This window comes from Schistocerca serialis, chromosome 7 (assembly GCF_023864345.2).
Source record: "Schistocerca serialis cubense isolate TAMUIC-IGC-003099 chromosome 7, iqSchSeri2.2, whole genome shotgun sequence".
Classification (NCBI taxonomy): domain Eukaryota; kingdom Metazoa; phylum Arthropoda; class Insecta; order Orthoptera; family Acrididae; genus Schistocerca; species Schistocerca serialis.
This window is the reverse complement of record NC_064644.1, coordinates 255,734,312-255,878,490: the sequence shown is the minus strand read 5'-3', so window position 1 is coordinate 255,878,490 and position 144,179 is coordinate 255,734,312.

The window sequence follows — 144,179 nt, the reverse complement described above, 5'->3', positions numbered from 1 at the left end:
GGGTTTTTCCCGTCCCTCACAGTTTTACTCGGCACGTACCTGTCTAAAACGCATTTTACGATTGCCTTGAACTTTTTCCATAAACACTCAACATTGTCAGTGTCGGAACAGAAATTTTCGTTTTGATCTGTTAGGTAGTCTGAAATCTGCCTTCTATTACTCTTGCTAAACAGATAAACCTTCCTCCCTTTTTTTATATTCCTATTAACTTCCATATTCAGGGATGCTGCAACGGCCTTATGATCACTGATTCCCTGCTCTGTACATACAGATTCGAAAAGTTCGGGTCTGTTTGTTATCAGTAGGTCCAATATGTTATCTCCACGAGTCGGTTCTCTGTTTAATTGCTCGAGGTAATTTTCGGATAGTGCACTCAGTATAATGTCACTCGATGCTCTGTCCCTACCACCCGTCCTAAACATCTGAGTGTCCCCAGTCTATATCTGGTAAATTGAAATCTCCACCTAAGACTATAACATGCTGAGAAAATTTATGTGAAATGTATTCCAAATTTTCTCTCAGTTGTTCTGCCACTAATGCTGCTGAGTCGGGAGGTCGGTAAAAGGAGCCAATTATTAACCTAGTTCGGTTGTTTAGTGTAACCTCCACCCATAATAATTCACAGGAACTATCCACTTCTACTTCACTACAGGATAAACTACTACTAACAGCGATGAACACTCCACCACCGGTTGCATGCAATCTATCCTTTCTAAACACCGTCTGTACCTTTGTAAAAATTTCGGCAGCATTTATCTCTGGCTTAAGCCAGCTTTCTGTACCTATAACGATTTCAGCTTCGGTGCTTTCTATCAGCGCTTGAAGTTCCGGTACTTTACCAACGCAGCTTCGACAGTTGACAATTAGAATACCGATTGCTGCTTGTTCCCCGCATGTCCTGACTTTGCCTCGCACCCGTTGAGGCTGTTGCCCTTTCTGTACTTGCCCAAGGCCATCTAACCTAAAAAACCGCCCAGCCCACGCCACACAACCCCTGCTACCCGTGTAGCCGCTTGTTGCGTGTAGTGGACTCCTGACCTATCCAGCGGAACCCGAAACCCCACCACCCTATGGCGCAAGTCGAGGAATCTGCAGCCCACACGGTCGCAGAACCGTCTCAGCCTCTGATTCAGACCCTGCACTCGGCTCTGTACCAAAGGTCCGCAGTCAGTCCTGTCGACGATGCTGCAGATGGTGAGCTCTGCTTTCATCCCGCTAGCGAGACTGGCAGTCTTCACCAAGTCAGATAGCCGCCGGAAGCCAGAGAGGATTTCCTCCGATCCATAGCGACACACATCATTGGTGCCGACATGAGCGACCACCTGCAGATGGGTGCACCCTGTACCCTTCATGGCATCCGGAAGGACCCTTTCCACATCTGGAATGACTCTCCCCGGTATGCACACGGAGTGCACATTGGTTTTCTTCCCCTCTCTTGCTGCCATTTCCCTAAGGGGCCCCATTACGCGCCTGACGTTGGAGCTCCCAACTACCAGTAAGCCCACCCTCTGCGACTGCCCGGATCTTGCAGACTGAGGGGCAACCTCTGGAACAGGACAAGCAGCCATGTCAGGCCGAAGATCGGTATCAGCCTGAGACAGAGCCTGAAACCGGTTCGTCAGACAAACTGGAGAGGCTTTCCGTTCAGCCCTCCGGAATGTCTTTCGCCCCCTGCCACACCTTGAAACGACCACATAAGGCACGCGATCTCCACACGATGTGCTTACTTCATCGATTTCTTAGCCACTGGTGCCCCCAATACTTATCTTCTCACATTAAACACCTATCATCATTCCACAACCGCAATACCAGATCGGATACGTCTAGCATCTTGGCTGTACCTTTACATAACACAAAATCTTTCTCCGTGTCATTCTCCATCTCAGCCATACGACTATGGAACGCGCTCCCCCGTGATCTGCGTCTTATCCAAAACCACTCAACATTCAAGAGGGAACTTAAGACTTACATATTAGGGACGGTATAGCCACCATTGTTGTGCCCCCCCCCCTCCCCCTCATCTTTTTCTTTCTCCTCTCCATCATAGCTTCGAATTTTACCATTCTATTTCTCTTCCTCTAACCTATCTACCTCTTATATATCTCTTTCACCCCATTCCATCGTCTTATGTCTCTGCTTGATGAGAATAACTCACAAGCTGCAAGAATATAACGAGAAAATTCCCAACTAGCAATAGGACTGACACTCATATAAGAAAAATATGTTTACTTTCATATACATAGTCATTATTATTATTATTATTATTATCATTATTATTATTATTTTTATTATTCTTGATTGTTATAATTATTTTTTGATTGTTATAATTATCATTGTACTACTTTTATAATCTCTATTTTTTTCTTTAACATTAATACTGTATAACATGTTATATGTCCTAATTTTCTGTAGACACTGAAATTTGTTGAATCTGAGTATGCCTGGTTAGGTGTAAGAGAGGGCCTGAAGGCCCTAATCTTGCCAGGTAAAATAAATGCATAAATAAATAAATATACTGTAAATAGCAATGGTCCTACGACACTCCCCTGTGGCACACCTGAGATCACTCTTACTTCGGAAGACTTCTCTCCATTGAGAATGACATGCTGCGTTCTGTTATCTAGGAATTCTTCAATCCAACCACACAATTCGTCTGATAGTCCATATGCTCTTACTTTGTGCATTAAACGACTGTGGGAAACTGTATCGAACGCCTTGCGGAAGTCAAGAAACGCGGCATCTACCTGGAAACCCGTCTTTATGGCCCTCTGAGTCTCGTGGACGAATAGCGCGAGCTGGGTATCACACGATCGTCTTTTTTGAAACCCATGATGGTTCCTACAGAGTAGATTTCTAGTTTCCAGAAAAGTCATTATACTCGAACATAATACATGTGCCAAAATTCTATAACTGATCGACGTTAGAGATATAGGTCTATAGTTCTGCACATCTGTTCAACATCCCTTCTTGAAAACGGGGATGACCTGTGCCCTTTTCCAATCCTTTGGAACGCCACACTCCTCTAGAGACCTACGGTACACCGCTGCAAGAAGGGGGGCAAGTTCCTTCGCGCACTCTGTGTAAAATCGAACTGGTATCCCATCAGGTCCAGCGGTCTTTCCTCTTTTGAGCGATTTTAATTGTTTTTCTATCCCTCTGTCGTCTATTTCGATATCTACTATTTTGTCATCTGTGCGACAATCTAGATAAGGAACTACAGTGCAGTCTTCCTCTGTGAAACAGCTTTGGAAAAAGACATTTAGTATTTCGGCCTTTAGTCTGTCATCCTCTGTTTTAGTACCATTTTGGTCACAGAGTATCTACACATTTTGTTTTGATCCACCTACCTCTTTGACATAAGACCAAAATTTCTTAGGATTTTCTGCCAAGTCAGTACATAGAATTATACTTTGGAATTCATTGAACGCCTCTCGCATAGCCCTCCTCACACTACATTTCGCTTCGCGTATATTTTGTTTCTCTGCAAGGCTTTGGCTATGTTTATGTTTGCTGTGAAGTTCCCTTTGCTTCCGCAGCAGTTTTCTAACTCGGTTGTTGTACCACGGTGTCGCTTTTCCATCTCTTACGATCTTGCTTGGCACAGACTCATCTAATGCATATGTTTTGAACTTTGTCCACTGATCCTCAACACTATCTGTACTTGAGACAGAACTTTTGTGTTGAGCCGTCAAGTACTCTGAAATCTGCTTTTTGTCACTTTTGCTAAATAGAAAAATCTTCCTACCATTTTTTCTATTTACTGCTGAAATCATCGATGGAGTAACCGATTTATGAAGGCTGATTCCCTGTTCCGCGTTAACTGTTTCGAAGAGTCGGGGTCTGTTTGTCACCAGAAGGACTAATATGTTATCGCCACGAGTCGGTTCTCTGTTTATTCTACACTTCATGTAGTTTGGTAAGGAACATATTTAAATAGAGTTAAGGGGCTAGTTGCAAAGGTACAAAACTGCCTGTTACAGACACCCGGTTGCAGGCACATGACATTGAAACTTATTTTCACAACCACTACTAAACAGCATATCAGTTAACTCAATTTGGGTCATCGTTGGAGCACTCTACCTCATTAGAAAAGTAATAAAGAGAATGTTTATTTGTCGCAGAAGGCATGTTTTGGCGTCAGAACCTCTGCGTAAAGATCACTGAGCCGTATTACTCCGAGCTGAAGCGGTCGGGATGACGGATGGCCGATTTTGTGAAAAGTGACAAAAGGCTGTGTTCCGCGAGGGGCTGATGGCTATTGGTTTTCCACTGGTGGGTCGTCAGTCGAAGTAGCCTCTTGGTAACAAGCTGTCGGCTGGTGATTTACTTGAATCCTTTTCCCTTGCCTGTGATTTCATCGGGAACGACTGTTGGTTGGTTAGTCGGTCGGTCGTCTCAGTGATCGATGTGTATTGGGTCTTCTGGCCGCTTCTGGGTTGCGTGTGCGACTGATTACCTGCAGTTCGTCCCTGTTGCTGCACAGTGACTGGTTTTAGTGTCGTCTGAGTTGCTTGTGGTATTGTTTTTTCGTGAATCTGTGCAGGGGACCAACTAAGAAGAGTCCTACTGGGATAGACAGAGAAATTATTGTGCCAAGTTGTTGAAGTAATTTTTTTAAAATTGTGGTTTAGAATTACATTGGTCGTCCAAGAGAGTGTCGGTTAGACCCAGCCATACAGGGAGATGTGAAGATGGCTCTAGTGTAGCGGACACTGTGGACTGTTGATGAACGCCCTATAGCTATAAGGAGCAGTATTTGCAGCAGGTGAAATTTTTGAATGAGCAGTCAATCTTAACGCAGTCCGAGTTCTCGATTTGTGGAGGCAAATTGTTGTAGTTACCTTGAATTAATCTTGTGCTTAAATATTACCCTCTTGTTTGAATGTTTGTTATATATATATATCAGTTATCTTTGACTACTTTTTTTCTGCATCTGGTTTGTAAATGGGTGGATGTACCTAATTTTGGGGTGCTGAGTTCACTGGCAAAATGAGTTTCTCTCTATGACGTCACGTTTCCTAGATCCACAACAGAATAAAAAATGGAAATAATGAAAATTTACACAATTAAGTCAAACAAAAATACACATTCAGAACATTTGAAATCAATACTACTTTGTTTTTATATATGAGCATGATTTCAATAAAAGGTCCAAATTAGTTCGGAAGATTTTTCACGTTTAATCGTCTTTGGTTTTTGAAAAATGCGACGATGGAGCTGCTCTTTTGTTTTCCGTTTGATCACTCCCCGTAACAATCGCCAGCAGTAGTCGCCAATCACCGAAGGGTTTCAATGGCCTTGGTAACGGTGCTCCATTGTAAGAATGTCTTGTTGAAAGCGCTCACCATGCTCATCGCGTACGGGTCCCAAATTTTCCGGGAAGAAATCAGGGTGAGAAAGTAAGAAGTGAATTTTAAGCGACATTCTACATCCCATATTCTTATAGTTGTCCAACAGATTATTCACAATGGTAACATAGTTTTTGTCTTTTCTGTCACCCAAAAAGCCACAATTGCTTTAAAAGAAGACCAAGCAGGTAATTGGATATCTGTGAGTTTGGTATCAGAGGTTGGATCTTTCAGCAATTTTCTTATTTGTGGTCCTACAAATATACCCTCTTTCAGCTTTGGCTCACTTAATTTGGGAAACTTTTCTGTTGAGTGATTGAAGGCTTCAACTTCTTTATCCAGATCTCTTACAAATTTCTTGATAAGGCCAAATTTGATATGAAGGGGAGACTAAATGACTTAATCGGGCTCAACCAATGGGGTATTGCTCACATTTACGATTCCTGGAACACATGACTTCCTTATAGGTCATTCCTTGACTGTATAGTGGTTCTTGGTGTCACGGATGTCCCAAAGGCACAAATAGCAGCAGTATTTCCTGAATCAATCCTGTAAACCTTTAAGGAGTGCAACAACTTTTAAATCACAGCATAGCTGCCATTCGTCATCCTTATATTTGATTGCCTCTAGAAGCAAAGCCATGATTTCATAATTTTCATTCATGTCTATAGCGTAAGCCAAAGGTACCGATGGAAATGGATTGCCATTATGCAGTAATACTGCTTTCAAGCTTGTTCTACTGGAGTCAATAAATGTTCTACATCTAGTTGCATCATCAAACCATAGACATATCTACATACACACATTGAATTCTGCATATCGAAATACTGAGCGAAGGAAGCACCTCTTTATCTGACACATGAAATTTTTTTCCCTGGAGCTAGAAGGTTCCGTTGTTACAGGTTCGACTTCAAAAGTTCAGCTTGCTGTTCCGAAAGTTGTAGATTGCGAACCAAATCGTTCAATTCCTTTGATTAAAGCGCTGAGATGAAGTATCATGAGACTGAGGGCAGTACTCTTCTATATGTTCAATACTTTCTGATTCATTTGACATAGTGCTTGGTTCCGTGGCATTCAAGGTATAGACAGGAACAGGCAGGCCCCGTTATCATGGGGCACAGGAAAATGCACTGAAGATACATTTGGATACTCTATTTTACGTCTAGTTTTGCTTGAATGTCTAGAATTATTTTAAGACATAAGTAACAGTCTGAATAATGGTCATTAGGCTCACACCACACCATCGGAACAGCGAATGGCATGGTTCGGCGTATTTCTTTTAACCACTCGGTTAAGGTTGTAGCACAGGTTATGCAGGCAATATGAGGTGCAACATTTTTATGTTGATAACCAACGGCACAATCAAAATAGTGATTGGTTTTCTTTGCGCTTTTGGAGTGAATTTCCCACACACATAACAAAAGTTGTAGAGGTGGTTTGGACAGCAACGAGATTTGCTAGTTGCCTCTTCTCTTAGTGTAAATTTTAAACATAAAAAGTTTGCACTATCTTTCACAGGAAACACTCACTGAGGATCTCTTTCACACCACTGTATTCCCACACCAACCATTTAATGACGATTTATACATCTTCTAGCTCTCCTCTGTAAATCAAAAACAAACAACTAAACATCAAAACAGAAGAACAGCAAAAAGCCATATACTGAATACGAAAAATAAAAAACTTTAAAAAACTCAAAAACTGTATGTGCTGGAACATTTTGAAAGGTGTATTCGGATTCTAAACACCAAAATACATACTAGTTGATGTATCACATGCCAGATGCAAAATGGCAGTTGACTAGTGTTATTTCTTGGGCTTAAGTGGTAAAATCATATTTAAGTGTTTTTAATCTTTTTTAAGCGAAAGGGTCAAATTGGCAGAGGTTCAAATGGTGAATTATTCTTGTCTTTTACGTGATTCCTGTCTAAATTGATCGAACACTAATATCGGGTTCTCAATTTTGCAGGCTGAGGTAGTTACACATACTGTACGCTGACCGAGCTCCTGGTTGTCCGACAGGCCAACAAACTGTTGCCATGTGCCTCACCAGCCGACCGACTTGATGACTTTGGAGAGGAAGCGGGCGTGGTTCTGACTGGAAGCCAGCACTAGGATCTCATTGGAACAGCTGTTCCGTGACGCGGTTCAGTTGCGGGTTGTAGGTCATCTAAATTCTTATGTTTATCGCGACGCTCTGTCCCGGGGAACTTCTTAACTTTCCGTTCCTCGCTAAATTTGCTCTTGCCTGCCTTCTCCTCCGGGAATCAAGCTCCAACAATGTGCAAATAGGAAGGTTTCAAGCCATCAGACAGTTACTAAATTTCACCGAGTTAAACTCTATTTCAAGGCATTGGATAGACACACACATACTCTCATACCCTGAAGAGCCGAAGAAACTGTTACACCTGCTTAATACCGTGTAGGGCCTCCGCGAGCACGCAGAAGTGCCGCAGCAGAACGTGGAATGGACTCTACTAATGTCTGAAGTAGTGCTGGAGAGATCTGACAACTTGAATCCTGCACAGCTGTCCATAACTACTTTTCTGAACAGCACATTGCAAGGCATCCCAGATATACTCAATAATATTTATGTCTGGGGACTCTGGTAGCCAGCGGAAATGTTTAAACTCAGAAGAGTGTTCCTGGAGCCACTTTGTAGCAATTCTGGACGTGTGGGGTTGTAACAGCCCAAGTACGTCGGAATTCACAATGGACATGAATGGATGCAGACGATCAGACAGTATGGTTATGTACGAGCCGCCTGTCAGAGTCGTATCTAGACATATGAGGGGTCCAATATCACTCCAACTGCACAAGCTCCACACCATTACAGAGCCTCCACCAGCTTGAAAAGTCCCCTGCTGACAGGCAGGGTCCATGGATTCACGAGTTTGTCTCCATACCCGTACACGTCCATCCGCTCAATGCAATTGGAACCGAGGCTGTCCGATCAGGCAACATGTTTCCAGTCATCAACAGTCCAAAGTCGTTGCAACGGGCCCAGGCCAGGTATAAAGGTTTCTGTCGTGCAGTCATCAAAGGTACACGAGTGGGTCATCGGCTCCGAAAGCCCACGAACAATACGAGACTGGAATAGAAGGGAGAACCGATAGAGGTACTCAAGGTACCCTCCGCCACACACCTTGAGGTAGCTTGCGGAGTATGGATGTAGATATAGATGATGTTTCGTTGAATCATTGGCACGCTGACACCTGTGACGGTCCAACATTGAAATCTGCAGCATTTTGGGGAAGGTTTGCACTTCTGTCACGTTGAACGATTCTCTTGAGTCGTCGTTGGTGCCGTTCTTGCGGGATGTTTTTCCGGTCGCAGCGATGTCGGAGATTTGATGTTTTACGGATTCCTGATATTCATGGTACTCTTGTGGAATGGTGGCACGGAAAAATCTCCATTTCATCGCTACCTCGGAGAAGCTGTCCCCCAGCTCATGCGCCGACTATAACACCACGTTGAAAGTCACTTAAATCTTGATAATCTGCCACTGTGACAGCAGTAACGGATCTAACAACTGCATCAGACACTTGTTGTTATATTAGCGTTGCTGACCGCTGCGCGTATTCTACCTGTTTACACATCTCTGTATTTGAATACCCACGTCTATACCAGTTTCTTTGACGCTTCGGTGTATATGGAATTGTTGCCAATTTACTAAACGCTTAAGACCTTACAGGCCTGCTTGGTGTGACTGTTTTTACAAATGTTGAATTGTTGGTAGCCACCACCGCGGCCTAGTTGTTTTGAAGCGGGGCACTTACTCTCTTAAATTGCTTTAGAAGAATTGTGAAATATATTATCTATTTCTGCTAAAGTGTCTTTTTTTCATTTTTTTTAAAGGAATACTTCTAAGCCTTTAAATACGTAAACTCAAACAAAAGAATATTAAAATTTACACATTCTTCATTAAAACACAAAAGACCGATAAACCCCTAAAATTATAATAAATTAAAAAATTATTTTGTTTTTCATTTGTCCTGGTTAAAATATGAAATCCTATTGTTTGTTTGTTTTTTCTTTTTTTCTTTTGTCCAGCTCAACATTTGTCTCTATCTGACAACACTAGTTGTAGATCAATCACACGTTTTTGTTGCTGCCGTGCCTAGTATATTGTAAAAGATATGCATCTGCGGTATCAACTTCGGAAAGCAAGCTTTGTGGATTACTGACGAATTGTTTTATCAACAACCTCCACAAAACACTGCTTGGCATTGTAAAACTCTACCGTTTCTGGTATTTTCTTACATTCTCTCTATCTGCAACCTCAGTTATCCGTTGGAAAAATCATTATCTGAAGCAGATAAATCAAATTCTGATTCAGTACCCGAGTTCTACAGAGTATGCAAAAGTCCTTCGTTACTAAGGCAACGCTGATACGACGTAATTGAAAACGTTTGTTAAAGCATAAAAAATAAATAAATAACTCAGCGATTCTCAACCCTATCTGACGTGTTTCCCACTTACTCAAAGTTGGGTGGGGGGGTGGGGGGGGGGGGGGGGGGGAAGGAGGAGGCGCCATGCTTATTCATAAAAAAATGTTGTTGTTGTGATCTTTAGTCCGAAGACTGGTTTGATGCTACTCTATCCTGTGCCAGACTCTTCAACTCGGAGTAACTGCAGCAAAATACATCCTTTTGAGTCTGCTTACAGTACGAGTATTCATCTCGTCTTTGTTCCACTTCCATACATGGCTACTTTCCACACAAACACTTTCAGAAAAGACTTCCTGACACTTAAACCGGTACTTGATGTTAACAAATTTCTCTTATTCAGATTCGTTTTTCTTGGAATTGCCAGTATACATTTTATATCCTCCCTACTTCAGCCATCTTCAGTTATTTTTCTCCCCAAATAGCAAAACTCGTCGGCTACTGTAAGTGTCTCGTATCCTAATCTAATTCCCTCAGCGGTACATGATTTGGCTTCAAATGGGACTGAGCATCTGGGGTCATCAGTCCCCCAGAACTTAGAACTACTTAAACCTAACTAACCTAAGCACATCACACACATCCAAACCCAAGGCAGGATTCGAACCTGCGACCATAACTGTCACATGGTTCTAGACTGTAGCGCCTAGAACCGCTCGGCTATTTCAGCCGGCAGTACATGATTTAGTTCGACTACATTCCATTATCCTCGTTTCGCTTTTGTTGACGTTCATCTTATATCCTCCTTTCAAGACACTGTCCATTCCGTTCTACTGCTGTTACAAGTTCTTTGCTGTCTCTGACAGAATTACAGTGTCATCCGAAAACCTCAGTTTTTACTTCTTCTCCATGGACTTTAATTCCTGCTCCAAATTTTTCTTTGGTTTCCTTTACTGCTTGACCAACGTACAGACTAAACAACATCAGTGATAGGCAACAACCCAGTCTCACTTCCTTTTCGACCACTGCTTCCTTTCCGTGCCCCTAGACTCTTATAACTGACGTCTGGTTTCGGTACAAACTGTAAGTAGCGTTTCCCTCCCTGTATTTTACCGCTGCTATCCTCGGAATTTCAAAGAGAGTATTCCAGTCATCACTATCAAAAGCTCTCTGTAAGTCACCAGATACTATAAAGGTAGGTTTGCCTTTCCTTAACCTATTTTTTGTGAGAAGTCATGTCAGTATTTCCTCGCATGTTCCCGCGTTTCTCTGGAACCTAAACTAATATTCCCCGAGGTCGGCTTCTGCAATTTTTTTCATTCTAGTGTAAAGGATTGTTGTTAGTATTTTGCAGCCATGTCTTATTAAGCTAATATTTCGATGATATTCACACCTCTCAGGATCTCGTTTCTTTGGAATTGCAACTATTATACTTTTTTTAAATCTTAGGGTATTTCACCTGTTCCACACATCTTGTTCTCCAAATGGAACAGTTTGGCTCTCCCAAGGCTATCAGCAGTTCTTAAGGAATGTCGTCTACGCCAGGAGCGCTGTATCGTCCTAGGTCTTCCAGTGGTTTGTCAAATTCTTCTCGAAGTATCATATCTTCCATGTCATCTTCATCTACGTCCCCTTCCATGTCTATAACACTGCCCTCAAGTACATCTCTCTTGTATACACCTTCTGTGTACTCCTTGCACTTTTCAGCTTATGTCTGGCTTTACATTTGAGCTCTTGGTGCTCATAGACGTTGTTCTCTTTTCTCATAAGGCCTTTATAGGAATAGGAAAGAAAGGAATTACGAAAATGATTACTTACTGAAAGGAGAGCAAAACAAATATATTCTGACGTAATTAAAAACTGCATTCGCATATGCGGTGATATAATGCAAATAAAAATAGTACACACATAAAAAAAGGTTTGCACCACCCAGGTTCCCAGAACTCCTGATGATAGACGTTCACTGTGGATATTGTATCACACACACACAGTCCCTGTGACTGTTCAGAGAGCTGACCAATGTGGCCGCGCGGTTCTAGGCGCTTCAGTCCGGAACCACGCTGCTTCAACGGTCGCAGGTTCGAATCCTGCCTCGGGCATGGATGTGCCTGATGTCCTTAGGTTAGTTAGGTTTCAGTAGTTCTAAGTCTAGGGGACTGATAACCTCAGATGTTAAGTCTGATAGGGCTTAGAGCCATTTGAACCATTTGAACTGTTCAGAGATGTCACTAAACCGTCCCAAAGATGTAAACAACCATGCATGAGCAGCGCCTGTTCAACAGAGTTGGTCCGACACCCGATCAGTTCCAGTCTTTCCACCAGGAAGGAGGTACACGGCTCGTGTTGTCTGTAGTTCAACAATGTCTAGGCGGTGAGTACCGCGGTTCCGTACTGCCAAGAAGGGCTCTCAGCAAGGGAAGTGTCCAGACGTCTCGGAGTGAACCAAAGCGATGTTGTTCGGACACGGAGGAGATACAGAGAGAGAGGAACTGTCGATTACATGCCTCGCTCAGACCGCCCAAGGGCTACTACTGCAGTGGATGACCGCTACCTACGGATTATGGCTCGGAAGAACCCTGACAGCAACGCCAACATGTTGAATAATGCTTTTCGTGCAGCCACAGGACGTCGTATTACTACTCAAACTGTGCCCAATTGGCTGCATGATGCGCAACTCCCGACGTCCAGGGCGGGATCCATCTTTGCAACCACGACACCATGCAGCGTGGTACAGACGGCCGAATGGACCACTCAAAATTGGCATCACGCTCTCTTGGCCGATGAGTGTCGCATATGCCTTCAACCGTTCGTCGGAGACGTAAATGGAGGCAACCTTGTCAGATTGAACGCCTTAGACACACTGTCCAGCGAGAGCAGCAAGATGGAGGTTCCCTGCTGTTTTGGGGTTGGCATTATGCCGACGTACGCCGATACTGGTCATGGAATGCGCCGTAACAGCTGTACAATACGAAAATGCCATCCTCCGACCGATAGCGCTACCATAACGCAGCATATTCGCGAGGCATTCGTCTTCATGGACGACAATTCGCGCCCCCATCGTGCACATCTTGTGAATGACTTCCTTCAGGATAGCGACATCGCTCGACAAGAGAGGCCAGCATGTTCTCCAGACATGGACCCTATCAAACATGCCTGGAGTAGATTGAAAATGGCTATTTATGGACGACGTAACCCACCAGCCACTCTGAGTGATCTACGCCGAATGAGGAGTGGGTCAATCTGGACCAACAGTTCATTGATGAACTTGTGGATCGTATGCCGCGACGAATACAGGCTTGCATCAGTACACGAGGACGTGCTACTGGGTATTAGAGGTACCGGTGTGTAAGTAGTCTAGACCACCACCTCTGAAGGTCTCTCTTTATGGTGCTACAACATGCATCGTGTGGTTTTCATGAGCAATAAAAATTGTGGAAATCTTGTTTATGTTGATCTCTACTCCGATTTTCTGTACATGTTCCGGAACTCTCGGAACCGAGGTGATACAAAACTTTTAGTGATGTGTCTATTATATCTGTACTTCTTCATGTATTTTTTATTTCTTTTCAATACTAAATTTCTTCTCAGTGCTAAATTAAAATCTCGTTTACTACTTATTTTATTGACTTTATCTGCCTGGCATGCGGAGCAAAGATTTTGAAAGGAAGGTTTCATGTTAGACATTTGCCTTGCCGGCTGCTGTGGCCGAGTGTTTCTAGGCGTTTCAGTCCGGAACCGCGCTGCCGCTACGGTAGCAGGTTAGAATTCTGCCTCGGGCATGGATGTGTCTGATGTACTTAGGTTAGTTTGGTTTACATAGCTCTATGTCCAGGGGACTGACGACCTCAGGTGTTAAGTCCCATAGTGCTTGGAGCCATTTCAACCATTTGAACATCTGCCTTAATAAAGGTAAAAGATGAACTGATGCTTGCCATGGATGCGCAAAAAGCAGCTATCATGTGCTCATGAGCTTCTTAGACTTCAGCGTAGCCTTTGACATAGCCGAGTACGATATTTTTTTGTGTCCAAGTGCGTAAACTTGAATCTCAGTACCGACCTGTGTACGCTGTCAAAGAGTGCGCAGGATAAAGGGATAAAGCTCAACCCATCCAAAACCCGAACGGTACTGGCAGATCATTCTAGGCTTAATAGCCCGAAGTATCGGGAATCCCTACCATGTTTGACCTTAAATGGGACAAATATATTCTTCCCCTCCGAAAATTGTCTAGGAGTAATAACAGCTGAAAACTTTAATTTGTAAGAAGGCATCAGTTCCTCTCCAAGCTCTACAAAAACATAGACGATTTTTCCCTCTTCACCGAAAAAGAAACTTGTACAAACATTCATAATTCCAGTTATTGATTCTGAATTCAAGTGAGATCCATAGTTTGTCCTCACAGTAGCCAAAGCAGATATCCCCTTTCGGAAAGGTAGGTTCTTGAAAATACCGTTACGTACAGGAAATTTTAGTTGGTAAAGAGAATAGCAGTCAGTCGAAAATAATGATTATTGTGAATCCACATTTCGGTTCCTGTGTGGCCATCTTTGTGGGTAGTTGTGAACACCATATTTCCAAATCCATGGATTTTATTCAGCGTTTAAAGTTGCTTCATCTTGGTCCCTCTGATTTACTTGTTAGTTTTGATGTAGTGTCACTTTTTACTCGCGTACCACTTGAATAGTCACTGATTTTAATTAACGAAGAACTTGATGTGGAAATGACGAAGCTCTGCCATCATATTCTGACGTCCCCCTATTTTTTATTTGATGACAAATATTTTGAACAAACCGACGGTGCGGCTAAGGGGAATCCAAAAAATGTTCAAATGTGTGTGAAATCTTATTGGACTTAACTGCTAAGGTCATCAGTACTTAAGCTTACACACCACTTAACATAAATTATCCTAAGGACAAGCACACACACCCATGCCCGAGGGAGGACTCGAACTTCCTCCGGGACCAGCCGCACAGTCCAGGACTATGGGGAGTCCTTTATCCCCTATAGTTGCTAATCTTTTTGTGGAGGACTTTGAGGATACGGCCCTGAAAACATCGTTTTTGAAGCCTTCGTGTTTTTTGAGGCACGTTGACGATATGTTTCGTGTTTTCCCACATGGAATAGACTCTTTGCTCCGGTTATTGGACCATTTTAACTGTCTTCACCCGAACATCAAATTATCGATGGAAATGGAAAAGGAGGGAATGTTGCCTGTTTTGGATGTACTAGTTTATAGAAATGAAGACGGAACTCCTGGACACAGTGTTTACAGGAAACCGACTCATACCGACAGGTATTGGCATGCTACCAGTTGCCATCCAACTTTTCAACGTACAGGAGTCCTTCGGACCTTGGTTAAACGAGCATGTGCTGTCTCGGATGCTGAAAATTTACCACAGGAGCTGCAACGTCTTAAGGACGTGTTCAATAATAACGACTTTAGAAACTGACAAAGTCGACGTGCTTTTGAGTTTGGACCTCTACCTGAACCTACGGTAGACATCTTAAGGTCTGAGGCTTTTCTTCCGTATGCTGGGAATGTGTCTGCCAAGACAGGTAGGCTTTTGAAGAAATATGAGATCAGATGAGTGTTTCGTCCGCCAGCTAAAATTCGAGCACTTCTTGGCTCTGTCGAAGATGATCTAGGTTGGAGGAAGTCTGGCGTTTACAAAATACCGTGTGAGTCCGGGAAAATTTACATTGGCCAAACTATTCGTACCGTCAACGACAGGTATATTGAACATCATCGCCATACGCTATTATTACAACCAGATAAATCTTCTGTGGCTGAGCATTGCATTTCAGAGGGGCACAGGATGCTATACAGTGAGACGCAAGTAGTTGTAAATGCTTCTCGGTATTGAGATTGTGTTTTAAAAAAAGCTGTTGAAGTCAGACTAGCAGATAATATCATTAATCGTGATAATGGTTACCCGCTAAGTAAAACGTGGAATCCTGTTCTATCAGACAAGAAGAAACAACGGCATCTGAATCGGCCGGCTATGAATAATCATTTGTAACGATATATCGTTTCAACACCATTCACCACCGGAGGCGCTGGAACTCTTTTTGCGCCAAGGGGCAGCAGGAATGATGGAGCGCCTACGCACTGTATCTAGTGCATGCGCTATTGTACTTCCGGTGCATATAAAGGTGCAGTCATTTGCGAGTGGAATCAGTTATCGGCGAGAGCAGCGTAGCTCTTCTCACCTGATGATGGGGGCCAGGTGGACCGCTGAAATATTGTGCTCAGATGACAGTTAGATCCGGCTGGAAACCCGACAAGAATTTGATAGCCTAATTACGTATCTACAACAGTTTTGTGTTGGCATTGGAGTCGATATTCTGAGGCTGGTAGAGCTCTGACGTTGCAGTATTTCAGGATTTCGAAAGGCAGCGGAGTGGTAAATATGATTACAAATAATAGTAAACTAAAATTTAAGCATAACAATGTACTTGGCTTTAGCTGCGTCGTCCAAAAGTCGTTTTGATAAACAAAAATATTGCACAAACGGCGATGATTGCATTTCATCAATAAATTTGTGCAATATTCGATTATTAGTAGCCCAAATGGCAACATATCGCCCTATTTGGTCAGACGAGCAGTACTCAATTACGAAAATCAGTTCCGTTACGGAACCATGGGAACGTGTTCGTGGAGAGCTGAAGGTACATGCGACATAGCACGTTCTATAGTTCGTTCGTTTCTAAAGCAATTATTCAGCAGACTGCTTGAATTCACCCGAGCCGACTGCGCCCTGCATCCGTCGCCCCCTCCTCTCCACTCAGTCCCATTTTCGTCCAACATCTATTTACGCTCTTGTAATACTGTAATAACTGAAGCCAGCAATTCATGTAGAATTCAGTCGTCAATACGCATCCGTTCATGCACTATGAAATGACCAGACATGCAAAGAAAGGAAAAACATGCAGTATCAGAATTCTTGTTTTGTTGTGGTGTATTTTAATCTTTTAAAACAGCTTACAACAACCAGTTAGCAATCCCTGGATTCGGAAGGCGATGTGGCACGAATCCATATTCCAACAACCTTTAAAATGGTTTTCTGTGGTTTTCCATTTTCAGTTTAGTCAGATACCGTGTTTGGTCCCTTGCTACAGGCCACAGACAATTCCTTCCGTATTCCTTTCTTTCATTACAGAATCCAATTTCCTTAAAAAGTCAACCTATCTGCTAAAAGGAGATGGGCTTCATCGGAGGCGAGCCGTACATCTCATCGGAGAATCCCAGCACTAAAAGTCATAACACAAATAAATAATAATCTACATCCTCCTCTTTTAGGTTCCTACATTTGTCTGCAGGGTCAATCCTTAACGCAGAAAGTAATCTCTGTCCATTGTAGAACGTAACATATGCACATTATTTTCTTCACCAAGAATTGGTATAGCTTCTGTGTCGAACAGAGATCTCTTTAGCCGGCCGAAGTGGCCGTGCGGTTAAAGGCGCTGCAGTCTGGAACCGCAAGGCCGCTACGGTCGCAGGTTCGAATCCTGCCTCGGGCATGGATGTTTGTGATGTCCTTAGGTTAGTTAGGTTTAACTAGTTCTAAGTTCTAGGGGACTAATGACCTCAGCAGTTGAGTCCCATAGTGCTCAGAGCCATTTGAACCAAAGAGATCTCTTTATTCCAGCAGCCCTGTAAGTAATAAACACGGTGTCCCAGAAAATAGGCGTTCGTCCATTCCTGATTACATCATCAGCTCAAATCCAGATTGAAAGAAGAAGAGTGTAAAACGACCTAGGAAGCTGAAGGGAGATTGGTGAATGATTGCCTCTTAATAGTTTGGCAAAATACTGGACTCCTGAGTAATGAAATCTTATGTCTGCTTGATTAAAATTCAGAGCTCTTTGACCAATGAAATGGTTTGTCGTTCTGTACTGAAATTTTCTGAATAAATGAAAAAGATGACTCTTTTTAAGATCCTCTTTGACCCCCCCCCCCCATCTGAAAAAATCATGTCTACATTCTTGACTTACGGAATCAAACCTGAATATACGAATGCTCTCATTCTCAGTGCAGAAAACTCGTCATTCACCCGTGCCCAAAACTCAAAGAGCCGTTTATTACTAAATCCGCGTTTAATTTCGCCGTTTGCTGTGGAGTTTATGAAGATTTATTCTCCGACTGTTGAGAGATCATCGGGAGTATTTTGGAAAGCATCCCTAACTTATTCATTATTCATATTTCAAAATTCTTCTCCAGCGTGATTAAATTATTTTCAATGGTCTTGAAAACAGTTTTTCATGTTTTTTCTCTACCTAGTAAGTTCCAACACATTCGCCCAGATTTGTGAACATTCCTAGGTTTTTTGCTTTAGACTCCTGAACCACAAATCTAATATTTTACAGAAACCATTAATTTTATCACACGTTCCAGACAGATGTATCTTTACTACTTGAAGCTGAAGAGCGATGGTATCTAACTTTGCGAATTTGTCGGCCAAATATCTCAATTTAATCACTAATTAACCACCTCTAAGCTGCTTGGTTTCTGGTCGGTTTTCCTCCTATACAATAGATCCGATTTCATTTCTTCAAGGGTCACAATAAAGGTTAACACTGCATGTGCTGGCACCATAACCTTAGAAAATACAGAAGAAAGTCTTTATTTTAGGGGTTTTAGTTTTATATATTTTACTGCAGTCACATTCATCGTTAGCGTAGTAGTCAGACAAGGACCGACTTCCTTGGGAGTCAGAGCTTCTCTGTGGATTATCCAGTCTGTCCAGACACACTGCGGAGATTTTTGTTTGACAACTGCTTGTATACCATGGAATCTCCTACACAATGAACTAGCCCCATCGATGCATATTTCGACGCAGTTTTTTCATTCTAGGTTCGCTTTGGTCATAAAATTATTTAAGACAATAAATAATCCGAGTAGTGTTGCTTTCAGTGCAATTGGTTTCCGTGGTAGTAGTTCTACTGCTGACACCTGTAAACATGTACGTATGTGCATTTTTTGGTGCTTCACTATCGTTTAATATACCCTTACGTCTTCCAAAAAAAAAAGAAAAAAAATCATGATCCTGTATAAACCTACTGCTGTGAAAATTTAATGCTGCTAACTTCTATTTACACGAATTCACTGAAATATCCATATTTCGTTGGGATTAGTACCCGTGACTGTGGATTGATATATTGTGAAAGCAGGCAGCTTTATATTTGCATGGTAATACCCATCTTCTCTACAAATACAAAAACCTTGATACTCGACGCGTAGCGGGGTTGTGTTCTACGTCATAATCAGTTTCGTGGGAATTGGTGCGGCATCGAGGGAACAAGCTCCGCCATTCGCAAACAACGCACGCAGTCAACGTACACTGATAAGCCAGCAAATTATGACCACCGACGTACTATCGATATAAACCCGTCCAGGCGATAGCAGCGTCCGCTGGGGAGGAATGACTGCTAGTCAGACACACGCATGATGCGTGCAGTATCAGTGAGCGTGGCGGTCTGCGTGCAAAATGGGGAAGGCGCTCGATCGAGAGCAGATTGTGACGGCCCAGAGACACGGTATGAGCATTTCTGAAACTGCACGATTTCTCGGATATTCGAGGGGTGCGGTGGTGAGTGTCTCCAACACGTGGCGAAACCATGGTGAACTCAGGTCCAGACGTTGTGGGCCTGAACGGCCACCCCTCCTTACAGACTTCAGACATCATGGGCTGGGCAGACGGGTAAAACAGTACAGGCGGTCAACTGCAGCGAAATTGACACCATTTAATGTTGGGTGTAGTACACGCACACAGTGCACCGAACATTCCTAACGATAAGCCTCCGCAACCGACGACCCATTCATGTGCCGATGTTGTCACCATGACACGAGCAACTACAGCTGAAATTGGCACGTGACCATCGGCTCTGGACGCTGGAGCAGTGGAAGAACGTTGAATGGTCTGATGAATCCAGATACTTTCTTCATCATCCCGATAGGGGATGGGGCTTGGGTGAATCCGTCGTCTTCCAGGGGAACAGCTCCTTGACACCTGTATCGTGGGAGACAAATTGGCGGCCGTTCGGTTATGCTCAGCGGAAAACTCGCGTGGGCATCCACGATTCCAGTGGATCCCATGTAAGACACCAAGTAGACCAAAGAGTATCGTACACTGGTTGCAGACCACGTACACCCCCGACGGTAGTGGCATTTTTCAACAAGATAATGCGCCGTGTCACATAGTTTGAACATCATCTCTGAACATCACTGGCACTGAAACCTCCGTGGTCCACTGTCGTGGAGACGCTGCATCTGTGACATTTTTATCACATAAAAATTGGTTTCTTTTTATCTCCTATAAATGAAATGGAGCGGTTCGAGGAAGGGAGGTGGAGGGGTGATGAAAACTATGATATAATATTGTGTCGCGAATGCAGAAAGGTTGAGGGACGCTGCTGAAACTGATGAGATGAGTAAAAAAATCAAAAAAGGAAATAGGACTGATAAATTATGTTACAGTTTCAGGCCAAAATACCTTTCGGATGACGGGTACAAGTGAATCATCATTCCAAGTAGCGACTTTCTATCACAGGAAAATGCAACCTAAATACTCTTCTAATTATGAGATTAGCAACATTTTAAAGACTTACGGATCTAAATTTGTATGAAAATTGAGCTAATTAAGTGTAGAATAAATGAAGAAAAATCTGAAAGTTTGGTGGAAAGTTATTAAAAACCGAATTCGTCGACTCATTTTACTATTGTAGACTCATGATGTATCGTAAGAAAATAACAAGAAGGAAGTAGAAGAAAGATGCAAAACTTTTGTGTATAAAGAATAACTTAAAAAGCAGAAGCATTTTAAAGTCTCCTCTCTCTCTTATGGGAGAGCGAGATCCCGTCAGAATTCTTCTTTACCTACTGCAGGAGATTTTGGCAATTATCTGAAAATCTCGATTGCTACTGTGACCAGAAGTAATTTTATCCAGAAAAATCACCTACGTCCCTTGCCCCTCAACTAAAAGATTGGAATGTTTCTGTCGTTCCCGAAATATTACAAAATGTTAGTGGAACTGGATTTTCGGAGTCAATGTAAACTTCTTTTGTGCGTTCATGCCTACACACGTTCCTGTTATGCGGTCTCACTTCCATCATACCTATTCGCGAAATGTACCAGGTATTCTGTAGTAGCTAGTACATATCCGCACATCACTTCTCCTTTCGCTGTGGTAACGCCCGTGAAAATCTCTCCGTTTAGATAAAGATAATTCATCTATAACTGTAGCTCCGTCAACGCTTCTTTTTCAGCACTATTATTTCAGGAAGTTGCCGCAGTTGCCGTTTTGAATATTCATTAAGGAAGCTTTGTTTCACTTTGATATATAACTTCCTAAATGATTACAATCCTTCCTCCTCCTCCCCCCCCCCCCCCCCATGAACCGTGAACATCGCTTAGGGGTATCTGTAAAGGCCAGACAAATGCCCGGTTCTTGGAGGGGATTGGTGGGGGGGGGGGGGGGGTGGCACCAGCCTTTTTAGTAGTTGCGGGGCAACAGTCAGAAAGATGGAGATCTCTTAGATCAGTGAAAGCTAAAGGTACAGAGAGGTAGTTCTGACGTTATGGTTGGTAACGGAAGATAGGCTCAAGAAAAATGAAAAAACATTAATAATATTTTCAACGTGGAAAAAGTTTAGACTATGTCAAATGGTGGAAGATATTTGAAATTCTGAGAAAAATAGAGGAGAGCTGTAGAGGAAGACGGATAATATACAATACGTACACAAAGCAAGAGGGAACAATAAGAGTGGAAGACCAAGAACAAAGTGTTGGGATTAAAAAGGCTGTAACACAGTGTGCTGTCTTTCGCCCATTCTGTTCATTCTATACATCGAAGAAGCAATAATGGAAATGAAATAAAGGTTCAAGAGTAGAGTTAAATTTAAAGTGAAAGGGGATCAATGATAAGATTTGCAGATGACATTGCTATCTTCATACATCTTGCTCACTAAGTGGAAGAGTTTGGATCTCCGAAGGATATCAGTAGTTCTAACGGAATGTCGTCTACTCCCGGAGCCTAGTTTCGACTTAGGTCTTTTAGTGCTCTGTCAGATTCTTCTCTGAGTATCATATCTCTCAACTCATCTTCATCTAATCCCCTCCCATTTGTATGACTCTGCCCTTGAATGGACACTCTTTGTACTCCACCCACATTTCGACATTCCCTTCTCATTCCATTTGAGCTCTCGATATTCGTAGAGTTGGTTTTCTTTTCTCCAAAGGTCTCTTTAATTTTTCTGTATGCAACATCTATCTTGTCACTAATCATGTACCCTTCTAAATCGTTACATTTCTCCTCTAGCTATTCCTGCTTAACCATTTCTGAGACGTTTGTATTCCCTTTCCTCTGCCTCATTTATTGCATTTTTAAATAATTTCGTCCATTAAATCTAATATCTCTCGTGTTCCCCAGGATTTCCACTAGCCCTTGTCTTGTTACCTACGTGCTCCTCTGCTGCCTTATTATTTGTCTTTCAAAGACACCTATTCAGCTTCTACTGTATTCCGTTCCCCTGTTCTTGTTAGTCTTTCCCTAATGCTCCCTCCGAGCATTTCGTTCTTTCAGTTTATCCATGTCCCATCTTCTTAAATTCAAACCTTTTTTCAGTTTTTTCAGTTTCAGTCTGCAGCTCATATTCAATAAATTGTGGCCAGAGTCCACATTTGCGCCTGGAAATGTCTTACAATTTAAGACCTGGTTACGAAATCTCAGTCTTACTATCATATAATCAATGTGAAACCTTCCGGTGTCTCCAGATGTCTTCCACGTACACAACATTCTTACATGGTTCTTAAAACAACTGTTGTTTATGATTAAATTACGTTGTTGTTGTGGTCTCCAGTCCATTTGCGAGCCTCATCATCTCCGAATAAATACTGTAAACGACATCCCTCTGATTTCATCTCTTGGTCTCCCCTACGATTTTTACCCTCCAGGATTCCCTACAGTACTAAATCGGTGATCCACTGATGCCTTAGAGTTTGCCTTACCAACCGCTCTTTCTGCTTCAAGTTGCGCCACAAATTCCTCTTCTCCCCAATACTGTTCCGTATCTCCTCATTAGTTAAGTGATCTACCCACGTGATCTTCAGCGTTTTTGGGAAGCACATTTCGAAATCTTCTATTAAATTACACTTTGTACAAAATTCTACGAGATGGCTTCCTCTTTCTTTCCTTTCCCAGTCCATATGCAGCTCTCTTCCTTTTCCTACTATCGAATTCCTGTCTCCCACGACTATTAAATTTTCGTCTCCCTTACCTGTCTCAATAATTTCTTGTATCTCATAGTACACTTCCTCAATTTCCTCCTCATCTGCGGTGCTTGTATGCATACATACGTTTACCTGTGGTGGGTCTGGGCTTCGTGTCTATCTTGGCTACAATAATGCATTCGCTATGCTGTTCATAGTAGCTTACCCCTGTTCCTATTTTGTTATTCATTCTTGAACGTACTTCTCCTAGATTACCAAGATTTGATTTTGTATTTATAACACTGCATTCACCTGACCGGAAGTCCTGTTCCTCCTGCCACCGAAATTCACTAATTCCCGCTATATTTAGCATTAAGGTACCCATTTCCCTTTTTAAATTTTCTAACCTACCAGCCCGATTAAGTGATCTGACATTCCACTCCCCTATCGTTAAAACGGCGGTTTTGTCTGTCCTGGAAATGATATGCTGAGTAAGCCCCACCCGGAGATTCGAACGGGGAAGTATTTTACCCAAGAGGATGCCATCGTTATTTAACCATACAGTAGAGCTGCACCCCCTCGGGAAAAACTACTTCTGCAGTTTCCCCCTGCTTTCAGCCGTTCACAGTGCCAGCACAGGAAGGCCACTTTGGTTGATGTTACAAGACCAGATCAGTCAGTCATGCAGACAGTTGCCCCTGCAACTACTGAAAGGGCTGGTGCCATTCTTCAGGAAGAACACGTTCGTCTGGTCTCTCCACAGATACCCCTCCGTTGTGGTTGCAGCTACGGTACGGCTATTTGTATCTCTGAGGCACGCAAGCCTCCCCACCAACGGTAAGGTCCACGGTGCATGGTGGGGAGGGGGGCACACTATCCTGTATGTATCAAAATTTTTAAAAACGCTACTCAGTAACTACTCTTCTGTGCCTTAACTTAAATATTCTGCAAAATTAATTAGTAATAAATACTTGAAGAATGTAGGAGGACGTACTGAAAAGTAATGCCTCTGCAGTTTTTACGTGAAAAGTTATGTAGTTTTCCAGACGTTATTAACATTTCACGTCTTTGTTCTTCATGTCTGCACTTTCATTTTTCAACATAATCACCCTGACGTTGAACACATTTCTCCCAAAGAGCGAAAAGCTGGTTGAATCCCTCACTGTCTATTGTTTACCATTGTTGACGAAGTCACAACCTCCTCTATGGTTGCACCGTTCCATTACTGCCCAAGTGAGCTCCTCGGAGGTGTTATTTAAATTTTGTAAAGAGATGAAAATCGGATGGGACAGAGCTGAGACTGTAGGGAGGATGATCTGTGTAGTCTGAGATTGCCATGTTGAATGAGAGGGTGCTCCATGTGTCGACGAACTCCTCGAATTCGAAACTGGATTCCAGCAGTCTGGTCTTCAAGCACCGCATACTTGTAATTACATTACACATCGCCTTGTTACACGATAGAATTCGGAGCTCTCTACTGGCAGAGGGCTGCAACTATTGTAGAAATGAGGAATAGTGATATAAAAAATTAATAACTTTTTATTTAAAAATCGTTAACAGGTTTCGCATAGAAAATTCGGAGGCTTTTCTTTTCGCACTCTCTCAAAAAAGAAATTAGCATAATATACTCTGTTCAGAGAGGTACGTCGATTAAATGAAAGCCGTTCAGGGATACTGCTGAAGATTCGTGCTTGCACACATAGAACCACGTTGTGTTTATTATCGCATGCATCCAGGCACTGACACATTTGACAGCTTTTCCAAGTAACTACTTGTAATTATAAGCACTTGAAAGATTGTGGTAGGTGTTTGGTGTTAATTCAGAAGAAGAAATGCCTGCAACTGTGTAAACAGTGCAAATTATTTTTGTTGTAACTGTGAAGAGTTATTTCTAAAATCGAATAACCGGAAAATTAAGGGAGTACTGTGAGAATTATGGATAAAAATTGCCCTCACCCCACCCACCATCCCTCCTTTAAAATGCTGATCGCTACGCACTACACTCCTGACAGGATGGTTAAAAGGATCGCGTCTCATGTCCCTTGCTATCCCTATGATTTGGAGGGACCGGAAACGCCTTCACTATTTTCGGGCGTTACAGAGAAACCGCCAATTCAGCCACTGCAGTGGAAGGCATTCGGAGTGCGCATACTTGCCACAGTGGCGACTGCAAGACGGGTCCGTTTAGGCAGCACGAGACAGACAAGGCCAGGCGTCGCAGTATTGCAAACATATAGGTAACAAGGAAGTCTTGCATGATGATACAAGCCGTTGCCACACGCACAGGACACGGATTTGTTGTACACCGAGCGCCGCTGGAAGAGCGCGTCGGCACAACAAGTGGGTGAAACGTGAGTACAAATAATCATTAGTTTGGGCACAGGGCTCAGCAGTCCAGCAGCCCCAACAGAGGCGGGAGGACCACACTGGAAGACAAGGGCCAATTTGTGGCATACAGCCACTACAGGTTGCGGCTTCCACCACCGCACCATCTCTTCTTCCAGCTGACCACTTCCAGCAGCTGTCAGATTCCTGCCACGAAGGACAGCTGCCCGAGACCTGGGTGGTTCAGCCGCCCAACCTTCCGTGCACCACACACCGTCGTCACACACTGTGGCGACCTCCACCGAAGGAGATGGGCATCCCCCGCCGAAAGCTCGGCAGTCTCTAGTGCCTTTGGTTCCGTACGTATGCAGCCATTGCGGAAGTCGCTGGAGGCTGTGTAGGTTATTTCCTATGTTAAAAATATACTTCAAATTGTTGTTATTCTCAATGATTATAACAATCAAATAGCATTTTCGGTCAATAGGCACACATTATATCTATTATTTTTGTTAATAAAGATTAAAATCACTATATTTCAAGAATTGGTCACGTGATGGAATACTCTCTGTTACAGAATGAAGTTGTGTTGACGTAACGGCTTAGGAGGAAGAAGAAACTTGTTACCTGTATATCTTTCCGTAATTTTTTTGTAAACAGTTACATGTTCGGTGTGAAAGCAATATTGGAATACTTAAAACGAACATCTACCCTGGAACAGTGTACGGCACAGACCAACCTTTCAGATACACCACTGTCAAACTAAAGGAAACGGAAGATGTATACACAAACGACTGATTTTGAGCCACGGGCAGTGCTGCTGAAATTGCAATGATTTGTTACACTCCAGACATTTTCTGTTACCGCCCATATTAATAAACGAAATTAATAAGTAATCTAGGAAAGTGTAGTCTGGAATAAGAGATGACATTTAAGATAACTATAGATTTGATGCAAAAGAACAAGAATGACATCGGGCATGAACACAAGCAAACCACACCGATTATATTCAAGCGCTTGTATAATATAATAAAGAACTTACTGATGTACGGACGACAAAGTAGGGGAGTGTGTGTAAAAATAACTATGCCTTCTACTTTAAATGTGTATAAGGTGATCTGACTAAATTTACTTCGGTTGACAGTGATTGCGAACTGCAAAGCTGCAAGCTACAAGAGTGTGCATACATTGAACAGTGACTGCTGGTGTTTGAACGAGCACGCTTGGATGGTGAAAATTCACACTAAAGGTTCCTAATGCACTGGAGCTGCAGAGTGCTCACTGTAGACGTGCAGGAGGCTGCAGTGCTGCCACTAGTGTGCCTCTGTCGACCCGAAAGATCGACATCTATCTTTTTCTCTTGTCCCAGGATCAGTGACCATATTTCCTGATGAAAACTCGTAATCGTGGCCTATCGCAACTCGTGGCCAAGGCCCGAATCTTCATGTCACTTACCTTGAGGCCAAAACCCAATTGATTTGATTTTTCCTCTGTCCCTTCACTACCTTTTCCAAAATCACTGCACATGGAATACTCTCAAAAAACATACGATAGCCTATACAAAGGAGGTGGGGTGGGGGGGAGGAGGCATAGGCCAGGGTTTATGGAGTGTCTTTAACATTTTGGAATAAGAATGGTGATTTTCGAGTAGTCACAAAAAGTTTACGGGTCCTATCTTTTGAGAAACCCACCTAGAATTGAAAGTTTAATTTTTTTTAAAGAAATACACCTGAAAAAAATGGTTCACATGGCTCTGAGCACTTTGGGACTTAACTTCTGAGGTCATCAGTCCCCTAGAACTTAGAACTACTTAAACCTAACTAGCCTAAGGACATCACACACATCCATGCCCGAGGCAGGATTCGAACCTGCGACCGTAGCGGTCGCGCGGTTCCCGACTGTAGCGCCTAGAACCGCTTGCCCACCTCGGTCAGCTAAATACACTAGGCTAGCTTTCTCTTTCTACTAATACTGACGCTTTCCATGACAGAGAGTAGACGCCCTCCAATAAGTCTTCTGGCATCACCTTCGGATTTCCAATCAAGGCACCATTTCTCTGCTCTCGTAGGAAACCATGTGGCATATGTGCCTTCACGACTCTTAAAAAAACGCAACTATTGTCCAGGCGACAGGATGTCGGACATGCTGCCACACCAGTCCACTGCAGCCACTGAGATGACATACTTTCAGGAACATTGTACAGGGTTATTACAAATGATTGAAGCGATCTCACAGCTCTACAATAACTTTATTCTTTGAGATATTTTCACAATGCTTTGCACACACATACAATAACTCAAAAAGTTTTTTTAGGCATTCACAAATGTTCGATATGTGCCCCTTTAGTGATTCGGCAGACATCAAGCCGATAATCAAGTTCCTCCCACACTCAGCGCAGCATGTCCCCATCAATGAGTTCGAAAGCATCGTTGATGCGAGCTCGCAGTTCTGGCACGTTTCTTGGTAGAGGAAGTTTAAACACTGAATCTTTGACATAACCCCACAGAAAGAAATCGCATGGGGTTAAGTCGGGAGAGCGTGGAGGCCATGACATGAATTGCTGATCATGATCTCCACCACGACCGATCCATCGGTTTTCCGATCTCCTGTTTAAGAAATGCCGAACATCATGATGGAAGTGCGGTGGAGCACCATCCTGTTGAAAGATGAAGTCGGCGCTGTCGGTCTCCAGTTGTGGCATGAGCCAATTTTCCAGCATGTCCAGATACACGTGTCCTGTAACGTTTTTTTCGCAGAAGAAAAAGGGGCCGTAAACTTTAAACCGTGAGATTGCACAAAACACGTTAACTTTTGGTGAATTGCGAATTTCCTACACGAATGCGCGAGGATTCTCTACCGCCCAGATCCGCACATTGAGTCTGTTCACTTCACCATTAAGAAAAAATGTTGCTTCATCACTGAAAACAAGTTTCGCACTGAAGGCATCCTCTTCCATGAGCTGTTGCAACCGCGCCGAAAATTCAAAGCGTTTGACTTTGTCATTGGGTGTTAGGGCTTGTAGCAATTGTAAACGGTAAGGTTTCTGCTTTAGCCTTTTCCGTAAGATTTTCCAAACCGTCGGCTGTGGTACGTTTAGCTCCCTGCTTGCTTTATTCGTCGACCTCCGCGGGCTACGCGTAAAACTTGCCCGCAAGCGTTCAACCGTTTCTTCGCTCACTGCAGGCTGACCCGTTGATTTCCTCTTACAGAGGCATCCAGAAGCTTTAAACTGCGCATACCATCGCCGAATGGAGTTAGCAGTTGGTGGATCTTTGTTGAACTTCGTCCTGAAGTGTCGTTGCACTGTTATGACTGACTGATGTGAGTGCATTTTCAAGCACGACATACGCTTTCTCGGCTCCTGTCGCCATTTTGTCTCACTGCGTTCTCGAGCGCTCTGGCGGCAGAAACCTGAAGTGCGGCTTCAGCCGAACCAAACTTTATGAGTTGTTCTACGTATCTGTAGTGTGTCGTGACCATATGTCAATGAATGAAGCTACAGTGAATTTATGAAATCGCTTCAAACATTTGTAATAGCCCTGTATATACGGATATTTCCGGCCGATCCACGGAAATAGCTGGCTGGATACCCGCCGAACATAAAGTATGCATTCTCGTGGATAGGAATCTGCTATCAGGGTGGGGGCAGCCTATCACAACTCTGCTCAAGTGGGGACGTCCCCGCTGTCCAGGTCATGTATGTCTACCAGTGTGCTTCCCCCCTGCGTGAAACCAGCGACGTAGTCTCTCAGGCCAGGTCGATAAACGTGCACCAGCACCCCTTCCTTTTCCTCTGAACTTAGCACCAATAAAGCGGCCATTTCGCCCTCTATGGCTAAAAAAGCTTTCCTTCGCCACGGTGCAGCCACAGCTGCCCAAAAGAGACCTCTACCAAATATAAATAGAGTTCTCTCAACTATTCCCTACAATTAGTTACTAATGAACTCAGTACCCAACGACTGTCAACCTCTTTCTAAAGGATCATATTGTGGTAACAGTGCCTTCGTAATTAGATACAAGTGCCCTAATTGTACATGTTCGCATCATCTGAAAAATTAAAGTGAAAAAAAAAAATGCAAGCCCAAATGACTTGCCACCATTCGCTGTTTAGTTATATGGTGATGGAAAACGCTTTTACAACTTCACAACGGTAAGGAATTTTGTGAAGCCTGATAACGGAAATCTTCCGTGTAAGATCTCTTCGTTCTTCGAAGACTACGAAGGTTTTTATGTTCTGGAAATAAGAAACGTGAAAACCGCATCTTACGGCGACTAGGGCCAAAGTACTGTGACACAGCAGTACGGTGCAGAATTACCTTAAAACTACGGATATCTGGAACTGGGTTATTTCCTCGAATCATGCTGAAAAGCTTTTCCAGGGCAGCTTGTGAAAGCCTGCACAATAAAACAGAGTGGGAAGTTTTTCATTCAGAAGATAATTCTCTTTATTTATTGCTGTCTTTATTACCAGATGTACTACTGTTTCCCAGGTGCATCTTTTCTCAATTTTCATATTCTGAGAGAGAATAATAACGCTCATGGAGAACTTCAGAGCATCATCGTGTTCACCGTCAACAGCTTTACACACCGCATTTTGTCTGTTCCGTCGGGTCATTAGTTTAAACCACTGGAAGATGATGTGTATAAAATATATTGTTCAAGCAGCAGAACCTTAAAGTATCTTGCAGTGAACACATAGTGTGTAGTGGGGCGATCACTCTGTTGTAGAAATAATTCAAAAGCCAAGATCGCACAAATACTGTTTGCTGGATAACCGGGTTCAACACACTAAAGGTGCCATCATCGGATCTGTGAAGACATAACAAGACAGGTTTCAGTAAGGGCTTCCATGAGTTGCACTAAATACATTACTATTACTGCAGTATCACATTCCTGATTGTAGATTAACGTTTATAGACCATTTGAATATAACGATACATGAGGCAGACCAGATTTCTTTTTCATTTATTATTATTTTGACACCTTATACAAAGGTAGGCCGGCAGCGCCAATACTACGCCGCTCTTCGGTCACAGATAATACAATGATTACAAGTGGATACATCGAATAACGAAACAACACGGTGGATAGACAACAGTAGATAGACAAATTTAAAAATACATGAAGCCGTTCACAAGTGTAGCGTCCAAAGAAAAACGTTCAACACTCGGGCACTAACAGAGACTACAGAAACGGCACACGTGAACGAGGGAGCACAAATGACGAAGCACTGAAACACTAAAACGACGGCACACACAAAAACAGGGGCGACGATCTCCGGCGCGCGAAAGTTCACTTGACACGTACGAGTCCGGAGACCTGCCTAAAGGGGAAAAAGGAGGGGGAGGAGGGAGAGAGGAGGGTGTAGATGCCAGTGGCAGAGGAGATGGGAGGGGGAGTAAAGAAGGTAGGGTGGTAGGGGAAGCCCAGAGGGAGGAAGGGAGGAGGGAGAGAAGGGAGAGAGGGTGCCCTCAGGAAAAAAACACAGGGTGTGGTAGAGGAGGATCAAAGTTGGTAGGAGGGGTAGATAGAGGGGATGAGGGCATCATCAGGGAGGGGAGTTGGTGGAAGCCACCTTGGGCGAGGGTATGGAGAGATGGAGAGCAGGTGGGATGTGGGAATGCTGGCATGGTAGTGGACAGGGGTGGGAGAGGATGGGAGAGACAGGCGAGTGAGGGGGATCAATTTTGCAGGAGGTGTAGAGGATCTGTATCCGTACGAGGAAAAGGAGGAGGTGCGGGAATGGAATAAGGTCATATGGGATCTGCATGGGGGAGGGGAGACGGATGTAATAGGTGAGGCACAGATTTGTAAAAGGTAGGAGGGGCTGCGATCCAGGTGGGATGAGCGTAGCAAAGGAATGGGGCGGGTAAGGAATTTATAGGTGTGGAGGATGGTGGAGGGGTCCAGACCCCATGTGCGGCCAGAAAGGAGCTTGAGGAGATGGAGTCAGGAGTGTGCCTGGGCTTGGATAGTCTGGAGATGGGGGGTCCAGGGTGACCCCAAGGTACTTAAGGCTGGAGGTGAAGGCGATAGGACGACCATAAATGGAAGGAAGGGGTGGTTTTGCGTACAATGATCGCCTTGGTCTTTGAAGGATTGACCTTGAGCAACCACTGGTTACACCAAGTGGTGAACTGGTCAAGATGGGATTGGAGAAGGTGTTGGGAGCGTTGCAGGGCGGGGGCGAGGGCAAGGAAGGCAGTGTCGTCGGGTACTGGAGAAGGTGGATGGGGAGTGAAGGCGGCGGCATGGCCGCTGCATACAGAAGGTATAGAAGAGGGGAGAGGAAGGAACCTTGGGGCACACCGGTGGAGGGGTAGAAGGTGTACGAATCCGTGTTATGGATGGTGACATAGAAAGAACGTTGGGAAAGAAATGACCCGATCAGACAGACGTAGTTGACAGGAAGGGCGAGGGTATGGAGCTTGAAGAGGAGATCGGAATGCCACACACTCTCGTAGGCGCTTTCAAGGTCGAGCGAGAGGAAGATGGCAGAGCGACGGGAGTTGAGCTGTTCGGAGAGGAGATGAGTGAGGTGAAGTTCATCGGTAGAGAAGGATGGTTGATAGCCATGGTGGGTAACGGGAAGGAGGCGTTGCTGGCGGAGATGGTGGTGGATGTGTCAGGTAAGGATGGTTTCCAGGACCTTGCTGAAAACCGAGGTAAGGCTGATGGGATGGTAGGAGAACGGAGCTGATGGCGGTTTGTCGGGTTTGAGGAACATCAGGATATGGGAGGTTTTCCACAGGCCGGGTTACTGGCCGGTGGACAAGACCACAATATATAGCCTGGCCAGAGGCAGACCAGTTGATATAAAATTATTGTCACAGAAATTAAGAAACAACTGCTCTCTTGATTATTCTTTACCATGAAATATGCAAAACTGAATTCACAAGATAAAACTATTTGGTACATTAAGAAACAACGACTCTCCTGGTCGTTCTTCTCGTATGTATAGTTGGTGTAGTATGCATAGTATGTATAGTATGTACAGTAAGTTTATGCAAAAGTGTTCTCTGCGTGGCTATTTGATTAGCAGTAATAGTTGCGGTGTATCGTAATAGCAATGAGTGGTATTACTGTGTGACTGTGTGTACACTGCTTGGACAACCACTATATAGTGGCCGGTTCTGAACCGCTAGAATCGCATCAGGGACAACTGAGCGGAATAGGGCAGTGTGATGCTGACCATTGTCAGCCGAGCAGCGGTCATGTACCAGATACTTTTATCTAGTGACTTCGCTTTTATATATCTCATGGAAAAGGATGACGAGGAGAGCAGTTGTATCTTAATGTACCAAATAGTTTTACCTTGTGACTTCGGTTTTACATATCTCATGGAAAAGAACGACCAGGAGGGCAGTTATTTCTTAATTTTTCTGACAATTATTTTATATCAGCTGGTCTGCCTCATGTATCGTTGTATCCAAATGGTTTGTAGATGTTAATGTACCATCAGGAATGTGATACTGCACTAATAGTAATGTATGTAGTGTATCTCATGTAAGCCCTCCCTGAAACCTGTCTTGTCATATCTTCACAGATCCGATGTTGGCATCTTTAGTGTGGTGTAACCGGTTACTCAGTAAACAGTATTAAAGTGATCTCAGCTTTTGAATTATTTCTACTTAAAGTATCTGTTGTTCTACTGTATACTCACTTGCTGCTGGGAGAAAATGGTAACACCTTGGTATAACATTTCATTTTGGCTTTCAAGCAATGTTAAATTTTTTCTTTGTCAAAACCATACTGCTTTACAACAGACTCAATGGAGACATTTGAAGTGGCAAGTCATTGTCTTCAGCGGCTTGTTTTCGAAGGTATTATGTGAACCAAAATATTTATATTGTTTCTCAGATTCTTCAGAATAAGAACTACATTAAGCACGGAGTCCACTTTCTTAACACCGTCATAGTATTTCATCTCAAATTGTTTAGGCTTAATTTGAAGTTAATAAGTGAAAGCAGATATTAAAATGTAATGTGATACAGAATTTAAAAGCCATACACAACCGTATTATGAATAAAGTAAACTTGAGGAGATTGTATTATTATAAAAAAGAAGGAAATTTGTTTCCTATGAGAGTCGATCTTGCGAATTTCGCATTAGCTATCCACCACCTCCAAGCGACAACGTGTTCAGAGGAAGTGTTTACTTGTATCCTCACAGAAATAGACACACATACTGATCACTATCTCGTATGGATCTCTACGAGTGAGTTCAATCCTCATTTTACGCATCTTCTCATTCTTCGGCACTCTGTCTTCAGGATAGAAGTGGCCCATCGGGACCATCAGACCGCCGTGTCATCCTTAGCTGAGGATGCGGATGGGAGGGATGTGTGGTGAGCACACTACTCTCCCGGTCGTTATGATTGTTTTCTTTGACCGGAGCCGCTACTGTTCGGTCGAATAGCTCCTCGATTGGCATCATGAGGTTAAGAGCACCCCGAATAATGGCAATAACGCATGGCGGCTGGATGGTCACCCATCCAAGTGCGGGCCACTCCCGACAGCGCGTAACTTCGGTGATCTCACGGGAACCGGTGTGTCTTTGGAACAGTCAAAATTTTTCAGGAGTTTTTGGAGCTGTATTTGTACGATGTGACATTACACACCAAAATACGACATCACTGTGAATGAGCTTTACGACAGAACGAAGAGCATTGTAGACTGCTATCACGGGTATCACATGACTCAAATGGGACGTTTTAGCTGGCTTACCAATAATTGAAACTTCATCACCATTTTTTTCTTTAATATTTATATTCAAGAGGAAGAAAAGTCTATTATGATCATAAATTGACATAATTTACCGTTTAGCCTAATACCCTATTGCGTAATGGACAAGAGAGAGTAAGAGTGCATTAGTAAGACCCATAGCGGTGACCTCTCGATCTGGTAGCTTAACAACTAACTCCAACGAACATTTTCAGTTGGCCAGCCTGCTAAGATGTAGATGTGCTTGCGCAATCTGCTATTTCTAATCGGACTCCCTCTCTGTATCATTCCATCAATATGGAACGTTAGCCAGTGCAGGAGTGTATTGTGTATTGGGACAGTAGAAAAGTTCTGTTGTGTGCAGACAGGTGCGGCTGTGCAACACGCAACGTCTCGTGAAAGAGACCGTCATTTCTGTGTTACTGGCGGAAGGACAAGCTACTGCATGTGCTGTTGGAGTCAGCATTGTCGAACGCTTACGTCACAGCGCGGCAGCCATCAGCTCCCCGCCGCCACTTCCGCCTGTCTAATTGTTCGAGGGGGCCAGGTTGCCGCGTCCACCGGGAGGCTACCAGTTGTGGATAAAATGAGTATTAATACAGTGTTTTAATCCTTAATTTTGTCTGCCGGAGCTATCAACGGCATGTATCCGCGACCTCCTCGCACCATCACAACCCAAATTACCACAGAAATGGCCCTTAACCCGGGACTGCTTCAGTGCTGTCAGAAGGGTTAGCATCGGCTTCAGAGAACTTCACTGGACGTCAGAACATTTGGATTCCACACACCACGCTGTCGCAGCGGCGACTTGCCGTCGTCACACAGTAAGGCGAGTGAGCAAACTGTTGGTTCTGCTTGTGTGCACGGGGGTGATGAGGTCAAGGCAAGAGCTTCATAGGAAATTAAAGTTTACTCTGTTCAAACCAGTAGAGCCTCCAAACGTTTCAGAGTTCCGTGGGAACCTTAGAGAACATTATACGCAGCCAGTAGGGCACGCTGAGACTAACTCGGTAGCACATAACGGGTCAAATGTCGGTAGACTGTGTTACATGCAGCCCTTACGGAACTGCAGCTCGACTGTGTATGAGTCTAGATGGTTAATGGTAAGATGGAGAGTGTAAGTTGTTGTGCAGTAAATGTAAGTGACTGAGTACTGTAAACTGATGCTAAGTTGTACATTACTGTTTATGGAAATAAATTTTCTACAGTGACAGAATGCGGAACGCAGGGTTTGGTCGAGGAGGATGCAATGCAGTGTTTAAGTGATGAGGTAGCGCATTTGAGAGAGGACAATTCTGAGTTACCGAGATGAATTTCTATTAAGGATGAACAGTTAGTATTTACTAGTCAGATAAATCCACCTCCTGCCAGCCTGAGTACTTCCTTTACTTCGTAAGCCAGCTGAGGATTGGATGTCTTTTTTGGATGATTTTCAAGCATCAGCAAAGATAAGATGTCAGTCGGTTGGTCACCTGCTGCAAGAAGCGAAATTACGGTAAATTGGAGAGGTAAAATCGTTTGTCTGGTGTACAGAGAGGCTAGGAGATGCACAGGCATTTAATCAGTTAGAGGAAGGATTCGTCCAGCGGAATAAGAAACAGAATAGGGCTCGCGTGAGAGCAGTTGAGTAGTGTAACAAAGAGACACAGTAAGTCAGTCGAATGTTTTGCAGACAGAATACGTTAAGATACTAACTAACCTGGAAAGAAAGATGAGGCAAATAATAGTATTCTTCTGGATGTCGAACACAGACTATTTCAAACTCTCTTGAAGGATATGTCACGTTATATGTCAAGACGAGCTCTAGCTATCCGGTGTTTGAGTTCATCCAATGTTGTTGGAAATAATAAAAACGAAGTCTTATTTTGTGAGATCTCCCGATGTCTATCGTTGAGCAAGCTCTTCACTAAGAAATTTTCTTAATTGCTGGTATGGATAAGGTGGTGCTCCGGCCTGATAGAAAATGAAGTTTTTGGTATTTTCTCGGAACTGTGTAATGGACGAACGAACAAGGAACGAGTAAGCTACTGTGGCGGGTGACACCTATGGCAACCACATGAACCAGCAAATTACATCTGGTGCCAGGGTAAACATTGAGTTTCCGCGCATGCTTATGTTGAACTCCACCCCGAATTTATATCATAATTAAAATCGAATCGTTCATTTTGAAATAAGATCTTCGTTGCAAACGTATACTGCATGTCAACAGTTTAAAGAAGCCCGTTGTGGAAGTAAAATACGGCAGTGAAAGCAGACTATCAGTATTCAGTGGCAGTTTCCCACTGTACAGACAGTAGAACTGCATATCATTTGGACATATCGTGTGTCACGAGGGTGAACTGATTCGTCCTGAGTCAACTGTCTGACGTTCTGCAATGCCAGCATGCACCGCTGTGTCTGAGAGGTGGTACGCTAGTCTCTCAGATTAATATTCGTATTTTAGGTCATGATCTCTGTGTTCCCCAGTACTAAATTTGGTTTGTATGGTTTATGACTTCTTTTACCTCAGCAAATTGTGGACAGGATGTGCTCGTAACTGCATGTTTAACCTGTAGAGAAGTTGCACTTGAGTTACAGTGAGAGAGATGGGTTCGGGCCATAAATTCTGAATTCAGCAGCCAGATTGTGTGAGTGATTCTGGGAAGCAGCACTCGATGGACCGTACCTGCATAGGGACTTCTAGCCGCAGCTCTCTCCTTCTTCTGCTTGGGATAGGACAGGAGGGCGTCGGTTTGCGAAACGTTTTATCTGAGCCAGACGACAGTCGGTTGCGAAGGCGGCCAGTTGGCGGAAAGTGGTTGGAGGAAGCCATTTAAGAGAGACTGGTGTAAACTGGCCTTTGTGCACCTGATGGGAATGTCCCAAACTCTGTGCGTTCTCATGTTAGAAGTTGGTACAATGCGGACAGAGCGACTGGTGCACGTGTTTAGTGGAGGCAAGTCTGTAACTCCCCTGACGCCAGGAAGTCTCCAGGTCTTTTCAGCGAGCGGCATGATTTTCTTGGAAGTTTAACAACCTTCTTTCAGAAACTGGAAATGGTCCACGTTGATTCCATTTGAATGGGGATTGGCCTCACAGCGGGTTCACGTAAACAAAGTCAGATTGCCTTGTAAAAGGGGAGAATTTGAGTAGTTTCCACCCCAACATATGCTTAGCCAATCAAATACCATCTCCTTTCTGATTTGTTTTGTAATTTTTTGTGTTAAATTTATCACCTTGTTGTAGCTATAAAAGGATTGATAATACTTATCATTATTCTGTAAAATTAAATTATAACTATTCCCATTCATATTCCATCAGTTGTTCACTATTTTTATTTTATTGTGGTGGTACATGGGTACACCAGCAATTTGAGATTCTACCTTATTAAATTAGTTAATTTGATTACTAATTTCTGTTCTGAAAGAGACTGCATGTGTAGGCAATAAAAGTGCCATCACTAATTTCAAATAGAAAAACTAAGGGTGTAGCTCACTATTTGATGGTTATTGAGAAGATAATACTTTTCCTTATGTAAAGATGATAATACTTAACATCACTCAGACATATATTTACGATTAAAGCAAGTGACAGCTTGCTATAGTCACTACTCATTACAGGGCTGGGTCTTCACTAATAAGTATAGTTAAGTTTAAAATTTAGTTACTGACTGTGGATAATGTGTGAACGTCCTGACACTGACGTGAGTGTGTGTATGCTGTTTCGCTTATCTTGACTATGCTTCATACACGGTGCTCGTCTTTGTAATCCACTTCGCAACTGCCGAATGTAAGGGGTAACTACAGCCGTTATTTTTCCCGAGGACATGTTGCTCTAGTGTATGATTAAATGATAATGATATCCTCTATGGGATAATACTCCGAAGATGAAATAGTCATTCATTCGGATCTCCTCAGTTAACGAGACGGTAGTTGAAAGAATTTGAAAGGGGAAATATATGTTAGATATAATATTAATTAGTGAAGTACGATGGCAGGAAGAGTAGGACTTGTGTTCACGCAATACAGGTTCATGAATTCAAAATAAATCAGCGGAAGTATTGGAGTAAGTCAAAAAATGAATAATAAGATTAGTAAGCTACTATGAAAAGCATATTGAACGGTGTATTGTAGCCTAGACAGATAAGAAAGCCAACACCCACCACAGCAGTACATGTTTGTATGCCAATTAGCTCCAAATATGAAGAGATTGGAAGGATGCGTAATAAGATAAAATACTATTTTCACGTGGTTAAGAGAGACAAAAATTAATTTTGGTGACCTGGCATTACATAACAGTAAAAGGTCGAGACGCAAGAATAGCAGAACATAGGAGACTGGGGGAAAGAAGAAAAATCATGTAGCCGTCTAGCAGCATTTCGCACAGATCAAGATGTTAATCACCGTTAGAAGGTGATAAAGGATCATCCGTATTTCTAGATTTCCGGAAAGCTTTTGACACCGTTCCTCACAAGCGACTTCTAATCAAGCTGCGGGCCTATGGGGTATCGTTTCAGTTGTAGGACTGGATTCGTGATTTCCTATCAGGAAGGTCGCAGTTCGTAGTAATAGACGGCAAACCATCGAGTAAAACTGAAGTGATATCAGGTGTTCCCCAGGGAAGCGTCCTGGGACCGCTGCTGTTCCTGATCTATATAAATGACCTGTGTGACAATCGCAGATGATGCTGTAATTTACCGTCTAGTAAGGTCATCCGAAGACCAGTATCAGTTGCAAAGCGATTTAGAAAAGGTTGATGTATGGTGTGGCAGGTGGCAGTTGACGCTAAATAACGAAAAGTGTGAGGTGATCCACATGAGTTCCAAAAGAAATCCGTTGGAATTCGATTACTCCATAAATAGTACAATTCTCAAGGCTGTCAATTCAACTAAGTACCTGGGTGTTAAAATTACAAACAACATCAGTTGTAAAGACCACATAGATAATATTGTGGGGAAAGTGATCCGAAGGTTGCATTACATTAGCAGGACACTTAGAAGATGCAACAAATCTACTAAAGAGACAGCTTCCATTACACTCGTTCGTCGTCTGTTAGAATATTGCTGCGCGGTGTGGGGTCCTTACCAGATGGGATTGACGGAGGACATCGAAAGGGTGCAAAAAAGGGCAGCTCGTTTTTTATTATCACAAAATAGGGGAGAGAGTGTGGCAGGTATGATATCCGAGTTGGGATGGAAGTCATTAAAGCAAAGACGTTTTTCATCGCGGCGAGACCTATTTACGAAATTTCAGTCACCAACTTTCTCTTCCGAATACGAAAATATTTTGCTGAGCCCAACCTACATAGGTAGGAATGATCATCAAAATAAAATAAGAGAAGTCAGAGCTCGAACAGAAAGGTTTAGGTGTTCGTTTTTTCCGCGCGCTGTTCGCGAGTGGAATGGTAGAGAGATAGTATGATTGTGGTTCGATGAACCCTCTGCCAAGCACTTAAATGTATTGTAGAGTAATCATGTAGATGTAGATATAGATGTAGAAAGATGGACCTCTACATAAAAGAAACATGGAGACACAGGAAGGTTTCAGACTGGTCATGTAACGGTAAGACAGAAGTTTCGAAACATGATTTTAAACTGCGAGACACTTACGATATGTCCCAAAGAGACGGGATGCTTTCGATTCTTTTTTTTCAGATAATTAAGACTGTTTGGTGAGAAAACGACAAACTTCGAACAGTGTTGCCAGTGATGTTAGTTCTGGTCGCCTGATTTGCAATAATATTTGAACTGTTAGATTAAATCACGTCTAATGACTTATGTGGACAGAACATTTGTAAAATCGTGAAGTCGTACTGGCAGCAGAAGATCATTATACACAAATTGACATATTACCTCGATTTAGAAAGAAATTCACAGTCAATTACTGTACGATAACTTAGATTTTTCTGCGGCCTAATATTTAATTTTGCGTATAGAAACAGACAAGTTGCTCTTGTAGCCGACATATTTGTTTCTAGCGATGGATTGATGATGCCACAACTGGTCAGAATTTGAAAAATATATGTAATATAGACAAATTATTAAGTTTTTGTAGAAGATTATCGTAAGGGCCTTATAAAAATTCAGGGATCGACTCTAATCATTGGGAATTCATGGACTGAGAGCACTAACGCGAAAGAAGACTGCATCTTAAAACACGTTTTGTAAACCACCGCGGTGTTTGTAATATATAGCTTGTGTATGTATGGTTGCCAATAGCTGTCTCCACAAAGAAATTCTCACGCCTACAAACGATGAAAACGAACCGGCCATTGACAACCTACACACCTACACCTACGGATTCTCATGAAACAAAGTATCGTGTTGTGGTTTTACTTCACTTAAATTTAGCACATCAAACCAATCACTCCTACTGGGATACTACTAGAATGAGTCAGAACTTATATACTGTAGATGATTAGTCTCAAAAAGCATGTGGAGTACTAAAAAGAATTATATATATATTTTTTTTTTTTGGGGGGGGGGGGGGGAGAGAGAGAGAGAGAGAGAGAGAGAGAGAGAGAAGAACTTTGAGGCAAGATTGCAGCACTGTGTACGTAAACTGGAGAAATATTGACAGGTAGTTAACTTTGTCCACTTGCTCAAAGCTGACGGAAGATCACCCCACATCCCTGAGTCATGCATTAACATATTAATTGATTAAGCTAGGCTATTCAGTATTTATAGAATTTCTCTGTTAACTGTTAACATTGTAGACTTTTCCAATCATTGGTCACTTTGTTCAGTATAGTATTGTTCAGGCCTGTGTTACAGGTGAAGATCATGTTAAGTTTTATTCTGTATTTTTGAATACATATTTCATTCTAAAATCATTGTTTTGATGTATCATTTCACAGAGATTGTTATTCCCCCCAATCCATAGTTTACAATTTTATCATTACGCATTACCACATTGCACCGTATGGTATGCAACAGTTTCAATAATTATTAAGTATTAGAAAGCTAGCTTAGCATCGACCTGCTTGCTGTTCGTTGTTGTGCTTTCGAGAAATCTGCAAAACTTTGACTGAAGAGAACCTAATATGAACTGAACTGTAACTGATCTGAATACATCTTGTATTTACATTAAATTCGCAACAGAAGTAAAATAATTATCTGGCCCCAATCAAATTTTCCCCTTACCTCGTGTCTTGGCCACATTATTACAGAAGGCCTACAGTGTGATTGGCACTTTGAGAAAATAGTTCAGTGGACAAGCAAGTGGAATGAGTGTTTCCCTATCCACCGAAACTGAGTGCGTATATCATCTATCGAAATGACGACAGCAGTACTACTGCACCTATGCTCTGCTCGTAGATGCGCTGGCCACTGTGCAGATGACGTAGGTGACGCGTCTGCAATTCTCTGCCTACATAGTGAATGCAATGCACCATTCACAAACTCCTAGGTCTGAAATTACCTCGATCCAAGACAGATCAATAGTGAAGATTTCTGTTTATTTAATAGCCAGGAACAGAAATGGACTCAAGAATTCTACCTTAAAGCAGTGCTCCAATGTGTGTCAGGCTTCACAGAGAGGTAAAGAATCGTCACTCGAATAAACAGAATAACAATTCTATTCACAGAGATGGGACTACTAGAATTTCTTGTGTTGATAGGAACACTTCCCTAAATGTAACTGCCAGATTCCCCAGTGTAGCTCTCGAAAGTGAAGTCTGTGTCACTCCGCAGACGGAAGTGTCTTTGATCTATCCCTAAAGGCAACTGCCTACAGCCGAAAAATGCACGTATGTTCCTCTTCACACCATACATTCACTTCCTCCTGGAGACACAATATGTAGAATTGTGCTCGTGAAACTAATTCTAGTGGCCTCTACAAAAATGTTATCGCCCTCTTCATGGATCATGAATCTGCCAGCCCATCACCGGAAGCTCATACTGCTTCCAAAAGATCTTCTGGAAGTTTCCGTTTCGCCTCTTACATCTGTAGAACCTTGCCAATCAAATACGCGTCTCTCCTGTCTGGTGGGGAGTGTGCGCCGGAAGATCCCTCAGAAATGAGTTCAAGACCTCCGTTTCTTATTTTACATCTAAAAAGATGTCCTTCTGCATTGTTCCACCCCCATTGCTCTTTCCCCAGGTATGCTATCCTGAAATTTAGTTTTAGTCCGACCAGAGTGCAACCTTCCACTAACACTGTCTGTGCAGTGGGGTTACTGCAGCCTCCAACGTTGTAAATAAACCACCAGCGTATCGCTCTGCTGTCTCCCAGGGCAGGAAATGTCCGCCCCTGCAGAACATGTCAGCTCTCTTTCCAGCCACTCCTTAGCCGGAAGCAGCTTCAGAAGGATGTGTAACCCACATTGCCCTTTCTGTCAGTGTACAGCTCTAATTAACTTCCAGACATGCAGTACAGCAGAAATTGTTAGAACGTGGTGCTAGCCAGTATCAGCCAATGAAATAATTAATAATCCGATTGTGCCTTGCAGATAGTGTTCTAAGGTATGTATAATTCGACAGTAATTTACAGAGTACTAAATCAGTGCTGGAAAACTGCTGTCACCTACCAGTTTTAGACTTATAGAACATCGGCTTTCTCTCCCTGATTGACATATCTTTACCTACTCATACACCCAGAAAAGAATGACTCACAGAAAAACAGTTCATAAGCTCTCTATTTTTCACTAGCGACCTGAAGTCACTGAAGCAGTAGCAATAGGATTTTTTAAATTAACACTTCGTTTTCTAATAATTACCATTGGTGAATTTAGAGGAGATAATGTACAAGCTTAACAGATTGATATTTTCTGCAACTGAAAATCTGTGAAGTTGATGACCCTACGAGGATGCATCTCGGCCCAGTAACATAACAACATCAAATAGAAGTGACGGAATCTTCAGAATGGGCTGATTCTCCATTAGATAAAATAAATTACAAATGACTGATCTTGGGTGGTATGAGAGGGATGGCTTCACAATGGACAACAGAATTAAGACATAGAATTAAGACATAGCTTGAATTGGCACAACAGCGACCATCAAATAAAAGTTAAATACGATCAAGGAATAGGTTTTTAAGTGGCAGAACAGAAATATACCAGTGTAGGAGTGACATTACACTCTGATTAATGTTATTGACCGGTGCTTGCAATGTGGTCATAGTATGTGGTCGGCCACGACATGCTCAGCCACAATACTATAATTAATTCATGTCTATAGCGTTGTGGCAGCGGAATAACCAAAAATCATATACTCGAGCCACTGGTAAAATTGTTCGTCTCTTTAGGTCACGATAACGTTAATTCACCGGATAAAAAATTATTCTCATCTAGAGAAATCATTACAAGCTTCACTTAATATCGTGTAACTTCGCCCCTGTACTTGATAACCGCCTGGATCCGATTAGAAAGTGATTCCGCAAGGTCGTGCAGGTACATCGCAGCTAAGATAAGCCACTAGCTGAGGATTTGATAGCGAAATTCTACCAAATTGCGGAGATACTAATGTCGGCGTTTTAACCGCTGTTCCAACATGTCCTACATATTTTCTTTGGGGTTCAAGTTAGCTTATTTTGCAGACCAATCAGGATATAGTACGTTACTGAGGGAGAATGTTCAGAAAACCACTCACATATTTTTCCTGCCCGATAAACTCTGCCGTTGTCGCCTTGAAAACTAGGGGAAAAAATTAGCATTTTATCTTGCAGATTTGATTGAAAGGCAACACATGATCATTTTGAACCTATAAATAAAAATGCTGGTTCGTGTTAGTGGTCACTTTGATGAGAGGGCCCAGTTCATGATAAGATAAACATTCCCAAAATATCACAGACTCACCTCCAGTCTTTGGTGCGCTTGATGATGTGTGTGTCATTTGAACAGAGACAAAAATATCATTCAGCAGACCGCATTATATTTTGCCAGTCAGCTATTGTTCACATTTGATGATTTATAGTCCGTTGAAGTCACGTAGCTTTATGGGCCTCTGTGGGCAATGACCTCTTGCGAGACGCTGATTCCAAATGTTCATTGCATGCATTTCCCGTCGCAAAGTTCTCTCGCTAACAGGTTGGGACGTGTGGTATCTCATATCGATGCCACCCAACGGGTGTCATAGCAACGGAATAGCAAGTTTCCGTTAGACACCAATAGTGATCACGTGGTGTCTCGTGGACCCAATGATGTGCGCGAGCTGACCCACGTCTCCTGCAGCACTGGAGTACGAACGCCCTCTGCTGACATGATGTAGGTCAGTCGGCGGCCGACAAACGGCTCACTCGCACTTGTAGACTCTGCTGCGGGATGCTACGCTAACGCCGCTGGTAGACTCATCCTAGTTGCTGTTGTTTGTGCTGGACTGTGATTCTTCCTGCACTATGTGTAAAGAGTCTTTGTTGGCTTGGAGAGAAACCAACTAAGCAATTGTTCTTTTTGTTGTGTTAATTTGTTCGCTAATCTGCCGTCCACCTCTCCTACGACGGTAGTTGCCACGCCGTAGTCCACCTCTCCTTACCGTTTTGCACGAAGTCGTGCACTACGGGATGGACCTTCATTCACTGGCTGCAGCAATTCCTGTCGGATTTGGAAACGATTTTGATTCACAAACCCTCTCAGTCATAATTCTCTTCCGACTACAGTTCTGAAGTCGTGATTCGTGGCTACGTAGTGTTCACCACTGCTTGTAGACATCCTGAACCGTCCGCCGCGAAACACCAAACAATTCAGAAACTGCACACACCGTATGGCAATGGGTACGACCAAACACGATTTCCCCTTTTCGCCACTCTGTCATTACTTTACATTTACCCATGTTTATGTACAATGTCTGCTTGAAACATAAAGGGCTGCCCGCATCTCGTGGTCGTGCGGTAGCGTTCTCGCTTCCCACGCCCGGGTTCCCGGGTTCGATTCCCGGCGGGGTCAGGGATTTTCTCTGCCTCGTGATGGCTGGGTGTTGTGTGCTGTCCTTAGGTTAGTTAGGTTTAAGTAGTTCTAAGTTGTAGGGGACTTATGACCACAGCAGTTGAGTCCCATAGTGCTCAGAGCCAAACATAAAGGGCTCACTGATTGCATCTTCCCTATGAACCCGTGAAGGTCGTGTGCGTGCAGTAGAGAAAATGACTCTATCGCTAAGCCATATATAAGGTCTTAACCATTCATCTATGAGTTCGCCCTGGAGTTACTAAGTTTTTGGCCGGCGAGCTTATCTAAATGTTGGCTGCAGCGATGACAGTTTACAGTCATCCGGAAGTTAAGCGTAGTTTTTATAGAGTTCCAAGGGATATTGCTGTCCATAATTCGTTACATATGACACATACACTTTTGCAATATATGAGTGCATTTTCTCCTAATATACACAGTTCACAACAGCTGGGTCACGGTTATTTCACATTCATGAGAGCGCGCGTGATCGTCAAAACTTGAACGAATATAATCGTCACTGCTAGGTAACGAAGTGTATGTTCAGAAACATGTGGAGTATTAATATTTGCCATCACGCTCTCTTGTACTGGTAACACAAAGGAATCAGATCCGTACGCGATCATGTGCACAGAACACCGCCTCGACGAGGGTAGTTGTAACCTGTCTTCTGCTTATATTGGTACCGTGCTACCTCTGAAAGCGCCAACGTAGATTTGCGTTACGGTTAAAAAATAGTGAGTTTTGGTACGTTCCAGTTACTATACATGGCAACGGCTTGTACTTCACGGACAGTACAGCAAAGCAGCTCCCAAAAGGGACGCAGCCATGGTGAAGAGTATGACACCGAGATGTCGGGACATACCACCCAGTGTACGCTTCAAGCTCTGTGCTGCGCAAGAACTATAACTGAATTAGAAGCTAATAGTTTGATCGATTGCAGGCTAAATATAAATAATTCGTATGACAATAATAAATCATCCTGACATTTGGAAATTTTAATTTCTTCTAGCGCGAATCCCTATCAATGTATTTATGTTTAATTGTCACTGTGACACTCAACTAGAAATTTTATTTGGTTAAACACCTAGGACATAGCGCTGAGAGTGTGTCACTCTTACCTTGGATGGTTTTGTGAATTACGTTACATGGATAGACTTCCGAATAGTTGGCTAAACACGTTTATACATCTCAGATAATTGAAAATAAATAATTTATCAACGTATTTGCGTTAATTTCAAAACCGTTCCTAGTTTTCTTCCATCACGCACCATTTGTTTCGTAATGGAGTAAGCCATATTAAATTTTCAATTGTAGCAACTTCCTTTTTTAGGATAGCAAGATGGGTATACGAAAATACACCGCTTTTTTTGTGAGTGGCATGGCTGGACAAATAAAAAGCATAGAAGTGTACAAATTGGCCAAAACCGGAGACTTTCGGGATTGGGACTAAAATCATCGTAGGTAGGGCACAAAAAAGTATCGTTTCTACCACTAAATATCACACTGTGCTGGATGAAGCACACTGACTTAACAAATGCAAATAACATGTTTTGATGACTTTGTATCACTGTTGAAAGCTGGAATTTTTGTTGGCCTTTAGAATTACATATTCAAGAAGAAAAATAGGACTGCCTGCATGTCTGTAATTGAAAACTGTTTGCGGAGTAGAGAACATTCAGACAGTAAGAACGTTGACAATACGCCGTGAGAAGGTTTCAAGTAGTTGCTATGTAGCTTTGGTGTAAAAATTCGCCTCCAACAATTGTACAACGATTACTTCCCTGAAAGTTTTGGATGTTTCAGTGACGAGCAACAAGGGCGCTTCGACTAGGACATTAAAGAGCTGGAGAAGAGGTACCAGTGAACCTGGAGTAGAACTGAGCCGTGGCGCGGCTCTCGGGCGCAAGACACTATCGTTTACTCCTCTGGTTGATGTTGGCACTATGTGCGATCGCGAGCGCCTTCTGTCGGAGCGGGTCCTAACGAGGGAGTGAGTGCGAGTACGGGAGTCTGGGGCGGACAGCAGGGGAGAACGTACATTGCGGCCGCACTCTGAGGCGACAAGAGAAGAGCTGTTGTGCACGGCCGAGAAGGGAGCGTTGAGCAAGGCGGTAGTCAGCATCGCTTTCCAGGGGACAGAGAGTTGCGGCAGTCCAGCGAGCAGACATCAGCTCCGGGAGCAGTGCTCCGGTTTGTGGACGTGACGTGGGTCGTCTTTTGGCGAAGTATAGTTTGCTCGGTACGCATCTGCTGCTCCCTTTATGCCCACGTGTGTTCTTCTGTCCGTATGTGCATTGAAAAGGTTACGTTCCGGCTGGAACAGTGGCTTGTGCTTTACGTTCATGCACCCTGACTCACTTGTTTTGCTGCAGGCAGCTGTAATATCAGAGATTTTTTTTTGTCTCGATTGTCTTAGCCCTGTGGTGCCCAGTATCCGAGAACAAGACAGCTAACGTGTGACCTGTTGTTTTTGGTTTTGGAGTCCTGTTTGGGCAACCTAGCTATCACGCGCACAAATGTATTGCTGCCGAGTGAGGTTAGTCCTAATCTTGTGGAATAACCTTTGTGGTGTGTTGTTTTTTTGCTTTCAATGGTGAATTTCTTGTCATTCATTTGTGTATGTTTCACCGTTAATGATAACTGTGAGTAAGATAGCAAGGTCTAGAAGGGCTTGCGTATCGTGACTGTATTTTTGGCAACTGTTTAATTTGATTTCTTGTTTATCGGTCTGGTGAAAACTCATGCCAAGTTTACTAATTTCCGCCTGTGGTCCGGAAGTTGGTTTGAAGGCAAATCCGTTGGTAAATCTTTACTGGACCTAACTGTTAACTGATCTTGCGTTGAACTAATGCCATTATTAAATCGTTTCTTGTGTGCTATAAATTGTATTACCATAGACAAGGAGACAGGGCACATTCTGTGGTCGAGGGGTAGGCACGGTTGCTGCTTTGCGCGTGGCGTCTTGTCGCTCGCTATCATTTCCCGCGTCAGTACGGGGGGCGTGAGATTTGTTTGCTCGCGGTTGTATGGCCGCTAGTCAGCTGTGCCTGCTCCCGCTTCAGGGTGTGCCGTGTTTCATAAGGCGTACGCCGACTTTCAGTCACTGTTACTCCTGCGTTATTGTCGGTCGCTTACCAAAACGTTAGTCTGTTTTAGCACGGTGTCCACTGGGCCGTGACGATGTCGGTTGATGACCAGCGTTGGGGCGGTCGTCCGCTCTGAGTGGCTTCGGTCGCTTGGACTTGGCAGTTACCATCTGGTTAAGCAGTAAATTCCTAAGTAGCTTGTGAGAAACGTTGTAACTCAGCTTTTCATGATTTTACACAATCCAAGCATTTTGGTAAGGCATTTTCCTATCTATGTTTTATTTAAATGAGAATTCTTTATTGGGGTTATTCACCTGTTGAAGCTTAACATAAAATTTGTGACTTAGCTTTCATGATTTTAGTTAATTTAAGCATTCTTGTAAAGCAGTCCTTTATCAACGTTTTATTGATTGGTAATTCTTTATTGGGTTTATTCACTGGTTGAAGGTTAACATATGTTTGTAACCAAGTTTATGTCCTTGGTTAATTGAGATTTGTTAAGAGCCTTTATTGCTAGAAGATTATTAAAGTTTGGGTGCTTGTAATTTTGAATACTGTTGTCTGTCTATGTTGTGGGCTACCCTTCCACTTCCACAGCCAAGCTGTCCTAACTACCAGTACAAGAACTATGGCATCAAACCGTTTCTTAATGTTGAAAAAATGTCTCTGAGCACTATGGGACTCAACATCTTAGGTCATAAGTCCCCTAGAACTTAGAACTACTTAAACCTAACTAACCTAAGGACATCACACACACCCATGCCCGAGGCAGGATTCGAACCTGCGACCGTAGCAGTCGCGCGGTTCCGGACTGCGCGCCTAGAACCGCGAGACCACCGCGGACGGCTTCTTAATGTTGAAACGGACCGTAAAGACAAAGACTCTGCGAGGCAATAAAAGAAATTTAAACTTAAATGTAACCAAGTATTCCAAATGTTGCTACCGGAACTAACTGTAGTATTATTAGTACAAGCCTAAAGAAAGGAAAATCAATAATCATAAAATTATGTAGGGTGAGTCAAATTTTATTTTAGTATTTGTGCTTCACTTACATAAATCTTCAAAATATGAGGTATTACTCTGTAAAAATTCCTGACGTGTTAGAATAAAATGAAGATAATTTTTTGAATCAGCATCGCAAATTGATTCTAGAACACATTTCATCGAGAAATGATGATGCAAAAATTTGAAAAATTCGGTCTTACGTTATCCTTTCTTTGTGTATTGTTTGTTTCAAGTAGTGTACTGTGCGTGTCTGTCTTACATGCCACGCAGCAGGAGACAGTACGAGGTTCGATTAGTAGTCCGATGTGCTTCGCTGATACCGTGGAGTCCACGTGGACTCTCTTACACCCGCCAAGTGCGCGCTTCTCGCATCACTCACGCACGATGGCCCACTGGCCTCGATGTACGCCGGTTTTGTTCAGGGCGGCGGAGGTGTCACGAACACATCGCGGTAGCTTCCAGTTTTAGCGTCCATCGATTTGTACTGGGGGTAGGGAAATTGTTACACCACTGACATCAAATTGTCTAATGGGATATGAATCCAAACAGTCTCTGCTACGGCAGCTTGGTTGTCGCTATTGTAAATCAACCCATCTCACGACGTTCCTGGAAAGTAGTCTGAGAAAGTAATTGGAAAGTCTGAAAACAGGAATAGTCTTTTCTCCATCAATAAATTTATTCTTAGAGGTCGGTTCTTTCTCCTCCGACTCAGCACACTAAGCGGAAACTAACTTTAGAGAAGATTTTAAATACCTGGCTCCAAATTAAAGTGTAAACACTAGAACACCAACAAAGTAGTCTAAGAATTGCCCTTAAATACGTAGGTTGGAACTTAAATTGTGGCAACACTGCTGTGGAGACACTATGCAATGGAATCTACTGTTGTCGCTGATAGCACACGTTGTTGAGTACCTTACCTCCGAGAAAATGGACTCGGCTGTCCCAAGTCACCGGCGTGCGCACAATCGAGGGAAACACCGTCACTTGTAAGCGAGCGGCCTAACGTAACGGTGTCACTATGTTTTCGAAGCAGGAACAACGGAGTTGAATCAAGAATGTATGAGCCAGAGCTCGTACAGCACGACAGTGTAATCAGGGTCTTGATCTTTGCGAAAGAGGCGGCGACACTTCCTGCGCAATGCACCCATCATTTTACGCGACAATGGGCGGACGCATACAGCGCAAGCTGTGGCTGCTCTGTCCGGGTGATGGGACTGGGAAGTACTGTGCCGCCCAGCATACTCCCCGAAGTTAAGTTCTTGTGACTTTGATTTGATACCGAAGATGAAGGAACCACCTTGAGGCATTCGCTTCAGAACTGTTCCAGAGATTCGACAGGCAGGAGACCGCTCCATTCGCACCTTCAACAGAACTGACTCTGCTAACGGTGCACTATGCCTTCGACATCATTGGCAACGGGTTATACACTGGTGACTACTTTGAAGGACAGTAATAGGTTCAGACATGTAGCTCTTGTATCGGTTGTGAATAAATACACTCCTGGAAATGGAAAAAAGAACACATTGACACCGGTGTGCCAGACCCACCATACTTGCTCCGGACACTGCGAGAGGGCTGTACAAGCAATGATCACACGCACGGCACAGCGGACACACCAGGAACCGCGGTGTTGGCCGTCGAATGGCGCTAACTGCGCAGCATTTGTGCACCGCCGCCGTCAATGTCAGCCAGTTTGCCGTGGCATACGGAGCTCCATCGCAGTCTTTAACACTGGTAGCATGCTGCGACAGCGTGGACGTGAACCGTATGTGCAGTTGACGGACTTTGAGCGAGAGCGTATAGTGGGCATGCGGGAGGCCAGGTGGACGTACCGCCGAATTGCTCAACACGTGGGGCGTGAGGTCTCCACAGTACATCGATGTTGTCGCCAGTGGTCGGCGGAAGGTGCACGTGCCCGTCGACCTGGGACCGGACCGCAGCGACGCACGGATGCACGCCAAGACCGTAGGATCCTACGCAGTGCCGTAGGGGACCGCACCGCCACTTCCCAGCAAATTAGGGACACTGTTGCTCCTGGGGTATCGGCGAGGACCATTCGCAACCGTCTCCATGAAGCTGGGCTACGGTCCCGCACACCGTTAGGCCGTCTTCCGCTCACGCCCCAACATCGTGCAGCCCGCCTCCAGTGGTGTCGCGACAGGCGTGAATGGAGGGACGAATGGAGACGTGTCGTCTTCAGCGATGAGAGTCGCTTCTGCCTTGATGCCAATGATGGTCGTATGCGTGTTTGGCGCCGTGCAGGTGAGCGCCACAATCAGGACTGCATACGACCGAGGCACACAGGGCCAACACCCGGCATCATGGTGTGGGGAGCGATCTCCTACACTGGCCGTACACCACTGGTGATCGTCGAGGGGACACTGAATAGTGCACGGTACATCCAAACCGTCATCGAACCCATCGTTCTACCATTCCTAGACCGGCAAGGGAACTTGCTGTTCCAACAGGACAATGCACGTCCGCATGTATCCCGTGCCACCCAACGTGCTCTAGAAGGTGTAAGTCAACTACCCTGGCCAGCAAGATCTCCGGATCTGTCCCCCATTGAGCATGTTTGGGACTGGATGAAGCGTCGTCTCACGCGGTCTGCACGTCCAGTACGAACGCTGGTCCAACTGAGGCACCAGGTGGAAATGGCATGGCAAGCCGTTCCACAGGACTACATCCAGCATCTCTACGATCGTCTCCATGGGAGAATAGCAGCCTGCATTGCTGCGAAAGGTGGATATACACTGTACTAGTGCCGACATTGTGCATGCTCTGTTGCCTGTGTCTATGTGCCTGTGGTTCTGTCAGTGTGATCATGTGATGTATCTGACCCCAGGAATGTGTCAATAAAGTTTCCCCTTCCTGGGACAATGAATTCACGGTGTTCTTATTTCAATTTCCAGGAGTGTAGTTGCCAGTATTTGAGTTCCAACCGTCGTACATAGGCTTGCCCGGAGATATAGTTTTGGTTAAAGTTCTTCAGAATGTACTGCTGCGTCACCATATAGAATACTTAAAACACTAAAAGAAACAAAAAGAAAAAATCTTAATTTCGACTTTGTAACGTTTCCGTATCTTTGTGGTTTCCGTTAAAATGTTTCTGGTTGTGCTACCACGTGACCTTAAAAATACTTTAAATGCTAAGATATTAAAATATACTGTGTATGTATCGTGTTGCAGCGGTCCTCGTAGGAGTGGTGCTGCAACAGGGATCAATACATTGCATACTTCAAGATTTTGACAGTTTAAGTCTTTCTTAAGATGACACGGTAGTACAAACGGAAGGTTCTTAATGAAATCGCATTTCTCTAAAGTCTATAAATAAAAGTATCAGCTTCATCGAAGAAAGGTTACCTTTCAGCATCAGTGCAAAGTCTTCGGAGACTAATTTTATTCCTCGAGTATAAGCAGAGACTTACTAAAAGTAACTATACCGCTCAGTGGCGCTAGCGTAGCGTTCCCATAATAATCCCGCCATTTTCAAGGTAAAGCAGTGCTTCCACTTAGTAAATTATGTCAAATATCTGATAAAACGTTGCAGACACAATGACTTAACAAATGCAAATAACGTGTTGTAATGACAACTTTGTATCACTGTTGAAAAAATATGTAAACATGGCTAGTTCAAGTCCTCCTACGTACATGGTCTAATAGCTAAGAACAAATATGCTATTGGAATTTGAAACCATCGCCTATACTCTATTGAGTAATACTGTGTTTACATTACTACTTTAGTACACACAATAATCAGTAAGTGAAATAGAGTTAAGTAGTATCAGTACCCTGTTGCAAGTATACTGTGTTTACATTACTACTTTAGTACACACAATAATCAGTAAGTGAAATAGAGTTAAGTAGTATCAGTATCCTGTTGCAAGTTAAATACATTTTGAAATTGATGTAAGGAGATTTATTGACCACAAAATTCGGAAAGTGATGCATTAACAATATATCCCACATACCTTTAATATATTATGTATCATTCAAATGTGAAGGACTCGAAATGTTAACAAATGATGCAATAAACTCACAATAAAATGGTAGAAAATGGCTACAGCTGCTTATGGTAGTCTGTAATACTTATGTCTTCACGTTATTCTAAACTCATTCACCAGACTCAAGTACCGACCAATAAAGATCATGTATTTCATGGTGCATTATCCTAAACATACAATACTCTCCCGTATCATACAACTGAATAGGAGCTCAATTATGTATTCAATTGTAATATCCTGGACCTGATACTAAGAATAGAACCATAGATTTGCGTTCGATGATTTACGGACTGCAATGTACACCACTTGGAGAATTAACAACAGAAATTGATTTAAATAACAAATCATTATCGTTTGAATGGATCCACGACGAGCAAGTACTATTGCGCAGGAAACTGAAATGCTAATTTCAGAGTTCTCTACATTGGTATTAGAAACAGAAACATATACAAAATATTCATGTATTTTAAGAAATACTGACGAGCACCTATAACAGAGTGTCTTTTCCCGAGGAAAATTGTATCACACTGCAGGATATGTGTCAGACCGATCTGTTGGTGTCTCCAAAGTGTCTACGAGGAATGGTGCAGCATTCGCATCCATTTATCATGGCATAAGTGTACACATGTCAATCGTCCAGCAAAATTTGGATTTACGTTCTTACGCGTGGTTCTGTTTGTAGCACTGCATAAGACCAGTGGTCATGAAAACATCCTAGTGGACAGTAACCGAAGATAAGTTATATGCAATGCCAATGGCAATTTGTTTGAGACAGTAACGGCCGTCGTCAGTGAATGGATATACACTGTCCATTCACTTTACGAGTAATGTTACCACCTGCCAAAAGCCAGGATGTGGTCGCCAGGGATTGATGCATGCTTGTGTTTATCCACTGTGTCTTCCAGAATGATTGTAACACCCAAAGAATGCCACGGAAGCATTCTCTGCACCATAAATCTCCATCCTCTGGCCTGGAGTGACTGTTGCAGGATGTTTGCTCTCGGACGTTTCACTTCGTACACGCCAACGGCCATCCGTCCCATGGATAACAAAATGAGATTTATGTGAAAGTGCCACTTGTCCCCAATCAGTGGGCGTCCAATTTTGGTACTGGTTTACATAATCCAGCCTTCGTCGCCGAAGAACAGTAGTCAGCTCGAGTGCATGAACCAGGTGCCTGCTACGGAGGTCCATACACAGCACCGTTCCTGGACGGTGGTTGAGGAGAAACTGTTGGTAACCCGTTGGTGCAGCTGGGCGGTCCGTTGCTCAACAGATGTATGTCTGATTCTTGACTTTCTCCCGGAGTATTTGATAATCAAAATATCCACGGGTGTACTGCCGGTCTACAGTGTCCAAAGGGGACAACATTTCGGCGATCATAGATGTCGCCATCATCAGGTGAACTGACGGACTGAGCTCCTGTGAACGTGCCGGTACAGAGATCCGTGCACTATGGCTGCTCGGGGGGAACTGGGTTTGGTCGCGGCGGCGGCCGATTTACATACCCTCAGCCCGCGGTGCGCTCGTCATCTCGCCACATGGTATGGATTAACTCCTTGACTTCCTTACACATCTAAACTCCGTACACCCCAACATCAAATTCACTATGGAGACTGAAACGGAGGGTAAATTACCTTTTCTTGACGTCTTGGTCAAGAGAAGGGCTGACGGCACCCTAGGTCACGGGGTGTATCGGAAGACAACGCACACTGATCCGTATTTGCACGCAGACAGCTACCACCACCCTTCACAGAGGAATGGGGCACTTAAAACTCTAGTACACAGGGCGCGCACTATCTTTGACGCAGAGAGTCTACCCCAGGAACTGGAACATCTGAGAACTGTATTTCGAAAAAATGGGTACTCAGAGTGGCAGATTCAACGTGCTCTCCGCCCAACCACTACAGCACAACCTGTGGAGATTGATGAAATCACGAGGGAGGAGGTAGGCACTGCGTTTATTCCATATACAGGAGCACTCACGGGGGAAATCGCCCGCATTTTGAAGAAACATCGGGTCGGAACTGTGTTTTGTCCTCTGAATAAAACTCGTGCACTGGTGGGGAGCGCCAAAGATGACCTCGGTTGGAGGAAGGCCGGCGTGTATCAGATTCCGTGTCAATGTGGCAAGTCGTATATTGGTCAGACGATGCGTACCGTCGAGGATCGATGCCGTGAACACCAGAGGCACACTCGACTGATGTATCCGAACAAGTCGGCGGTCGCTGAACATTGTTTGTCGGAAAATCACGCTGTGGAGTATGAACGCACGAGGATTCTGGTACAGACGTCGAGATACTGGAACAGCGTTGTTAGAGAGGCCATCAAAATTCGCACCAATAACGACCTCATAAACCGTGACTGTGGCTATAATATTGGCAAGGGTTTGGAACCAGCGATTGGGTTAATCGAGAGTAAATCGAGTAAACGTATAGTTGTGACGACCACGGCGGACAGAGCCATCATACCGACGTCATCTCAGACACCGTCGCAATCTGTTCCAACGCGCAACCGTGACGCGGGGCGGAGGGAGTGCGCCGCGGGCGGAGGGTGTTTAAATCGGTCGCCGCCGCGACCGAACCCAGTTCCCCCTGAGCAGCCATAGCGTACGGATCTCCGTACCGGCACGTTCACGGAGCTCAGTCCGTCAGTTCACCGGATGATGGCGACATGTATGATTGCCGAAACATTGTGCCCGTTTGACACTGTAGACCGGCAGTACACCCGTGGATATTTTGATTAGCTGTATGTCTGTTTGTCCTTACACATCTGCAGAGCCGTCGTCTTCCCATGTTATTTATGGCTCATGGTACACCACAGTTGATTGGGGGCCGGTTTTGGATAGCCCCAGTTTACCACATACGGTATACCTTGAGTGCGGCGGCACAGAAAAAGTTTACACACGTAGCCGTTTCGGAAATACTTCCACCTTTGGACCGAAAACCAATGATTACTCCCTTTAGGATGGCAGATAAATAGCTCCGTTTCCTCCATATGACGACTGCAATGTTCACCGCGTCCCGCCAACATGCTTTACATACCCTCCGCTGGTAGTCCTGCCACCTGCCCTCTGTGACTGGTTATTGCTCGTTGACGTCGAACATGGGCAGTTGTCACATTAATGTCACTGGACCGTGTATACCCCTATCAGTTTCGCAGCGACAAGGAATATTCAGAGTCGGTGACTAATCGTAGCAGCGGACCGTTAAGCAATAAATCTTTGATGGGCTAATAAATACAGAATCTGGATAGTTGCTGACAGGAGGCATGTAATGTAATGGGTCGCGATTTTATCACTTTTCAAACGATGCAAAGCATAGTGTGCAGCGATGTCCCAAGTGGCGTTTAACCCGCAGGTTATGCAGGATATAGCTCACGCCAGAAGTAGGTCTTTGATTTTTTCGTACCGTTACTTAGGATAACTCATTATTGTTAACATGGATCACGGTGTTGATTACAGCGTTCTCTGTGACTAAGTGTTGACCTTTCTTCTACTACTTCGTAGAAATGTGGGTGCTTACATCTTCCAAGAAGATATCTTCTGTATTCTCAGGGCTGCACGTATGTTTCTTGGTGTGATGAACATTCTGGACGCTACGGTCGCAGTTTCGAATCCTGCCTCGGGCATGGATGTGTGCGATGTCCTTAGGTTAGTTAGGTTTCATTAGTTCTAAGTTCTAGGCGACTGATGACCTCAGAAGTTAAGTCGCATAGTGCTCAGAGCCATTTTTCAACACTCAGGAAGCCGACCACACTTCGACTGACCCGCTAAAGCAATTGATCGAAACTTAATAGGAAATGTCTTTCGCTATTTGCAACAGCAGGTGAAATTTAGCAATCATATTCCCCGAAGTTTGATAATCTTCGAAGAGTGAGTTCAGCTTGATATGGCATGCCTGAAGAAACCTCTGGAATCCTTGGTTGTCAAACTGAAGCCTCCATCAAAACTAGAGGCGGTGTTACACGGTATTAACGCGAAGTTTCCTGTGGGCTACTAAATTGTTGCCCAGTGTGTACCCTGGTAGAGCACTTTGTAAAAGGCTCCGAGTTCGAATAGGTCCCGAGTTCGAATCTCGGTTCAGCACGCAGTTCTAATCTTCCAGGAAGTTTCATATCAGTGCATATTCCACTGCACAATGAAATTCTCATTTTAGATTCGTATTTTCTGTCCATTACCCTGTGTATGTGTATGTAAACCGGGGACCTAGAAATGACGGAGGGGCTTCGTCCCGCCGTAGTTCTCAGTGGTTCTCAACCCCACAACGGTCCACAGCAGTCCACCCACCCCACCGCCGCACCACACCGAACCCAGGGTTATTGTGCGGTTCGGCCCCCATTGGAACCTCCCCCTTGCTTCCCACCCATCCCAACCCCCCCAACTCCCGGGAACATCTCATACCAGACGAGTGTAACTCCAAATGTTTGCATGGTAGAGTAATTAGCAATCGCCGAAATAGTGCAAGTAATGTAGAGTAAGGGGAACCAGCCCGCATTCGCCGAGGTAGATGGAATGCCACCTTCAAAATCATCCACAGGCTGGCCGGCCCACCAGATCTCGACACTAATCCGCCGGGTGGATTCGTGCTGGGGACTGGCAAGCCTTCCCCCTCAGGAATCTTTCGAGTGACCTGGTTGATGTCATGTCCGGGCACGACCATCGTCGTGATCGAACACAGAGTGTGATTAACCCGATCAAACAAAACAAACAAGACATTTCCTCGATCCACGCTGCAGTCCCAATGATCCCGTGCCCAGTACAATCGTAATTCATGCCACTGGGCCAGCATCTGAAGACGTAGGTGTCGTTGACTACAGAGCCCCAAGACCTACTATTTGCTCTAAACTGGGTGTTCCAAAGCACTTTTAACTATTGTGTCGTCAGGTCTATTTCAGACGGCCGCCTCTACTGCTTTAAGGCTCGGGAAAAGCTCCCACCTCCGTGTTCCGTGATGAGTGTGTGTCCAACACCTTGTCCTTCTGCTCGTCGTTTAATTGTCCGACTACCACCTTCTGTAGATGCTCAGACAGTAATACCCCATCAACAGACGAGTTTATCTGTTTCCGAGTTGCCCTTTCCCAGCCGCTGGGCCATAACGATCTGCCTTTCGTCAAAGTTGATTACATCAGTGGGTTTCCCCATTTTCAGCTAAAATTATTGCTGCAATTGCAAGACTAAACTGGCCTACAGGTGACTATAAGTTTAAACCCCAACAGCAATCACTTTAAGTTTTAAGTCTTCCACCTGTCTATACGCCTGCTAAATTGATTTTGCCCACTGGCAGTGGTTGTCGTTGCTCGCCTGCATTGGACGTTATCGCTTTCGTTAGTGCTTCAAATAAAACTTGAATGTTGAAATAATTTGATGAAATGGTGGCCATGTTGTTATTTTAGTCAGTTATTGATGCTTGATTAATACATCAACAAGGAATTAATCTTTTATAGAAAATGGGAGGAGTTTATTGATCTTAAAATTGGACAAACCACACAAGTGAACCGAGATGACAAATAAACCCTAAATTGTGTGGGTCGGGTCCACAAACACTAAGATTTATTTGCTTAATCTATGTACCCTGGCTTTAAACATGGGTAACGCAGTCTGAAACTATGTAACGCTGAATAGAATTTGATGGATTTATCCTAAACAGAAATTATATTACGTCGATGCAGCTGACAAGTGGCGAGACTATGACTGTTTGCCCTAGCAAGCCGGAGCAGCAGTACTATACCCATCTCTCTATGTGTATCACAGTCTCAGGTTATGGTTGTGGTCCAAGCGTCTGCATATGCGAAGTCTCTGGCAGGAAATCTGTTAAATTACTCTCCGATGGATCCCTGAAATGTCAGCATATTCCAGCGTATGACTCTCCCATTTAGCAGTCATAGCATGGACCATTTTGACTCACTTGTACAGCAGTGCACACAAGGGGATCAAACGTCAAGGCAGCAGACCGTGGTACAGCGAGTTGTCCAAAATGACTGAAGTCTAAACTGTCGGTGCTGCCAAGACTTCATCACAGGCTCACCAGTAAAGACCAGTGTTAGTGCGAGGTCACGCTCAGTGTAAGTGTCCCAAGTGTAACCCACTGATAACAAGAATGAGGACCAGAATCTCCTCTCCAAACTGGCGTCTGAATCGGAAGCCTCATTTCTCCACTCGTCCCTTTCCACCAAAGCTCGGTAAACTCGAAAAGTATACACACAAAAGAGCCTCCAAAAGGCTTTTCTTGTCAGTCACGAAATTCCACCAGCCCCCTGTCTCCCCTCTAGCTCGTCTGCTCTACCTTTAGGCCAATCCTAACCAAAGTTAATACTATTCTTTTTCTTGCTCATAAATTTCCACGTAGTGAGGAGAAGACATTGCACTTCCAAACTATTTTTCCCATGGCCATTTTAGGCAGCGTGTTTTCAGTTTTCGTTTAGGCCAAAAGTGAACAACACGTTTATAACAGAGATCATTCTCTTGAGGACCGAATGTTACGGCGTGCACACACAGGCTTTTGTGTCCCAGCATAGACCATTTCAGAGCCACCATAAATGTTGCGTCCCATACTAAAATTCTTCTGAAGACCCAACGCCTCCCAGAAACTCAGCAAACAGAGGAAGGACAACACCTGATGGCTCCATCGATAGTGTCTAGTCCAAGGTGGACATGGAAACTTGCAGATATTTATACACGCCAGGTCGGTGCTCATTGGGAGTTTACAACATTGTCAAAATGCCTTACCCTCTTCTCTCCTCCACCCCTGCCCCTGCCATGGCCAACAGGTAGATCCAGGTAGGCAGTTTTTTTTGTCTTGTGCCGAAAGCATTGTCTTCCTACCGGTACAAGAAATTCTTGGGACAAGCGTTCTGTCCCTAGTACGTGTTGTGAGATATTCCTCTCCCTAACAGCTTCACGTGATGTGTCCTCTGCAAGATTTTCTGTTAAATAACCAAACCGTCTACTTGTTCTCCACCCTACAAAGTACTGTTCTAAGGAAGGCTGCTATAAAGATCCCGCATGTATTAATAACGTACGTGTTCCCATTAATGTGTGCTCATGTGTTGATAACTTCCTCTCATCTCACAAAATTGAGGTCTAGCGGGTTGTAACAATAAAAAATAACCTTGAATATGAAAATAAGTGAGTGAGAGCTTGTCCTCTTTCAAGTTATTCTCCATCCGTTTCTGCTCCAGTTATTTACCATCCTTACTGCTTCACAGTGCCGGAAACTCCACGAGGCGTCTTTCGATCTCGCGACGGATGGTGGTCATAGTAACAGGGTAAATAAGTTGTAATCGTTAGATGTGCTTGTTGGATAGCACGTACATCAAACGTTGATAAAACAAATAATAAGTGACCAGAGGTTTATAAGTCAAGTGGTGCTCAGATCTTGTATTCGGGAAACACTGGGCTTAGATCCACATCCATTTGCATTCCACTGGCCGTCAAACTTACCTATCATTCAAATTTTGATAAATTTCAGCGGCTTAGTATATGAACATTGTGTGCTGCGGCACGCCGGACTGTTACTATCTGCCTGTGCCGACAACCAGGTAGCTACGAAAGTGAAGAGGACGGCTAACACTTTCTCTGCCTCTCCCTCCAGCTTACTAACAGAGCGCACCATTCTACGTAGAAAGTTGTGAATAGGAAACATTACATTACTCTTCCGCTTATGTGCCATCTGCATCAAGAATGAAGGGTTTAATGAGATATCCAATCAAGTGTGTGATCATTGGCGATGGAATACGGACTCGGAATGGGCGCTACAGTGAAAGAAATCTGCCCTGACATTAATTGTCGATCTCCACCCCATAATTCACTTCGCCAAATTTCTGATAATTGCGGAAAATTTATATCTCAATATTGAAATTCGATTCAAACTACAGTTTTACAGAATACAAATAGTATTTCCTAACCACACTGACAAACCACTAACGGAATTTAAGGAGACACTTTTTAAGACGCGAGATTCAAGGAAAATTAGAGAGTAACATAGTAATCTCTGGGTAATTACTGACGCAGGTTAAATTCGAAATGGATAAATGTGGGTTTAAGGAAAAGTCTCAGCATTTGCCTCAAGTAATTTATATAATCATAGTGCTTTCAAGTATTAGGCACAATACCTCCTACCTATTACGGTCTCGTTCTAGCTCTTGAACGACCGAAACACATATCTCACTCCCCTAGATTACTTAAAACATTATGTAGAATCGTAACATAACAAATGAGGTTTTCCCTAGAATCAACAAGGAATGGAATATACAGAAGAAACACTATGTGATCAGAAGTATCCGGACACCCCCAGAAACATACGTTTTTCATATTAGGTGCATTGTGCTGCCATCTACTGCCAGGTACTCCGTATCAGCGACCTCAGTAGGCATTAGACATCTTGAGAGAGCAGAATGGGGCGCTCCGCCGAACTCACGGACTTCGAACGTGGTCAGGTGATTGGGTGTCACTTATGTCATACGTCTGTACGCGAGATATCCACACTCCTACGCCGGCCGGTGTGGTCGAGCGGTTCTAGGCGCTTCAGTCTGGAACCGCGCGACCGCTACGGTCGCAGGTTCGAATCATGCCTCGGGCATGGATGTGTGTGATGTCCTTAGGTTAGTTAGGTTTAAGTAGTTCTAAGTTCTAGGGGACTGATGACCTCAGATGTTAAGTCCCATAGTGCTCAGAGCCATTTGAACCATTGGAACCACACTCCTATACATCCCTAGGTCCACTGTTTCCTATGTGATAGTGAAGCGGAAATGTGAAGGGACACGTACAGCACAAAAGCGTGCAGGCCGAACTCGTCGACAGAGACCGCCGACAGTTGAAGAGGGTCGTATTGTGTAATAGGCAGACATCTATCCAGACCATCACACAGGAATTCCAAACTGCATCAGGATCCAATGCAAGTACTATGACAGTTAGCCGGTTGGTGAGAAAACTTGGAGTTCATGGTCTAGCGGCTGCACATAAGCCACACATCACGCCGGTAAATGACAAACGACGCCTCGCTTGGTCTAAGGAGCGTAAACATTGGACAATTGACCAGTGGAAAAACGTTATGTGGAGTGACGAATCACGGTGCACAATCTGGCGATCCGATGGCATGGTGTGGGTATGACTATGCCCGGTGAACGTCATCTGGCAGATTGTATGGTGCCAACTGTGAAATTCGGAGGCGGTGGTGTTATGGTGTTGTCGTGTTCATCATGGAGGGGACTTGCACCCCTTGTTGTTCTGGGTGGAACTATAACAGCGTAGGCCTACATTGATGTTTTAAACGCCTTCTTGCTTCCCACTGTTGGAGAGCAATTCGGGCATGGCAACTGCATCTTTCAGCACGAGCACTTCTTCATAATGCATTGCCTGTTGCGGAGTGGTTACACGACAATAACATCCCAGTAATGGACTGGCCTGCACAGTGTGCTGACCTGAATCCAATAGAACATTTTTGGGGTGTTTTGGAACGCCAACTTCTTGCCAGGTATCACCTACCGACATCGAAACCTTTTCTCAGTGCAATACCACTTGAAGAATGGGCTGCCATTCCCTAAGAAGCCTTCCAGCACATGACTGAACGAATGCCTGCGAGAGTGGAGGCTGTCATCAAGGCTAAGGGTGGACCAACACCATATTGAATTCCAGCATTACCCATGGAGGAAGTCACGAACTTGTAATTCATTTTCAGCCAGGTGTCGGGATACTTTTGATCACATAATGTACTAACTAGAAGAAGGTGTAAGGTGAAGGGACCGTTAAAGATATCAGGGAATATTATACTTGGTACGAGACTATCAGAATGAGCCGCAGATGGCACAAATTGTAAAGTAATATTGATAAGAACGTAACCAACAAATTACCGATGACTTTGGGTGCAAATTCTACGCTGAAATGAGGAGGTGAGTCAGAGGAGAGGAAACCATGTGGGTAGCCCATCAACCGGTCAGAATGCAGATGTAGATTTCAACGTACAGGCAGAAACAACGAAGTCATCAACATTCTAAGCAATATCTTTCTACTTGACAGGTTCTCGGGACTTACGCCGGATAATATTGTAGAAGCCGCACAATATTTCAGCGAGACAACTGCCCGCCATCTTCAGGTGCTACTATCGCGTCGCTGAGAAACGCGCCAATTTACATGCTGGCTTTCTAGAACAGCGCAGGCGCCAGCGTGGCATAACGTCATCGAAGACCAATCGTAGACAGCGTCGAATAGCAGAGTCCTCTGCTGGAGAAACGGGTCGCGGTCTGCGGAAGCGCGCCGCGGCGCGGGAAATGCGGCCGGGAGCGACGGACGCCGTGCGCGCGCGCGAGGTGTTGGCGCCCGATTTAAGCATCTGCGCTAAGGCTTCCCATCTGCGTTGACTCGGTGCGGTTGCTAATCTGTGGCTGACGGTTCCTTAGTGCCGACAAGGCTGGTTCCCAGGCTTTGCTCAGGTGAAACCCCGTGTCTCTGTTTATTAGTTCACTGCTTATGCGTATTTCGACCGCCTCTTTGATGATGGAGTCCCAGTATGTGGAAGCATGCGAGAGGATCTTGGTCGCATGCTTCCACATACTGGGACTCCATCATCAAAGAGGCGGTCGAAATACGCATAAGCAGTGAACTAATAAACAGAGACACGGGGTTTCACCTGAGCAAAGCCTGGGAACCAGCCTTGTCGGCACTAAGGAACCGTCAGCCACAGATTAGCAACCGCACCGAGTCAACGCAGATGGGAAGCCTTAGCGCAGATGCTTAAATCGGGCGCCAACACCTCGCGCGCGCGCACGGCGTCCGTCGCTCCCGGCCGCATTTCCCGCGCCGCGGCGCGCTTCCGCAGACCGCGACCCGTTTCTCCAGCAGAGGACTCTGCTATTCGACGCTGTCTACGATTGGTCTTCGATGACGTTATGCCACGCTGGCGCCTGCGCTGTTCTAGAAAGCCAGCATGTAAATTGGCGCGTTTCTCAGCGACGCGATAGTAGCACCTGAAGATGGCGGGCAGTTGTCTCGCTGAAATATTGTGCGGCTTCTACAATATTATCCGGCGTAAGTCCCGAGAACCTGTCAAGCAGATGCAGCGCCGGGAAAGCCTCAAACAGCACAATATCTTTCTATATTCTTTTAGATAGTCCATTATAGATGCTCTCTTAAGTTCTTTGGCTACTGTTTTGTTACATTTGCGGTATGGAAACGTGTATTCACCAGGCTTCTTCAGGCTATTAGTTGTCAATAGTAGTTCAAGCGTTTCCTATCACTATATCAAGCCTTTATCTTCCATTTTAAAAAGTTGGCGTTGCTAAATGTTAGTGTTTGTTAATCTTGTCTGTTTTGTGAACTTTTGAAGCTTAAGCTCTGAAAGAGAGTGCTATAGTGTTATTTGGTGTGTTGTGCTACATACATGAATAATTTATCCAAGAGAGTGAATTTAAACGCTTTTATTTATTCCATTATTGAACATCAATACAAATTTTGCTTTTAATACACATCTGTCCCCTATAAGGGAAGAGTTTATTTTCTGCTGTTGTGATTATCATGTTATAAACTTATGTTATAATATTTTCCTGGTGAATGGTGTACAGGAATTGATCTTCAGTGTCAACAATCAGAACCTCTACATCAAGGTACTATCTGGCACACATTGGTTATATTGCGTATTCTGACTAGCTTTATTTACATTTGTGAAGTCACAAGCGACGCCCCTTTTTGTGATCTTACGTTGGCAGGTAATTTAAAAACTAGCGAAAAAATACACCTATTGTAGGAAAAAAACGACTGACTTAAAAGTCGGGTACCTTCTGTTCACTGTATGTTCTCAGCACCTAAATATTTTTTCCCAGAAGTTTCGTGGGAAGGGGGAATATATTTACGCTCTTTTAAACATGCAGCTCACCTCTCACTCCAACAAGATCCCCTTACTATACCTCGCTAACACTGACTAGTCCATCGCTGTAAGTCTCCCTTACTCATCCACCCCTACTTGGCCATTCTCAATCACGCGTTCAGCCCATCACACTGTCATTATGTCTTTGTGTCTCTCTCTCTCTGTCACCGTCTCCTGTCTCATAGCCACAGTCTCCCTTGTTTTGACCTACTTCTACTGTCTCCTATCATTGTCTCCTCGTTGCACTCTCGTACTGCTACTATCTCATTCATTCGTTCTCACTGCTGGTGTCCCTTCTGTCACTATCTCCCTCTTGCTCGTTGTCACTGTGAGAGACTCTGTCTCTCATTGTCACAGGTTCTCACCCACTTGCACTTCCACCCTTCTCCTTCTCTTTATTCTTCTCCCACTATCTTCTGTACCCTTTTCCTACTGTTGTTCTTTCATTTTAAGCAACGTTCTCCTGCCACAGTGATCCTCCTGTTCTCTCAAACTGTCATTGTCGCCTATACTCTTTCTACACCACAACCACTGTCTATTATCGTTAAATATTTATTACTTAGCAGCTCTTATTCCTTGAGCATAAAAACTGCGAGTTAATTCGTTTGCCAAAATATTTGGGAACGTTTTTAAAGATACCAAAGAAGGTAGAATGAGACAACTGGTACCCCACTTTTGGTCACAATCTCTTAAACCGGCCTTTTTTGTTCTCCGGTTGGAGCGCCTTTACGCTAGTTCTCTTCCTTTTCCTTTTACAGCAGGGCATGTCACTTACAAAAAAACAACTTTATGGGTCAGTAATAGTTCGATAGTTTATTTATGTGAAACAGAAATAACGGCAAACTAATTTTACATGTCACACCGTACTTTACGCGCACAAAAAAGTTTTACACAGGCGTCAGTATTACAACATGATATTCTCACAACCCTTCTGATCATAACGGAGACAGTACACTCCGTGATCCGTAACTTTACAAATCATGTTTTCGCCTCAAAACAGATTTTACGTGCGTATTTTTCCTGTGGATGTAGGTTAAATTTGAAGCTCTGAATCTCGGGAACGGATAACGATATCACTAAAATTTTCAATGTTGTTCGAGATCGGTATATTAGGAATATATCGTAAAAACCGGACCCTTTTCTGTGCATAGACGTCTTGGAGTCCGCAGGTCGGTTTTGGTACTCTAAACATCACGAATTTAGGGTGTTTACTCATAACGGATAAAGATTTTGGAAATCTGGAAGGCTGTAAACTTGTAGTAGTTTTGGTCATACATGGAATTATTAAAAATTAAGAAATGTTTTTGCCATATTCGGATGTATTTATCCGAAAAATTACGTAAAGGACGTAGCTTACAGTGTTTTTGGCCGTGCTCAAAAGTAGCCAAACACTAAATTTTTTTACATTAACTTCAATATTATTTATCCAAAAATTATTTGATGAGTGTATATTTTAATATTTTTGGCTGGGCTCAAAAGTATCCACATGCTCTGAAGTTTTGCTCCACGTTCGGAAGTATTGATCCGAAAAGTTACATATAGCAGCATGCCTGCATTTGCGAAGCAGGATTTCTGTACCATAAATGTAGTAGGGCATGACAGAGCCTCAACTAATAATTTACCATACAGATAAATTTAGATTTCAACGATGATTGTCAAGCGTCACAAGGTGGGCAGCCAGACATCGGCCAGATTGCACTTGCTGACTTTTGCTTGTTTCAACAAGTTTTGAATCTTCGTTGGAACAGCGTACTGAAGAGAAGTGGCACACTTTCGTATAAGTAAGAGAAGACGGTTGCTGTTAAAGTCAGCCACACACTACAGCGACTCCATGTGAAAAGGATCCACGGCCCCTTACTCAAAGACAAGCATACTTTAAACGCACCGGTCACGGGTAATCCAAGAAGCGACATTCTTACGTGCCGAGTTCGCCAAGCGAGTGAAGTGGTTGTAGGCTCCAGTTGGGCAGTGTTGCCAAATCGGATTTTAGAGCTATTATTTTCAATAACATTTAGCTGGTAAGTGATTGATTTAGCTGCGGTTCCGAAGTACGGCATTTTTCACACCCATCGGGCTTCTTTCCTAGCCTTTTTTCCTCGGCGCTAGGAAGGCACTAAAATCCATGATGATTAAAGGAGAATGATTTTCACAGAACTAAGATTTCAAAACTTGCTTCAGTATTCCTTGAAAATATGTCATTCTGTTGAATTAAAAAGGACAACAAAGCGAAGTAATGCTGTGTTCGATTGTGTTCTGCGGTCGTCGACGTACACATACACAAGACAAAAAAGATAAACAGCTGAGAGTTACTGGAAACGCTGTTGCAGCAATGTTGACGTCAGCAAAGCATAAAGTATAATTTTACTGTGACAGAAAGAAAATTATGCAAAAAAAAAAACTAGCGTGAAGAGGTTTACCTAAAGACTGTTATGCGTCAAAATGGCGAGATTTCGTAATGGGTTGCTATTTTATATCATAGAAATAAAATCTCATATTGTTTTGTCCGCATTGGAAATACTAGTGGATCTAGAAATCATTTCTCTGAGATGCACAAGACAGATCTCTAAATTTTTATTCTTTCGCGCTTCTCTGTAAGGCCATTATAGCCATTAAAATGACACGATCTACACGCATTTAAAATATGATACGAAGTTCTATGGAACAATGATATCCTGACGTTGCTGTAAACTGAGTTACCTGACTGATATGAGTAAAACTGAGTAAATTGTTTTTCAAGAACTTGAATAAAAAGTTGAAAAAACTAGCAAAATAATATCAGTGTTTCTTACATTTTGGCATGTCCATGTATAAAATTTGATCAAATTGTTCTTCATACAGTTGGAGTTAACTAACAATATTCACCTTAATGTGTATTTGTATACGCCTCCGCCCTCCCCCCCCATCCCTCCCACTTAAATACCGTACACAGTATAATTATTACAAAAACTAAAACTGCACATTATTACACATTGTTTTGCTTCAGGTTCCTTCTGCTTTTTATTTGTAAACACATTTGGCATATTTCGTTTTGGAGAGTTGACAACGCTGCAGTTCGTTAATGACTTATGTGTGGTTGTTAATAGTGCAGCGGGAGGAGGTATATATTGTGAAGGCTATGTGTGTGTCCTCATTACTGTGGACTGACCCCTAGCAAATGTAAAAACTGTACAAAACTGTAACAGTGTTTCTACCGAAAAGTGATTACAAATACGGAGTGCCGATGTTAACAGGTCGTCAATAGATTGATGTTCGGATAACGTGTAACGACGTATTTGACGTGTGACGAACTACCGTGAACTGCTATGTACGACAATCGTAGTGACTGTCTCCATTTCTACTTAGTGAGAATATATGCCTTTGTTCATGTACAAACATTCACGACCTTGATTAAACACTCCTATTTTTTAATATATCCTTACTGAGCAGACGAAATCCGGTTGAAAAACGTGTTGCAGTGGTCCAAGCAGATTAACGGTTATCCATAAGGTCAAGACCATTAAAAATAAAAGTCAGATTGCTGTATTATTAGATCGCTTGCTATACTGTCTCACATCAGAGCCTAGCCCAAATCGCTGAAGACTGAAATTTGAAATTTGAAGAGGGTGGTAACCCTCCACTGTGGACGTCGTTTAAGAAGGAATTTTTCGAAATTGCACCGCTAAAGTCGTGAAATAGGGGATGAAACTTTTACGAAAGTATGTCACTCTTAATGCAATTTTGAAGGCAGATCTACGAAAATTGGTATTGGGTTTGCCGGTCAGAAAGAGAGAGATTCCTATGGGGATGAAACGACCTACAGCTTTGATTGACGATTCGTCAGTTACTTAAAAACAGCGAGCAGTACAAGAATCTAATGGGAGAAATCATCACTGCCAGTCTTGCGTGCACACGAAAGTAAAAAAATGGTTCAAATGGCTCTGAGCACTATGGGACTCAACTGCTGTGGTCATAAGTCCCCTAGAACTTAGAACTACTTAAACCTAACTAACCTAAGGACAGCACACAACACCCAGCCATCACGAGGCAGAGAAAATCCCTGACCCCGCCGGGAATCGAACCCGGGAACCCGGGCGTGGGAAGCGAGAACGCTACCGCACGACCACGAGATGCGGGCACACGAAAGTAATTCTCGTTAATTTTGTGTAGATATTCACCTTTAATCTTTCGTTACATGCGATGATCCTTCACTTACGTCTGGTGATCAGACTGTACTATAGGAACATGCACAGTAAAGTCCAATATTATTTCAGTCTTAATGCTTTCCCAACTTGGATGTACAAACGTTTTGTTAACTGTAATAACTTCAACCGATGATGGAGGTATAACCCTACCAACCGCGTAGTTGAAAGAACGATAAATGTGACTGATTAATGTAATTGATATTATCGTGGTGATGGCGGTCGCGGCTAGTCTGATACCGTGCACAGACACTGTTCATGATCTCGAAATTCGCAGAGAAAAATTACAGCTGTAATATGCACATAGCATTCACGAGCCATAAGGACTGAAATTTTAATTTAACATTCTGAGATTTGAAACACCATACGTGGCAGAAATTTTTCATAAGTTTTAATTTACGTCTACTCAATACGGACGTATACTAACATCCGCAGCTACCATCAAAGTTCCTTAGTTCTCAATGTAGTGATCATGTTATGAATCTGTGTGGATGGCACGCCTGTGAGTGTGTATGTTAAACGGTAGCATCTACAAAATATCTGCTACACTTCTTGTCTTGCTGCTACTAGCGGAGCTGCGGAGGAACCCAGCAAGTTCGCAGAGACAAAACATAACAGCAACGCAACTGGAGACAATAAAGGTAATAACAAGCTGAAGGTGACGTTCTGGCTTTTATTACATGGTGTCCCACGTATCAGCTTTTCTTTTGCGTTCATTTATCAGTATAACAGAGCGACTATACGACTGTCCAAACGGAACTAATGTCTGCGGGCACCCAGCTCTCAGTTTTTTATTTGGCGCTGGATTTCATCAGCAAAACAATAACTTCTCCCACGATTAAACTCTGTAAACTTTTTATGAGACCTACTCAGAAAGAACCTGCTAATTTTCCAGGAAGAATTAACTGAGATAAAAGATCTCAAGTTATTTTACACTTGGTATCCAAATAATCATTAAGATATCTATAGTTCATAATATGACCGAGCGAGGTGGCGCAGTGGTAAGCACACTGCACTCGCATTCGGGAGGACGACGGTTCAATCCCGTCTCCGGCCATCCTGATTTCGGTTTTCCGTGATTTCCCTAAATCGCTTCAGGCAGATGCCGGGATGGTTCCTTTGAAAGGGCACGGCCGATTTCCTTCCCCATCCTTCCCTCACCCGAGCTTGCGCTCCGTCTCTAATGACCTCGTTGTCGACGGGACGTTAAACACTAATATCCTCCTCCTCCTCCTCATAATACGAGTTTTAAAACGAAGTGAAGAAATCATCTTCATAAAATTTCAGCTGAGATTCTTATCTTCATAAAAATGTAAGGAAAATGATCTACGACTCTGAACAGTGTCAATCATTAATTTGAGAAGATAGCATCTAAGAAGTGTTCCTGCGACGTCCTAAAATGTACAGTATCTTATACCGACTAGCAAATACGGTAGTGGGATTTCATCGTACATATACACAGTTTCCATAACAAGAGCATCCACATTATCGTTGCATATGACTGCACACTGAGCTTTAACTCGAACAGCAGTTTATTTTCATTTTAAGGTAAACATAGTGCAGTGATGTATATACAATGTCAGTATACCGATGCTTATAGTACCAATGCACTTCACCAATCTAATGCTACAATTACATTAATGTATCATGTTATTGTTTTTGTGGACTTCAATTGGAAGACTGGATTGATACGTATCTCCACGCTAGTCTACAGTGTGCAAATCTCTTCATATCCGATGTCCACATAACTAACGCAATCTGTACCCATTTGAACTAGATTACTGTTCAAGTCTTGGTCTCATTCCACAGTTTTTAACCAACACCCCCCCCCCCCCCCCCCCCCACACACACACATTGCTTTCCTGTACCTTAATTAACTCTCGTAGCTCGGAATGTACGTTATCAACTGATCCCTTGTTTTAAACACGTTGTGTCATACATTTCTTTTATCCCCAATACGTTTCAGTACCCTCCGATTAGATATCCCATCTACCCACTCAATTTTCAGCATTCTTCTACAGCACCTTATTTAAAAAGCTTTGTTTTTTCATCCAAACTGTTTATCGTCTGCGTATAATTTCCACAGAAAGCCACACTCCAGATGGGTACGCCTTCATAAACGATTTCCTAACACTTAAATTTATAAAAGATGTTAACAAATCCTCTTTCTTAGATCTCAGAAATGCTTTTCTTGCCATTGCCAGGCTGCATTTTACATCCTTCTATTACGTTCATTATCAGTTATTTTGCTGCCCAGATATTTTCAGTGTTTTATTGCTCATCTAATTTCCTCCACATCGTCTGATATGACACGACTCCTTTCCAAGAACCTCCCTCGCTTCCTTCATATTTTGTCCAATGAACAGATTGAATTACATTGGGAATTGTCTACAATCCTATCTCACTGCCTTCTCGACTTCGGTTTTCCTTTCACGTCCTTCGACTCTTGTAACTGCAGTTTGGTTTATGTACATATTATAAATAATCTAACCTCCTTTATTTTGTCCCTGCTTCCTTCAAAAATTTCAATGAGAGTAATCAAAAGAGTTTTCAAAAGCTTACTTTAAACGTGCAAATATTATCAAAGTATACTTGCCCTTCTTCGACCTGTCATCTAGAACAAGTCGTGGGTTTAGAATGCCACGACTGTTTCAACATTTCCCTGGAATCCAAACAGATCTTCGCCGTGGTCAACTTCCACCATTATCATTCTATTTTTCTGTAAGTAATTCATGTGAATGTCTTGTGAATGACCTATTAAACAGATGATTCGGTACTATTCTCGCCTGTCAGCACCTATCTGCTTTAGAATTGGAATTTTACATTCTTCCTGAGGTCTGAAGGTATTCACTTATCTTACGTATCTTGCATGCCTGACTCTCCCAAGGATATCAATAATTCTTAGGGAATGTCATCAGTTCATAGGGCCCTCTTTCAACTTGCGTCTTTCAGTACTTCTGTAAGAGTTTTCTCTCAATACCATATCTCATATCTCATCTTCACCTACATCCTCTACTCTTACTGTAACATTATTCACAGATCTGTTCCCCTCATATACACCCTCTACACAATCTTTCCAAGCTACAGCTTTCCCCTATGTACTTGGATGGTACCTGGGATCTTGATATTCGTACAATTCTTTCTCTGTTCCCCAAGGACTCTTCCACTTTCCTATCGATTGTATCTTTCCTGTAGCTATGAATGCTTCTACAGCCTTACATTTTCTTGCAGGGCCTTTGTGCTTAGCCATTTTGCACTTTCTCTTAATCTCGTACCTCAGACGGTTGTATTCCATTTCGCCCGCTTAATCTGCTACATTTATGTATTTTCTCCTTTCGTCAATTAAATTCGGTATCTCCAGCGTCATACAGGGATTTCTACTAGATCTTGTCTTTTTACCATTGCTCATCTCTGCTTCCTTCCTTACTCCATTTCTCAATGTCACCAATTCGACTTCTCTAGTATTCCTTTCTCCTATTCCAATCGTTACCTAATGCTTCCTCCGATACTCTCATAAAATTCTTGACCTTTAAATTTATGCAGCTCCCAACGAATTAACTTTCTACCTTTTAGCAGTTTTTTCAGTTTTCATCTACTGTTCACAAACCTTTAATTATGGTCAGAGGCCGCACCTGTGGTTGAAAATATTTTACTGTTTAAAATCTGATTTCTAGATCTCTGTTACACTATTATATAGTCAATTTGAAGCCTTCTGATCTCTCTTCCCGTATACAGTCTTCTTACATGATTCTTAAATTGCGTTTCCATTTTCCTTTTCGGAGTATGTGTGTGTGTGTGTGTGTGTGTGTGTGTGTGTGTGTGTGTGTGTGTGGGTGGGTGGGTGGGTGTGTGGGGGTGGGGGAGGAGATCGCCAGGCTTCTGACTGATTTGATGTGACCCACAAAGGTTTCCTCTCCTGTGCCAGCCTCTTCATCTCATTGTAGCAATTGCAACCTACGTCCTCAATTATGTGATAGATGTATTCTAATCTCTGTCTTCTCCTACCCCGTGTGGGGTTGCTAGTCCCCCATCGGGCGCCTCCCCGGGTGGCGGATTGGGGAATGCTCTCCAGATATGGGGGGTACCGGGGAAATAAAATACCCGGGGTGGACCAAAACTAGCACGGGTAGGGAAGACTCGTTAAGCCATGGTGAAGGCAAATCCCTAGGGGTAGAGTACCCCAAAATCAAGACTCCAGGTCCTCCAGGTTGGGGGTTGTGCAGAGGGCTACCAACCCACTCATGTAAAACAATGGCCGGTCAGGACACTCAAGGTATGCCTCGGAAACAGGACAGAATTTAGTGGAACATAAATTGGCAAAATTACGAGGATTTCTCTTTTGGCTCGTGGAATGTCAGAAGTCTATACCGCCCAGGAAGCGCACAAATACTAATAAACGAACTAGGAAAATACAAGGTACAACTGGTAGCGCTCCAAGAAATAAGATGGCAGGGAACGGGATCAATGAAAATAGAAGACGGGACAATAATGTATGGAGACTGCGGTCAGCGCCATGAATTTGGAACGGGCTTTTACATTCATAAAACAGCAATTGACACAATAAAGGAATTCAAATCAATTAATAACCGAATATCACACATTACAGTTCAGGCTCAGTGGTTTGATATTACATTTATAAATGTTCATGCACCCACAGAAGATAAGGAAGATGACGTGAAAGAAGAATTTTATAGTCAACTGGAACAGACATATAATTCAATAAGTAGACATAACGTAACAATAGTGTTAGGAGACTTTAATGCCAAAGTAGGAAAAGAAGATATCTACAAACCAACCATTGGGAATTACAGCTTACATGATGAAAGTTCAGAGAATGGTGTGCGACTCATAAACTTTGCAATGGCAAATGGTCTCACATTAAGCAGCACAAAATTCCAACACAAACGCATTCATTTAGGGACATGGATATCACCAGATGGAAAAGTAGTGAACCAGATTGACCATGTCGCCATCCAAAGACGATTTCAAAACAGTATTAAAGACGTTAGAACTTTTAGGGGAGCAGATTGTGAGACAGATCATGTTAATCATAGCTCAAATGAAAATAAAGCTAAAAAAGAAACAAAGTACAAATAGGGTTGAAATTAAAAGGTACGATGTAGAAAATCTGGCAGAAGAAAAAATAAAAGAAAACTTTAGGAAAGAAATGGAAATTAACCTATCGGAATCTAGACTGACACATAGTGACCAGCAAGACGTGGAAAGTAGATGGAGACACCTCAGAAACAGTATTCAAGATGTAGCTTCCAAAACTATAGGTAAAAGAAAACGAACTAACAAAATCTGGTTTAATATAAAGTGCCAAGAAAGAGTACTGGAGAGGCAAAATGCGAGGAAGGCATGGTTACAAGACATGGACAGTATTACACTAAAGGAGAGATACTATAAAATCCGCAAGGAAACACAACGAACTCTAAGACAAGAGAAGAGAAAACACTACAACAACATGGTAAGAGAAGCGGAGGATGATTTCAAGCATCACAGAGCAAGGCAGATGTACCAGAATATAAAAAAGTCCTTGGGAAAATTCACTAAAAGGGAACAGTTTATAAAGGACCATAATGGGAAAATACTTACAAACAAGAATGACATACAAGAAACATGGAAGACATACTTTACACAGCTGCTCAACTGCAATGATCCACAATATTACTTTACATTTGAAGAACCAGATACAGTTGATATACAAGTCACCACACCATCAGTAAATGAAATAAGACAAACAATAAAGAAATTAAAGAACAACAAGGCCTGTGGGGAAGACCGGGTATATGCTGAGCTTTTAAAAAATGGAGGACCACAATTTGAAATAGAACTACATTCCTTAATTGAAACAATTTGGGAGACAGAAAACATACCGGCCGATTGGAAAACTGCAATTATATGCCCCATCTTTAAGAAGAATGATCCCCTTGTCTGTGATAACTACAGAGGAATTGCCCTACTCGATGTCACGTATAAAATTTTGTCGATGTGTATACTACACAGACTGATTCCCATAACCGAAGAACTGATTGGGGACTACCAATGTGGTTTCCGCACTAACAGATCCACTTTGGATCACTTATTCACATTGAGACAAATAAATGAGAAGGCATGGGAATTTAAAGTAGATATCCATATTCTATTTATAGACTTCAAGAAGGCCTATGATAGCATACACCGACAGACACTCTTAAACACCATGAAAGAATTTGAAATACCATTAAAATTAATCAAATTAGTTAAAATGTGTTTGGAAGAAACCATATGCAAAGTTAAGACACCTGCAGGAGAGACTGAAAATTTTAAGGTGTACGCTGGACTGAGACAAGGGGATGCCATCTCACCTATTCTATTTAATATTATCTTAGAGAAGATTGATAGAGAATTCACCAAAACTAATCCACAAGGGATGCAACTGCAGGGACAGAACATTACTAGACTTGCTTATGCAGATGATGTAGCCTTAATAAGCACTTCAAAAGCTGAATTAATCAGGATGATACAAAATTATTACAAAATAGCTGAGAAAGCTGGACTTCATGTGAATGAAGAAAAGACAGAATATCTAGTCATAAGTAAAAAACTCCAAAAGAATACACCACTGACCGTAAATGGTCTCACTTTCAAGGCAGTTGACCACTTCAAGTACTTAGGGAGTCTTTTTAGCAGAGACAATAGAGCAGAAATAGAAATAGACGCCCGTCTAGCAGCAGCTAATAGAACTTTTTACAGCTGTATCAAAATTTTAAGGATGAGATCACTTAGTACTGAATTCAAAATCCGTTTTTATCAGTCAACTATTGTACCAGTAGCATTATATGGATGTGAAGCTATTACATTCAGGAAAAAAGATGAAGAAAAACTGTTGATATTTGAAAGAAAAATACTAAGAAAAATATTTGGACCAATCTTCGATGAAAATGTCATGGAGTGGAGGATAAGGAAAAATGAAGAACTACGGGAGCTGTACAAACATAGTACCATTGTAGAAATGTTAAAGAAGAGAAGACTGAACTGGGCTGGTCATGTAGCAAGGATGCCGGAGAACAGACTACCCAAAATAGCATCCACTAAGAAATTAGAAGGAAAGAGAAGAAGAGGAAGACCTCGAATTGGGTGGATGGAGAATATCCGGGAAGATGCAGCTAGGATGGGCATCAACTCTGATTGGACAACAATTTCCCTGGATAGAAATAATTGGAAGAGGCTCGTAGAGCAGGTGTATGGTCGATAAGGCCTTAGCCACGTGTAAAGTAAAAAGTAAAAAAGTCTTCTTCTACAGTTTTAAGCCCTTACAGATCCCTCTAGTACCATAGGTGTTATTCCCTGATGTCTTAACAGATGTCCTATCGTCCTGTCCCTTCTTGTTGTCAGTGTTTTACATATATTACTTTCCTCGCTGTTTTTGAGGCGAGATTCCTTTTAGCAGTTCTTATCGATAGGCTTGATTTTCAGCATTCTTCTGTAGCACCATATCTCAAATTATTTGATCTCTTCTGTTCCAGTTTTCCCACTGTCCATGTTTCACTACCGTACAATGCTGCGCTCTAAACGCAAATTCTCAGACATTTCTTCCTGAAATTAAGGGCTATGTTCATATTAGTGGACTTGTCTTGGCCAGAAATGTTCTTTTTGAAAGTGCTAGTCTGCTTTTCATGCCCTCCTTGCTCCGTCCGTCATTGTTTATTTTGCAGCCTAGGTAGCAGAATTCCTTACCTTCATCTTCTTCATGATCACCAATCCTGATGTTACGGTTCTTATTGTTCTCATTTCTGCCGTCCCTAATTCCTTTTTTCTTTCTTCTATTTACTCTCAGTCCTTGTGTACAAATTAGGCAGTTCATTCCATTCAGCAGATACTGTAATTGCTCTTCACTTTCACTGAGGATCTCAATGTCTTCAGTGAATCTTATCATTGATATCTTCACCCCTTGAATTTTAATTCCTCTATTGACATTCTTCTATTTCCGTCATTGCTTCTTCAATTAGTAGATTGAACACTGGGGGTAAAAGACTACATCCCTGTCTTACACCCATTTTAATCCGAGCACGTCGTTCATGGTTTTCGCTCTTATCGTTCCCTCTTGGCTCTTGTATCACTCGTGTTTCCGTGTAGCTCATCCCTATTTTTCTCAGAATTTCGAACATCTTGCACCATCGTACATTGTCGGGCGTTTTTTCGAGATCCACAAATTGTACGATTGTGTCTTGATTTTACTTTAATCTTGCTTTGATTATCAAATGCAACGCCAAAACTGCCCCTCTTGTTCATTTACTTTTAAGCTAATTGTCGTCTAACACAGCCTCAATTTCCTTTTCCATTTTTCTGCATATTATTCTTGTTAGCAACTTGAATGCATGATCTGTTATGCTGATTGTGGATTATTCTCGCACTTTTCGATTCTGGTAAACTTGGGCATTATGTGGATGATTTTTTTCCGGAATTCAGATGGTATACTCCCCTACAATCTACACGCTAATGTGAATAGTCGTTTTGTTTATATTTTACCCTTGGATTTAGAAATTATGATGGAAAGTTATCCAACCTTTCTGCCTTGTTTCTTCTCAAACCTCCCAAAGATCTTTTAAATTCTGATTTTATTACAGGATCCCCTATCTCTTCTCCGCCAACTCTTGTGTCTTTTTCTATCACGTCAACAGACAAGTCTTCCTCTTCATAGAGGCCTCTAATGTACTCTTTGTACCTATCTGCTGTTCCATTGCATTTAATAATGGAATTCTCAATGCACTCTTATTGTAACCGCTCTAGTTTTTAATTTCACCGAATGCTGTTTTGACTTTTCTGTACGCTGAGACAGTTCTTGCGAATATCATTTCCTTTTCTATTTCTTCACATTTTTATGCATTCTTTTCGCCTTAGCTTCCCCGTACTTCCGATTTACTTCATTACCAAGTGCCTTGTATTTCTGTGTTCCCAAATTTCCCTAAACATTTTTGTACTTCTTCCTTCATGGTATTTCTTCTTTTATCCATGGTTTCTTCGCGGTTACCTTCTTTGTACGGTACCTACTTTTTTCTTTCCGTCCTTTGTGATTGCCCTTTTTATATGTCCATTTCTCTGCCTATTGAGCTATTTCTCAGAGCATTATCTATAGCCTTAAACACTTCCTTCATTCCTTAGTGCTTCCGTATCGCACTTCTTTGCGCATTGATTCTTCCTGACAAGTTGTGATTTGAGTCTATATTTGTTCTTGGTTGGTTCAAATGGCTCTGAGCACTATGAGACTTAACATCTGTGGTCATCAGACCCCTAGAACTTAGAACTACTTAAACCTAACTCACCTAAGGACATCACACACATCCATGCCCGAGGCAGGATTCAAACCTGCGACCGTAGCGGTCACGCGGTTCCAGACTGAAGCGCCTCGAAACTGCACGGCCACACCGGCCGGCTTTGTTCTTGGGTAATCTCTGCCTAACCAGAAAGCTATCGAGTTGAAATCTTCCCGTATCTCCCGGCCCTCTCACGTATACCTCGTCCTCTTGTAATTTTTTAACAGATTATTTGGTATTACTCGCTGAAATTTACTGCAGAACTCAGTCTTTCACCTCTCTCATTCCTTGTACCCAGCCGATATTGCCCCTTTCTCCTGTTCCCTCCGCTACCACCGCATTCCATTCCAACATGAGCACTGGATTTTTTTATCTCCCTCTACATGCTGAATTATCCGTTCAATATCAACATCTTCACATTAGGGGCGCAACGTAGGCATGTCTGTTTAGGTCTGCTGTCGATTCTGATGAGAACAACATTACCACTGAAGTGTTCACAGTAACTCACTCCCTGTCCTACCTTCCTATTCATAACGAATTCTACTCCGGCAATACCATTTTCTGTTACTCTTGATATTACCCTATATTCATGTGAGCAGAAATAATTGTCTTTTTTCCATTTCATTTACTGACGCCCACTGCATCTAGATTGAGCCTTAGCATAACTCTTTCCAGATATTCTACCTTCCCTACCACGTTCAGATTTCTGACATTTCACGCCCCGACTTGTAGAACGTTATCCTCTCGTTGGTTATCCAGTCTTTCTCTAATGGGGACCTCCCTCTTGGCAGTCCCCTCCCGGAGATCCGAATGGGGGCCTGGTCCAGACACTTTTGCCAGTGATGATATCATCATGACAGTTAAATTACAGTCAACAAGTAATGTGAATACACGTTGTCTTTAATGTAGTGGTTTCGATTGCCTTCTGCATCATCACGCTGTTGATCATCTGTCGATGGTTACGTTATGCTATGCAGAAAATTTGACTAGTTTCCTTTATTCCTTTTTCCCAGTCCACGTTCTCCTACCGTTTTTCCTTCTCTTTCTTTACCTACAATCGAATTCTGGTCAAGTGTCAGAACTAAATTTTCATCTCCCTTAACATAGTTTCTTTTATCTCATCATACAATGCTTCAAACTATTCATCTATGGAGGTATTTGGCATATAAACTTGCACAGCTGTTGTGGATGTTGTCTTTGTGTCTATCCTAAATGAGATGATGCGTCCACTAAGCTGTTCATAGTAGCTGAGATGCATTCCTGTTTTCTCATTCATCATTAGTTCTACTGCTGTATCATCCCTATTTGGTTTTGAGTTGATAATCCTGTTATGACCTTACCAGAAGCTATGTTCTTCCTGTAACCGTATTTCTCTAAGTCCTTCTCTACATAGTATTAATGTACGTGAAAGCTACTGAGATGATCCATAACTTTCTTGTTATTATCAATGCTTTGAAATATAACTTCACGTATCTTCACGGGTGAGAAATATCGTCTGATTCTGATTTTGTTTGTCAAATCTGTTATAGAGCTATCCGTAAACATACGTCTTGTAACTAATTATAGAGGAACACCGCTTGACAATAACATGCCGTCTTTCCATTTTTGTGGTATTGTCTATTGAGCTTTGATGTCGACAACTCAAATAGCATAAGCAAATTTAATTTTTGGTATTAGCTACACTAGGAATTCTCTGGTGACATATTCACACCGAATTTTAACCAGTATGTTATAGGATTAGATGGCCGGACTATCGTAAATAGTAGATATCACAAGATCATACAGCTTTTTGCTTTTGACTACATAGAAGCTTGTAAAACTAGAATGAACGCTCGCCACAGTAACGTGAATAAGGGTTCATAAATACGTGGAGATGTTAGATAGGGCAGTCTATACATCTACACCAGCTCTTTGCAAGCTACTTCATGGTCTGAGATGGAGGGCACAAAGTATACGACGTGCTATTTTTATTTTACCCGCAGCTTATTCACGGAAGACCTGTGGGAGTACCAAACGGCGTTCCCTCGCCATATATTCCTATTTATTTATTTTTATTTTTACAGTCATGATCGTTACCGGTGCATGTGGAGTAGTGGAGCATATTTATTGAGCAATATGAGTTCTTTAAAGTGTGCGACTGAGTCCTTAAGTGACGCTCAACACTTTCTTGAAGCTAGTTGCTGCCGTGATACCTGCGGGCTAAGGATACGTTTAGGGAATTACACTGACTATCATTGAATTTGTTGATAGGAGGGAAAACCGTGTACAAGAATCTGAATCGGGGTTGTAGAGTTCAAAACGCGAATCAAGGCCGAGGGTCTATTTAAGTTTTCGGGGAAGAAAAGGACAAGAAATTACTGAAATTTTACACAATATTTATTGTAGAATACGTTTTGTGATATAGTCACCATCCAACAAGAGCACTGCTAAAACAAATCATTGTGACAAGCTATTTAATAACGTGTTACCCAATACAGCAGCCACGAACTTTCCGTAATTTCTTGGCTAATGGTCTTTCGCCACGGATATGGCACCCTAGAGCATCACAGGTAAGCTCCATGAGGATCATATCAGGTGAATTTAGTAGCCAACACATCAACGTGAATTTTTTATTCACATTTTATAAGACGTGTTTCGGGAAAAATGCATCATTTTCGTCGATTAGCGATCTTCCCGTACAACTAGTGACGAAATTTGGAAGAACTTGAACTTACAGTTTTACTGCGGCCTAATAGTGCAGAGTCTAACACACATTAAACACCACACACAATTTCCTACGCACAGTACACATCAAAAGTAACAAACTTACACAGAGCAGAAGTAACAAAAATGTTTTTAGATGTAGTCAGCAGAGATAAAGCTGCATTTCTTCCACAGAGTTGGAGATACTTTCGTACAGTGGGCTTTTATCTTAACAATTTAGATTATAATTTCCTTAAACCTTCTTACAATGGTGTTTACGTCAACGAGTTATTATTTTCATTTCAGTACACTGTCGGAACATATGAAAAAAATGCACTGATTCACTTTCAAGTTCTTCGTTTAATATTTTATCTTCATATTTTATTGTAATGTGTATATGTCTCACGTCCTTCTTACACATCCATTTTATTCCTACATTTATCCAACGGAGTACTTTGAAATTTTGCTCTACTTTTTCAATGAGTATCCCTTATTGTGTATGTGTGCGGTTGCCACTGATGTTGTATGTACGTTGTGTGTTAGGCTTTAATGTGTTTTTGTAAATCTAGTGCTGAACCTCGACCACTTAGTCCTAGGTAGATCTTGGAACACTCCTGGCATCTCGTTTGAAAATTCAAGACTCGCGTGGCATCATGATTACACTATACGTTATGTATTAATTTTTGTTGTCGTTTATTAGAGCACAACACTAATTTTAGTTGGTCGTCTTTGAAAATATTTGCAGACTTCTGTGATAAATTGCCGATTACAGAATGTTAGATATGCACTTGCTTTTTTATGTTTCCTCCGGGGTGTGGTTTGTGTCTGAGCCTTTCTTCACATTGTCTAGTACTATTCCAACAATGGAAGCAGTATAATGACTGGTAACTGGAATCTTTCTCACTATTTTTATCTTCTCTTGCATATTTTGTTGGTTCAGAGGTATTGTAACTACACTATCTAGCACTCATCTGTATACTGCCTGATTATGGATGTTGGAATGAACTTAAGTTGCAGAAACTTAGGCATCGCTCACTGAATTTTTCTTATAAATTTTGAATGGGCATGTGCTGTTGAGTCTTTTAGTATTTCAGTCCAGTTAACTGATGGTTGTGTCTTTTTTATGTTCCGCTGGCTGAAGCAATTTAGAATGTCTGTCATGTCTTTGACATGCCCTTTCGCTAACAATAGTGTGTCATTACACATCTCCTCTTATAATTCAATTTCCCTTAACTTGGGTTTTTGGCTGTGACATCATTTTTGTTCCCAAATGATTTATTACCATGTAATTATTATGTCCCTTGCGGTAACAGATATACATGATACCATTTCTAGAAATTCCAGATGCTTACTAATATTTTTTAAAATGATATTTTGTAAGAATCAGTAGCCAAAATGCTATATTTACGATATGGCTAAAGTCAACACAACACCTACACATAAATCCATGTGCATCTCAGCTTGTGTAAGGGTAATGTTCCATGAGGCAGGGAGTGGAATCTCAGTAGTTTGAACGTGGCATGGTAGCTATAAATTCTGGAAAGGGAAATCAGACTCAATCTACATATAGTGGGGGATCAGTAAAATCAAATGGAAGGTAGACAAGGATTTCTGGTCAGAGGAATACAGGGCAATATTGGCAGCAACAGAAGAAGGCATAACGGGAGTAGGATTCGTTATGAATAGAACAGTAGGGCAGAGAGTGAGCTACTTTGATTATTTCAGTGACAGGATTTTTCTCATCAGAATCGATAGCAAACCAACACCGCCAACAACAGTTCAGGTATACACGCCCATGTCGTAGACAGGGAATGAAGAGAGAGAGAAAGTATATGAGGGTATTGGAGGCATAATTCAGCACGTGAACGGAGATCATAATCCGGTAGTCATGATGGACTGGAATGCGGAATGCGTCTGTAGGTGAGGGAATAGAAAATAGGAACGAGAGAAGATGGAGAATAATAGAGGCCTGCCTTATGTATTACTAACAGCGAATACTCTGTTGAAAAATCACAAGAGGAGGAGGTATACTTGGAAAAGGCCGGGAGATACGGAGAGATCTAGTTAGATTGCATCATGGTCATGCTGGATGGCTGAAGGCCGCTATGAGAAGTAGGACTTGTTTGATGTGATGGAAGCAGAAACAGGAGTCGAAAGAGGAGAGATAAGAGATCGAGAACTATTTACAAGCTCTTTATACCACTTAAGATCAGATAAAGTAGACAGAATACATAATATTCAGTTGGTATTTGGAAAATCATTGTTGGAGGTGGCAATAACGCCACTATTCACGTTGGCATGTTGAATGTCTGAGTTTGGCGCTATTCCATCTTACTTTCGGAAAAACAACATTACATCCACATATCCGAAGAGAGCAAGATCCGGCAAGTGCCAAAACTACTGCAAAATCAGCTTAATAGCTGATGCATCCAAGTTGCTGACAATAGAAAATAAAAACTACGATCTGTTAGATGAAGAAAGGTAAGGGAATCAGACAGGCACTTCTGACGTGGCGCTTGATAATGGAAGCTGGACTGAAGAAAAATCAAGATACATTCGTAAGATTTGTCGACATGGAAAAAAATCCGACACAGCCAGATAGTGTAAGATGTTCGAAACTTTGAAAGAAATGAAGGTAAGGATTAGGGAAGGACGGTTATGTGAAGTAAACAAGAGGGAACAATGTGAGTGGGAGACCAAGAATGAAGAGCATGCGTTCCAGAGGGTGTACGACATGGATATAATCATTCGCCCATACTATTCAATCAGTATGTCGAAGAAGCAAAAGCGGAAATAAAAAAGAGTTTCAGGAGTGGGCCTAAATAAAGGGTGGAAGGATGGAAATGACAAGATTCGTTGTCGCCTTCGCTATCCTGATTAAAAGATGCGAAGAATTACAGGATTTGTTGAATTTAATGAAGAGTCTAATGAATACAGAATATAAATTGAGCTTAATGAGATTTGTAGATACAGAGTAGACGATGTTAAGGAATTCTGCTACATGGTAGTTAAAGAAGCCATGGTGGACAGAGCAAGGGGGACACAAAAACCAGATTGTGATTGGCGAAAAGGGCATAAAGGGTATTCCTGTCCAAGAGAAGTCTGCTAGAATCAAATTAGTCTGCTAGTATCAAACTAGTGTCAAAGAATTTCGAAGAAGAAATTTCTTATATATGTTTGGAGCACAGCAGTGTATGGTAGTGAATCACGGATTGTGGGAAAACCGGAAAAGAAAAGAATCGAAGCACCTGAGATGTGGTGCTACAGAATGTTATTGAAAATTATGTGTACAGGTAAGGTAATATGGAATGAGAAGGTTCTCAACAGAATCGGCGAGAAAAGTAATGTATGGAAACCACCGATAAGAAGAACCGACAGGATGACAAATGGTTCAAATGCCTCTGAGCACTATGGGAGTTTACTTCGAAGGTCATCAGTCCCCTAGAACATAGAACTAGTTGAACCTAACTAACCTAAGGACATCACACACATCTATGCCCGAGGCAGGATTCAAACCTACGACCGTCACGGTTGCAGACTGCAGCACCTAGAGCCGCTCGGCCACTCCGGCCGGCCAGGATGACACGACATCTGCTAAAACACCAGGGATTAACTTCTTCTGGAATGCATTCCAAAGACCAACCTACTATTATTTCTCAGCTGCTAAGAGCTGTATTGTTACTTCAGACTCGTACCAAACTGTCAGACTCTGGGCCGAATTAATTTGCCACTGCTGTCTACACTGACGCGCATTTACTCATCAGCATCGTTGTTAGTATTCATTGACAGTTTTTGGAAGAAGTACAGTTTGTAGATTTTCTGGTAGGTTTGGCGAATCTGGATGGTAAAAGAGCAATTCCGCCCAGGTAATGCAAACGAGAGCATATATCTTCTAGTACATTTTGCATGCATATTGTTGAAAATGGGTCAAAATATAGAAAAATGGTAAAACTATGGAGAAATACGAGAAGAGTTTTTTTTTTTTTAATTCGGATATTAAGTGGGAATGTAATATATCTGTATTTATAAATACATGAAAGGTATGATGTCTCACATACACATAGAAAGAAGAGTGTTTTGGGGTAAGTGAAATATGTAGTGTAGAGGGGCTTTGATTCTTTAACGTAAGAAGAGGGGATGCCACCAAGAAGGAGTTGTCCAGCGTAAAACAAAATTCATAGGCTTGTTTCTAGATGTGGAAGATAATGATGCCTATTCAAGTATCGTGCCAGTCGCATAAGAGTGATGCTGCTAGCGCCACTATTAGGATGCTGTGAGCTTTGGTTTAAACACCCTCGAGAACGATCGCGAGCGTTAGTAACCTTTGAGATTGGACATGGTGAGTTGATGTTAGTTAACAGGGTCTTTAAACTGACAAAGACACCATTATCGCCACATCACTGATTTTGGACGATGTCGTGTAGTAAGCGGTAGCCACAAGAATGCATGGTCGCAAGAAGACCAGGCTCCAGACCCCACAATGCACTACCGAGAGGGAAAACCATCGTGTTCGTATGGCTCTGTCGCATCGTATTGGATTTACAGCCTCAATTACAGCAGCAGCTGGCATTACAGTGAACTGTTATAAATCTGTTACATCCAGGACAGCTCTGAACCAGAACCTGTAGTCTGCACCCTCCCCACGTGACCCCAAACCACCCCCATTTGCAACTTCTTTGGTGTCAAGCATGACGTCATTGGAGGTCAAGGTGCTGGTTTGATGTGTTTTCTGATGAAAGCTGGTTCTGCCTCGGTACCAGAGATGACCGACTGTCGGCTAGAAGCAGGTCAGTTGAGGGCCTACAGTAAACCTGCCTTTGTGCTAGAAACACTGGAAATGCACCTAGAGGTGTGGTTTGGGTTGCGATTTCGTGTGATAGCAGGAGCTATCTCGTGGTTATCCCACACATCCTGACTGCAAATTTATACGTCAATTCGATGACTGGACCTGTTGGGCTGCCACTCATGAATAGCATTGTAGAGTGTGTTGACCAACAGAATAACGCTCTCCCACATAACATGTGGTCTTGTCCTGCTCGATCACCAGATCTCACACCAATGGAGCACGTATGGGACACCTTCGGATTACTCTTGCGTCATCCACAACCAGTATTAACCGTCCTTATAGTCAGTGATCAAGTGCAACAGACATGGAACTCCATCACGGAAACAGAAACCCGGCACCTGTAAAATACAAAGCATGCACGTTTGCATGCTTGCATTGAACGTTCTACGGCTACACCGGTTATTAACATACCAGTAGTGCACATTTTCCATGATTTGTCTCGGGCTTACATCATCCTGTGAGATTGCAGTGTTAATCACTTGGACATGTAACCTACATAAACATATTTCCGAAATTTCGTTATTCTACGTAAACTTCTTTTGGTGTGTGTGTGTGTGTGTGCTTTAATTGTGGGAACATCGTGTTGTATTCTAGAAAGCACATGGAGAAAATATCAGCCAGAAGACACTAGAAGGTCATTTTCGAGGAAATATAGAGACCTTACAGCTACATCATGCTAATACGAACTTACCTGCTTCAAAACGTATGTTCTAATAGATCAAATGTTGACTTTCGCTGTATGAAATAAAGTTAATGCATGTAACATGTAGCTTCATCACTAACTAACAGCGATGACGCTCATTTATATTTTTCTCCCACATGTTAATAATACAGAATACTGATCCTCGGCAGCTATCACAGCTTTCGATCCAGTGTGTATGTATGTCACACGTGGAAATGATGTACTAGGAGCTGACTGTATTCTATTGTAAACACACACTACTAAATTGCACTACTTTCGATGTTGATTTCACAGAATAAACTACTGTATTCTCCTACACGTCAACCATGCCATATCGTCAATGGTTATGTCAGGAATGATTTTGACCGACAAGTGCTGGACACCATTTAGAGGGAATTTAACACCCAAAGCTCAGTTACGCTATTTTGTGTGTCGGTTGTCATATTCCGGTACACGTGGACGATACTGTAATTATCTATAGGCTTGTCAGGAAATATATAGCAGGTAATCGCTGGAAAAGCCATTTATAGGTCGTTCATTGTATTAAAGAGCCTATTGTGGAGTTAGGAAGTTGTAATCCTTGGTTATAGATGTCGCATGTATCTGAAATCTATACTGAGAGAGGTAATATCTAGAGGGGTCAAATCTTAATACGAGGATTGGAACTATACTAGAGGCACCTATTTATTTACAGCTCGTACGAAATAGATACGTGTTTCAAAGTTTTACTGACCTTCAAAATAGTCACCAGCATTGTGTATAACCCGTTGCCAGCGATGTGGAAGGCGTAGGATGCTCTTACCAGTACCAGCTGTGTTAACAGTTCGAGCGGCGCGGTCTATTGCCGAGCGAATTTGTAGCAGTTCTGAAGCGAGTGCCATGAAGTGTTTCTTTCAGTTTAGAAATCGAGTTGAACGCACGAAAGCTTAAGTCAGGGGTGTGAAAAAGGTGGTATAGCGCTTAGCAGCCCCATCAGTTAAACAAATCAGTAACCGCTTCCATTGTACGTGCCTGAGCATTGTCGTGCAAAATGATGGTCAGGTCCGGTAGAAACTGTCATCACTTCTGTCTGTAAGCTGATCGTAGGTTGTGTTCCAAAAATGAACAGCATTTTGTATGAGCTGTAAATAAATAGTTGCCATTATTAAAGTTCCAACACTCGTATAAATATACAGTTGCCTTAATATTAATTTCTTCGGATATGCTGGCTTTTATAACCTCCAGCACACAGGAGTCAAAGGAAGGAGTGAAACGTGGGTAAGAGGGAATGTGACGACCTTCTTATCGTGTGACACGTCCATGGTGTCGTTGGGCGGAATTGTGATGAAATATGGCGCCGATGTAACGTTATTAGCCCACTTTAGACCTCATATGAACTTAGTAGCCCTGGTCTCTTTCCGCGTGTGTAGACACAAGCTCTTCGAACCGTAGCCGAGTCGGACGGTGACGTAGAAGGCCGCCACGCTTTTGCAACTTTACACAGCAAGGTTGTAGGCATTTTTTGAGCCAAATCTCTAACTTCTGCGTCTAAATGGGAGACAATTACGGGGTTTAGGGATAATAACCCTTTATTGTATTGCGCCCTACATAGTTGTAGAAAAACGAAAGTGTGACGTTTAAATACAGAGCGGAAAATATGCACTGAAAGTGACACATATCTGTGAACCATCTGACACTGGACAGTTTCAGATGGAAGATACAAGGAAGATACAAACATCATAATAATTCATAGCTCACTTTTATTATCTCTTCGTAAATCTTAAATAATGTTTCATGTACCATAGAGTTAGTGACTGAATATAATAGCTCAAGTTTAACAACGTCGTTGAAGGTATTGCACAAAGTTATTTATACAACGGGAAAGAGTCCACAAACAAAAACTGCAAAAATACTTGCATTCAATGTAGTGACCTCTATTTCAGTATCTTTGTTTTCTCAAATCTATTGTGATTCAGGTTTGTTTCTTTTCTTACGAGCTGTGAAATATTTCTGATACATTAAATTGGGCATACGAGAAGCAGTATCTTTATACTTATTCGTAATTTGTAATGTAGACATTTACTACTTCACACAAAGTTTTTATTGAACTACAATACTTTCATATTATTGCATGATGATGATATTCATGATACGTAATATACCGTAAGTTTTACTTAGTACGCAATTTACTTGACAAATCACGCAGTTCAGCTTTCAAACGTAACAGCTTACAACATTCTCGTATTATTGATTGCCAAATTTTAGAAGAATAAAGTAGCTCAACTTTTGATTTTTGCGACCGTTTGTATTGGGAAAAGATGATCAAAATGGTTCAAATGGCTCTGAGCACTATGGGACTTAACATCTGAGGTCGTCAGTCACCCAGACTACTTAAACCTAACTAACCTAAGGACATCACAAACATCCATGGCCGAGGCAGGATTCGAACCTGCGACCACAGCAGCACCGCGGCTCCAGACTGAAGCGCGTAGAACCGCTCGGCTACACCGGTCGGCGAAAGGATGATCGATTTAGGAGTAGGATATATTACGATGAAACTTCTGCTGCGCAATAGTACTGCGTTAAAAATATGGGGTTGCTGTTAATTTATTCTATGTAAGTCATTTTGTGCTTTTCTAAAAAAGACAATAGGACAGTTACAGCTTTCGTCTTTCTGATTACTACATCTACTCTCAACACAGGCCAAGTATATCCAAACGCGCTGTTCTGATGGTGCACACAAATGGTCCACACTGCAATCGTTTAATGGATGCGGTATACACGGACACAGACAATTGTACCTTCGATGCTGATATTTTGTTTTAATTAAAAAATAGCTACATTTCTTACCTAATCGGTACCATTATGTCGATGTACTGAGGTCCACCCACGGCAAAGGCGATACAGTCAGCCGCTACGTCATCCATCTATAAACCCGCCACTAGGTAATTACAACAATGACACGCTACTACATAGGCAACAATATCATTAACTCGGCAATGATCAATCATTGTTCTTAAATGTGGATTGTGTTAGTTAGTAGATCCCTTGCTAGGAGGGTCAATACTGAAAGACACTAACTTAGCAAATGCAGTTAGTAGTTTTCAAATTCAGCATTCTCCTTTATTGAAACGTTTGCAGCTATGAAATGTTGGTAGGTATTTGATATGCATGGGGCAATTCTGCGAACAGCAGTGACTAAGAAGCCAATGTAGGAAACGGAGTAGAAATTCACGTCGGTTACTCATTCTCACCCACCATAACACAGCGTCAGAATGACATACTTGTACAGTATATAAACACATAACAAAAAGATACACCACTCTCACATCCAAGCATTCATTTCTAGCTCGACCCATCTTGTCTTTTCATTATTTGTGTCATGTTAAGCTAAATCGCAGTAGCAAAGATTCTGGGGGACTACAGATTGATATAGTCTTTGTTTCATACTGGATAAATACGCTATATTTCTCAGTTACATAAATTCCTGCATGCAGATTCCTGTATTCTCTAGTTTCGAGATATTATACTGGTTTCTGCAAAGTTTCATGAAAAGTGTTGCTGATTACATTTCGGTGTTATATGTGGATGAGCGGTGGAGCTCATGTGCTATGTTTTGGACTCATTGAAAGTAGGTGTAGTCACACAGTACGTATTCCAGAGAGGCTAATCTTGTTATTTCCCGATTTCACCACATACAGTCCACGGTGGCAGCTGGTAACTGTCTGCAATCCGACAGAGCGCGTCGCTAATCCTCCTAGCACCTCTCGTCTGCCGTCTTAAGCAAGTTCCCTACATATAAGGTGTGGCAATAGTGAGGAAATTTTTATACCCTTAGTTTTTGGAGGTGTAGCTCTTCTTTAATATTCCATGGACCTGATTTTAATGTGTTCATTCATTCTTTTATCTTCATCCTTTGTCGGTAGCCATGCCAAGTGGTGCTTTAGTCACTTGAAGCTCACTCTGAGTTCATTCAATGAAAATATAATCGCATTCATTTACTTCGCGCCCATCTCTTTGGGAAGGCTTTATCCGAATTAAGGGATTTCTTCTTAGTGGTACACATCGTCGTAATAGGCAGAACCTGCCATATGTCCCTTATCCGCCGTCCAGACAGAAAAACTGTTCTTGATGTTGTCGTACCTAAAATTACAGGCTAAACTCACCGGCATATGAGACGTATTTCTCTTCATCTTGTATTTATAGTACTTAAAAGTTTTCATGAGTTCGATGTCTGACAGGTAACATTCTTGTGACTACCCTTTTTTACCCCAGGGGGTTTAATTATAATAGCTGAACAAAAACAAATTGCTAGTAGATCTTCCATTGAAGCGTTTGTCACATATGTGCCCTTCACCCTTCTCCATGTACACAAAGAAAACCGCATCTGCATATTCAAGGACTTGTATTATTATTTGTTTTTGGAAGACATGTAGTTAACACTGTGTCATTATTTTTGTTACCAGTGTTCCATTTGCTGAAATCGTTTTTATGTATTTTTTTTTAAATATTGATGGTAATCATACATCTTAATAACCAATAAATGTCCATCCTTTGTGACAATTGTCCACCATCTTTTATTAATGTCTCACAGACATACAATTTCATCCCTTCTCCCCATTTAATGTATTCCCACCATGTGAAAAGTATTTAGAAAATGAAATGATATTATTAGTGCCGTGCCTGTTAGGTAACTTCATGTAACATGACATAACCTTGCACCCATGTGACAATGAACGTTTTTGTTGCACATAGAACCACTGTTAATAGCATTACTGGATAATGTAATTGAAATAGATACAGATCTTTTATAAAACAAACTACATCGCAGAAGTTCAGTGGCACGTAGATAATGTGGTGTGAATATATACTAGTAAAAAATAAGCACATTTAGCTGATATTACGTCTTAGACCCACTTCCCATAACCATTAAGTATAAGTCTTTAACAAAACAATCCCCTTTTATGTAGCATCCCTGGTCAGGGGCTTTTTTTGTTAGTCGGTAATAAATTCTCTTCAATCCAGTACTAATACTTATATTAAGTCACTCATTTTAATTATATTCCTTCTATCACTTTTATCCCCCCCCCCCCCCCCCATGAACCATGGACCTTGCCGTTGGTGGGGAGGCTTACGTGCCTCAGTGATACAGATAGCCATACTGTAGGTGAACCGCAACGGAGGGGTATCTGTTGAGAGGCCAGACAAACATGTGGTTCCGGAAGAGGGGCAGCAGCCTTTTCAGTATTTGCAGTGGCATCAGTCTGGATGATTGACTGAACTGGCCTTGTAACAATAACCAAAACGGCCTTGCTGTGCTGCTACTGCGAATGGCTGAAAGCAAGGGGAAACTACAGCCGTAATTTTCCCCGAGGGCATGCAGCTTTATTGTATGGTTAAATGATGATGGCGTCCTCTTCGGTAAAATATTCTGGAGGTAAAATAGTCCCCCATTCGGCTCTCCGGACGGGGACTTGGTTCAAATGGTTCAAATGGCTCTGAGCACTATGGGACTTAACATCTGAAGCCACCAGTCCCCCAGAACACAGAAACTACTTAAACCTAACTAACCTAAAGACACCAGACACATCCATGCCCGAGGCAGGATTCGAACCTGAGACCGTAGCGGTAGCGTGGGTCCAGACTGAAGCGCCTAGAGCCGCTCGGCAACTTTGGCCGGTTCCGGGCGGGGACTACTCTAGAGGACGTCGTTATCAGGAGAAAGAAAACTGGCTTTCTACAGATCCTAAGGTGGAATGTCAGATCACTTAATCGGGCAGGTAGGTTACAAAATTTAAGAAGGGAAATGGATAGGTTAAAGTTATATATAGTGGGAATTGGTGAAGTTCGGTGTCAGGAGGACAAGACTTTTGGTCAGGCGAATACAGGGTTATAAATATAAAATCAAATAGGGGTAATGAAGGAGTAGGTTTAGTAATGAATAAAAAATAGGAGTGCGGGTACGTTACTACAAACAACATAGTGAACGCATTATTGAGGACAAGATAGATACGAAGCCCACTCCTTCTACAGTGTTACAAGTTTATATGCCAACTAGCTCTGCAGATGACGAAGAAATGTATGATGAGATAAAAGAAATTATTCAGATAATGAAGGGAGACGAAAATTTAATAGTCATGGGTGACTGGAATTCGGTAGTAGGAAAAGGGAGAGAAGGAAACGTAGTAGGTGAATATGGATTGGGGCTAAGAGACGATAGAGGAAGCCGCCTGGTAGAATTTTGCTCAGAGCATCACTTAATCATAGCTAACACTTGGTTCAAGAATCATAAAAGAAGGTTGTATACATGGAAGAAGCCTGGAGATACTGACAGGTTTCAGATAGATTATATAATGGTAAAACAGAGATTTAGGAACCAGGTTTTAAATTGTAAGACATTTCCAGGGGCAGATGTGGACTCTAACCACAATCTATTGATTATAAACCGTAGATTAAAATTGAAGAAACTGCAAAAAGGTGAAAATTTAAGGAGATGGTACCTGGATAAACTGACTAAACCAGAGGTTGTACAGAGTTTCAGGGAGAGCATAAGGGAACAATTGACAGGAATGGGGCAAAGAAAAACGGTAGAAGAAGAACGGGTAGCTTTGAGGGATGAAGTAGTGAAGGCAGCAGAGGATCAAGCAGGTAAATAGACGAGGGCTAGTAGAAATTCTGGGGTAAAAGAAGAAATATTGAATTTACTTGATGAAAGGAGAAAATATAAAAATACAGTAAATGAAGCAGGCAAAAACGAATACAAAAATCACAAAAATGAGGTCGACAGGAAGTGCAAAATGGTTAAGCAGGGATGGCTAGAGGACAAATGTAAAGATGTAGAGGGTTATCTCACTAGGGGTAAGATAGATACTGCCTACAGGAAAATTAAAGAGACATCTGGAGAAAAGAGGACCACATGTATGAATATCAAGAGCTCAGGTAGAAACCAAGTTCTAAGCAAAGAAGGGAAAGCAGAAAGGTGGAAGGAGTATGTAGAGGGTCTATACAAGAGCGATGTACTTGAGGACAACATTATTGAAATGGAAGAGGATGTAAATGAGGATGATATGGGAGATATGATATTGCGTGAAGAGTTTGACAGAGCACTGAAAGACCTGAGCCGAAACAAGGCCGCGGGCGTAGACAACATTCAATTAGAACTACTGACAACCTTGGGAGATCCAGTCCTGACAAAACTCTACCATCTGGTGAGCAAGATGTATGAGACAGGCGAAATACTCTCAGACTTCAAGAATAATGTAATAATTCCAATCCCAAAGAAAGCAGATGTTGACAAATGCGAAAATTATCGAACTATCAGTCTGATAAGTCACGGTTGCAAAATAATAAAGCGAATTCGTTACAGACGAATGGAAAAACTAGTAGAGACCGACCTCGGGGAAGATCAATTTGGATTTCTTAGACTTATTGGAACACGTGAGGCAATACTAACCCTACGACTTATCTTAGAAGCTAGATTTAGGAAAGGCAAACCTACGTTTCTAGCATGTGTAGACTTAGAGAAAACTTATGACAATGTTGACTGGAGTACTCTCTTTCAAATTCTGAAGGTGGCAGGGGTAAAATACAGGGAGCTAAAGGCTATTTACAATTTGTACGGAAACCAGATGGCAGTTATAAGAGTCGAGGGACATGAAAAGGAAGCAATGGTTGGGAAGGGAGTGAGACATGGTTGTAGCCTGTCCCCGATGTTATTCAATCTGTATATTGAGCAAGCACTAAAGGACACAAAAGAAAAATTTGGAGTAGGTTTTAAAATCCATGGATAACTTTGAGGTTCGCCGATGACATTGTAATTCTGTCAGAGACAGCATAGGACTTGGAAGAGCAGTTGAACGGAATGGATAGTGTCTTGAAGGAAGATATAAGATGAACATCAACAAAAGCAAAACGAGGATAATTGAATGTAGTCGACTTAAATTGGGTGATGCAGAGGGAAATTAGATTAGGAAATGAGACACTGAAAGTAGTAAAGGAGTTTTGCTATTTGGGGAGCAAAATAACTGATGATGGTCGAAGTAGGGAGGATATAAAATGTAGACTGGCAATGGCAAGGAAAGCGTTTCTGAAGAAGAGAAATTTGTTAACATCGAATATAGATTTAAGCGTCAGGAAGTCGTTTCTGAAAGTATTTGTATGGAGTGTAGCCATGTATGGAAGTGAAACATGGACGATAAGTAGTTTGGACAAGAAGAAAATAGAAGCTTTTGAAATGTGGTGCTACAGAAGAATGTTGAAAATTAGATGGGTAGATCACATAACTAATGAGGAGGTATTGAATAAGACTGGGGAGAAGAGAAGTTTGTGGCACGAGTTGACTAGAAGAAGGGATCGGTTTGTTGGACATAATCTGAGGCATCAAGGGATCACCAATTTAGTATTGGAGGGCAGCGTGGAGGGTAAAAATCGTAGAGGGAGACCAAGAGATGAATACACAAAGCAGATTCAGAAGGATGTAGGTTGCAGTAGTTACTGGGAAATGAAGAAGCTTGCACAGGATAGAGTAGCATGGTGAGCTGCTTCAAACCAGTCTCAAGACTGAAGACCACAACAACAACAAAATCAGCTTTATTCACGTGATTCAATTTTTTAGTCTGGTTTCCTACTCAGAATTTGTACCCAATTAATTTTGTCATTGGAATTGAAGGAAGTTCCACCAACAGACTGTCTGTACTAGTTACAAACCATACAAAATCTTAAAGAAACGTAATACCAAGATACACTATGTGATGAAAGGTACCCGGACACCCCCCAAAACATACGTTTTTCATATTAGGTGCGCTATGCTACCATCTACTACCAGATGCTCCATATCAGCGACTTCAGTAGTCATTAGATATCATGAAAGAGCAGAATGAGTTGCACCGGATATCGAACGTGGTCAGGTGGTTAGGTGTCACTTGCGTCAAACGTCTGTACGATGGGATTTCCTCGCTCGTAAACATCCCTAGGTCTATTGTTTCCGATGTGTTAGTGAAGTGGAAACGTGAAGGGGCGCGTATAGCACAAAAGCGTACAGACCGATCTCGTCTGTTAACGGACAGAGACCGCCGACAGTTGAAGAGGGTCGTAACTTGTAATAGGCAGAAATCTATCCAGAACACTACACAGGCATTCCAAACTGCATCAGGATCCACATGAAAGTCGGGCAGGAGGCGAGAAAACCTGGATGTCATGGTTGAGGGACTGCTCATACGCCACACATCACGCTGGTAAACGCCAAACGACGCCTCGCTTGGTGTAAGGAGCGTAAACATTGGACGATTGAACAGTGGAAAAACACTCTGTGGAGTGACGAATCACAGTACACAACGTGGCGATCGCGTGGCAGGGTGTGGACATGGCGAATGCCCGATGAACGTCATCTGGCAGAGTGTATAGTGCCAAAAGTAAAATTCGGAGGCAGTGGTGTTATGGTGTGGTCGTGTTTTTCTTGGAGGGGGCTTGTACCCCTTGTTGTTTTGCATGGCACTATCACAGCACAGGCCTACACTGATGTTTTAAGCACCTTCTTGGTTCCCACTGTTGAAGAGCAATTTGGGGATGGCGATTCCATCTTTCAACACCATCGAGCACCTGTTCATATAGCACATCCTATGGCGGAGTGGTTACACGACAGTAATCTTCACTGTAACGGACTGGCCTGCACAGAGTCCTGATCTGATTACTACAGAACACCTTTGGGATGCCGTGGGATGCTGACTTCGTGTCAGACCTCACCGACCGACATCGATACCTCTCCTCAGTGCAGCACTCCATGAACAATGGTCTGCCATTCCCCAACAAACCAACTAGCACCTGCTGGAACAAGTGCCTGCCAGAGTGGTAGCCGTCATCAGGGCTAGGGGTGGGCCGACATCATACTGAATTCCAGCAGTAACAATGGAAGGCGCCACGAGCTTGTAAGTCATTTTCTACCAGGTGTCCGGATACTGTTGAGCACATCGTGTGTATTAAGTGATAAGTGTTATAGATCTATCATCTAAATTTGTCTGAAGAGATAAATTGTATCCAATACAAGATGTGGAAATATTTTAAACGAAAATTATTGTGGAGTAGCACTACAGGTAAACATGGTCAACTGCATGCTTACCACATACCGTAATTTTGAGAAACCATACTAACATAGAGAAGTAATCAGGTAAATAATAAGATTTTTTCAAGTCAGCCATGCTAGATGCTATATCATAATGATTTCCCGATATATAAATGAATATGTCTTTCACATATATCAGCTATGGTAAATATTATTAATATTTGTTATTGTTAATATTGCTCAGAAGACTCTTGAGGATGGCATATATTTTTAACTAAGTTTATTCCTTTCATATACAGGGTGCGTCAAAAAAATGTATACACACTTTGAACTGCCACAGACAATTTATTTCCCATTCTACAAGGTTAAATATGTCTGAGAAAGTAATGTTATGTTTCTTCAACAGGTGGCAGCACTGGCAAGGAAGTAACTGCAACATGGCAGACGTGCGTTTGAGCTTTGAAGCGCCGAAGCAGATCATTAAGTGGTACTGGAAGTTTGACAATGTAGCTGCGGCTCGAAGACAGTGGAGGAGTGAGTATGCTACAGATCCACCTTCAAGGTAAACAATTACACGTCTACGAGACAAATTCGAAATTCATGGAACAGGGTGTGATGTGCATAAAGGTCGATCAGGGCGACCTCATACAGCTACAAGTGATGATTCCACAACTGTGGTCTTGGAACTGTTTCAGCGTTCGCCTCAAAAACCTTCAAGGCAAGCGGCACATGAGAGTAATGTAAGTGCTAGTAGTGTGATACGCATTCTGAAGAAAGGCGAGATTCGTGTGTTCATTCCAAGGCTGGTGCAACAGCTAAATGACGACGATCCAGATCGAAGGTTAGAATTTTGTGAATGGCTTCAGGAGATGGTGAGACGTGAACCGGTATTTATGGGTAGCATAATTTGGTCGGATGAAGCCCAATTCAGACTCAGTGGAACTGTCAATAGGCACAACTGTGTGTAATGGGCTAAAGATAATCTTCACATTACAGCTGAAAAGGCTGTGAATTTGCCTGGTGTAATGGTGTGGTGTGGTTTGTCTGTAAGGGGACTCATTGGGCCTTTCCGCGTTGAAGGTACTGTTACTGGAGAAACCCAACAATGCTTGCTGACTCCATACTCCCTGCTATTCGTGCATTAGATGGTAATGATGAGTTTTACTTCCAACAAGATGGCGCCCCGCCGCACCATCATAGGGACATACGAGCATACCTGGATCACAATGTGCCAGGCCAGTCGATAGGATGCAGGAGACCAATCGAGTTTCCTGCACACTCTCCAGACCTAACACCGCTGGATTTCTTCTTATAGGGCACAGTAAAAGATGAGGTGTACAAACGTAAACCACGTAACCTGGACACACTTTGGAATGAGATTCAGGCAGTGTGCACAGAAATCTCATTGGACACTTTGGTACGATGTACGGAATCAGTGGAGACTTGTACTCAGAAATGTATTCATGGTGAAGGCCACCAGTTTGTACATTAATCACATTTGCAAAGTACATTTATTTTTCCAATTGGACTCTAAGCTTTCCATTTCCAGAAATTTAACATTGTAGAACGGGAAATAAATTTTCTATGACGCTTCAAAGTGTGTATACATCTTTTTGACGCACCCTGTATTGTTAGCTATACCACATGGTGCTATGTCAAAATGTCATCTACACTGTACCTATTGTCCTGAATTTATTATGAATGCTTCTGTCATTTGTACTTCAATTTTTACTGTAAGGTTTGCATTTCATATTTGTATTATTCTTTGACATTGTCATTGAGGAAATACAAGATCTGTGCATTTAAAACATATGTGGAAGTCTATGCTACATGAAGATCACAAACTTTCTGTATCGATTACCGGTTTTGGCTCATTAAGCCATCACCAGATGTAAAACATAGACAATTACACATAAATGCTAACAATAAAAAATACATTCAACACCAAATTTCCATTTTGCAATACATATCACCCTGTAAAGGTATAATAGAAAAAAGTTAAATGTGACACAATAAAAACACGCAAAAGTATATGGTAAGTATTACGAAATACCTTACCTAATGAAAAATTGTAGAAGGTTACGTAAACTCAAACTAATCAAATATCGTTACAGTGCCCATATTGCTACACAAGTATGCAAACGTTAAACAGGAATGAAATTTGCATCGCCCATGAGTGAATGTAACCAGAACATCAATTATAGTATTCATAACAGTAGAACGAAGTGTTTGTGACTTGTCAGCCAAATCTCTGAAGTGTAGTGTCCTGTTGGCTACACAAAAACACTGACTACCAGATAGCGCTATTATCCAACTAATTTAATGTAGACGTAACTCTAATAAGAAATAGTACAATAATATAATTTTTTTATATATATACTTTATGTAAATGCGAGAAATTGTATCAGTATATTTATAATAACCATGTGTTCGTTAAACAATAAAAATAAAAAAAACTGAAATACTGAATGTCAGGAAATTACAGCCAAAGGTACAACTCAATGTCGTGCATTATTATGTAGACAGAAAAATATAACAATATTACTGATCAAAAACATAAAGTCGTAATATTGAATGTTGGGACGAAATAATATTATAACCCAATGTCTAGGTGTGCAACCAGCTCGAAGTGAGTGGTTATGATTACCAGCCAGTATGTATGTGTCTGACCAACAGTGGCACAATTGAAGCACTAAGTCTTACAGAAGACAGAGTATAATATCAGAAGGCAAGAATTTTATCAAAGTGACCTTTCTACTTAGCTATTTATTATAGAATATATCGTGAAGTGCTGACATGTACAATATATGTCAAAGTACAGTAAGGCGATGACTAATGTGCATTACTCCACTTTATTTCGTTATATGCTCGTGGAGTCAATCACATTCAAAGATCGAAATCCTGAAGCCGCGTAGTGCATGTATAGTGCACATCTATATTAAGGCCTGGTGTTTGATACATTGCATACCGTATAAGGTACTTCAAGAATGATGTTTCTTCGTATACATCTCTCAGATCTTGCCTTCACTTCAGGACTGTTATTAGTTATGTATTGTCTCCTTATCATATGAGTCGATAAAAAGTTTTTCTGTTTCTTATACACTGACATGACCTACTTATGATTTTAATTGACATGTAATATTTTTAGTAAAATTTTCGTATTTATGTGTTTTTTATTAATGGTCATAAATAGTGGTGTTTGTACTTAGTGCCAAGACCTTAGGTCACAACATTATGTAATTCTTAGCTCTTCAATGCTTTTATACGAAGCATAAAACTTGAAGTGCCAGAGACGGTATAAACTGTATGAAACATCTGGACCTTAAGATAGATGTGTACCATGTGTGTATTTTATGACTTCGGGATTTCGAGCTTCATTGCATTATCGTCCTTTACCGTAGTAGAGTTACATCTGTGTTCAATTAGTTAGTTGATTGCGCCATCTGTTAGTCAGAGTTTTCGTGTAGCCATGACGCTACCTATGCCAATTGGTTGACAGAAGTTACACAGATCCTTCTTTGTACTGCTATGAATAATATAACATATCTTGTTTACATCTACTCATGGGCTATGCAACTTTCATTACTGTCTATCGTTTGTACACGTTTGTAGCAATATGGGCACACTAATGATGTCATATTAGTGATTATCGTTGTGAACTTACGTAACTAACTACAGATTTTTCATTTTAGGTAAAAACACTTCGTATTACTCACCACATAGTTATTATATTGTCACCTTTAATACTTTTCCCGTTACGTCTATATGATTTTTTTATTTATCTAGGGCGACATAGCTCTAAAACTACAATGGTGTGTAATGATTGCCACACACTGAACAACTTTTGAAGCACGTTTGTAGCAATATGGGCACACTAATGATGTCATATTAGTGATTATCGTTGTGAACTTACGTAACTAACTACAGATTTTTCATTTTAGGTAAAAACACTTCGTATTACTCACCACATAGTTATTATATTGTCACCTTTAATACTTTTCCCGTTACGTCTATATGATTTTTTTATTTATCTAGGGCGACATAGCTCTAAAACTACAATGGTGTGTAATGATTGCCACACACTGAACAACTTTTGAAGCAGATGTATATTGTATAAAAAGAAACTGGAATATTGAATTTATCTTTTATCGTTCACTTTTTATATACAATTGTCTGTGTTTTACATATATGAGACCAAACCGGTAATGAATAAAGAAAATTTGTGATACTAACTTAGGATCTTTATCCGCTCATATTTATGCTTCTAATGACAAATGGTAATTTAGTTACCGATCGAGTGTGTTGATGCGAATTATAACTTACCTTCTGACATAACTGCATAGCTAGAGATAGTCATACATATCTTCTCAAAGATGCTCCTGTATTATACGTTTTCGTCCTGTCGTTGCTGCAACTACGAGGGTAGTGGCGCCTATGTAACGCACACTGAACTTGTTTGACTACTTTACGACAGTGAAAGTCTTGAATTTCACACGTGCAGTAAGATGGAACTCGGCCTAAAGGTTGTGTTATGTCGCTATCATGAATCTCTATTGAAGAACTTTTTAGGTTTCTATTAATTCCTCTAAACGGTCAAGATATTCTAAACAGTTATGTATAGTAAACAAATGCTACAGGATAATTTTAATATGTGCCATCTGCTCTCAGTTAACTATTAACAGTAACTCTTGATGAGGCTATAGTCACTGCAGATCATTTTCTTGCAAACATCGCTGGGTTTCAAGGTCAGATATCGGTAGCAATGTAAAGCAGTTTCTCTCGCTGTAAATTGCTCTCACTGTAACCAAAATAAATGTAGGAGTCACATTTATTTCTCATTAACACGCTGCCGTTTCGGTCCAGTTTCCATATTCAGACTTCTTCTCAAAAGTTCACCGGAACAATGCTACCTATAAGAGGGCTGTTAATACCGATTACGCATTCGTCATGCAATTTTTGTTCGAGTTATATGGCATGTACCTATCATGCATCAACATCGCAGTCAAGGACTGCTCTTTTCGTGGTGAATTTTTAAAAAGGTCTGGTGATAGTTACTGTAGGGATGCGGGTAATACATCAATAAAAGTCAGAGAAGTTCAACAGGAGTCGTGCACTGAGGGCTCTGTAAAAACTTAGTTATGTGTATAGGGAGTTAATCTACAGGTTTTGATGAGAGTTTATGTCATAAATGCTTTGAATGCACTGAGTGACAACTATAAATTCCTTCCATCGCCAGTTGACATATATTTTGAACATGATACTTCCACTCGTTACTGAGAAAAGCGGACCTTAACAGACGGATAGAAAAATATTTTTCTTTGATACAACAATGCTCGGATTTTTTCTCTTTACCCGCACTGTGGAGGATTGCTTCTTGCAAAATTTCATGTTTGTAGGTCAACTGTAAGTGCCCTATAGTTTTTGTCGAGTGAGTTTCGAGTTACAGAATGTGTTACATGAATGGCCCTGCTTTTTGATTTCATTGACACAGACATATAAATATTTTACTTTTCCAAGGGACTGTCGACCGCAATATTTGACACAAATTTCAACTTCATAGCCTCTACCTGTTTCTGAGGAAAAGTAATTTTAACAGACGGACGGGTTCCGTTTTTGTCGACTGAGGTACGAAACCATAGATATGATGTGCGACTTGGACGATTGTTTTATTTACAGTCGTGAATTTTTTTTTATCAAATATGATGTTACATTTAAATGGCTTCTCTTGGTTGACATTCTGTAGGCCTATAACATCGGAGAGAGAATTCACACGAAAAACAATGGACAGGGCAGTTAACAGTGTGAATTATCGAAATATGGAGTCTTTAGTCCAGTTGGAAGCTTCAAATTTTACCATCTATACCCAGGATGTCATACAACTGAGTATGAAACGTTCAACTTTAAGTTACATAAAAATACTAACAAAGATCTCTAGCTTAGGGCTCAAGCTATTACTTCCAGTGGTCCTGAAAAGTTTTCTGCAAAATTTTCTGGTCATCGGCTTGTTGCAGGACGATAAAATGGCGAGAGAACTCGGGGAGAGCGGAGTGGTTGAATGAGCGGAAGGAGTATTGCGATCCTCGGTGCACAAAGCTGGTTCCGCAGCCATCTGTTTTTCCCAGGCGCTGGAAGGGATTCGCCATGGAGCAGTTTGTCCCCCATCAGTACTGTAGCCGGGAGCGTGGGGTTCGTATTGATCAGAGCCCCTGTTTCATCTGGTACGTCCTAGCGGTGCACACCACTTTGCGAGTGACGTGCACGGACCGTGAAAGAGCCTTTCCACGGGCACAGTGGAGCGGGTAAGCGGCTCGCCAGCCACTGTCGATGCGGCCAGGTTCCGCGGCCCACTAGACCTAAGAGCTCACAAAGCCACCGCTGAGGCCGACGTGCGTCGACGCAATTCCGTGACGGATGCAGCTCTCGTTGACCTCCCAGAATGCACCAGTTGCATCCCCACAAAGAGACAGTTTGGAGGAGTAGTATTACGAGAGATTGCGTTCCCGACGTTAGAGTGTTTACCGCTTCCGTGGAAAAAAAGCATCCTTTTACAAAACGCCGATTTCTATGTTAGTGGTTTCACGTGAATTCGGATTAATCAAGATGAAACTAGCGACGAATAAACAGAGTCCCAACTAACAATGAAATTTAAAGCTATGTATTGTGTTTTTCACACTGGACCTTTTACTAGTACATTAATTTGCCGGTCAATTTTATGTTCTGCAGGTCATTTTCACGGTTTACATTGCAATGTTGAGGAACGTACTAGCTATGTATGGATTCTTTTTTTCTATTTCTGCACATCATTACAATATGGACCTTGGTATATTACCAAATACAATAAGAACTTACATCTTATTACAGGAAAGAACACATTAGCATTCGAAACGACACAATACATAAGTGAAACATTGTTAATTAACTGTTACAAGTAAATGTTTCAGTTTTTCACACTGTTTATACAACTACAAGAATATACTTACTTTTAGCAATATAATTTCAAATTATTCAATCTGTGGTAAAGAGACAAATAATTCATATGTAGCATGTAACTGGCTAAAGACTTTTAGTTAGCTGATTGAAAGCATCTGTAATCCTAATATCCGGTCCCTATGATACTGAAATAGTCAGTTACTTAACTGTTTAACTGTTTCCCCTTCTTTTCGTAAAGTCTGTCTTGAACGTCTAAATATGTCTCTGATATCTTTATGATATTTTTTTACAAATTAATTCGCTGGTACAAATAGTTACTTCATGTTATCAGTTTCTTTTTCTTGTTATAATACGTTCTGCTGAAATGTCTGTAGATAATTGTGATAAAAAAATATTAACCTTGTCTTGCAATGGATGATAACATTAAGGGTGCAGCGGGAATTCCACTCTTAAATGCTGAGGAGATAGAGGATAGGTGATAAGAATACACTGAAAGCCTCTATGAGGGGGAAGATTCGTCTGATGTGATAGAAGAAGAAACAGGAGTCGATTTAGAAGGGATAGGTGATCGAGTATTAGAATCAGAATTTAAAAGAGCTTTGGAGAACTTAAGATCAAATAAGGCAGAAAGGATAACTAATGTTCCATCAGAGTTTCTAAAATCATTGGGGAAGTGGCAACAAAACGACTGTTCACGTTGGTGTGTAGAACGTATGAGTATGGCGACTCGCATCGTCTGACTTTCGGAAAAGCATCATCCACACAATCCCGAAGACGGCAAGAGCTGACAAGTGCGAGAATTATCACACACTCAGCTTAACAGCTCATGCATCCTAGTTGCTTACTAGAATAATATACAGAAGAATGCAAAAGAAAACTGAGGATAACCTAGGTCACGATCAGTTTTACTTTAGAAAGGTAAAGGCACTGCAGAGGCAATTCTGACGTTGCGGTTGATAATAGAAACAAGACTAAATAAATGTTAAGAGATATTTATAGTATTTGTCGACCTGGAAAAAGCGTTCGACAATGTAAAATGGTACAAGGTGTTCGAAATTCTGAAAAATGTAGGGGTAAGCTACAGGGAGAGACGAGTCATATAGAACGTGTACAACAGCCATGAGGTAATGTTAAGAATTGACAACAAAGAACGAAGTGCTCGTATTAAAAAGGGTATAAGACAAGGATGTAGCCTTCCGCGCCTACTGTTCAATCTGTAAACCTAGGAAGCAATGATGGAAATAAAAGAATGGTTCAGGAGTGGAAGTAAAATTCAAAGTGAAACGATACCAATGATACGATTCGCTGATGACATTGCTATCCTGAGTCAAAATGAAGAAGAATTACATGCCCTGCTGAACGGAATGAACGGTCTAATGAGTACACAGTATAGACTGAGAGTAAATAGAAGAAAGACAAAAGTAATGAGAAATAGTAGAAATGAGAACAGCGAGAAGCTTAACATTAGGATTGATGGTAAAGAAGTAGATGAAGTGAAGGAATTCTGCTACCCAGGCAGTAAAATAACCAACGACGGACGGAGCAAGGAGGACGAAAAACCAATGTATTATTCACATTAATATTTGGCCCTTTTTCCTGAACGAATAAAAATTTGACAGTATATCAATGTAAACTTATCATAATAACCTGCTTGGTTCCGTGTTCGTATTATCACTTCTCTTAAGGCTTCATGAATTTTGACTGGTGTACAGGCCGTAATTTTAGAAGTCTTTTTCGTACTTACTAACTGGGCGACATTTTCTGTGATTCAGAGCTTCGCTGAGGTCTAAGTCGGTTGGAGACTTGGAGACTGTCACGTTGGTTAAAACAAGTAGTAATGAACTATAGATACACTAATTGCACCTTCTGTGACTCGTCGTTATCGCGAAAGAACGTGTAAGTCGAACCTATGTTCCAGTTTTCAGCACTTCTGTGTAAATACCATTCAAAATAAGCAATTGTCTTTGTCTTAGGGTCCGAAGGTGTTAGACGTCATGGCTGTCACACACATGACAAGCTATTGTTCCCAGATGCATTATATCTGCACCACTAAGTGTTTAGGTTTTGTAGGTACAATTTCCCCCTATGGTTTATGTCTCTAATTCAGGGCTTTTTTCCTGATACTTGCCGTATTCGTATTCTTGGTACTGCAGCACGCTCTATTTCTGAGATTACTTTCATCACCCACTTTTCAAACAGCAATTTGTTTCTATTTTATAGCACTCGAAGGAGAGAAATCTCATTTACCTAATGTTCTCACGATTGAACTTGCAACAGTAGATCCGTTTGTTATGATTCATAGACACGTGGACAGGTTGCAAATAAGCATGAATTTTCTCAGATAATAATGTCCCGACCCCTTGTCAAGACTTGTCGTACCTGAGAGAAAAGGACTGTATTGGTTACTAGCGGAAAGAGGGAATTAATACATTGGGCACATCGAACTAGCCATCTAGAATTAAATACATTTTTTATTTGTAAAATCGTTGTATAAACTGTACAGAGAGATTCGTTGGATAATTGCACTGTATTTTTTTATACTGTTAACATCGATAGAAATTGTTGAACCTCAATGCACATCTCACTCTTACATTGCGATATGCAATTATGTATATCAGCAACTCATCTACCGCCGTTTTCAACACCAACCAAGTGTGGTGCAAGGTTCCTGTTACTAGGGATATCCCTAGGCACTGAATATCTGCAATATTGTTTTGTTAATCATTCATGAGGTACTTACATTTCATGATTAAATTTTTATTAATTCACACTGCAAAATTGCTATTAACATTGCGAGCGAGCTTAATTTCCATGTGTCGTTACTAAACATTCGTTTTTATTATAAAATCAGTAGTTACGAGTCTTAATAGAGAATGAGACTTCAGTCACTTAATCCAAAGACTATTACAGTCAAGTCACTCATCCAATCAATTTAACTTATTATACGCTTAATGTCAAACTTGGAAACATTATTTGTATGGTGAGTACTTATTTGCATTATAATTGCCACTTATCGTTTGTACTTTAAGATGGTGTGTATTATGCCTTTCACTGGATTACAGTAATCGAGTATCTAAAATGGTATCTTAATATCCCGTGTTACTTCGGTTTCCCTGATCATTTATTTCTTATTAAAATGAATTCACGAAAGTGATACCTCGCAGCCATAACTCTGCCGATCAATGCTGTATGAAACCTTTGACTGTAGAGATTTAGAGATGTACATACTGCAAAACTCAATTGCAAATTATTGAAACCAGATAAGTCAAAATTTAGGAGTTTCGTTTTTTTTCACTGATTAGTTCATTTAAGCGTATACCCTATCGTTTGGTGTTGAAATAGAACACATGATGCTCCTACAAATGGCAGAAAAGGTGGTCTACTTTACGCTGTTTGTTGTTGACACCAATATTTCGTTTCAACAGATGCTGCTCTTTCCCGCGCAGAATTTGTTTTTGTCCAACACTGCATATTGTTGATAAAATAATCCATGTCCTTTGTTGTAGGACTAACTGTCACTGTTAATATTCATTGAGGGGCAGCTAGTTGTGTTACTGTCACTCCAAATAGAAGAATAGTTGTGCAGATTATGATAGGAATAAGGTAAAGACAGCTCGTATCAAAGGACAGCCTTATGAAAATTACGGTGGAGATTATGTTCCAGGAAAAGCAGTTAGAGAATCTATCACGTAAATATGAGTCTTTCTTGGAACAACCGTAGGAAACTGTGTATATGTAAATAATATCAATATTACGAGCAATAACAATGTTATGTTATTAATTTCCTTTCAGCTGCAGAATCGAATGTTACGACTCCAGTGACGTAATTTGACGTAATAATATTTTGGCAAAATTTCTTGACCTTCCTACCAAAGACGCCCAGGGCTTACATCTGAAACGCCTTATTGAAGCAAAGGAAGTAAAGCAGAAGCGTCCTCGTAAATCTGATCCGGAATGTTGTGAAAACTGTAGGGATGCAACGTTCCTTTACCATATAATTCTTGGAAGTGAAAGGAAACTGGTTCGGAAGAAAAAGCTTTCCTGAATATACATGAAGTGACGAATTCGCGCGTTTGTAAATCTGTAAATTGCTACTCAAGGGAATCACACCTGTTGATAAACGCGGGAAAAAACCAAACACCAAGATGATACCAGAAAATTCCCCTGCACTCGTTCAAGAGCATATAAAGTCTTTCCCCACAACGACCTCACATTATTCACAACAAGAAGTATCATCTTTAAACTCTGAACTAAATGCACGAAAAATGCACAGTATGTTTAATGACAAATATGCAGATTGTAAAGTAAAATATGATGTTTCTGAAATTATTATCCGGACAATTTTAATTATTCCTTTGGCAGATCCCAAGTGGATGTCTGTTGTAAATGTGAAGAGCTTGAACTCAGACTGAATTAAATGAAAGAGCCAGGCTTGTCGCCAGAGCAAAACTAAATGTTCATAAGCGTAGTAGTTCTAAATTTTACATCTCTCTTCGGAATGCCAAGAGAAGAGCCCAATCTATTGATACTGTGGGAGCCATATTCTTTGATTACATGCAGAACTTTCCGCTTCCATATGTCCAGACCCTACAGATATTCTTTCTGCACCACCTGTGGGTGTATTGTTTCAGCGTACGTGATTTGAAAACTGAACACTCCACCGTATACTTTTACCACGAAGGCTGAGGAACGAAAGGTGCAAACGACGAAGCATCATTCGTTTCTGATTACCTACAGAACAATCTCAGTAAAAATGTAACTAATCTTTTGTTTCCTAATGGTTGTCACGGTCATAACAACAATCACATCTTCATAGGAATGCGTATGCGTATGGTGCAAGCAGGAATACTCATGAGCACAATACACAAATTTCCAGAGGAAGGCCACTCATTCATCCCATGTGATAGCGCTTTTGACAATGTAAGAGGAAACTAAAAAATCATGGCCGCATTTACACCCTGATGAATACGTGGAACTGATAGTAAGCCGTAAAAGGAATGTGACAATAAAATTAGTTAGTTGAGAAGAAAAACTAGATTTGGACAGGTCATGGCCAAAATACACTCCTGGAAATTGAAATAAGAACACCGTGAATTCATTGTCCCAGGAAGGGGAAACTTTATTGACACATTCCTGGGGTCAGATACATCACATGATCACACTGACAGAACCACAGGCACATAGACACAGGCAACAGAGCATGTCCAATGTCGGCACTAGTACAGTGTATATCCACCTTTCGCAGCAATGCAGGCTGCTATTCTCCCATGGAGACGATCGTAGAGATGCTGGATGTAGTCCTGTGGAACGGCTTGCCATGCCATTTCCACCTGGCGCCTCAGTTGGACCAGCGTTCGTGCTGGACGTGCAGACCGCGTGAGACGACGCTTCATCCAGTCCCATACATCCTCAATGGGGGACAGATCCGGAGATCTTGCTGGCCAGGGTAGTTGACTTACACCTTCTAGAGCACGTTGGGTGGCACGGGATATATGCAGACGTGCATTGTCCTGTTGGAACAGCAAGTTCCCTTGCCGGTCTAGGAATGGTAGAACGATGGGTTCGATGATGGTTTGGATGTACCGTGCACTATTCAGTGTCCCCTCGACGATCACCAGTGGTGTACGGCCAGTGTAGGAGATCGCTCCCCACACCATGATGCCGGGTGTTGGCCCTGTGTGCCTCGGTCGTATGCAGTCCTGATTGTGGCGCTGACCTGCACGGCGCCAAACACGCATACGACCATCATTGGCACCAAGGCAGAAGCGACTCTCATCGCTGAAGACGACACGTCTCCATTCGTCCCTCCATTCACGCCTGTCGCGACACCACTGGAGGCGGGCTGCACGATGTTGGGGCGTGAGCGGAAGACGGCCTAACGGTGTGCGGGACCGTAGCCCAGCTTCATGGAGACGGTTGCGAATGGTCCTCGCCGATACCCCAGGAGCAACAGTGTCCCTAATTTGCTGGGAAGTGGCGGTGCGGTCCCCTACGGCACTGCGTAGGATCCTACGGTCTTGGCGTGCATCCGTGCGTCGCTGCGGTCCGGTCCCAGGTCGACGGGCACGTGCACCTTCCGCCGACCACTGGCGACAACATCGGTGTACTGTGGAGACCTCACGCCCCACGTGTTGAGCAATTTGGCGGTACGTCCACCCGGCCTCCCGCATGCCCACTATACGCCCTCGCTCAAAGTCCGTCAACTGCACATACGGTTCACGTCCACGCTGTCGCGGCATGCTACCAGTGTTAAAGACTGCGATGGAGCTCCGTATGCCACGGCGAACTGGCTGACACTGACGGCGGCGGTGCACAAATGCTGCGCAGCTAGCGCCATTCGACGGCCAACACCGCGGTTCCTGGTGTGTCCGCTGTGCCGTGCGTGTGATCATTGCTTGTACAGCCCTCTCGCAGTGTCCGGAGCAAGTATGGTGGGTCTGACACACCGGTGTCAATGTGTTCTTTTTTCCATTTCCAGGAGTGTATTTAACAAAAAAGTGTTGTTTCGTGTGAGATAGTGACAAGTCAACACAATAAAAAAAAATTTCTTCACGCCGAGTAGCTTCAAAGAAATACGATACCTGGGGCAGGAGAGGCGGTTTGCCTTTCGTATATCGATAGATTAGTAAGACATACATTTCACGTAAGAAAAAGACATGAACCCATCAATCCAGGATTAATGGACAGCATTCCAATGGCTTACCCAACATACCAAGTACCTATTTCCAGAATGAAGATATAAGTTGAGAAGAAATTCATTGAATATGTGCTTGCTGCAAAGAGATCATTCTATGAAGAAGTGCTTTCCTGGCCAATGACTGACTAAAGTTATAGCTAATGTACAGTGAAACAATGCATTAGAATTGCCAAAATCAGGAACGCTCGCTCCCTTGTATGCAGCGATCTGACGCCCACGACTCTGTGGAAGAATCTCAGTAGCTTGGGTGTCGGAAAGGCCAAATGGGAAACTGCTTTTCACGTCTCAGCTAACGATTTAAATGATTTCTTCTCTGCATCTCTAAGTACCCATACGGCTGATAATTACCGTCCACGAGAATACCCTAACTGGATAATTAACCACGATAACTTCCGTCTGAAACATGTAACAATAGATACGACAGTATTAATTAACTTATATGACACCAAACTGTTCCTTTTCGCATAGCACCCTTCCTTTTCTAGTAAAAATATGGCAGAAACCCCGCGATATTACTCTGGTCAGAGATAACTTGCTCTCCATTTGGTTTTTTTCTATATAATTTCATTCAGTAATATTGATAAGGTGAATTTTCCTTCGATTAATTTTTGCTTTAAATGAGAAGTTTTGCCGAACATCTGATTGCGCAGTCACCTTTTTCCTAGTACAAGAATTAATTAGTCAACATGGAACTACTGAATAACCTCTTCTCAGTTAAATGAGAGCCTCAGCTTCCTTAGAGTCCCTACAGAGGGAGGTAAAATGTATGTTCAGATTATTATCTTCAGTAATCAAACACCATATTTTCTTACTATATAAGTACTGTATTAAAATAATTTCTGCAATACCTATTTCTATTTTTAAGCTTTTTATTTTTCTTTCCCTCCATACACTGACTTTGAGTACAACAGTGTTCCCCGAGTCAACCTACTTCTAGTCCTTCCTAATAACTGAAAGTACCCAGTTCCCACCACCACCATTTTTACCCCTTTAGTTATACAGTAAAGGAAATATCTTTCATTTCTAGCGTTAGCGTCTCACTGCTCCTTGCTTCCTACAGTTCCAAAATTTCAAATCGATAACTAACACTGACTCTGTGCTTGGTTTCATACTTGCTAACTTCCTACAACGTCACGACTATCCAGAAAGCAGGAACTGTAATATCCAAAACAGAGCTGAGTTTATTCCAACAACGAAAACAACCTCTCACCGTAATACCTGCTCATGGATAGCTACAGCTTAGGAAAAGATCGGTACAATTGACGATAAAACATCTTTTCCTTCAGTATACACACAAATCCTTACGAGAAGTAATTTACTTCCCGACTGATTAATAAGCCAGCATACGAATGACTATGACAAGTAATAATATAGTTTATTCCAGAATATAAAGAAACTTAATCCGAAATCCACATTGACTGGAACTAAGCTAATGTACGTAATTCACTCTTTCGAAAATGCCTCCCTGCTACCATTTAGGCGACCACACTATACCGAGCAAGCCACCCAGTTATGCCACACCTCCCACACAGAAAAGAGTCCTGAAAAGAAACTAAACAAAACATAAAGGAAAAGCGTTATTTGCACTTTGAACTTTTTGACATGACCAATTAGCTACACAACTTTCAATGCTAACTTTGACGCCTTTTACGTACTAATGGCTGTACTTCAGATTTCTTGCATCACTTAGGAATTCTTACAAGCCGGGAGCACCCACGACCCCCATAAACTTTAACTAAATTATAATAAAATTTTCGTATTAATTTACAATGCGTAGAAAAATCCCATTTCAAAACTTTTAAACAATAATTTTTTACATTTGTGTTCAGCTTAACATTTATCTGTACATAAGTTGATACAACACCTTTTGTACATGACGCATTACACTGAGGTGGCAAAAGTCATGGGATACCTCTAAAAATGTTATAGTTGTTGGACTTCCATTCGCCTGGCATAGTTTAGCATCTCCACATTGCATGGACTCAACAAGTTGTTTGAAGTGCTCTGCAGAAATGTTGAGACATGCTGTCTCTATCGCCGTCTACAATTACGAAAAAGCTGTCTGCTCAGGATTTTGTGCAAAACTAACCTCTCGATTATGTCTAATATGTGTTCGACGATATTCTTGTCGGACTACCTGGGTGATCAAATCATGTGCTCGAGTTGTCTGGGATGTCCTTCAAACCAATCGCGAACAGTTTTGGGCCGGCGACATGGCGCAATGCCATTACTAAAAATATTGTCTTTGTTTGCTGGAATTGAACGTAGCCATTTCTAGTCAATGATCGATGCAGTTTGACCACAGCGCCCACCATTCCATGTAAACACAGCTCACAGCATTGTGGTCCCACCACCAGCTTCCGCAGTGCCTTGTTGACGAGTTGCGTCCATGGCTATGTGAGATGTGCGACACACTCAGACCAACTGAAATCGGGACTCATTGACCAGGTAAGGTTTTCCAGTCGTCTAGGTTCCAATCGATATGGTCACGAGCCCAGGAGTAAGGTACGCAATGTCGCGTTCTTAGGAAAGGCACTCAGGCGGTCGTCTTCTGTCATAGTCATTAGCGCCATATTTCGGCCCGTGTCCTACTGGATACGTTCGTAGTACCTCCCACACTGATTTCTTTGGTTATATTACACAGTGTTGCTTGTCTGTTAGCACCGACAACTCTACACAAATGTCGCTGCTTTCGGTCGTTAGGTAAAGGCAGTCGACCACTGCATTACCCGTGGAGAGAGATAATGCCTGAAATTTGGTATACTCGACCCACTGTTGAGTCTGTTGATCTCGGAATATTGAATATCCTAACGAGCTGCGAAATGGAATGTCCCATGCGTCTAGTTCCAGCTAACATTCCGCGTTCCAATATAAGCTGCCCATCGATAACCGACGGAGCTAGTACTAGGGATGTATGTGGTGAACTATAAAAGCTGTGCACATCGTTCAGATCACATTGAATGTCTTTTTAAGAGTGCCGAAAGCGTGTACGAAGTTAGGTCCGTATTTGGTGATATAAGTTCGTGCAAGCAACACACACCTTTATTGAGGCAGCCAAAAAGTTCGCAGAAATTTTGTTGATGATTGTCACGGATAGTGAAACATGGTGCTTCGAAAGGCCTAAGAGACACTTTGCCGACTGGTGTTCATCAGGAGAGCAACGGCCGACGATAGTTCTTGTCCTGAAACAAAATTTCTATGGCAGGTCCATCGCGTTTTTCGTTTCTTGAAGATCATTTCACCGCTAATTCCTCCCCTCTGTCCCCGGATAATGCAGGAATATCGTATGTGGAAGTCCACGACCATATGACTAAAATATACAAGTCCGATGGTTAGTGTCTTCTGCAGGACAATATGCCGGCCAGCAGCAGCGTTTCTCAGCGTCAGTTTTTGGGCCGACGACAGACATTCACGATTATGGACGGCTCCAGAGGCGGCATGGATCAATATATCTGCTGGTGACATCCAACGAGTTATTGAGTCCTTGCCACGTCGAGTTGCTCCGCTACAAAATGGTTCAAATGGCTCTGAGCACTATGGGACTCAACTTCTGAGGTCATTAGTCCCCTAGAACTTAGAATTAGTTAAACCTAACTAACCTAGGGACATCACACACGTCCATACCCGAGGCAGGATTCGAACCTGCGACCGTAGCGGTCTCGCGGTTCCAGACTGCAGCGCCTAGAACCGCACGGCCACTTCGGCTGGCGCTGCACTACACCTTGCAAAAGAGGTCCGACGTGATATTAGGAGGTATCTCACGATCTATGTCACCACATAGTAAGAGTCTTGATAGACCGTTGTGTACGAGGATGCAAACTCCTAGGAACGGACGGTTTCAAACAGATTACATAATGAAACAGATATTTCGGAAACAGCTTTAGAAAGAAAAGCGGTTCTACGAGTAGATATAGATCCTGATGATAATGATTGGTTATGAACCACTGATTAAATGTTAATAAATTACAGAGTAAAGAAAAATTAGGTGAATTTGATTGATAACATAAGGGAACCAGTGTTCGTTGAGGGTATCAAGAGGAGTATTAAGTATTGACACAGACATGGGGAATGAATGCAATGAGAGGAGACACAAATGCTGGATATGAATTTGGCAAAAGGGAATAAGGAGGTAAAAAAAATGATTAGAAAAACGATAACGGGCAAGGAGGAATGCTTAAAGGGAAAATCAAAAGCTAAAAAAAGACCTTACGTTACTACTGGAAAGACAGATGCCATCTACTGGAAAATTAAATAGACCTTTCATAAAAAAAGAAAAGAATCTGTATGAGTATCAAGAGCTCAGAAGGAAATCAGGTACTAAGTAAAGATGGGAAATGTGAAAGGCGGAAGGAATATTTAAAAGTGCTATACAGGGGAAATAAAGTTGAAGACGATTCTGTATGAAAGGCGTACGAAATGCACAGAGATCGTATCGCAGTTACGATACTATGAGAATATTTTGATGGATCACTGTCAGACTTAAGTCCAAACAAGCCATCAGGCGTAGATATGGTGTGTAAGAACTCCATGGAGAAGATACCATAATAAAACTATTCCGCCTGTTATGCACGATGTACGAGACAGACTGTACACTCTCAGACTTTAAGAAGGATGAAATAATACCCGTTCCAAAGAAGATAGGGGCTGACAAGTGCGAATATCACCGAATCATCAGATTAACAAGTCATGGCTGCAAAATATTAACACTAATTGTTTACAGAATAATGGAAAACTGTTAGAAGCAGACCACGGGGGAAAGACAAGCTGGGTTCCAAAGACATGTAGAAACATGGGAGGCAGTATTGACCCTATGAGTTATCTTTGGAGATAGGCCGATGACTGGCAAATCTCCTTTTATAGCATTTGAAGATATAGTGAATGCTTTTGACCAATTAAACTCAAATTTATCCAATCTATGTGGATTATTGTAAGGGCTGAGGCTGCATTGTAAATTATATTTTGTGAAATAATCTGTTTCAGTCACTGAAACACTACAAATTATTTCATAAACAGCTTTTGGCAATATTGACTAGAATACACGCTTTGAAATCTTAAAATAAGGTTGCAAAAGGTTGTCTGCAACTTGTGTGGAAACAATAAGCGTCCAATAACGTGAGAGGGTGGCAATAGTTCGGAGAGGCACAAGGTTATAAGCTACGCCTCATTTTATCCGATCTGTACACTGAACAAGCAGAACCGGATAATAATTTATGAAATTTAGCTTTGCCGATCACATTGCAATTCTGTAGAGTAGGGCAAACACGTAGAAGATTGTTGAACAGTGCCTTGAGAAGAGGTTATAAGATGGATGGTACCAGTGAAAATCAAAGGTAATCAAATTAAGTCACGTGATGTTGAGAGAAATAGAGAAATGATACACTAAGTACATGACTTTTGGTACTTGGGCTGGAGAGTAAATGAAAATTACCGAAAAAAACCAATACAAATGTAGACTGCACGAAAAAATGTCTACTAAAAAAGAAATATCTTATAAAATGTAAGGAAAGAAAACTTTAATTTGAATGTATTTATGTGGAATGTAGGACTAATATTGGGGCAAATGCGTACAGTGAGCGGTGTAAACAAGAAAAGAACACAAGTTTAAAAACTGTGGCGCAATAATGCTCGCCCCAAAGGTGAACGAAAAAGTATTATGTCATAACTTTCCCAAAAAAATGGGTCAGTAAAACGGGCACATCCTGAGGTACAAGGCCTCAAGGAATCGCAAATGAGGTAAATATAAGGCGGGGAGGGGGGGGGGGGGGATCTTGACCTTATGCAGCGATAAGGAGGCTTATACTGTATAGACTATTGTTGAGAATAGCAACAAACCATTTTAGGACTATATGCCACAACAATAACAACAGCAACACCTTTACGATTTTCCATTTGGATGTCATTATGATAAAGGATCTTCTAGCAAAGCAGGTTTGCTGTAGTTTGTCTTCTCGCCTAAGCCAAAACTTCAAGTCTGTGTGATAATTCGGCATTTAAAATATTGCCTTCGAATTCTTTTGCACGATTCCTGCGTATGTGCCCTACGGTAAGCTGTAGAAATGTTTGGAGGGGGAACGGCGGGGACTATGGGTTCAAGGAGCACAGCTTTTGAAAAGATTCCTGCTGACGCACGAAGTCCTGGCTCATCATTTAATAGAAAGCTTTGAATTTCTGTTCCCAGTCCGTTTTAATGACGAAAAATTCATCTCAGATGACCACATTGCTATATTTTTTAATTTATTTATTTTCAAATGGTTCTGAGCACTATGGGGCTTAAGTTCTGAGGTCATCGGTCCCCTGGAACTTAGAACCACTTAAACTTAACTAACCTAAGGACAGCACACACATCCGTGCCCAAGGCAGGATTCGAACCTGCGACCGTAGCGGTCGCGCGGTTCCAGACTGTAGCGCCTGGAACCGCTCGGCCACCCCGGCCGACTTATTTATTGTATTTGTTTATTTTTTTACTATTTGCTGTTTGCTTATGCCCAGGTTAAAAGTACAGGTTATGGCTCATAAACCTGCAGCACTCCACATTGTAATTTCCGTATCTGGTCCGAAGCAACCTAGTAACGGCTCCACAGCCAAACCTCAAAATCTGTTGCTCTACCAATCGTTTCATTAGTCGGAGCATTGCACGAGATAATTGAATTCGGTGTTCCCGGCAAAGTGCTTATTGTCCTCATCCAATTTACGCCACTATTGCTTCGTTAGAACTTTGCACTATACGTGACCACTTAAGGGTCATCTAATACCTTGCTGCTACGTGAAAGGTCCCCGCTCTCGTATTCAGGGAGTAGCCTCTACAGACTTGGAAAGGGGAATGGAATGTTCCTACTGTTTAATGAGAAAAGTAATAATTAGTACAATGACACCGGAAGAATATATTACAAAAGTTTATTTAAAAAGCATTACTCCTCAGAGTAGTCAGAGCTTCCGAACTGAGATAGTTAACCACGTCCTTTAGAACGGGTTGACGCAAAAGTAATTTTGTAATAACCACAAGAAAGTGAGATGCACACCTTCATTCAATTTACCATAGGAATATTTCCATGCCTTTGACTTGCTTTTAAACAATTTACTAGTGATAACAATGGTCAGACATTATTTTTTTCTATTTTAGAGACCTATTGTAAATGATTTATTCACGTTCAAGGCTTGAATTTTCCAAGGTATTACATGTAAAAATATGACGGAGGCATGAATAGAATCATAAAGTCACCGAGCTTGTATTTTATTGTCAGGAGATGTTCTATGAGTCCCACCCTGGTCGTACGACACAGGCCTAAGTGGTACTCAAGTCCATTCTACGTCTTATGTAGTAACATCCTCTAAATGCTCAGCACAGCAGCATTGCCGCGGTCTGTTGTCTGTTCCAGTGTTCATGGCTGTAACGGTATCTACATCACTCCGCTGTCCGTCCCCATAGCTGAGTGGTAAGCGTGACGGAGTACCGTCCTACGGGACCGGGTTCGATTCTCGGCTGGTCGAAGATTTTCTCCGCTCAGGGACTGGGTATTGTGTTATCTTTATCATCATTTCATCACCATCCGGGGCGCAGGTCGCCCAATGTGGCGTGGAATGTAATAAGACCGGCACCGAAGCGGCCGGACCTGCCCCGCAAGGGGTCTCCGGGCCAATTACGCCAAACGCTTACCTTCATTTTCCATCACAACGGTCAGTTCAGCGATACGAAGTTCGTGTTTACATCTTGTTGGAAGATGAAATTCTCGGAATCAGTAGTCAGTTGTGGAAAACAACCACAGCTTCACCATGTTAAGGTAAGAGGTATCCGTCACAACCCTCTCACAGAAGAGAAACGGTCCACATCGTTTCTTCTGTGACACTGCTCATCAAACGTTAACCTTCAATGAATCTCGTTCATGCACCATAATTTCAAAACGAATTGCAGTGGCTAGCAGCCTCACATTGTGGTGATTAACCTTTACATATAAAATGGAATTAGCTTCGTGTCTGAACATCAGCATGCACCCGAAATGTTTCCTGTACAGTGATGCAAAAATGAGGGTGCTTGTCGTAATTATCCAGTTTTAATTATTGCTCGAGTTGCAGACGGTTCGCTTTGAAATGAAAGCGTCATCACCAAATGTTCCACACATTTTTCTGGGGTATTCGAAATTATAAAGGCCTGCACGGAACGTTGCTTTTATTTCCGAAGTGTGTACGAAACTTTACCTCAAGCGCTCCACGTTTGCATCTGGTACACTTGGTCGATAGGCGCTTCTCTGTTTACAGGGGCAGTGTCCCTAAATTTTCCATAACAACAGGAAATAATTTGTGTATATGGCGATTCTTTTCCATAACTCGCTTTGAGTGCGTGCTGCAATGTTATAACAAATAAACACCTCGCATATTCCAACACCCAATTTCTTTATTTTTGCTTTGCATCATTTTGTCTACGCACTATGCTTGTAACACTAATTGGCCCACAGTGCAGATGCGGTGAGTTTAAGGTTCTATTCGTGGATCAGTTACAGTTGTACACGTAAAATTTTGGAAAATGTAGAACTTTGAAAATGAATGAAGCGTTAATGGTAGCCCTATACCTGAGATGCAAGGTAGCACGGTTGATATTGATATTTAAGTAATCCATTGCGTTTCGTGGCTACAGTTTAAGACGTCTATGATATACAGTAATGCTGTCAAAGCTACCGCAATCACGTCTCGTCGCGACCTATAGTCGCACCCGATGGCTCCACACACCATGACGACAGGAGTAAACCCTCTGAGCCTCCACAAAAGAACGGAAACTCTCCACAGGGCACCAACCATTATCGTCATCCGGATAGTGCGTAGTTTTTATTCATTAATGAACACAATACCACGCCATTTATCAGCAGTCCATTCATTCCAGTCATGCAATCCCTCCAAACCCAGCCATTTGTGCTGCTGTGTTAACAGCTTTCTCATGGGATGCTAATTCCGTAGTCCGGTTTCTGTTAGTCTCCGGTCAATGGCCCGGAATGACACAGAAAGTTACTTGTTCTCAGATAACAGACACAGACGTGAAGAGGTTGCTATGTGTTGGCTGCAGCATGCGGCGACCGTGGCGTTTTGGTGGCCCGACGTGGTCGTTTTGCAGCCTTGACGACGAGTATGCCTGCAGTCGCGTTCCCATGGAGACCAACGTCCGGCCACATCCACATGCAGGGCAGATACGGATACAGGGGGTACGAGCAACCAGCAAAACGAAGGCAGACAATGAGGCCCCTTTGAAACTCTGTAGGGTGCTGTTAATGCTGTGTCACACAGTTAAGCGGCATCTGCGTGTCCTTCACCGTGACCAATCAACAACTGAAGCTGCTCGCGCCGTTTGTATAGCCTACTTAGTGGTGGTAACAAAACTAATAACGAAAAACACTAATGCATTTTGATGGCAGTTCTATCTTTCACAGAGACTCGCAGTTCAGTCATTGCATAACCAGCCAACGGTCTGTACGTGAGAGAATTTTCTGTCGCAGTATCTAAACTTTCTTTAGATAACATTCATATAAACTGTGTATATTAATACCGAACAGTTCTGTATTATTTTTGCAATATCTACGCATAATATTTCTACTGAATTTCCTGCAAAACATGTAGGAAGTTCTACTAGTCCTTATTGCACAAGAAAGTTATAAAATATGACTACGAACTCTTTCGCGACGGAGTCCTTGCATAAATCATTTGAATGGTATACGCCAGAACATAAGATTTACAGTGGAGGTGGAGAAGGATGTGAAGTTACCCTTCTTAGATGTGCTGATGGGGCGAAAATCAGATGGACGTCTCGGACATTCTGTGTACAGAAAGCCGACGCGTACATATTTATATCAAAACGCACCCAGCTCAGAAGCGAGCTATGCTGAATACCTTGGTACATAGAGCAATGACTATTTCGGACAAGGACCATCTCGGCTCCGAGATTAACCATCTGACGACGGTATTCAGAAAAAATGGATATTCTGATCGTGATATCAGATCTACTCTGGCGAAGAAACCTAGGAAGGACGCTGATCGAACAGATCAAGAGGACCAACACATCGCACGGCTACCATTCTGCAACGACCAGCAAGATCGGTAGAGTCCTGAGCCGGCAGGGAATCAGTCCAATCATCCGGCCACCCAGGAAGATTAAGGAAACGTTGCGACCCGTGAAAGATAATCTTGCCCTGAGAGTACCTGGAATTTACAGCATTCCTGTGAGTGTGGCTAAAACTATGTGGGCCAGTCTATAAGAACTGTTGTCGATCGCTGTGTGGAACATCAGCTTCACCTGAAATACAGGTATCTAGAAAAACCAGCGGTGGCTGAGCACAGGTTGTTAAATAAATATAAGATTTTATTCTATGAAACAATAATACTTGCTCACGCTTCAAAGTATTGGGACTCTGTCATCAGGAAAGCAGTTGAAATTAGATTATGTGAAAATAATCTCAACAGAGACTCCCGATATGCACTCAGCAATGCATGGAAGCGCTCAGTTGATAAAGAAAGAGCGCAGATGGCGACTTTACACATTCTTCGCAGTTCTCTGCATGTTGCGATGGATGGCGCCGCAAGCTACGCTGGATAAAGCGAGCAAACAAATTCTATGGACATAGAGGCCGCCACCTCCGTACGCGCCGTTTTCACCTTGACGTCATCCAGCCAATGAGAAGCCGTCCACTGCTTATAAAGGCCGAAGCCTCATTACCTCTGACGAAGTTGACAGAGGTCTAGTCATTGAAAGCTTGGGATTTTATCCAAATTTGATGCGGCAAGTAAACTGAGATCTTTTTATGCAAGGTATAAAATAATTCTGTGACACTGTGTGTATTGCACTTACTAGCAGAGCCAACGTGACCTGTATTTTGAAACCTATGTATCATGCAGCGTCCTTTGTTTACATTGGAACCACTTCAGTTTCAGCTTCCCTCCTTGTACCGTGGTACGGTACTGTAGTAAATAAAATTGGCCAAGGGCGAATAGGACTCGAGCACTGAGGGTTTCATACAAACTTAATTACCTATGTAGATAGTTCACTCGATCCGGGAGTCTAGAATCTCGACGATTTTTCCTTGGTATCAACATTGATACTGGCTAGACACGGTCCTGAGAATTCCAAGACAAGAATATTTAGATTTCAGTTTGAAATCGGATAACAAATAAATGAAGTATTTTTGTGTTAAGCCTACATAATTACAAGTTAATAGTTTCCGGAATTTTCTTTTACTTGTACTGTGAGATTTCTTGACTCTAGGTCAACAGCTACACTACAGTCCTTAATGAGTGAATTTGCGAGTGGAATAATATGTGACATATATGGCCGTATCTTTTTGTTGGATTGACTTAATATCTTAACGTCCTTACACCGCCAATGGAAGTATGACCTTTGTATGTGAAAAAATGCGTCTTTACAGACGGAGGGACGGTCAGTCAGTCAGATAGCAATGAAAAATAAATTTTTTTTTTCTTATTACATAGATACAAATTATTAATTTTCGGAATTTTTCCTTTACTTTTACTGTTAAACCTCGCTTCTTCACAGATTTTATGATTCTAGGTCAGAGGGAAGTACCATATTCATTTTGATGAGTGGCTTTCGAGTATCAAAATACGTGACATAAATGGCCGGATCTTTGGATTCGGACTTTAGAAGCGTCACATTTTTACAACACTAAGAGACCATAAGCTTTCGTATATGATATAAATTTCAACTTCGTCCTTTCCTGAGAAAAAGGTGTCTTCACAGATGGGCAGACCGACAGCCGGACAACAAATGAAAAACGTATGTGATATAATTACGAATTACAATTTTTCCCCTACTTCTTTACTGTGAATTTGCCAAATTTAATGCTTTTAATTCGAGGGGGAGGTACCCTATAGGTTTTGATGAATCAATTTTCGAGTATAAAAGTATGGAACGTAAGTGACTGCATCTTTGTAAGCTTCAGTTTCTACACCGCCAAGGGACCGTAGATCTCAGTACGTGGATACAGTCCTACTTGATGCGTCAGCCCAATCCTGAGAAGAGTACGAAATTTCCTGGTTTTTCTCCATTACAGAATGTTTTGATCCTTCTGTGTCAATATTTCACTTCTAACCTTTCACAGTAACGATTTGTTTTGTCAACAAAAGCCGTGTAACCGACAACGGAGATTAATTTTCTCAGCTGGGCTACCTTCAGAAGAGGCATTGCACGAGAGGAGGGAGCTCTCCTGTTTCTTCTTGTTTGTGACCAAGAAAGGGCGTGAACCATCCCTGTCTTTTCTCTCGGCTGGCCGGCGGATTGATATCGTCGGTGGAAGGCCATCACCGCCGGCCGCGGTTACTCGGAAACAATGAGCTGCGCTGGCGGTGATGGCGCGGCGCCACACACCCTGCGTAACTAACGGTCGTACTGGCTCGGAGCCAAGATGGCTGCTGCCTGCTGCCGGTGGTGGAGAGGGGGAGAGAGACCGTGACAGATACCGCTGAGCTGCAATCACTGCGAGCGGTGTCACGCCAATGTGAAAAACGGCTACCACACGAAGGGCGATGTTTTTTCCTACACTCGAATGGCAGGGGAAAGGCACAGCCCGCATTGTCGGGTAAGCAAATCGTAGCCCATTCGAATGTACGCCTATCAGCCGAGAACAAGTAATAGACAGAATCACTGTAACTTTCTACGTCATCCCGCACCATTAACCGGAGACCAGCAACAACCGCAATATACACTACAGGCCATTAAAATTGCTACACCAGGAAGATGACGTGCTACAGATGTGAAATTTAACCGACAGGAATAAGATGCTGTCATATGCAAATGATTAGCTTTTCAGAGCACTCACACAAGGTTGGCGCCGGTGGCGACACCTACAACGTGCTGACATCAGGAATGTTTCCAAGCGATTTCTCATAAACAAACAGCAGTTGACTGGCGTTGCCTGGTGAAACGTTGTTGTGATGCCTCGTGTAAGGAGGAGAAATGCGTACCACCACCTTCCCGACTTTGATAAAGTTCGGATTGCAGCCTATCGCGATTGCGGTTTATCGTATCGCGACGTTGCTGCTCGCGTTGGTCGAGATCCAATGACTGTTAGCAGAATATGGAATCGGTGGGTTCAGGAGGGTAATACAAAACGCCGTGCTGGATCCCAACGGCCTCGTATCACTTGCAGTCGAGATGACTGGCACCTTATCCTCATGGCTGTAACAGATCGTGCAGCCACGTCTCGATCCCTGAGTCAACAGATGGGGACGTCTGCAAAACAACAACCATCTACACGAACAGTTCGACGCCGTTTCCAGCAGCATGGACTATCAGCTCGGAGACCATGGCTGCGGTTACCCTTGACGCTGCATCACAGACGGGAGCGCCTGCGATGGTGTACTCAACGATGAACCTGGGTGCACGAATGGCAAAACGTCATGTTTTAGGATCAATCCAGGTTCTCTTTACAGCATCATGATGGTCGCACCCGTTGTTTGACGACATCGCAATGAACGCACATTGGAAGCGTGTATTTGTCATCGCCATACTGTCGTATCACCCGGCGTGACGGTATGGGGTGCTATTGGTTACACGTTTCGGTCACCTCTTGTTCGCATTGACGGTACTTTGAAGAGTGGACGTTACATTTCAGATGTGTTACGACCAGCGGCTCTACCCTTCATTCGATCCCTACGAAACCCTACATTTCAGCAGGATAAAGCACGACCGCGTGTTGCTGGTCATGTACGGGCCATTCTGGATACAGAAAATGTTCGACTGCTGCCCTGGCCAGCACATTCTCCAGATCTCTCACCAACTGAAAACGACTGGTCAATGGTGGCCGAGCAACTGGCTCGTTACAATACGCCAGTCACTACTCTTGAACTGTGGTATCGTGTTGAAGCTGCATGGGCAGGTGTACGCGTACACGCCATCCAAGCTCTGTTTGACTCAATACCCAGGCGTATGAAGGCTGTTTTTACGGCCAGAGGTGGTTGTTCTGGGTACAGATTTCTCAGGATCTATGCACGCAAATTGCGTGAAAATGTAATCACATGTCAGTTCTAGTATAATACGGTATATTTGTCCAATGAATACCCATTTATCATCTGCATTTCTTCTTGGTGTAGCAATTTTAGTGGCCAGTAGCGTAGAATTAGATTGCCGTGAGTAGGTTACCCTTAACACCTGAAAACAACATGTTTGGAGGGGTTCTATGCCGGGAACAATGGACTTTGTTGAATGGCGTCGCCCTTTGTTCAGTACTGAATAGCAATTTCTCACTATCCCGGATCAACATCATCGTCTATTATGTTGGTGACCTGTGGAGATTGGGTTGAGTTTGGTTGATCTGGGGGAGGAGACCAAACTGCGATGTCATCGGTCTCATCGGATTCGCGGAGGATGGGGAAGGAAGTCAGCCGTGTCCTTTCAAAGGAACTAGCAGTTTTACTCCTCGCGTCGTGATGTGCGCAGCCATCTGGCATGACTTCAGTTCACAGCTGGTAGTGATTGAGGTAACTCTGACTGCATAATAATACATCAGGGAAATCTGTAATCTATATCCACGAATTGGGATGGACAACTTCCAGATCGACATCCATCCTGCTGACCTTCTCCTCATGTACAGGGCCTTATAAGCGCCTAATTCGTTTCAAAGTTCTGTATCTTCCAAAATTTTACTCGTATAGATATTATTGATGCATGAATAGAACCGTAAACTGGCAAAGTTTTCATTGCGCCTATGAGTTGGCAATGTGAATGTAGCGCCTTGACGAAATGCTGCAAGGCACGACAGACCTTTTTGTGTTGGAATATGCGAGATTTTTGCTGTTATAACAGTGCAGCACGCATTCATTTATAAAAAAGAACACAAGCTAAAGAAAGCATTGTGAATTGGTATGGCAACTTTAGGAACTCTGGTTTACTGTGTAAACCGAAAAGTACTGATCCACCAGATGTACCAGATGCAAGTGTGGAGTGGTTGAAGGAAAGTTTCGTCTAGACCCCAACAAGCCGCACAGTTTCGAGCAAGTTTCGAATTTGTTATACCGCAGCCAACCGTGTGGAAGATTTGGCGATGGCGGTTTCATTTGAGATCATGCACCCTGCAGCTCGTGCAACACTTAAACTCGCAGTATTATGGCCAGTACGTTCAGTTTTGCATTACTTATGCTCGCTATGCTAAACGATTAGTCCTGTAGCAATAATAAACAGGACATTTTTGTAGTAAATTAAATATAGTTAAGTTTTCATCAGGTTACCCTTCATTCAGAGGCTGCTCCACGCAGCGACCGTTATTTTGATTTGTAAATAATATATTTCAGCTATCAGTTCTTATTTGGAATATTTATTGGCAGATCTAGATTTCGGCTAGCAAATAGCTATTCTCGATGCACTATCCTTTTTTGGTCAATGCATGTAATGCCTGTTGCTCTGGCTTTGTACACAGTTCATGGAATACATCTCACTGATTTATTTACTGGTTTCCCATTCTATCTAGCCGCTCTTCACTAGCCTTCTCCAGTCCCACGTTACATCTGCTTCTAAACACTACTTTACGAAAAGTAGAACAACAAAGACAGCTGGATTTGAACTGTGGCTGTCAGTGGCTATGAACATGAGCGAAGGGGTTGAAGAGGAACATTTCAGACCACAAGCACATAGAAAAGAAAGAAGGACAGTCATTTTGAACAACAATGCAATTAGCTGCAGTCAGTTTTGACCCAAAAGTTAGGTAAGATACAGCTTTATTCTATTAATCTAATTAATTAAAACAAAATTGTTCTGTTTTCGTCTTAATTGGATAATTAAGCTTGTACGTTTCTGCAGGTAAGACTTCAATTTTTATCTTGTTCATATTGGATTGAGACAATATGTTTCATACAAACTCTCGGGGCTTGAGCATGGCCTTTTCTGTTAACGGTCCGTTCATGTATTTTGTCCGTGTTTCTTCTCTCTGTGTTTTAACTAAAATCGGACTTTATCATAATACAGCACCCGAAGACGGCGGTGGATCGAGCTGGACGACTTTTTGCTTAAAAGTACGAAAACTTTGGCCATGCCAAGTCACCCAACAATCTTAAAATGACTAAAGACACCAAATAAAACATACTTAGTAATAACAGTATATTCTGAAATAAAACAAAATTATATTACGACACTTACATTGAGACTTGTATTATGCAATTACCAGTGCCGTGCAGCTTGTGAATGTATTAATAAAATAATGTAGTAGTAATGTCGGTGTGCCAAAATACGTCCGAGCTGGACAGTGCCTCTTTTTCCGCCAATAATCTGACGATCAAAGATCTTAAAATGTTTCCATCGGCTGCATAAAATATTTATAGAGCCATGGACTATATTTATGGCTAAAATTATTTCTTTATTTCATTACTTGTAATTAGGTTTTCTGATAATAAAAGCTCAGCATGGAAATGTGCATTTAAACTGCCCCCTGATTTGCGAGGCGAAAGGACACACCTGGAGACGTGCATCTCACTCTATAGCACATTGCATACATAAGTCTACCAAAACACATACATATTATATATAACATACATATTATAACAGTTTTATGTTGGTATTGCGCGTATCGTACATGCGCAGTCGCGTTCAAGTTCAGTAGTAGAGCGGCCGTTGCGAAGCGAGATCATCACACGACACAGTGATACATAGTTTATACTCAGTCCGTGTGTTCATGTGCCCGAGACGTCGCAGAGAAGAGATTTATCATCATGGATTTCAAAAATGTGGATCTCTGTGTTTCTCCTTCTGCTGCTGACAGGAACAGCTGAAATAAAACTATTGCACTACGTAGCTTCTCTGTAGAAGATCTGAACGTGTATTTAATAGTTTTGTATAACTTAAGCATGACCCATGGATCTATTTACAGTTGAGCATGGTATACCCTAAGATCACGATGAGCATTTAGTCCAATAATTCTGTTTGTTTTAGGATGCTGCAGCAGATGCGAAATGCTGACAGTAACATAGGGACCGTCGTATAGCAGAAGCCGCGTGGCGTTGCCCCGCTGAAGTGCAGACGACTTATGGTGAGCACGCAAAAGCACTAACATACCAACTTTAAATTCCTGCTTCCTCTTGACAGAACGCGCATAAGTTTTGTTCCTAATTTTGGCTTCCGCAGACAGCTTCGCACGGACTTATAACATCCACGATACATATATTTTTTTATTAGGAGTGGAATATGAACGTGTGGATAATATTCATTCAATTCTGTAATTATTTCTTAAAAAGATGATAATGATGTAAAACAGAGACAATATTTGTCTCACATTCTTTGTTAATCTATGTCATTCTTTTCTTTTGTTTTGTACCCTTTTGTCGTCTTCTTCTGATGTACATCGCCGACGCAAGACGCGAATCGATTTGAGGTCCGTTAAATGAAAAACATTTAATGTAAAATTATTGTACTTTTATGTTCATTTGCTGGTAAAAACAAATAGAGCCAAATGCGTTAAAACAATTTATGATTAATTATTGGAAATTCACTGCCTATTTTAATTATAATTTTTTATTAATTGTTTCATCATAGCTACAAGAAGCGCAGCCACTGTTAGTTGCGATTATACAGCAACTTCGTCTGTACTCCTAGTTGAAAATAGCATGAGTTAGTGTTAAACTAATTTTCAAAACAATTTAATAATTTTTTTATTGGTGGCATAAATTTAAATGATTAACTATTTACTGGGAAAAGGAAAATCTTAATTAAAAAAGAAATCCTTTAGCTTTTTTGGCCGCCATCTTAACTTTCATTACAGCGGCAAAATTAAATTAAAACTGCAAACAATATTCCGATGTGTAAGAAATAAATGTGAACCGGTGGTACTGAACTCTATTTACAAAAGAAAAAAAATTGATCGAATCAGACTGCATTTTCTAAGAACAGTGCTGATGGTATTTATTGTTGAACAAGATTTCATTGCTGATATATGAGGCTAAAATTAAACTACGGACGAATCACGGAGAAAAATATTTTTTGGTAGCATACGTCAGTGTTGTGTGCGGGTGGTATTCTGTGGTTCCTTTTCATGATCAATTTGCTAAGAATAATTAAATCCATCGAAGACAAAAAAATCATAAAAGCTCTGATGTACGATCGGTAATTTTAGAGATATGAACACAGCTTACAGTCAATATTATTACACTACGTTAGGTGGAATTCTAGTGCAATTTGAACAAAATAATTATCCGGGAGAAGTTGTAGTTTGAATAATGCATTATACATGTGTATAATGTTGTCAGTGTCATTTACAAAATCAAATCAATGCAACTGCTAAAAAAAATTAAAAAATAAAAAAAGAGTGAATTCAAACCGCAGAATACCATAGAGAATCGATCGTATCATTCATATTCAAAGCACTTGTCCAAGTTGACGATACACAAAATCCGCCACAGACTTCCCTTACCTTTTCGTCGCATGTAGTTTGTAAGTAGGCTGTTTAGGTTTTTTATTCTATGTAAGTAGGCTGTTTAGGTTTTTTATTGGTAACGCCACCTCTGTATGAAAATCACTGGCTGTGCTGTGTGCAGTCTGTGGCTGCTTTGCACTGTTGTAATACTCGCCATTGTAGTGTTAGGCAGCTGGCTGTGAACAGCGCGTAGCGTTGCGCAGTTGGAGGTGAGCTGCCAGCAGTGGTGGATGTGGGGAGAGAGATGGCGGAGTTTTGTAATTTGTCATGAACTGCTATATATATTATGACTATTAAGGTAAATACATTGTTTGTTCTCTATTAATATTTTTCATTTGCTAACTATCCCTATCAGTAGTTAGTGCCTTCCGTAGTTTGAATCTTTTATTTAGCTGGCAGTAGTGGCGCTCGCTGTATTGCAGTAGTTCGAGTAACCAAGATTTTTTGTGAGGTAAGTGATTTGTGAAACGTATAATTTAATGTTAGTCAGGGCCATTCATTTGTAGGGTTTTTGAAAGTCAGATTGCGTTGCGCTAAAAATATTGTATGTCAGTTAAAGCACAGTCTTGTATAATTTTTCTAAGGGGAAGTTTCATATGTCGACCCTTAGCCGAGGATACCTCACTGGAATCTTCTGATATTTTTCTTGTAGTTTGTGTAATTAGTGTAGCTTTTGTTTATTGCTAGCACGTAATTGTAGAGAGAATCTCCTTTGTAGTTGCAGTCTTTCATTGTTGTACAGTAAAACAGTTGTGGCATGCATGTAGATTTGCACCAAGTATTTCGCAGCTGCAATTACCTAGATATTATTTTCAGCGCTATGTTAAAGTGTTCTCTTATTTTTGCTCTTCAAATTGTGCTTTTCTGTGTTATCGTGTGAAATATTGTGACAATAATGGCGTGTGAAAAACGTAACACTAGGCTACAAAGTAAACTGAGAAATAATAGTGACGACGGGCGTAGCTTATCAGCACCACTGTGTAATGAATTAACAGACATTCAAAGTAGTAATTTGGTAACTGTGCATAGGGAAATGGAGCGGGCTGCAAACAATGGCGTAGACAGTGAAACAGGTAGTGAACAGGGAAGCATTATCGATCGATCGCTCGGCAACAACTCGCCTCAGGAATCCGTAATGACAGGACACAATTTTGCAAATACTGTAGATTCAGGTTTTGCGTCCTCACCGTTTTCTCAAATGAGTCAAGACACATATTCCCCTTGTCAAAATGTAAATGTTGCCGGTGCAAATGCAGTGCCGAAAAGCATAGAGGAACTGATTCCAGACACTAACACATTATTATTGCAATTAATGCAGCAAATGAAACAAAATCAGAGACAAACACAGCAACAGTTAGACACAATGGAAAAAAATCTTCAAAAGTTAGACACAATGGAAGAAAATCAGAGACAAACACAACAAAGGCTTCAAAAGTTAGACACAATGGAACAAAATCTTAAAAAGTTAGACACAATGGAACAAAACCATCAAAAGTTAGACACCATGCTTGAACAAACACGTGAAGATTTAACTACTGAGTTACATAACATCGAATCGAAATGTCAAAAAGTCTGTAATGACGTAAAGACACAAATATGTGAGCATTTCCAACCTATTTTTTCGCGTCATGAAAATGCATTACAGAATCACGAAGCAGCCATAAAAGAACTGCAAACGATTGTTCATGAAAATCACGACACCTTGCAAGCTAAAATTGACTCAGTTGCATCTACCGATTCGGTTACGCAACTTGCAAAAACTCGAGAAAACTTAAAACAGTAGATACGATTTCAACACGAATTTACACTCTGAAACTTGGTTCAGAAAAACACACTGAGGAAATAAGTACACTATCGGAGAAAGTAGCCGAACTTTCGGATCAGTTCACTAACTTATGTACGAAGGTAGATGATAATCTGAATGACACAAACCCAGTAGTCTTTAATGAGACAGAAGAGTGCGAACAAATTAGGAAACTGAAACAAATTCTGAATCAAATTAATACGCAACACCAAAGAGAAATCCGGGAAGTACAAGATCAGCTGACACAGGTAATACAAGAATTACGTATTTCAGAGGACACTCGCGCCCCAATACGGGATGAAGGACACAGAAATATGGAACAGCCACAAAATAATAACACAAGGCATTTCGGAAGTTATGAAATAAATCGGCAAGGTGCACCGAATTTTGAGATGGAACCGCCGACACGACGTAACAATGACCGATATGCTACTCGCCGACACTATGATTTTGACTATAAGCTGTTCATTACTACACGTAAATTCAAAACATTTAAGAATTCTGGCAACGACATTCATCCACAAGCATGGCTCCATCAATTCTCTCATTGTTTTCCTCCCAACTGGTCGTTAGATCACAGATAAGAATTTATGTGTGGCTACTTGGAGAATGAACCAGCTGTAAGAATGCGATCGGTCATTCACGATTGTCACAGTGAAGGAGAATTTTATCATGCCTTCCTCTCAGCGTATTGGTCTCAAGCTACACAAGACCGAGTAAAACATAGCATCATAATGATGAAACGTTTCGAACAATCTGAATTTTCCAGTCTTACGAAATATTTTGAAGACGTGTTGCATAAGAATCAGTATCTTTCAAACCCATACAGCCCCTCAGAACTCAGCCGCATTTGCTTAATCAAATTACCTGAACATTTGCTGCATATTATTTTAGCAGGACGTTGCAAAGACGACATTGAAGCTTTTCAGGGACTGTTACAAGAATTAGAAATTGACACAGTCAGTCGCGGGATGCGAAAACAGGAAAACAAACAATACAGGTCACATCCGTCACAATTCTGTGACGACAGAAACAGTAACTGGACACGACAAGTCTATTCTTACAACGCAAATCGTGACCAAAACAGACACCACCCATATGACAACCACTGGCAGAGTAATAATAGTTACAGAGAAAGATCGCATCTCCGTAGTAATGACGATCACAGAGACAATCAGAGAAACAGACAATATGGGAACCAAAACAATTATTATCAAGGGAGGCAGAATAACTTCAGACGCAACAGTTTGGCGCACAGTTACGATTCAGGGAGAAATTCTCCACCACGTGACGGACAAGGAAGAAACTACGGAATCTACCGACATGACGACAGACGATATATTCGTAACGACAGAGCTGAATTGCATCAGAACTGGCGGGATTCAAACAGGGCAGGGCCTTCTCGTCAGAGTGAATTTGTAGAAGTTAGGTCTCCTTATCCCAATAACGGCACGCGCCAACAAAGGGACAGACAATGACATGCACCGCAGGCAGCCACGTTCGCCGGCTGGCTGGGAGAAAAATAACATAGCTAACCTTGAGAAAAATTCCAGTATTCTTCACCGACGTATACCACATGATAATTACGTTGAAGTTGAAACTCTACATACTAGGAAGAGTAAAGGTTTACACCACATTTCACATGTAAAACCGTTTATTGTAAGATAATCTGCTTTTTAACTTTGCCTTTGCCATAAAACTTTTCACTTCACATTTCTAGTATGCTTTGTGAGACTTCAGAAACTGTTAACATGCAACAATGTTTGAAGTTAAATATCCAGTCTAGAACCTAGGGAACTTATTTAAACAGAAATTACGAATGCATTGTTATAGTGAACAGACGACACAGTGTTGTTATTTGTACATTCTTGCTTGTTAGTTACACGATTACGTAACGACTATCAGGCTTACATACTTCGAACATGTACTGGTACTGCTAATGAGATTTTAATGCAACATTTTGGTTTACTTGAAAATATATTATGGATTCAAAGTGCTTTCTGTGAGATACCAGATGACATAGTGGTTAGTTTATGTGACAGCTACACGATTTTATCACGACGCTACTAATGAGTGACAATTTACAATGTTGCTTTTGCAGTGTTTCTGTTTTATATCTGCACAGTTTTTCTGCATTATTCTGGAAAGTAAAACATGTTTTAGTAGTAACTTTTGTGGTATAGCAATAATGAGACAGCCTTTTCTGTAGCACAACAATACGTTACAGCACAGTACTTTCTTCACACGGAAATAAGCATAATAATTAAGATATCTATACGCATAGCATTTCACTTTTGTTTATCATGAGGTAAGTACATTGACTTCTGCAGAACTTAGCTTTCGGAGGACGATAACTACGAGACTTCCACAGAGATTATCTTACAACATGATGCACAGTTTAGCGCTACAGTGGACGTATTTGAGTGATTAATTTCGCACTTAAAACATTTATTTTTTAAGATATTTGAAGTACAATGATACAAGGGTTTTCCGTGATACATTTCATTCCATTGCTGTAATCTGCAACACCTGAGGGTATAATTACATTAATCCTCAGGGGGGTACATGCTTACTTTGTGTACCATGTGTTTGGCAAGCACAAGGAGCCCTAGCTAATATGGTATTTGCTTATACAACTTTACACATCGGTACCATATTTCTCTAACACAGAATTACACAGCTATCTGATTATTTGACAGAGAAACAAACATTCTTTTTACTACGTCAGTGACAGATGTTTACGCAATTACACAGTCGGATAACTTCACACTTATGAAATTGTATTTTGTCTGTACTTTGTGAAATGCTCATATTTTTCGGAACCATTGTGATACTATGAGAGCTTTGAATGATATATTTGGTATGGGATCATGATTTTTAAAGTAAGTTTGAGGCTGATGACACTATTGAAATGAGCAGAGAATTTTCTTTAGGTTTTGACATTATTGCAGAAAGCTATGACGATTTTGAGATTTGACTGAGGTGTTATGATGTTATTTTTATGATGACGATATGTACAGTATTATGCTGTTGAGGTATGTTTATGATCAATAAGATGATGATATCGTATATGAGGAATTTGATTATGCTACATGTTTCTCATGATGAAATATTGAAGAAGTGTCGACGAATATGTATATGTATAATAAGGTAAGGAATAATGAATAGTGGTTAGGGACTCTGACTTCTGAAAAAGGTTGTTGGAAACCAAGAATCCTACTTTAAGAGTTATGAAATGTGTGTAAATGCATGAAAGTATGACAATGCCAACGAAAACGTTTTGAACGGTGTTATATTCATAGGATTTTGTTTCTACACATTTGCAACCCAAATTCTCGACCGGTGAAATTTTTTATATGAGACTGTCACTGTAATCCAAACTGGTGTCCTAAATATTTCGGTAAGAAAGTTAAGTGACCACCTGCACCTAATGCGTCGTGGGCACCCAGCTGGTCGACAGTCGTCTTGAAAAAAGCCATTAGTGTGTGCCTTCCAGAGGCACAGGTGGAAAAAAAAAGGGAGGCCTTTATCCTCGCTATTGACGTTCCTTTGTAGAAAGCATCGCAAAAACGACATGGTCGAACTTGAAAACATATGATTACACTGTGGAGCTCTTAATTTATGATATTTACTGAACTGCTAATGAAATGACGAGAAATATTTTTATGTCTATACACCTGATTATGACTACTGTCTCTCTAGTTGAGAGATTTTTCTACTAACTTATGAAATGCCTAATGACTACTGAATGATGTTCTTATGCTTTACTTTGTACATAGTTGCTTATTTCATTTGATATCTAGTTTCTAGCTGCACTGCAGCATTGGTTAAAATAAAATTTTATAGATGTACTAATATAAATATTTTCTGTCTACAGATTGAGTAAATAATAATTTTTTTCAAAAAAAATGAGGGAGCACAAAAAGACATTTACCTTCACAGGAACTACATTCATAATTTTGTTTTCAAGTACTTGGTAATTTCTTTTGTAGAATAAATTGTAATGCATCACTCTAGTATTAAGATGTGACATAGGTATTAGACATGGCCATTTTTAGTGTACTATTTTTTCTGCTTGAGCTTTGTCATGTTTAGGTATAAGTTATTTCATTTTCTGTTGTTGGTTGCCAGGCACAGTGCTACTGAATTTCAATTTGTGTTACTCTGCTAAGCCAGATTTATTTTTCTTGTTTGCTGCGCATTGCCTTATATAAGTTGTAATGTTGAATTGCTTGGTAATTTAGATTTACTGTAGCTTGCTTTGCAAATTTCCATTTTTTTCTCATTGCTGTTTGTGTTAATTGTTTTGTGCTGCTGCATTGCCTCGTTCCTTAGTTTAGCATCTGAGCTCAGTAGATTTAAGTTAGCCTAAGAGGGGGTAGACTATATAAGAACCTCACTATGGAGAATAGGGAAAGAATGCATTGAGAAGTTATATGAAAACGATTTGGGCCAAAATGAGTATTGTACAATGAGCCATAATTATTTTGAAAGAAATATGGTTAGAATACAGAAAAGAGGTATAGATAGGACTTTTTGGGAATAATGATGAATGAAGGGAGATCTCCAAGAAGTAAAGAAAGTTTTGTTTGCAAAATACTGCAGTACAACAAACCCTGTCCTTTCCTTTTGTATTATTCCGCTATATGTTTATGTACCCTTGTGTATTTGTCTTTTTCCTGTCTTTATGTGTTTAGCTAATAAGATTTATGTTGTAGAATTTTTCAAATACTATGTTATTTTCTTTGTAAAGATGTTTATACATTATTTATTCTGTTCTGTCTTAATGTTCATGTGTGAAGTTGGTGTTTCGAAAGCTATTCTGATCTTTTATGTGTGTACTCATGTCATAATTCCTGTAAAACTGATGTATAAGTTAATTCGATTCTTTTGTAAAGCCCATATTACTACAAATGTTATCTGTACTGTTATGTTCTTTAATGATGTATTTTGTACCTTTGTAATTGTATTTTCATGTTGTAAATTTATAATTGTATAGACACCAGTTCTTCAAATTAAGGTACATTTCACTGCACATGCTTCTGTTGGTCATAGTATATGGACAATATGTGACAAGTAGGGACTGTTGGTGTTTGCACGTGTGTTAATAATTTAGCAAGAGACTGGATAACAGCATTGCTGGTTCTAAGGACAATTCCAAAAATTTTGTGAGTGCACAAGTGGTGGTTATGGACTTGCTATATTATCCGCAAGACTCTTCACTGGTGATTGTGCACCTGCACAGTCACAACAGATGGCAGCTGGCCATTTCTACAAGGACTACAGCGGGTCTACACCTTTGCTGACTCACCAGTACCATTATTTCTACAAGGACTACAGTGGGTCTGCATCTTTGATGGCCCACCAGTACCATTATTTCTACAAGGACTATAGTGGGTCTGCATCTTTGATGGCCCACCAATACCGTAATCTCTACCATGACTACAGTGGGTCTACTCTGTGATGACCTACCTACCAGTATTCTTCAAAACTTCGACTGACTCTGCAGTGGGTTTGCTCTGTTGTGGCCCATTACCTGTCTGCACGTCGAGAGTCAGCACTGTCTTTCCGTTGGAAGAACAACACTACTTCTTCAAGACTGCATGGAAATCCACTACTTCTGTGTGCATTTTCTTTTACTGCTCAGACTTTGAGAAAAACACTGCAATGTTACTGTGATGAATGATCAGGACTGTCTTTATGGACTGTGAGAAAGTTTAGCTTTTGACCAACATTGTATCAATAAGTGTGTGCAATTGATATCTTTGTTATTGTAATTATAAAAAAAATTTATCAAATCATTATTGGCCACTGTCCAAAACAATTTGTAAAATTTTTTGTGGGGAGCATGGGGGCTATGTAAGTAGGCTGTTTAGGTTTTTTATTCTATGTAAGTAGGCTGTTTAGGTTTTTTATTGGTAACGCCACCTCTGTATGAAAATCACTGGCTGTGCTGTGTGCAGTCTGTGGCTGCTTTGCATTGTTGTAATACTCGCCATTGTAGTGTTAGGCAGCTGGCTGTGAACGGCGCGTAGCGTTGCGCAGTTGGAGGTGACCCGCCAGCAGTGGTGGATGTGGGGAGAGAGATGGTTGAACAATTATACATGACTGTGCTTAAACTTACATACAGTATTTTTAGCGCAACGCAATCTGGCTTTCAAAAATCCCTACAAAAGAATGGCCCTGACTAACATTAACCTATACCTTTCAGAAATCACTTACCTCACAAAAATCTTCATTACTTGAACTACTGCAATACACGAGCGTCACTACTGCCAGCTAAATAAAAGGTTCGAACTACGGAAGGCACTAACTACTGTTAGGGATAGTTAGCAAATGAAAGATATTAATAGAGAACAAACAATGTATTTACCTTAATAGTCATAATATATATATCAGTTCTGATACCCAAAAACCGCCACAGACTTCCCTTACCTTTTCGTCGCATGTAGTTTGCTGAAAAGACAGTTTTGGAATGGCGATGTTCGATCGTTGTATTTTTTGTGATCGAACATGAGCCCATTAGGCGTGTACGGAGTTTCCTAATCATTGAGGTTGTTGTGTACCTCTTAAAATTTCACAGAACACACGTCAGTTGGGTTGCACTGGGGACTATACCTTGAGATAAAAATACTCTTAATACTATTGTCTTTGAGAAATTTATGCCGCTTGCGCCCAGTATAGTAGGCAGCATTGTCGTATAAAATAGCCTTTGGTTTTCCCACGTGAGGAATGTAGTCACACGAGAAACGACGGATGATGGCAGTGGGAGTAGCAGATCTTATAGCATACACATTAACATGCTTGGAGATTAAATCGCAAAGTGCAATATGAATTTAATTTTGTGTAAATGAGACAGAGGGGAGGCTCTTTTTGGTGGACTCTGGACATACAGGTGATGAAGTCCCAACCATCCATACCAAACTCCGTCCAAACAGGCCTTGGAAGGTGAAACGGATCCGAACGGCCGCAGTGTCATCCTCAGCCCACAGGCATCACTGGATGCGGATATGGAGGGGCATGCGTTCAGCACACAGCTTTCCCAGCCATATGTCAGGAGACCAGAGCCGCTACTTCTCAATCAAGTAGCTCCTCAGTTTGCCTCACAAGGCCTGAGTACATCCATCCCGTTTGCCAACAGCACTCGGCAGACTGGATGGTCACCGATCCAAGTGCTAGCCCAGACTGACAGCACTCAACTTTGGTGATCTGATGGGAACTGGTATTATCACTGTGGCAAGACAAGCACCCATACAGGGGCAGAACTGTGTGCCATGCTACGTCTAAGCAACTGTCACGCTGTGGGGCAGTGGAGACACGGGGTTGCCATCCCCCATAACACCCGGCTGGGAGTCCCACTACCACTGGTTAACGACAGTTGTCGGTTTCAGCACTGAGCCAAGCTGTGATGGGCTTGGCGGGGCCAAAACAGATCAGACTGGACCTAAATGAATCAGCAGCAGTTAGATCATATCAGGCCTCTAGCACCAGTCATCTCACCAGTAGCTGCACCATCATCCACCAGTTACCACTCTGTGCCTGGGAACTCTCCATGCATACTGTCAATTTTTCTGCTTTATTGAAAGACAATGATAGCAGTTCTGATTTCTGCTACGAGTATGCTGTTGTGATGGTTGTGATGGCGCTGTAGCCACCCCCCCCCCCCCCCCCCCTTAAAGATCGCGTGACCACATTAATATGATAGGAACCATGAAAAATTCAAGCAGCATCTATAGCTCATATTGGAAAACAATGGCAAACGCAAAATGGATAATAACCCAGACATGTCAAGAAGTACAGTGTTATTTCAAATAAACATGAAGTAGATTAGTTGAAAAATCGTGAGGGATGCTCACTTGTCCAGACGGAAATGCCTTGGAAACGGGTATGAAGCAAAATAAAATCGATTCATGTACTATACTCGAAAGACTCACCGGAAATATTTTTATATGTAGGAGAAGAAACATCTACGAATAAGCTGTGGCTTTAGCCGCCCACGCCAGCGGTGCTACGAACTTGTCGTTTGCACGTGCAGCACCCACGTATCAAGCACATTTGAGGACGAGACGCGTTTATATGAAGTAACAAGGTGAATTGTGACGATCAAAATGTAGGACAACACATATGTACACACTCATCCCGTGTGAGGTATCTTTCATTCTCACACAATATCGACTGATCCCTCACGGGATTTAAGGGTAGCCGTGGTCGTCAGTACTCTTGGTAAGTTATGGTCAGACAGTCTGCCGCCTGGGAGAGCAGTGTGTTTGGGGCGTGCGGGGTGCGAGTCTTGGGGAGCAGTTACCATCGAAACGCAAGTGTGTGCTGTCCTCATGTGCCGGTTGCGTCCGTTTGCGTAGTGAATATCGCCGGATTGGAAACTTTTTCTAATGTGGTGATTGAACAGTTAATTGGGCTTTGTGTTTGGATGCCGGTAGAAACCCTGGGTCAGCGGTGGTGGCAGAGTTGATGCTTGTCAATCTAGTTCTTTTTTTAGTCGTAAGAACTAAAGCTGTGGATTACGGCCTGTTGGTTAAAAGCTGGTCGGTGAAAGTAACCGCATTCTACCAGTTTGGGGCTGCTGTTGATTCTAATGACGATCCTCAGGAATTGCGGTGAGAATTTTGTTTTGCGCCTTATATGTCATTAGGTGATCTGCCCGTCTGTGTGATCCTTGTTCTCACTGCACATAACCTTATCACAAGCACACTGAAGTTAGTGAACTAGTTATAGTAGGACTACAGTCAACTGCTTTTCTACCTATTGTCTGTGCTTAATTTTATGGTTACAGTGGAGCTGCTAGGTCGAGCCGGATCATCCTAAGCGTGGGCCCTGCTCAAAACGACTAAGCCGCATATAATTTAATTCACGCATGTGCGCTTGTGGCTATAGCCACACTTGTTGTGTGGACGAGTGGTCCTTTAATTTCAGCATTACAGTTTGTAAATTTCTTTGAATCTCTATCTTGTGTGTTACAGGAGGGATGTCTTGTAATTCCATCTGTAAATTTTGTGTATTCATGGCCCCGTAACCGGCACCATTACATAATTAGTTACGCCGCTACTGAAACAGATGCGTCATTTGCTACTAGAACCTTTGTGATACATAAGTAGCAGGGAGGGGGCTAAAGTAAAATTCTAGTTAGACTAACCAGCCGTTTAGTCTAGAAATGCTAAGTCTAAATTGTGTGTTCTGTTTTGGTTCCATTCCGACCTGAATGTCCCAGTCTTACACATGGAATCTTGTAAATTTGGCTTGTTCGGCTAACGGTGAGTACTGATTTGTTTTTCATTACATGAAATGGGCCATTTTGGGCGTGTAGTACTAAACTTATTTGCTTATATATTTTGGGGAACCGTATGCTCTGACTAAGATCTACCCTTAACTGTCTGTGTTTCTCGAAATTACATTTTCACCAATTTTTTTTTTCGTTTTAATGATTGTGTTTCTTTTCAATTAAATCACTTGAATGGAAGTTTATAAAATGCTGTGTTGTGTTTCCGGTGAATTTTACCTTCTGAATCCCTTGGTTGAGTAATATTATAAATGTTGAAGGCACGTGCTACGTTTGTAAGATTTTTCTTTGAATAAAGTGCTTTGTTTAAATTTGAAAAGAAATAAAACTACTTCGGCTTCAGCACCTCACAACTCAACAACACCTCCCTACACTTTCAATGATAGCAGAGCATGGTTGTAATCAAGTGGAGGTTTCTGGTTCTGTCTAGTCGATTGCTTAGAGAAAAATTGTTCGGTATACTGAGTGAAATATTTTTTGTTACAAGTGTTCTAAGGAATATAGGACGGATCGTGGATCAGTGCGCTGTGTTAGGCATTCTCTAATTGACCAAGGACCAGCTTAAATTGAACTTGCCAATGATAGCAGAGCATGGTTGTAATCAAGTGGAGGTTTCATCCTCATCAACGCCGCACAAGTCGCCCAATGTGGCGTTGACTGAAATAAGACTTGCGGTCGAACTTCCCCGGTTGGGGCTACCGGCCAACAATGCCATTCACTCATTACTTTTTTTTTGTGTAAATGTGCCCCAAAGTTCGGTCGGCTTTATGGGAAGCTGTTTCATTCTGTTGGCAGTGCGAATATATATGTACATTCACGTCCAATCGTATCCTCTTGTCCGAGCCACATTTATTTGCCCTACACTGTACAATTTTGCACGATCAGTACACGTGCGTAAAATCTGCAATCACGTTCCACCACAAGGAGAATTAACTCGCCACGGCTTGCTACTAGGCCAGACAAACAGAATAAAAGCATACCACGCGACAACGGTAGAACAACTGACGTAAGCCATAGCACGTGCCAGCGTATGGTATCACACCCAGACAATACTGACCCCGTACAGCACTCTTTGATGGTGCACATGATCCACCACATTAAGTCCGTTGTAAGTTTGTGGCGTCTACTGTTCACATGTTTGCACACAATTTCAGTCTGGTTCGCTGCACACAAATTAATACCTCTTTCCACCATGAGATTTTTCTCAAAACCAGTAGTAAACTCTCGCCCGAACAGCAAAACCAACGACTTCGCAGTAACAGTAACGATTGAACAAACTCCAACTGCACGCCACTCACAAATGCGCCGACTACCGTATGTATCCACAAAACGACTACCAACTACGGCGTCGTGGTTAACCAAAACATTTAACAGCTGACCTAAGGTACGTCACGAAACTGAAACTCCATCTGCTAAACAGGTATCCGCATTTATGCACCAATGACCCCGCAAACAATTGTAATACAATCTTTGCACACTAATAAACCAAGAAAATTCACGCATAATTCACAGTTACAACAATTGAAGATCGGCGCTGTAGCCACGTACTTGAACCATTCACACTTTGCCTTTTTACGCCCGAGCTGCACATCACTGCTTCCGTGGTCATTAGAAAAGTCTAACTCGCACCACATCACAGGGTACAACGAACGTTCCTCGCCTCGGCCGTGCACCACGCGTCCGTCACAAAGGGCGCTCAGTCGGCAGACTAGAAGCTAGTTGTCGATCAGCGCCTCGAAATAAGGTGCCCGTCAAAGAGACGGCTGAATTCAAACCGCGAGAACGATAGACATCCGGCACATTTTAGTAAAGGAGAAACAAGAGAAGTGTCTCAGTTTAATCCTCTTACCATTGAAAAGATGAGTGAAATAAGTGTTAATGTCTCTGACGTTGACAAACACCTGAAATCATTAAAATTAAACAAGCTCCAGGGCACGTCTGAATCATGGTCAGATTCGGCGCTGAATTTGCTGCTAAGTTATCCCATCTTTCAACTATTATCTGGCGTAGGTCCCTCGAACAAAAAGACCCATCCTAGATTATTGCGGAAGTGCGTCAGACGCCTACCACATAGGTCCAACAAGAGATATTGAAATATGCAAAGAAGAGTGTCATGAATGGACATAGGTTTATTTGGTTCTTGGGAGAGTGTCACAGAGATAGCGAAGGAACTCAAATCTCAAACTCTAGAAGATAGGCGTAAAATACCCCGAGAAAGCCTGCTTACTAGTCAGTTACAATATTACTGCATCCCACAGTGATGGCGTTTCGTTCGTGTTATGGTGAGTCAGCACGTAGTAGGGGTCAGTCATATGCAAACGGCTGGTCCGAAAGCATCGATAGCGCAATGCGTTTTCCTTAGTGACCGCTTCACTTGTTTACTGTTACTTCACCACGGGTTGACAACAAAGGCCAAATGAGTAATTAGAAGTAAAAAGTTACAACAATTAGAAGTAAAAAGTTACAACAACCACCTTTAAATGATGACCCCAGGAATACACCACAACCCATTACATGTTGTTGTTGTTGTTGTGGTATTCAGTCCTGAGACTGGTTTTATGCAGCTCTCCATGCTACTCTATCCTGTGCAAGCTTCTTCATCTCCCAGTACCTACTGCTACCTACATCCTTCTGAATCTGCTTAGTGTATTCATCTCTTGGTCTCCCTCTACGATTTTTACCCTCCACGCTGCCCTCCAATACTAAACTGGTGATCCCTTGATGCCTCAGAACATGTCCTACCAACCGATCCCTTCTTCTGGCCAAGTTGTGCCACAAACCTCTCTTCTCCCCAATGCTATTCAATACTTCCTCATTGGTTATGTGATCTACCCATCTAATCTTCAGCATTCTTCAGTAGCACCACATTTCGAAAGCTTCTATTCTCTTCTTGTCCAAACTATTAATCGTCCACGTTTCACTTCCATACAAATACTTTCAGAAATGACTTCCTGACACTTAAATCTATACTCGATGTTAACAAATATCTCTTCTTCAGAAACGCTTTCCTTCCCACTGCCTGTCTACATTTTATATCCTCTCTACTTCGACCATCATCAGTTATTTTGCTCCCCAAATAGCAAAACTCCCTTACTACTTTAAGTGTCTCATTTCCTAATCTAATTCCCTCAGCATCACCCGACTTAATTCGACTACATTCCAATATCCTCGTTTTGCTTTTGTTGATGCTCATCTTATATCCTCTTTTCAAGACACTGTCCATTCCATTCAACTGCTCTTCCAAGTCCTTTGCTGTCTCTGACAGAATTACAATGTCATCGGCGAACCTCAAAGTTTGTATTTCTTCTCCATGGATTTTAATACCTACTCCGAATTTTTCTTTTGTTTCCTTTACTGCTTGCTCAATATACAGAGTGAATAACATCGGGGAGAGGCTACAACCCTGTCTTACTCCCTTCCCAACCACTGCTTCCCTTTCATGTCCCTTGACTCTTATAACTGCCATCTGGTTTCTGTACTAATTGTAAATAGCCTTTCGCTCCCTGTATTTTACCACTGCCACCTTTAGAATTTGAAAGAGAGTATTCCAGTCAACATTGTCAAAAGCTTTCTCTAAGTCTACAAATGCTAGAAACGTAGGTTTGCCTTTCCTTAATCTTTCTTCTAAGATAAGTCGTAAGGTCAGTATTGCCTCACGTTTCCAGTGTTACTACGGAATCCAAACTGATCTTCCTCGAGGTCGGCTTCTACTAGTTTTTCCATTCGTCTGTAAAGAATTCGTGTTAGTATTTTGCACTTGTGGATTATTAAACTGATTGTTCGGCAGTTTTCACATCTGCGAACACCTGCTTTCTTTGGGATTGGAATTATTATATTCTTCTTGAAGTCTGAGGGTATTTCTCCTGTTTCATACATCTTGCTCACCAGATGGTAGAGTTTTGACAGGACTGCCTCTCCCAAGGCCGTCATTAGTTCCAATGGAATGTTGTCTACTCCGGGGGCCTTGTTCCGACTCAGGTCTTTCAGTGCTCTGTCAAAATCTTCACGCAGTATCATATCTCCCATTTCATCTTCATCTACATCCTCTCCCATTTCCATAATATTGTCCTCAAGTACATCGCCCTTGCATAGACCCTGTATATACTCGTTCCACCTTTCTGCTTTCCCTTCTTTCCTTAGAACTGGGTTTCCATCTGAGCTCTTGTTGTTCATACAAGTGGTTCTCTTATCTCCAAAGGACTCTTTAATTTTCCTGTAGGCAGTATCTATCTTACCCCTAGTGAGACAAGCCTCTACATCCTTATATTTGTCCTCTAGCCATCCCTCCTTAGATATTTTGCACTTCCTGTCGATCTCATTTTTGAGACGTTTGTATTCCTTTTTGCCTGCTTCATTTACTGCATTTTTATACTTTCTCCTTTCATTAGTTAAATTCAATATTTCTTCTGTTACCCAAGGATTTCTACAAGCCCTCGTCTTTTGATGATGATGATGATGTTTGGTTTGTGGGGCGCTCAACTGCGTGGTTATCAGCGCCCGTACAATTATCCAATCTTTGCTCAGTCCAATTTCGCCACTTTCCTGGA